Source organism: Xiphophorus maculatus, chromosome 11 (assembly GCF_002775205.1).
Source record: "Xiphophorus maculatus strain JP 163 A chromosome 11, X_maculatus-5.0-male, whole genome shotgun sequence".
Classification (NCBI taxonomy): domain Eukaryota; kingdom Metazoa; phylum Chordata; class Actinopteri; order Cyprinodontiformes; family Poeciliidae; genus Xiphophorus; species Xiphophorus maculatus.
Window position 1 is genome coordinate 31,548,208 of NC_036453.1, and position 111,635 is coordinate 31,659,842.

The 111,635-nt window shown below is 38.2% G+C and overlaps 3 protein-coding genes across 6 annotated transcripts; all 3 read right to left on the reverse strand.

The window, feature by feature from the left end:
* Positions 1–296: 296 nt before the first annotated feature.
* slc37a2 (solute carrier family 37 member 2) lies at positions 297–36,968 on the reverse strand. 2 transcript variants are annotated; one of them, XM_023342152.1, is made up of 18 exons: positions 36,432–36,968; positions 30,745–30,826; positions 30,039–30,129; positions 27,752–27,830; positions 27,533–27,668; positions 25,235–25,311; positions 21,749–21,915; positions 21,613–21,650; positions 20,808–20,948; positions 19,526–19,616; positions 14,219–14,281; positions 14,002–14,087; positions 10,171–10,219; positions 9,484–9,557; positions 9,300–9,378; positions 4,619–4,716; positions 1,017–1,081; positions 297–585 (listed from the first exon to the last, which is right to left on the reverse strand). In XM_023342152.1, exons 1-17 carry the CDS (start codon positions 36,488–36,490, stop codon positions 1,025–1,027), a joined length of 1,467 nt encoding a protein of 488 aa, XP_023197920.1. In that variant the 5' UTR covers positions 36,491–36,968; the 3' UTR covers positions 297–585; positions 1,017–1,024. The 2 variants fall into 2 exon arrangements, with proteins under 2 accessions (XP_023197920.1, XP_023197921.1); XM_023342153.1 differs by having other exon boundaries at positions 297–664.
* Positions 36,969–37,295: 327 nt separating this feature from the next.
* On the reverse strand, positions 37,296–64,529 carry ccdc15 (coiled-coil domain containing 15). 3 transcript variants are annotated; one of them, XM_023342260.1, is made up of 10 exons: positions 63,581–64,529; positions 62,166–62,315; positions 59,562–59,672; positions 58,837–58,953; positions 58,613–58,714; positions 47,394–47,513; positions 47,211–47,314; positions 44,039–44,260; positions 40,907–41,055; positions 37,296–39,300 (listed from the first exon to the last, which is right to left on the reverse strand). In XM_023342260.1, the coding sequence occupies exons 1-10, from the start codon at positions 63,752–63,754 to the stop codon at positions 39,287–39,289; spliced, it is 1,263 nt and encodes a 420-aa protein (XP_023198028.1). In that variant the 5' UTR covers positions 63,755–64,529; the 3' UTR covers positions 37,296–39,286. The 3 variants fall into 3 exon arrangements, with proteins under 3 accessions (XP_023198028.1, XP_023198027.1, XP_023198026.1); XM_023342259.1 differs by lacking the exon at positions 37,296–39,300 and adding an exon at positions 40,081–40,829 and having other exon boundaries at positions 58,613–58,711; XM_023342258.1 differs by lacking the exon at positions 37,296–39,300 and adding an exon at positions 40,081–40,829.
* A 3,799-nt stretch (positions 64,530–68,328) lies between these two features.
* Positions 68,329–84,717, reverse strand: psmg1 (proteasome assembly chaperone 1). Its single transcript, XM_005811746.3, has 7 exons — positions 84,499–84,717; positions 81,359–81,462; positions 79,204–79,349; positions 78,341–78,403; positions 77,500–77,698; positions 71,065–71,195; positions 68,329–68,485 (listed from the first exon to the last, which is right to left on the reverse strand). Exons 1-7 carry the CDS (start codon positions 84,615–84,617, stop codon positions 68,408–68,410), a joined length of 840 nt encoding a protein of 279 aa, XP_005811803.1. The 5' UTR covers positions 84,618–84,717; the 3' UTR covers positions 68,329–68,407.
* Positions 84,718–111,635: the final 26,918 nt, after the last annotated feature.

Below are 111,635 nucleotides of genomic sequence, written 5' to 3' on the forward strand. Positions count from 1 at the left end.
AAATTTACATTTTTTGAACTCAAGACACAAAAAAATTAAGTGCTAAAAGAGTGAATTTTACATAAAATGTAAATTTTACATGCTTTAATGGAAGCATGCCAGTTTCATAAAAACTCATGCTTTTTGATAAAGGTTTTGAGCTCAGATGAGGGCTTTTTTCAGTCGTATGAAAATTTGTGTATTTCACAAAACTGTACATTTGTAATTGAAATGCATCTATGTACATGAGATACATATTTCAGCTATGGCTACATGTGAGCTGCAATGCCTTACAAAAACAGGGACAGAATCTTGCATGATTTCTTAACATTATTTATTTGACGGTTTTATACACTGAGCATAAACAGCATTTTACAGCACATCTGATTAATCTCTGAGTTTATCAAATTTCCCAAGGAATTACTTGTGAGGAGACAGCAAATCAAAAACAAGATTAAGACAAACAATAAAAGAACATTAAGACAACTTAGAATACCGGTAATCAAAATTTGTCTCTGCAAAGTGACATTTCCTTTGTTGTTTTACAAAAAGAAAGCTTCAATCATCAGCTTAGTAACTTGAATCTTCTGGCTTTTCTTTCTTTGGCTATACAGTGAGAAGAGATCTGATTTAGTTATAGTGCTGTGACAGTTTGTTTTGATTGTGAGATTACATTTCTCTAAACCTAAAAAACAAGAAATAAAAGAAATTACAGTTATGTTAAGAGAATGACTATTTTATTACTTTTGTTTACTTTTATTTGGATTTCAGTTGGAAAGGTCTGACTAATGACCAATTGAAATGACATATTTTCTAAATTATCATGAATGCACTGTAATTGTGCAACCATTTACAGTGCAACTCAAAGTCAGGTAATTTTATTTGAAATATATTTATGCTTAAAGATTGATAAAGTGTAAGAGATGGGTGGAATGAGTGGAAAAATATTATAGATACAAGAAAAAAACTGTCTTCTAATAATTCTGATTTTTTTTTTGGTGGCTCTATGTTTAAAACTAGTCACGTTAGTGACTCACCCTGTGGCTCAGGGAATCTGTCCACACCAGCCTTTGATTTCCTTAAAGACAAGTCGGGTCAAAAACTGGGGAAAAAAAACAACAAAAGATTAGCCACTATTCAGTTTGTGTGCAGTAAACAATTACAGGTAGTCATCATAACAACTCCTCCATGGGCTGCCACCTTATCGTGGTGGAGGGGTTTGAGTGTCCCAATGATCCTAGGAGCTATGCTGTCTGGGGCTTCATGCCCCTGGTAGGGTCACCCAAGGCAGACAGGTCCTAGGTGAGGGACCAGACAAAGAGCAGCCCGAAGACCCCTTATGATGGACAAGAACTTTGGACTTGGTGTTCCCTCGCCCGGACGCGGGTCACCGGGGCCCCACTCTGGAGCCAGGCCTGGAGGGGGGGCACGATGGCGAGCGTCTGGTGGCCGGGCTTTTACCCATGGAGCCCGGCCGGGCTCAGCCCGAAGAGGAAACATGGGCCCCCCCTCCCATGGGCCCACCACCCGTGGGAGGGGCCAAAGGGGTCGGGTGCAGTGTGGGATGGGTGGCAGCAGAGGGAGGGGACCCTGGCGGTCCGATCCTCGGTTGCAGAAACTGGCTCTTGGGACGTGGAATGTCACCTCTCTGGTGGGGAAGGAGCCGGAGCTAGTGCGTGGGGTCGAGAGGTTCCGGCTAGAAATAGTCGGTCTCACCTCGACGCACGGCTCTGGTTCTGGAACCAGTCTCCTTGAGAGGGGCTGGACATACTTCCACTCTGGAGTTGCCCAAGGTGAGAGGCGTCGGGCAGGAGTGGGCATACTTGTTGCTCCCCATCTCGGCGCCTGTACGTTGGGGTTTACCCCGGTGAACGAGAGGGTAGCATCCCTCCGCCTACGGGTGGGGGGACGGGTTCTGACTGTCGTTTGTGCTTACGGGCCGAACGACAGTTCAGATTACCCACCCTTTTTGGAGTCCTTAGAGGGGGTACTGGAGAGTGCTCCTCCTGGGGACTCCCTTGTTCTGCTGGGGGACTTCAACGCTCACCTGGGCAATGACAGTGAGACCTGGAGGGGCGTGGTTGGGAGGAACGGCCCGCCCGACCTGAACTCGAGCGGTGTTCTGTTGCTGGACTTCTGTGCTCGCCATGGATTGTCCATAACGAACACCATGTTCAAGCATAAGGGTGTCCATATGTGCACTTGGCACCAGGACACCCTAGGCCGCAGTTCGATGATCGACTTTGTCATCGTTTCATCGGATCTGCGGCCGTATGTCTTGGACACTCGGGTGAAGAGAGGTGCGGAGCTGTCCACTGACCACTACCTGGTGGTGAGTTGGCTCCGGTGGTGGGGGCGAAAGCCGGTCAGACCTGGCAGGCCCAAACGTGTTGTGAGGGTCTGCTGGGAACGTCTGGCGGAATCCCCTGTGAGACGGAGCTTTAACTCCCATCTCCGGCAAAACTTCGAACACGTCCCGGGGGAGGTGGGGGACATGGAGTCCGAGTGGACCGTGTTCCGTGCCTCCATCGTCGAGGCGGCCGATCGGAGCTGTGGCCGCAAGGTTGTCGGTGCCTGTCGCGGCGGCAACCCTCGAACCCGCTGGTGGACACCTTCGGTGAGGGATGCCGTCAGGCTGAAGAAGGAGTCCTATCGGGCCTTTTTGGCCTGTGGGACTCCGGAAGCAGCTGATGGGTACCGGCGGGCGAAGCGGCATGCGGCTCGGGCGGTTGCTGAGGCAAAAACTCGGGCGTGGGAGGAGTTTGGAGAGGCCATGGAGAAAGACTTCCATACGGCTTCGAGGCGATTCTGGTCCACCATCCGGCGTCTCAGGGGGGGAAGCGGTGCAGCACCAACACTGTTTATAGTGGGGATGGTGTGCTGCTGACCTCTACTCGGGACGTTGTGGGCCGGTGGGCGGAGTACTTCGAAGACCTCCTCAATCCCACCAACATGCCTTCCACTGAGGAAGCGGAGCCTGGGGACTCTGGGTTGGGCTCTCCAATCTCTGGGGACGAGGTCACCGAGGTGGTTAAAAAGCTCCTCGGTGGCAGGGCCCCGGGGGTGGATGAGATCCGCCCGGAGTTCCTTAAGGCTCTGGATGTTGTGGGGTTGTGTTGGTTGACGCGACTCTGCAATGTCGCATGGACATCGGGGGCAGTTCCCCTGGATTGGCAGACTGGGGTGGTGGTCCCCCTGTTCAAAAAGGGGGACCGGAGGGTGTGCTCCAATTATAGAGGGGTCACACTCTTAAGCCTCCCTGGCAAGGTCTATTCAGGGGTCCTGGAGAGGAGGGTCCGTCGGATAGTCGAACCTCGGATCCAGGAAGAGCAGTGTGGTTTTCGTCCTGGTCGTGGAACACTGGACCAGCTCTACACCCTCGGCAGGGTCCTGGAGGGTGCATGGGAGTTCGCCCAACCAGTCTACATGTGTTTTGTGGACTTGGAGAAGGCGTTCGACCGTGTCCCTCGGGGAGCCCTGTGGGGGGTTCTCCGGGAGTATGGGGTACCGGGCCCTTTGATACGGGCTGTCAGGTCCCTGTATGACCGGTGTCAGAGTCTGGTCCGCATTGCCGGCAGTAAGTCGGGCTCGTTTCCGGTGAGAGTTGGACTCCGCCAGGGCTGCCCTTTGTCACCGATTCTGTTCATCACTTTCATGGACAGAATTTCTAGGCGCAGCCAAGGTGTTGAGGGGGTCCGATTTGGTGGCCTTAGGATCTCATCTCTGCTTTTCGCAGACGATGTGGTCCTTTTGGCTTCATCAGATCGTGATCTGCAGCTCTCGCTGGAGCGGTTCGCAGCCGAGTGTGAAGCGGCCGGGATGGGGATCAGTGCCTCCAAATCCGAGGCCATGGTCTTGAGCCGGAAAAGGGTAGTGTGCCTCCTCCGGGTCAGGGGGGGTGTCCTGCCCCAAGTGGAGGAGTTTAAGTATCTCGGGATCTTGTTCACGAATGGGGGAAGAAGGGAGCGGGAGATCGACAGGCGGATTGGCGCAGCGTCTGCTGTCAAGCGGGCGCTGTACCGGTCCGTCGTGGTGAAGAGAGAGCTGAGCCAAAAAGCGAAGCTCTCGATTTACCGGTCGATCTACGTTCCCACCCTCATCTATGGTCATGAGCTTTGGGTCATGACCGAAAGAACGAGATCGCGGATACAAGCGGCCGAAATGGGTTTTCTCCGTAGGGTGGCTGGGCTCTCCCTTAGAGATAGGGTGAGAAGCTCAGTCATCCGGGAGGGACTCAGAGTAGAGCCGCTGCTCCTTCACATCGAGAGGAGCCAGTTGAGGTGGCTCGGGCATCTGGTCAGGATGCCTCCTGGACGCCTCCCTGGTGAGGTGTTCCGGGCACGTCCCACCGGGAGGAGGCCCCGGGGAAGACCCAGGACACGCTGGAGGGACTATGTCTCTCGGCTGGCCTGGGAACGCCTCGGGATTCCCCCGGAGGAGCTAGAAGAAGTGGCTGGGGAGAGGGAAGTCTGGGCCTCCCTTCTGAAGCTGCTACCCCCGCGACCCGACCTCGGATAAGCGGAAGAAGATGGATGGATGGATGGATCATAACAACAGACAGAAGCCAAAACACAGAATTTAAACCACTGCTATTAAGAGATTTTTTATAAATTAGTGCTATTGTAGTGTTATTTCTGACCAGGCAGGCTAAGATGTCAGCAGAGATGAGCATGTAGAAAACATTGTTCCAGCCGGTGGGTGAGATCAAACCAGCCAACAAAGGACCCAACGCTGCACCTGCAAAAATCACATAAAAACATGTTTGCTGTTGTCTTCACTGAGCCGAAACGGTAACACTCTATTTGACGGGGTGTACATAAGACTGACATGACACTGTCATAAACATAAATAAGTCTTCATTAATATTTATGACTGTTGTCATAAAGTGTCATTCAGTAAATCATGACACTTTTAATGCAAAGTTGACGTTATTCAAAATGTCTTTGTTATGACAACTTGACATTAACCAAGAATCATCATCGGTCATAAATATGTCATAATAATTAATTGTCAAAATTGAAAATATTATGAATCTTTGTTTATTATTACATTATCATTTGTTGATAGTCTTAACTGTGACAGTTATAAAGTCATTATAATTGCGTGATTAATATATTCCCTTAAACATTGGACTAGTTACAGATGTCATTAAGTGTTATTACACTGTCAAAAGCTTTAACAACACAGTCATTAATATTTACCTCACCTGAAATAAAGTGGAACAAGTAGGATCAATAAGAAAGATGTCATTAAGTTTTATTACACTGTCAAATGACTTAATAACAAAGTCATTAATAATTCCTCTTTCCTCAAGTAACGTGAAACAAGTAGCAAGACTTATGAAGATGTCATAACACTTAATGGGGTAACATAAGTGTTACTACACCAATGTAGTATAGTAATTAATACTACATTAAGTGTTCCTACACTTAATGTAATAACATTAAGTGTTACTACAGTGTCAAATGCTATACTAACAGAGTTTTATCACAAGTAAAGTGGAATACAGTGGACTATTTATAACTACCATCATAGCTATAGAATAAACCCTTTGTACATTGGAATAAAACAAAGGATTACTTGCACTTCTTGTGCAGAAGGGTTCAACTTCTGGTCAGCATATTGTAACTCTGAAATACTGATTAAAAAACTAAAACAGAATTACTTATTCTTTAACTTATGAAAAAGGGTTCTTTCAACAGTCCTAACATCTCTTTTTTTGCTTTGATTGCATCAGCCATCTCCTTTGTTATAGCCTTCCTGTAATGCTCTGAAAACAGGGAGATCTTCTTTCCTGGAAACAGTTCTTTGAAAGTGTCCGGAAATGCTCAGAAATTATAGCTGTTCTTGCAATGGTTGTGGTCAATGTTAATCATGGTGAAAGCCTCTTCATGAATTCAAACTTGGTCAATCTCTTCTGGACATTCTCATAGTGGGTGATGACTCAATCCACTGTGGTCACTTAAAAAAAGAAACAAAAACAAATAAAAAACAATGTTATCTTAATTCAGCATTTATTTAAGTACCATTCCAAGAATCTCCCTTGCTGCACACTGTAAGAATAGTAGACTGGCAGACAAATGTCAAGTTGACATGACTGGTTGTTATAAAGTGTAATATAATGATTTTTTTAATACAAGAAGCATAATGACTAGAGCTGAACAAAATGATTCTGTTCAAGTTTGGCAGACGTTCATACAGACTGCCACTGTTGTTCAAAATGCATCATTTAATGTATAGTTTTAGGCACATGAGTGTATCTTTTCACTTAATGAGCATTCAAAATTATTTCCAACCAGATACTCTGGCTTGTCGATGTTTTCAAGAGGTTTATTAATAAATAATTAGATTAGACACCAGTTTTACATTTGACAACAATAGTTGTCTAAACGTAACTTAATAACTCAGCTGGTGAATGTGTCATGTTCTGTGTTTTCTGTGTGTTAATTTCGAGTTTTCTGTGTTCTCTGAGTCTCCGTGTTGTCCTGTTCGCCCTTTGATTACTCCCAGGTGTTTCTTATTCCCTGATTACCCCCAGTGTATTTAATGCCACCTGTGTGTCTGCGTCTTTGTCGGGTCCTCGTCGCTTGTGTGATTTCTGTCTGCCTGTTCATTTGCCACGCCTTCATTCTGTTGCTACCGGTGTGAGCCATGGTTTCCGCTCAGCCGTGCCGCCAGAATCCTTGTGGACTGTTTTTGAACGTTATTCAGTATTAAAATTACCATCTTTACCTCATCCTGGGTCTGCTGCGTCTGCCTCACCACATCCACCGCACCGATTCTTGACAGAATGTTGATTACCGTACTGCTCCTTATTCCCCACTTACCTTTCATCCTCCTTCACCTGGAGAAAATGGTAACACAAAAATGACTTAAATAATTTTATTGGGGAATATTTCATCTGCTTCTTTCTCTTTGGTCAAACAGAGACTTCTTCCTCTGGTGCCTGGTCCTCATTATCACCCTCCACAGCGTAGCATGTCTTCATTAGCCACATTTGTCCCCCCATCATGTGTCCTTAGGATAAAATTGGTCTTCATGTGGATAAAGTCGACAAAGCCACGAACACAAGCACTATGTCACATCAGCCAAGTTTCTAAATAAGGATAAATTTCACTAACATAGCAGCTCTTAATTTGCTCGATTAAAATTGGAGAGAAAAATCAATTTGCCTGCCTTTAAAATACGTTTAAAATTAAAGGTTAACCTTACAGTTATGGAGTGTAATACCTTTACCTTACATTAACTTACAGCAATGTAGCATTAGCACGAATTGCTCATAGCTAACATTACAAAGAAAGAGAAACATAGACAATGTTTTTTTCTAAAAAAAATAAAAATAAAAAATTAAAGTTAAGACACCTACCTCATATGTATTAGGTGACACATTTCGGCTTCTTTTTAAACAGCAGGTCTGGCCATTATAACTTTGTCATGTTCCGTGTTTTTCTGTGTATTTATTTATTGTTTTCTGTGTCCTTGAGTCTCTTCGTTGTCCTGTCCTCCCCTTGATTGTTCCCAGGTGTGTCTCGTTTCTGTGATTACCCTCCCGTGTATTTAATGCCACCTGTGTGTCTGCGTCACTGTCGGGTCCTTGTCATTTGTTCGCGTCATACTGTCTAGCTGTCGTCTCATTGTGGCGTCTAGTCCCTTCGTGTAACCGGTTGCTACCGGCGTCGAGCCCTGGCTTCCGCTCGGCCGTGCTGCCCGGTGTTTGTGGACTGTTTGGATTTTATGTTCATTAAATTATCATCATTCATCTATCTGGTTCCATCTGCGTCTGCCTCACCACCAACACCGCACCAATTCATGACAAACTTGATTTAGGGAAGCCAACAAGATGAAGATTTTTTCTTCACACACTGAACGCCTGTTCGTGCACTGCTGCCTCTCACTGGTGGAGATGGTGTACTGCACTACTTCAAACAGCCTTAAATAATGTTTTAAATGCGAAGTTCGTAAGTGCTTTGTAGACATCTTGCTGTAAAAATTTTGGTTAAATTACATAAATAAATGTATAACAAGTGACATAGTAATGTAATAATACACAAAGATACATAACATTTAAAATTTTGATAACTATTATGATATATTTATGACAGGTGATGGTTCTTGGTTAATGTCAGGTTGTCATAACAAAGACATTTTGAATAACGTCAACTTTGTATTAAAAGTTTCATTATTTACCAAATGACACTTTATGACATCAGTCATAAACATTCATGAAGACTTATTCATGTTCATGACAGGTGTTTTGTCATGTTTATGACAGTGTCATGTCAGTCTTATGCACACCCCGTCAAATAAAGTATTACCGCAGAAACCACAAGGGCTGGGCGGTATGGCTTAAAAATAAAACATTCCGATTTCTTCATACTAATTCCGATTTTAATTGATTTTTTTGTCGCTATCTTTTCTAAAAAAGAAATAAATATTTTCAAAAAGTGACTTTTATTTCAAACTTATCTGTGACTTTACGTTGGAATATTATTGCCAACGTGCAATAATTTTTGTTTAATTACATAATTAATAGCAGAAAAAAAACGTCTTAAAATTACAAGAAAAAAAACTGTTGAGTTACATTAAGATTTGACATAACCGCTCAGTTCAAGAGTTACTTCAAAATACACATTTGTTTGCACAATCGTTTTAAAGTCCTGCTACTGATAATAATTAATATGTATGTATTAAAAAATGAAGCATTTCCATTAGGCATGAAGAATTATCTGTAAAACTAATACCAACTTTATAACTTCATAAAATACTCAGCATACCTCATTTTATTTTTATATTATTATTATTATTAATGTTCAATCTCTCATAAAAAAACAACTTTATTCTGGGAAGATTATTAATTTAATCTTGAAGAGTTGATAAAAATTCAAAATCCAAATAAATAGAAGGTCAAACAAGATGTGGGGCACCACTCTTAAATATGGAAACCCAAGTTGTTTTAGTGTCCGACCCTAGATTTCACCAAAAGCATTTATACCTTTTGGAATTTACATGCGAACATGGCCACCCTCTAGCTCTGCCTCTGTTTACATTTACACCCAGCCATGAGAAAATAATTTAACTTGAGATTAAAGGGAAATATTTACTGCATTGTCAGTATAGGAGAAAGAGAAGTAACCATTTGTGGTTTGCAGTCGGAAAACAACAAATGGTTATGTTCATTTTATATAAACATAAGGTCTTATGTTTATATAAAATGACTTTGTTATTCCATTAACTTACCAAAAATGTATTAAAATTTCACTTACGTTAGAAAAATCAAAGTTTCAACAGATGAGGGGATGTATGGCTTTTACAATGCATACCTATTGATCCAGTGCCATCAATGATTGCAGTAACAGTTGATAAAGCTCTGGAGTTTCCTCTCAGACTCTCATGTGTTCCCTGCAATAAAACAGAAATATTATGTCTATCAGGCTTAAAAGTCTAATGCACAGAAATGAGATGAGGAAGCACAGGATCTAATGTTACGATGTTCAGAGATCTTACCAGGTCAGCAGATACAGCTGTGGTGATCAAGGCGTATGGTCCGTTCACTAGGCCTCCACACAGCAGCAGCATACCTATATGTGAAAATGTTAATCTAAATTCTTTCATGCATTAAACTCAAAATATTTAAAAATCTAGCAGCTTCAAGTGTTAAATGTTCCATTAATCAACCTCTTTTCAGTTCAAATAAAGCTTATCTGTCTAACTCTTTATATCTGAAAATCATGTTTGGATGCTTTCATCTCTTTTAAAAGAACACAAAGTTTTTTTTTTCATTTTGAGGAGTCAGAACTATTGACTAAAATAACACCATGAAGAAAGCACACGCTCCATCAATAAACAAAATTACAGAGAACCATCCTATCCAACGATCAATTTATAGACGTGTGACATTGCATAATATGCAGCTTCTCTCAGCTGCTGCTTCCTGAAGAAATTTCATTTCAAGCCATGTTTTGCTGCATTGGCCATAAAAGTGTTTATTTTGAAAGCTTTATGTTTATTTAGCCTTAAAAACTAATCAGAGTTGAGATAAAGTTTTAGAATTACCTTTCACAGGTCAGGGGAAAGTTGTTTTCACATCAAAAGTTTAAAGTCTATGCATGTATTATTTAGGTAAAGCAGATAAAACATCCGCCTGAAAATTTTGTCGAAATAATATAAAAACCAGAATTAAATGCCTCTTACCGATTGTGATCCCTAGGCTCTTTTGTCCGATGTAATTATAGACGAAGAGCTGGAAGCAAAACGAACAGAAGGTGTAAATAAAATGGAAATGACCACCACCCCACTCCTTCATAAGGTTAACATTACATATGGACTTCTAATATTCTAATACAAAATACTGTCAACAAGTTTCCACTAAGCAAATATGGCTTAGGGTGAATTTGCACTTTTTGGATATCTGGATCTGAATTTTATACCTGCCCTGCGACAGACTGGCGACCTGTCCAGGGTGAACCCCGCCTCTCGCCCGGAACGTTAGCTGGAAATAAGCACCAACACCCCTTCCAACCCTTCTAAGGGACAAGGGTGTACAGAAAATGGATGGATGGATGGATGAATTTTATACCTGTAAACAAACTGATTTCTACCATCAGGTTTCTCTCTATTTCTCCACATCGCTCAGTATTTTTAATAATAGGGGTAAAAATGTCATGATTTGCTGTGAGAGGTGGTCAGGATGACGCTGAAGACCCAGGTTGAAATGAAAGAATGATGTTTTAATGATCAAAAAAACACAATAATCCAGGCAGCACAGATGAGCGGAAGGCTAACGCTCACAACTGGTAGCAACTGGAACAAATGAACCAAACGACAGACTTGATGGCAGACAAGACGTGACAAGACAAGGAACAAGTGACACAGGTCGGATTACACAAACAGGAAGACAATCAGAAGAAACAAGGGTCAGCTGGGGACAATCAATGGGTTCACAGGACAACACAGAGCCTCAATTAACTGAAAATGACACAAAAACCTAAATTAACACAGAGAAAAACCCAAATCCTCACAAAAAATTATAACGTTTTCAAAACACACTCTACAGTCATATTCATTAAATTAGAATACGTATTAAGCTGTGGTTTGTTAATCAGATTAAAAGCACCTTTTGAAAATGATGGCCTTTAACCAATCGATCAACTTTATTTATAACGTTAAGTAGATTTGCTTGCAAGTGAGGTGAGTCAGCTTTCTGGTCAAACAGAAAATTTTTGATTTTGATAATTAACAACTATTATGATATATTTATGACAGGTGATGATTCTTGGTTAATCTCAGGTTGTCATAACAAAGACATTTTGAATAATGTCAACTTTGCATTAAAAGTGTCATTATTTACCAAATGACACTTTATGACAACAGTCATAAATATTCATGAAGACTTATTCATGTTCATGACAGGTGTTATGTCATGTTTATGACAGTGTCATGTCAGTCTTATGCACATGTCAGTCTTATTGTGACATAAATGCACAATAAATATAAATATTACATAATTAAAAGTGATCAATACTAGGGATGCTCCAATCAGGTTTTGTGCTGCCTATCCCGATTCCGATAACCCATGAGGGCCGATCACTGCCGATCACCTGGATTAGTTGGTAATTTTGTCGCGTTAGGTATAAATGCTACAATGTGATCTGGCAAAATGGAAAAATGATCTGGCAATAAATTCAACTAATTTAGACATAAAACATCCAAAATACTTGCAGCTACAATACAGCAGTTATTCTGTCAAAAGGACAACTGAAAAACCAGCAATCAGTAAAATAATGTTTAACAGTAAGGTTCTCATTACTCTAAATTATACACGAGTCAACTAAATCTCACAACACTGCCTTTATCAAATACTGTAAAGAAAAAGTGGAAACATTCATTCAAAGTCAAATGCAGGTTGCATCAGAATAAACAATCCTGAATTCAAAACGTCCTGACAGCATGGCTAGCTGTTCTGTACTGGTTCTGATTGGCTGTTTCTGACCGAGGTGAATAATTCTGCAGAACACAGGGAGGAGACAGAGGAGATCGATTTTTTTTCAGAGATTATCTGTCTTATGTTAGGAGATAGCGAAAGTTTTAATACATGTGTAAAATCTTCTTGTTTGTTTGTTTCATTTACATGCTGCAGCTTCAAGCAGCTGTTTGGTATGAGAGTTCAGTCTGGTGGATGTTGAGTGGCGCTTGGTCTGTAAAATATTACTACCAGTAGCTCATAGCGGCGGTCCAACAGCAAGAGCAGAACCAGTGTCTTACACCGCTAGCTCGTTGGCTTAAATAATTTTTTGGGTTATTTGCTTAGCTTTCTGAAAGCTAAACAAATATAAATAACCAAGCAAATTATAAATAACCCAAGCTCATCCGGGTGAGTGTTGGTAGCTGTGCGCGGCTTTACTAGGTGCCTGGGCGCTCCAGATATCTTTTTTTCCTGCATTGAGCCTCGATGTAGCCAAACTCTGTCAAGTGCTTGCTTTATAAATGTGATGTTGGAGTTTATTCATTTTTGTCTCTGTCCTCCACCAGGTCTGTTAACCAGTTTCAATACCTGATCAGAACCCCTCAGTGTAAATTAGCTTAAGAAATAATGAGATTTGGCTATATATAAAAACAGGCTTTAATGCCGAAAAATGATCAAATGTTACAAGCCATACATGTCATACAAATGGAACAGCCTTACCTGTGGCACAAAACGTTTCTGAGATGTGTGGCACCTGTTAGTTTGCAACCTGTGCCTTGTTTATTGTAGCCACACATAACATTAACGAGGGGCAGGCATTTGTCGTATTGTTTGATGAAAGCAAGTTTGCTCATGATGAAAAACTTTTCATCATGAGAAGAAATTTGATACATTTCAGTTAATGATGTCAAATAAAAACAAAACTGGCTGTATTATTGGAATAGTTGTTTTTACCATTTTCTCTATTGTTTACGCATAAAGATCAGTAAATTTGAAAATATGATTGGATGCAGTTACTGTGTGCAGTCTAGTATTATAAATCATACTTCTTTAAGTAAGTAGCGTTCTGAAAAAGGGTACGTCACATGGCATGGGAATGATTTTCAAGAGCAGTATTTGTGTTTGTGGCACTATAAATGCTGTATTATGCATATATAGCATGGTACAGCATGCTATAAATTAGGAAGACAAACAAATGCCTAAAAAAAGAAGCAATAAGGCTGTAAGTATTTTGTTCACATAATTGTTAGCGTTATTACAATAACAATAATGTACACAGAAATTGCAATAAAATTCTAAGTCCATATTGTCCACCCCTAGCTAGGGGTTGGACCAATCCCTTTTCTTTTACTTCTGATTCAATGTCTGAGGTTTAGTATTATCCAATCTGATACAGAAAAGCAGTGAATAATTGACTTAAAATGTTTCTTTTTCTAAATATAGGAATAAAAGTACAATAAGACAAATTTATTTTATAATTCTGCACCAGTAGAGCACACCTAAAAACACCAAAACTTCACTAGCTTGGTCAAACATGTAAAAACTGCAGAGCTGTTTTGTTCAGTATAACAGTCAATGTAAAATAAATAAGAAAACTGAAACTGACAACAACAACAAAAAAAAACAATAGGTAGACTGGCTTGGTCAAACATCTAAAAAATAAACTGCAGCAAATCTTCTTTCAAATAATTTAGAAAGTGCAATTAGGAATTCTGAATATAATGTCAAACAAATAATAATGGATGCCGCTTAGAGCAAAAATCATAGAATTAGATTGAATAGGCCTGCCCATATGGATGGGCATATTGTCACTGATTCCTGGTCTAGATTTTTTTTCAATATCAGAACCGATACAGGAAAGAATGGATCGGTGCATCAACATCTGATTGCCTGGTTGATTCGCTCCAAACCAGAAGATGGAAACACGGCTAACTTGCATTTTCTTTTTGCAAAGTTTTATAAGTTTGTTTTTAAATTTCCTTTACAATTTGATGGAAACAAAATCAATTCAATAAAGTGTGTTTCTATATCATAAAGTTGCTAAATGAGAGATTTCTCACCATAGGTGCAGCAGCAATCAGCATGACACAGCAGGTTGACGCTCTTCCCCCAGTGAAGTCAGACACCAGGCCGGCCATGATGCCTCCTGTGGACACAAAGGAGGCATCAGAACTGATACAAAAGATTAATTTGACTGTCTTTGCGTCTTAGACGACAAAAAAGTATAAGTTTAAACAGGTAAGTTTAGGTGTTTTTAACTGCCCAATCAAAACCTACCAAGGATCCCTCCTACATCAAATAACGTTGACATGTCTCCCGCTTGTTTTGCTTCAAAATGTGCTGAGAAAAAACAAAGAATTCACACATTAAACATAGAGTTACATACTGTATAAAAAGACAAGATTTTGCACTGCATGAAAATTGCGCATAATTTTCTTCCTTTCTTCTACCAGACTATTTTAATATATAATATTTGGTTTGGTTTGACTTTATTTAATGTAGAGTAATGAAAGAGTACACAAAGTTATATACAAACAAATTTAACACAAATGCAAACAAAAGAAGAACAGTAGTAAAGTATATTTACACATTCAAAAGAGTGGGTATGAATTTATTTAGGCAAGTATAAGCTTTGGCTTCAGCCTATTCCTTTTTTGGTAAACCCAAATTATGGGTTTGTTTATTATTATTGTTTTTGTTTCCTGTGTTTAATGTTGATAATTTACCAAAATACAGTGAACTGAAACTGAAAACATTTATAGCAATATAAACCAGGTTTAAACATACATTAAATAACAACAACAAAAAAAAATAACCCAGAGTTTCCCCTAGAAAACTTGCTAGGCCTTGTGGTCAGGGCGCCGAGGTGGTCTACCAGCAGTCCACCATGTTTTTGAATTAAAAGATGTTAAGTTGACAGGAAATGTAAAAATATTACTAGGTAATTTTGTTACTGAAATACATTAACAAAATTATTTTGTTAGATTTTAATATTCATGTTTGTTGCCCGGACAAACAGATGGTAAAAGATTTTTTAAATTTGATTGATTCTTTTAATTTCACTCAGTGGGTATTTGAGCCCACACATGAAGGTGGTCATGTATTAGACCTTGTTCTATCTTTTGGGTTGTCAATTTCCCACTTGATGGTTGGTGATGCTGTGTTCTCAGATCATAAACCGGTGTTGTTCAATATTGATATGCCTAGTAACTTTGTAAAACCCTGTGTTTCTACACGGTGCCATCGCGTAATAAGCCAGCAAACGGCTATTCGTTTTTCGGAGTTATTTGAATCAAAAATTCCTATGCCATCATTTAATGATACGGAGACCCTTACCGCTTGGCTCTATTCTACATGTCAATCGGCTCTAGATGAAGTGGCTCCAATGAAACCCAGGAAATGGAGGACTAAAATGGAACCATGGCTCAATGATAGAACTCGTGCTGCTCGACGTGAATGCAGAAAATTTGAACGAAAGTGGAAAAAAGACAATTTACAGGTGTCGTTCCAGGTGTTGAAGGATTCCTGGCATCGACATCAGCTAATAGTGAAAGACACCAAACGGGAGCACTTGTCAAATATAATTTTACTTAATCGTCACAAGCCTCGCTTATTATTTCATATTGTTGATAGTGTTTTGAATGTTCCGCATTATACGGGCTTTGAGCCATCTCTGGAGGTATGTGAGAAATTTCGCGTTTTTTTCGAGGACAAAGTGGCTGGTGTTAGGGCCAATATTATGTGTTCAGCCTCTGACCCTTCAGTTGCTGTCAAATGCTCCACTGCTTTGTCTCAGTTTGAACCTGTTACTTTGTCTTTAATACATGAGACTGTAGGTCATCTTAAGGCCTCAGGTTCTGCAGCTGACATTTTACCCCCACGACTTTTTAAAGAGGTTCTTCCTGTTTTAGGGATTTCTATTACGGCTATTATAAATAGTAGCCTGATCACTGGTGTGGTTCCAAAACCTTTTAAACAGGCATCACTTCAACCGCTGATCAAAAAACCTGGCTTAGACCCTTTTCTGTTATCTAATTTTAGGCCTATTTCAAAGCTTCCATTTATGTCTAAAATTTTAGAGAAAGTTGTTTATAATCAATTAAAGGCCTATCTCGATGTACATAATATTCTTGAGGATTTTCAGTCTGGTTTTAAAACTTTACACAGCACCGAATCTGCATTGTTGAGGGTGTTTAATGATATCCTTTTGGCTACTGATGCTGGAGATCCAGTGATTTTAGTTCTTTTAGATTTGACTGCAGCCTTTGACACGGTGGACCATGATGTTTTACTTTCCCGTTTAGAGCATTATGTAGGTCTCAAAGGCACAGTCTTAGTGTGGCTTAGGTCGTATTTGACGGATAGGTCTTTCTGTGTTGACATAGATGATTTTAGATCATCGTCTGCTCCTTTATTGTGTGGAGTACCGCAGGGCTCGATACTTGGACCTCTTTTGTTTTCTTTATATTTGCTTCCCCTTGGGTCAATATTTAGGAAACATAATATTGCTTTTCATTGCTATGCGGATGATACACAAATTTATGTGCCTCTCAATCGTAAGGGAGTCAATACAGTACCAATTTTATTGGAGTGCCTTGATGACATAAAAACTTGGATGGCTCTGAATTTTTTGAATTTTAATGAAAGAAAGACGGAAGTTATTATTTTTGACCCTGGTACTACCTGCAAGTCCACTCCTGTGGATTTGGGTCCGCTATCACATTACGTAAAGCCATTTGTTACAAATTTGGGCTTTGTAATGGACTCGAATTTTAAGTTGGATAAACAAATCAGTGCCGTTGTGAAAACGAGCTTTTTCCATTTGAGGCGGCTTGCTAAGATTAGGAATATTGTACCAGTGGATCATTTTGAAATATTAATCCATGCTTTTATCACAACACGACTGGATTACTGTAACTCCTTATATGTGGGTGTCAGCCAGTCTTCTTTGTCCCGTCTTCAGCTGGTCCAGAATGCGGCTGCTCGGCTCTTAACTGGATCGCGGAAGAGAGAACATGTTACCCCGATTTTATATTCTCTGCACTGGCTGCCGGTACATTTCAGAGTGCATTTTAAGATTCTTTTATTTGTATTTAAATCTTTAAATGGCCTTGCTCCCTCCTATCTCTCTGAGCTGCTACATATACACTGTCCTCCTTGAGCTCTTAGATCAGCGAGCCAAATGAACCTGGAGGTGCCGAGGACTTCCAGGAGGCAGAGAGGAGACAGGGCGTTTGCTGTTGCAGCTCCCAAACTTTGGAATTCTTTACCTACGTTGGTAAAACAGGCCCCCTCTTTAGCAATTTTTAAATCTGCTCTTAAGACTTACCTTTTTCGGTTGGCCTTTGATTCAGTCTGAGATGCTGCTTTTCTGTATTTATCTGGGTATGTTTATGTATTATATAGAGTGTTTTACGTCACTGCATTGTTGGTTTTTATGTGTTTTAATTTTGATTTTTATTTGTTTAATCTTGTGATTGTACAGCACTTTGGTCAGTGGTACTGTTTTAAAGTGCTATATAAATAAACTTGCCTTGCCTTGCCTTGCCTTGCCTTGCCATTACCGACAATACTTAAACCCACAACTATAGAATCTTAAAGACAACAAACAATATAAAAACAAAAAAATATATACCAATTATTTCCATGTTTTGTTAAACCTTTGAGTTTGAGCTCTGTTTGTTCACAAATACATCTCAGTAAATTACAAGAGGGGTCTCTAAATCAAATTCTGCTCAAGGCCTCATAAAACCTTGGACCAGCCCTGCATGATGAGCCACTGCACTGCACATCTCTCTGCAGTCCCTCTCTGTATAGAGAGGGACAAATGGGGGAGATTAAATTTATGTGGGGAGAATTAAATTTGTGGGGAGATTAAATTTATGTGGCTCTAATAGCTCTTCCATTTTGTGTCTTTTGAGTTTTTAATAAGAGATGGGATGAGTTTTTTTTTATCTTCACGCATGCAGCAACTCTGCCTGTGGTAAGTAGACAAAGCATTTTATATAGCGCATTTTGAAGAATCGTGCAGCCAATACTGACATCCTGATAAGGTAAGCATGAAAGCTCCTCCACGGACTGAGCCACCGGCTGACTAACACACCGTCTAACAAAGAACACATATAAACTCTATCAGTGCAGACGCAGAGTCATGGGCTGGGCAGCGTGTTGAGATGTAGACGCACACGCCGCACATAATTCTTTGTTCAAAAAGACACATCGTTCTTGCTGCACACTTAAAGCTCACCTACATTTGTGGTTCACATTCATATGCGGGAGCAGAGCAAACACAGTGGGTTTTAAACTTAACTTGACTCATACCTCGATGAAAAATTATCCAAAGAAACATGAGTTCTCATATAAATGTTCATACAGGTGAAAGCAGGTGAGCTATCCGCACCGAGGTAAACTTGAGAGATGCAACCACGAGGCAGCCAGCAGTGTGATTGGCTTCGTGCCTGTATAAACCAACTGATCTTTCAGGAACGATTCTGCTCTGCCAGTGAAATGCTCAACACAGCAAAGATGCTTGCAGTCACTTGTTTATGTAAAAAAAAAAAAAAGAAAGAAAGGGAAAAAAACGGTTTTTAATAAAAACTGGCGGGGGGCAAGTAAAGCCACCGCGGTCCACCAGGCTAATAACACACTGGAGGAAACTCTGCAACCTCTCTGTTGGACATTCAGGCTCAACTTTTCCTGCTTCAGGTCAGTTAGGATTCCTAAAATAAATGCCAAATGTTTATCAGTTAATCTCTTTACTTTCCTCAAAATTTGGAAAAAATGCCTTTTGATTTGTATTTGTGTCAAACAGTTTGGGTTTCCTTCCACAAGCTTCTCACCACAGTTTGCTGGGGTAGAGTTCCATTAATCTTGACAGAACTGTTGTAACTGAGTCAGATTTGCAGATCATATTACTCACAAAAACCTTTTTAATTCTACACAGATTTGTGATGGCAACTTCTAAATGTCTACTTTGTTGTAATTGAGACAGTTTCTAACTGATTTTGTGCTATGCTTAGAAGTCCTTATCCATTTGAAAGACCTATTTGAACAAAGCTTTAACTTCCTGCATGATGTCTTGAGATGTCCCTTCACTATTTTCACATGATGTTTTTTATCATCTTACTTCTCCTTTAAATGTAACTATTTTTATATTAGCAAAACTTAAATTTTAGTTTAAGCAAAACACAGGAAAAGACTGAAAAAATTAAGGTCTTTGTCCCTGAATGCATTTGCAAACTGTAATCTGGCTTTGTTGTTTGTTGCTTCCAGAGAAATGGCTTTTTCCTCGCTGAGCAGCTTTTCTGCCTGTGTCCATAAAGGCCTTGTTTCACCGTCATCGTTTGGGCTTTCTAAATAAGTAGCATCTTAGATCAAGTAGCCTTCTTAATTTGAAAACAGTGCATATAAATGCTAAAATAAATTCCCTCTCTCCTTACTCTTGTTATTTACCAAAAATAATTTCAGAACTCCTAAAGGTCTTAAAACAGGAACGTCTGAATTAATTTCGATATTGGTAGGAATAAAGATTTCTAATGTAAGCAAAGTTTAGGTCAAAATGTAAAATGTGTGAATAATACTGACCAACATTAGAGATGTAGAGAGGAAGCCAGTAGAGGAAGGTGTAGCTGACCAGTTTTGCAAACATGAGGCAGAGAGAAAACTCCACCACTCCCTGTGGGACACATAAAAGATCAGATTAGGCATTTTAATGACCCTTCTCTCACTGTGCTGCAATAAAAACATGCCATGGATTGATAGTACAGTTGCTGGTTTCAACAGCAATAACAAACAGGATAAAAACCCAACTGAGCAACTTGTAAAAAAAGGAAAATCTCAAGCTGAGGACAAGGTGAAGAAGTTCTAATGACTGTCATTGTATCAAAAACATAACAGAACAGATTTAATAATCAGTCTCCAGTTTTTTGCAATTCTGTGATTGTGGAAAGTCATGCAAAATCAATAGATCCCCGCTTTCAAAAATATTGGGTTTAAGTGAGTGACAGCTCCCACCTACAAGTGACACTATTTCTTATTCCTTCTATGCTGCTGCCTCAGACTTACATGATGTTGAATTACAATCTGAATTTCCATTACAAATGAGCACAAAACTGTCAATATTCTGGTAATGTCAAAAAATGACATTTGTGGTATTTTCATTAAATATGAAACAATTAAAATCACACATGAATATGTTTGTACACACGATAAATTCTCAAGTTTCAGATTGTTCCTGTGTTGTTTTCATTTAATATTCTCCTCAAGGTCTTGCAGATGTTATTGAAGTCACATTATTTTAAACAAAACATTTCCACAGGAGAAAAAGTATTTTTTTTAAATTAAACACACTGAGTCAATGCATTTTATTACTTATCATTGTACTGCTTTCCTGGTTATTGTTGAGTGTCTTTTTATCCAATTTATAGGTCATCAATCTGGATTGAGTAGAGTGAAAAGCTGATAGAAGCTTCACAGATATAATTAGGCCTAAAATCATTCATACCCTTACAGTTGACCCAGCCTTAAAGTAATCTTTTAATTTCAGCAACAGTTTTTTTCTGACAGGAAGTAACAATGTTCACAACTTGAATTTTATGGAGAATCCATGGAAGAAACTAAAGATTTGGGTGATGGCAGGGAGGTCCACCAACCTCAAAGCCATTGGTAAAATAAACATAATCATGTCAAATGGCAATGGACCTTCTACTATAATTTTAAATATGCAATTTGTCTTTCAGACCACTACATGGAGCCAAAGACTATGGCTGGAACATGTGAGCAGCACAATAATATCATATCTGGAGCAAAATCAGACAAATCTTTTTTCTTTTTTTTAGATCAGTTAAATTCAACTATTTATGCTTACAGGTATACAGAGAGCCCCATAGAAGCTTATGGCCTCAGAGTGTTCCTGTATGATCTTCGGACTCTCCGTGGAGACGGCACCATTGATGCTTCTGTTCCCGTTTTGCAGTAGAGGCTCGGTCTCAACGTCCTCCTGAATGATCTGACATACAAACACACAGCTGTGAGCTCAAAGATGAATGGTTCAGGAAAAAAGGAGAAAGTAGCAATGCAAGTTATTGATTAATGAATTAATCTAAAGTTGATTGATCTTATCGATCGATTGTAGATTAATTGGTGGGCATTTTCTTAAAAGCTCGACTGTCTTTCCATAACATACAAGACTACATTTCTCATAATAAGCCGAATTGAAAAAATATATGAAATGTTGATGGTATTTTGTGTCAGATTAATTAGATACCAACTGAATTAACAGAAAACTACAGTTTTCTCACATTATTAAACTTAAACATACACATAAAGTGAATTTTCCATCCCACACCAGACTGTCTGGATCGTAGTTTCCTATGGTAGTTTCTCTTCTCTGCTCAGGTATGGCAGACATCTTTAATTCTATATCAGTGGCTCCGCTTAAGTATAACCACCGGCACTCTCTGCTGTATGGGGGCCAAACTACAACACTAAAAGAAAATCTGATGCACGTTAATACATTGTAACTAATTTTAATCATTTTAACCTTTAATCAGCAATTAATCATAAATTGATAATTGTTTTTGCATCCCTAGTAGAAGTGCTTAATTCAATTTCAATTCAAAAACACTTTATTGATCCCAAAGGGAAATTAAATGGCTTAGGTTAAAACGCACATGATGCTGAGGAGAAGAGCAGTTCACATCTTCAGGTTCTGAAGTGAATAGAGAGTGAGATGAGGGTGTCACACTTATAAACAGAAACAAAACAAATTGATCCAACACAACAAAACGACTCTTTGCAGAAACTGACTTTCAACCAGGAAAAAGAAGCAGAGGATCCCAGTGGCAGCGATGATGAGTCCTGGGACAATGAAGGACATCCCCCACTCTGAGGAGACAAAAACTCCAGCGATGAGGGAACCTAGAATGTTTCCCACCGAGGTATGGGAGTTCCAGATGCCCATGATGAATCCACGCCTGACCATTAGAAAGATGAAAACAAGAAACACTGAACAGTTAGCTGCACAATCCTGCTTCTGGTGTATATTGTACATAATAAACCAGGGTTGTTCAAAGTGTGAAACAAGGCCACTTGCAACCCTTTGAACAAGTTTGTGTTTCTTCTGACAGAAATAGAAGAATGGTTTAATTGTGTCCCTCCAGCATATGGAGCCAATAAACATTTTTGCAATTGTTTTAGGATGATATTTCAAAGGTATTTTATATTGTACATTTTAAGTACAACACAAAGAATTACTTTTTTGTCTGCTTTTATTTTTATTTTATCCGAAATCCTGTCAAAAACATTTAGTGAGTTTTTTTTACACACTTAGGCATCCATTATACTTGAATGAACTCCGCTGAGATTGTAGAAAGGAAATTCAAATTTTTATTACTGGAAATAAACTATAAACATTTTCCAGAAAAACAAGATAAAAAATAATTTACCCCAAAAATTAAATAACTGTAAACATCAAGGTAAATGTCATAATAAAAAAAATTTACTTGTTTTATTGTTGTGCATTAAAAGGAGAAAGAATTCACAATAATATTGTTTTTGTGTTTTTGATTGAAGAGAAAAAGCAAATTTTGATTCCTGGGGACTTTCAACTTTTATTTTAGGACTAATTAATGTTGGGTATTAAAATATTGCAGAAATGTAAATAATAATCTTTTATCATTCCAAAATTGTGTAATTTTGATCCACTCTTCTTTTCAGAATTGTTTTAATTTACACACACTGAAGGGCTTTCAAGCATGAGCAACCAATTTAAGGCCATGCCATATTATCTACATAAATCCTAAGCACATATTTTGTCTATGTTCCTGTTAAACCTTTCTTTTTCTTTTAAACCACTTCCTGATGGTGCTTCGATTCAATGTCCTGCTGCATAACAAAAACTGTTCTTGAACAAAAGAATTAAAAGTTATTCAAAAGGCTGGAATTGGTTTCATGTTATATTTCAGTATAGATATTCCTGCTGCAGTTTATTTTTGCTCTGTGTTGTATGGTTTCTGTAAAAAAAAAAAATTATGATTATTATGAAAATGCTGTTTATAACAAACATAATTTAAAATAAATTTGACTTCAAAATCTTAATGCCTTGAAACTGAGGCTGTGTCTCTTATTATTTCCAACACTCTGCCTTCAGGCAGTCACCACAGCAGTGCTTCTCATGTCTTTTACAACAGTTCTTGAGAGTGTTAGACTGAGAAGTACTGTAGTTCCTATGATAAGCTTAGCAGATGCATAATTCCACCAGGTGTCTGCTAATTGCTGCTGCTGCTAGTCTAGAGGAACTGTATGTAAATTCAAATCTCATCAAAACATACACTCCACGTACGTTTTGATGAGGGAATAACATTATGACATGATGTTAAGCTCAAGTTAATTTTACAGAGAGCTGAACAAAAGTCAATAACAAGATATATCGCAAAAGACACCTGATCAATATCAATAGATTATTATCTGGTAGAATTTTTCATAATTTCACTAAAGTCCGATCCAGAACCGTACAGCATTCTAAAGGAAAGGCTTTAGCCACTCAGCCTCTCACGATCAGCTAAGCTAGGTTGGTGAACTCAACTAAATCACTCCCTCTTTTGTTACCTAGCAACAGCAGTTGAGTAACATGTGCAACAGCACCAGCCTGGTGCCATCTACTGACTCAGCAGAACTGAAAATCTCAAAATCGGCTTTAAAAAAACTCAACTAAGCGTTCTTTATATGTTTAGATTTGTTCTCCACTCCCCCTCTGTTCAATAATTTTGAATTAATCTTGAAGCAGAAAACCAACACTGACACCAGGTATTGTCCATGTAGGCCTGTCACGATAAACGATAAATCGATTAATCATACGATAAATTAAAACTATCGACGTCATTTCAATTATCGGCATTATCATCTCTTCCGGCCTTTTTCTCTTTCTGTTGATGACACCGAATGAAAAAAAGCTCAACTCCGGTGCTCTCCACTGACTCCTCCCTTCCTCATTTCCTTAGTGTAAAGCCCAGCGCACACTACACGATCTTAGGCCGATTGTCGGCCCATTTTCAAAACCTGAGACCACACATTACCCTACAGAAATCCTAGGTATAACGGTTCGATTGGGTTCCTGCCGTGTGGTGTCCAACAATGGGCACAAAATAATGGCTGCAAGTCCAGTGAACTAATTTTAAAACCAGGCATTAATTAATGCTTTACTACAATCTACCTGCAATGCATGTGGCTAGTATCAGCGTAAAGTCCTGACTGAATGAATGAAAATCATTAGAACCTATTTACGTCACGTTAACGAAGAACAGCTGAAAAGTTACTTTCCTGTAGCTGAAAAGCTACCGCAGTAAACTGCGGTAGCAATTTCGCTCCAACTCCTCCTCTTGTCATTTCTATATTCTTTGCATGTTGAATAAACATTAATGTTGTTTCCACATATCATCTCCAATGTCCGCTGGACTTCGGGTTGCGCCGTGTCAGCTGTTTGGGATTCCCCTCTGTAATTTCCCCTCAGAAAACGCGGAGGAGAATCCGCGCTTTCTGATTGGCTACCTGTCACATTCAACAGGCTGCGTTAAGCTCCCAGTGGGGAAAACCACTGATTTAGATCGGAGCGGCAACGACCATCTACCCACCACACAATCTTAGAAAGACCAACGTTTTAAGATTGTTGTAAGGGGAAAAATAGGAGCAAAAAATCATGTAGTGTGAACTATTGCATCAGGTAGTCGATGTGCCCATCTTCTCTATTTAGATCTAATTATCACTGAAGGGCAACATAATATACAGACTTCATAATCTGCACTCTTTTGGTTGAATGCAGTATTTATTTCCACTTTGGCTTTATGTTGTTTAGTTTTTATCAAGTACATTTTTTGTTAATGGAGACTGAGAATCCATTTTGTTTTTGGTTGTTTTGTTTATTTTGTTTATCAGCTCCAGTGTTAAATATTCTTTTGAAAATAAAGTGTATCTATCTTTGGCAGGAAATCACATGCATTATTACGTCATTTCCATTAAATCAGTGTAAAAAGGTCTTCAGACAATATTATCGTTTATCGCAATAATTTTTTGAGACAATTAATCGTTCAGCAAAATTTGCTATCGTGACAGGCCTATGTCCATGTGAAGCTGTCATAATTTCATGGGTCAGTTGATTTCAAATTTGTGTCAGTATGAACCATTTAAATGTCGCCTCTGTTGGTGCTTTGTTGCAGTGCTGTTAAAACGTGACCAAGTGTGTGATTTAGTCGATTCCAAAACTCTGTAGAGTCAGCAGAACTGCCTCCCTGTACTCACTTCCCTTTTCCGAACCAGTTGCCAACACAGGCCACCACAGCGGGCCAACCAGTGGTCTGCATGAGCCCGTTCATCACCTGCAGTGTCAAACACAACAGAAGCCCGTTTTCATTAGCTTACAGCAGGAAACTGAACATGAAAAGGTGAATGAGTGGAGAGGGAGAAGGACTGTTATTGTCTCCAAAGCTGCAGAACATGAGCCCAGACATGCATGAGCAGTCATGTGGCTCCCCGTGAGTCATGTGAGTGAAGACTCACATCTTTGCATTTTATTTAGGGAAGAGAAAAACTAACCAACAGCTACAACACCTACAATGACATAAACACCTTATTAATAAGTACATTTATTCTTAATGTTGACAACGTCATTAAATTTAGTACTTTTTAACATGTTTTTGAACAGAGGTTTGGCTTCTTACTCCACTTTCCCATCTGGGAAGTCATGTGTGGGAATGAAGCACAAATGACTCCTCAAAGCTACACTTCAAATACAAACTAAAAACAAAGGTTTTTTTTTTTTTCTCCAGTTCAGCAGACTGGATTTTAACGCTTCAAACACACTTTTGAACAAAATCTAACTCAAAAGAATAAATAAAGAAAAGAAAGCACTTGTCTATTTATGGTTCTCTTCTGCTTTTCTGTCACAATTTAATGTGTCAGATGACATTTCAACAAATAACTCAATAACAATAATCACCTTGTTGAGCCATGTTTTAATCAGGATTAAACACATAATTGGAAAGTTAAGTTAAAATTTCCATTTGAAAATTTAGCTAAAATTTTAACTTTAAATTAGATTATTTACATTAATCAACAATAATTTAAACAGCAAATTTATAACAATACAAAATCACAAATCATGCCAAGATCTGAAGAAATGTACCAAAGGTTGAACAATCACCTTTTAGGTTAAACCTATGTGTGATAGGTTGATTTCTCTATATGTGAGAGCAACCTATCTCTCATATAGATAGGTTGATTTGGATACTTTTTTGCAGTGAAAAATATAATCAAATGAAAAGGGCATTTTTTTTTATAGTCAGGCTTTCTTTTACAATAAGGAACTGAATTAAGTCAACTGTAACAAACAATGTTACTGTAAGAAAAGACAACTAACAAAAAAAAGAGGGTATAGGAACCCAGCAAAACTGATAAATTAAACAAGTGTTTCTTGTTTAATTGACTTCCCAAAAATTAGTTTGGGAAGTCACACTAATTTTCAGGTTTTTAATCACATTTATAAAAGTACTTTTTGGTTTTAAGCAAAGCTAAGAAGACATTTTTTTGAAGACTTTAGTTTCTGTCTGACCTTTTTCTTACATAAATGTAAGGAAAAAAACATTCAAAATGAAAACTAGCCTGTGTCTGAATGTTTCCGACACGTTTCTGAGTTGAACAACAGTGACGTAAGCTGGATTTGGTTACTAATGGTCGAACGCAGTTTAAATAGCGAAGTGAAACAAAACTCTCCTGACGATGCCTTTTGTTTTCAGCGGTGCTCGGAGTGTGCGTCCACAAAACAAAGTTTCTTCCAAGCTGAGTGATAAATGAAACCTGGCTGTTGTGCTCTGGCCTGACTTTGGTCAGCAAAAAATGGCTCGTCTGATCCATGTGCTTCCGCTTTCCACTTAGTTTTTGATACACAGTATGAGACAGAATTTGTCATGATCTGTGTTTTTCTGTGTATTTATTTCGAGTTTCTGTGTCCTTGAGTCTCTTTGTTGTCCTGTCCTCCCCTTGATTGTTCCCTGGTGTGTCTCGTTTCTGTGATTACTCCCTGTGTATTTAACCCCACCTGTGTTCCTTGTTCCTCGTCGGGTCCTTGTCAATTCTGCGTTGTTGTCGCACCAGTCTATCTTTATTGTCCCTCGTTTATCCTGTCGCTACCGACGTTGAGCCCAGGCTTCCGCTCAGTCGTGCTGCCAGGTTTTGTGGACTGTGTAATTCTGGATATTCTTTATTAAAACCATCTTACTCGTTTCATCCTGGGTCTGTTGCGTTTCCCTCACCATCTACACCGCACTTCATGACAGAATTCTTTGTAGTTAGATTTAATAATTTAGAATATTAAAAGTCTCGGTTTCCAAATGCAGACCAAAGGTTTGCCAAACTGCAGAATAATTAAATCATGTTACCTAGGTAACTCAAACTAAGAAAAGTGTGATATGTCATTATTTTTCCAAACAGATCTTATACCATCTATCAGTCTGAGGTGTGTGTGTGTGTGTGTGTGTGTGTGTGTGTGTGTGTGTGTGTGTGTGTGTGTGTGTGTGTGTGTGTGTGTGTGTGTGTGCATACCTGGACGAAGGCGTAGTACCCTAAAGAGTGGATGTTCCAGTAGTAGCCGAGGCCAAACAGACATGTAAACAATCCGCTCATCACCATCCCGAAGCTCAGGTAGTACCTCAGAGGAAGGCGCTCTCCAAAGATCCCACTGGGGAGAGAGAAAAGACCCGAGTGAGTCAGTGGAGAAACCCAGACCTTTATCCTGGAGAGCTAAAGGCTGCAGCTACCAACCTGAAGAACATGCCAATGGCATAGGCGACGAGGAAGGAGTTATCCAGGACACCAAAGAGGGTCTGATAGTTGCCCTGATCTGCAGGAAAGCCACAGGTAAACTGTTTTAATCTAGTGACATTAAATAGCATAAGTATGTAGTCAAAACGATAAAATATCTGAACACTGTAAGTTTAATTAGTGGAATAGGTCCCCCTAACACCTTTTTATGAACCAAAACAGAACAAAGAATTTCCACAACATTTATTAATATTTAAAAGGAAGCTTGTCAATTCATCTTGAATAAATAAAGGTTTATGTGGTAAATGTTTGACTTAGTCAGATGATTTAGTCATCATAAGATGGTTCCGTCAGTTAGAAAGTCATAACTGGATATAAGCGTCACTTGTCACCTGGGTCCAACTTTATTAACAACTCAAAGGGGTGAATATTTTGACTCAAGTATTTAAAAATTATAACGTTATAGTACATATTTAGGAGAATATTACTAAGCTAATGGCCAGAGGACGAATTAAACTTATTATGAATGAATTTATACCCACTGATCTATAGTACCACCTACTCTTGTATTGTGATTTACATTTGTACACCTTTTTTTCAGTAGTGAATAGGCCACCAAACTAGCTCCAGCACAGGGACCCACATCCTTATAAACCTATATGTACCTATATTTACTATATGGAGAAATTTTACTGCCATAACTCAAGAGCACACATTTTCAGTTTGAAAGCAGAATTTCATTTCTTTGTTCTACAAACTTGTAATACTTGGATTTCAACCGGTTTTTCATCTCTTATAAAAAAAAAAAAACTTGTAATGCTTGCACTCAAAACTTCTGCTCTCTTTCAAATAAGATCTGTGCTCTCTCAAATCTTTGTGCGAACGCTCAAATTTTCTCCTCTTGCACAAAACCTCTGCACGGATTAACTCTCTACTTGCAAACCTCTGCTCGCTTGCAAATTCTTTTCTGCTGGGTGTAACTGTGTGGCTATGTATCTGTCTAAATAGGTAGATAGACAATAGATAGCCATCTATATCGATCTAAAGATAGGAGCAATGTATCTAGATAGATATTAATATTAAACTGATAAAAAAAAATCAACAGCCATGATTCTTCTGAAAGCATGCTGTAACTCTTTCAAGTGTAACTAACTTCTGAAAGCTAAACCCCGCCCATGGCAAATTTGGAAAAATTCCAGCAAATGTGGCAGAGCTAAGAGACAAAGCCAAGCAGAGGGGATGGGTGGGTATGGGGGGAATTTTCTGCCATAATTCGTTTGCTTACATTTTCATTTTGAAAACAGGACTTCCTGTCTGTATTCTCAAAACTTGTAACCTTCGTACTGAAATCTTTCTCCTCGCGGTCTTGCAGAGCTCTCTGCTCGCTTAGGAAACATTGTCTGCTTGCTTTAGGAATCGCCTTTAGCTCACAGTTGCCTGGCAACCTCTCAGTCATTATTAGAATGAAAGTGTTGTACTGGATGCATTTGTTTCCTTTTAGCGGGTGTGCCTGTGTGGCAACTATCGATTGTAGCAACCTGCGCCACCAACTGGATGTAGGGAGTTGGTTGGATGAACAAACTCCTGCCTAAGATCAATAAGCTGTTAGCACACTGCTGGCGGATGTTTAGTGTAACACAGAGCAGAAAGCTGAGGCTGTTGTTTCTCCCTACATCCAGTGAGTGGCGCAGGTTGCTACAATCGATAGTAGCCACACAGGCACACGTGCTAGAAGGAAACAAACGCACCCAGTACAACACTTTCATTCTATTGGCTCTGTCCTGAGCGAGCTGCCAGAGCGGCTATTAGCCGCTATTAGCTTCTCCTGCGTACTCGGGACCGCAGCCAGTCTGACACAGTCATCAGTTCAACACCATACCTTCACCAAATAGTCAGAGAAGAGCAAGCCCATTTCACTCTGTGTCCACATTGCAATTAAATCACGTATTTGTAAAGCTGAGTAAAGATATCAATCAATACTCGCCATGACAACCCTTGCTACTTCAAATTCTGAACAGGCAGACAGGAGAATAAAGGTGGTGGGGGAGAGAGAGCGCTGTGCTTTTACATCAAAACCAGGGCTGTGATGAAGTTGTACCAAACTGTACCAGTGAAAATGAAAGTAAACAGGCTTTGCCAAAATATATTACCTACAAGTAATGCATTTTAAATAAAGAACAGCACTGAATAATACTCACGTGGAACTGTTTTAAATTATGATTTTGCAGATCTTTCAGCATATTTTAAAATGAAAAACTGCATGAATATAATTTGGTGAAGCACTTACCAAAAGGCGCCCAGTCACACCAGGTATCATTATCAGTTATGTTGAGGTATGCTGGTCGAATGACTAATGAACAGTTTCTATGCAGTTCACTCTGAATTTCAAACAAAAAAAAAAAAAAAACAGAACTAGATGAAACAACTCACATACACAGGAACAGATAAGTCAGATAAAAACCACACAGAATGATGTAGCCACCTCTGTACTTCACAGGTGTGAGGGTGATTTAAGGCAAAGTAACCCTTCATTTAACTCAAATGTTGCGAATTTAGAAAATCAGAAGCTTACAAAATTATGATGTCATCATTTTGGCCTAACTGTTTATTAAATTCTTAGCTAGGGTATAGAGATTTGGTTAATTTGGTCCTTGTACAGCAGAAAATGGCCTCAAAAGCTACTGGTTCTATTTTTATTCAATAATTCTTTTCTCATCCATTGCCACAATAGCAGAATAACATAAGCAATCATTCATAAATATACATTTATTTCCCCAAAAACCTTTAAGACGTTGTATTTAAAGCTTCACAGTCCTGAGCCTAACTTTGGAAACCATTATATTCATCTTAAACTGACATGTTGCTTAGATTAAAAATATTTTTTCTGCAGCTGAGCATTGTCTATGCTGACAATCAGACGAGGTCTGATTTAAGCTAATCAGAGCAATACAAACACAATTTGCTTCACGATTAACAAACGTTTCCTCAGTCACCTTAACAATGCTGATTGGCTTCCTTGAGAGGTGGTAGGCTGTGTAGAAGAGGAATGTGAGGAAGAGAATAAAACCACGATACCTGCAACAGAATAAATAAAACACAAGGTCATGTAAGTACTGATTATTTAAACACAGTCCGTCTTTATAAGTCTAATAAGTCGTAAAATAAGGTAAGATAATTATTATTATATTATTATGATAATTTTCCATTATTGCATTAATGTTTGAATAACATAAATGACATTTAGAGGAAATAACACAGACCAGTCTGCTGTGGGTGATTTTTTTTCCATATCTGGTCTCCTATGTTATTAAACAACAACATGAATTCACTGAAGTCACGCAATAACAACATACACCATGATACAAGGTTCATAAATGAACTGGTACATCTGAAGGATAAGCTTAAATTCTTATAAATAAAGTGTTCATGTTTTGTTTAGTGTTTTTTGGAACGAAAAACACTTTCGGAAAGAATAATGTAAAATTCTACAGCCTACTACTTTCTAAGGAGTAAGTAGGTTACTATCTTGATCATATCACAGGCTCTTTTTTCTGCTTCCACTCTTAAAGATTGCTTGACCATCTTGGGCTGAATGTTTAATTCTCTATAAGGTGTTCATATGTGGTTAATTAACTTTTAGTGGAAGTTCTCTGAAAATAAAACTTGATTCCTTACAATGTCAGGAATCAGTTAGCAAATCTTCATCTGCACAGACAAAGCATATGTGGCATAGATTACAACATGTTATTATTGGGTCATTCCTGACAATATTTGAGTAGCACTTAGTCAATTTTGCTTTTACCACTAATTTTTCAAAGCCAAATATTCCTGAGCAATCATCATTGCACTATATAGATCTTGCAGTAAAGAAATGAATTGCCATCTTTGTTTTTCTAACAACTGAGAGTGGTTAGTGTGGACAAGCTTTATTAATCCTAAAAAATACTTGGAATATACTGATGGCTAGTCTGACAAAAATATACTTGGATACGTCAAAACTAGGACAAGTGATTAATACTATAAAATATAAAAAATGCACTATATAATTAAAGTGCATTTCCTGTTGTTAACACACAAATACTTTTTTTAAAAATCTTGTTGAGAAGAAACACTGACATGCATAAAACTAAGCAATCTGGTTGTATAGTAAATTATTTTTAATTTGGAAATATTTAATCTTTACTATTTATATGATCAGTGATACTGAAAGCACTACAAGTCAGAAGTGACAAGAGCTGTTGTGTCAATAAAACATGCTACCTGGAAAAATATTTACATTAGCGGGGGATAGTTACATGTTCAGCTCCTAACCCTTAGTTTCTATGAGGACAGCTGATTATGAAATCCTAGAAAAACTAACATTGTTCTAATAAATGTGTGTACTGAGGCAGTACTTTGCAGAACAAAACATTCTCTGCTGGGATATAATTTAACATCACTGTCTCCCAGGATAATTTAGTTGCCTTAGCGTTTATTTCCTCCACATAATTTCTTTCAGGATAATGAGGTTGTTCCTGCTTTATATTTCAAGCAAGGTGCCAAACCTTTTAAACATTAACAACCTGCAAACATGTAAATGTCTACAGCATTATGACAGTACTTGTCAAAGTACAAGTACTTTATGACAAGTTTTAATTTCACTGAGCAACAGTTTTAATTTCACTTTTCAACGCTAGTTTTTTTTTAAATTATTATTATTTTGTCATGCTTTTGGAGGATTGGGTTGTGTAACTGGGCATTGTTGCTGGTGGTATTAAAAGCTTATTTAACAATCCTCCTTCCTCTCATGCAAGGAAGGAGGACTGAGCAACAGAGAGACGAGGACTGAGCAACAACTGGAGCAGAGAAACACCAAGCATCTCGGCAAGCTCTATAGCTAACAAGTTCACCGTCTTCACTGACTCACATAAACCTGATGGACATCCTGATCTTAGCCCACAGTTTGCTATGATGTTGGTCCACTGTTAGCGGCTAAAGTTTTAGTTTGTCTGGAGCGAGTCATCCACGCTGGACTCCTTGTCCATTTCATTCTTCAGGATCATCGGGACTTTCAGGCGGAGGCCGGACAAGGTGGCTCTGGCCCTCTACCCACAGACCACCTGCTTCAACTGAGCCCTGATCCACACGCCGCCGCACAGGCAAAACATCAAGACTAAAAGTGGAATTGTAAGAGAATGGGACCTAAAAAGACTCAAGCATCGGAGGATCTTGATGACATTAATAAATCCTTGGACTGTATTTCTGAGGAAGTGGCAGCTATAAGGCTCCATCAAAAAAAACATTTTGGATCTGGTAAAAGAAGTGAAGTCGTTGAGACTTCTTATTGAGGAAAAGGACAAACGGATCGCTGTATTGGAGAACTGAGTGGCGGATTTGGAGCAATGCAATACTACGAATGATGTGATCCTCACTGGACTTAGAGTCAAGTCCTGTTTGTATGCCAACGCAGTGGCATACAAACAGCATACAGTCCTGCTGGTAACCATCAGTGGAAGTGCTTGACTCCTCAGAGAAACAGGTGGCTTCTTTCCTCCAGACCAAGGGGATAGAGGTGGACTATGACACTGTGGAAGCATGCCACCCACTTCCGAGAAGAGGAAAAGAATATAAACCTGCCATTATCATGAGATTCACAAAGAGGAAATACAAGTTTGCTTTGTTAAAACAAGGCAGATTGTTGAAAGGATCTGACGTATTTATTAATGAGCACTTGACCAAGAAGAATGCTAATATTGCCAGAAAGGCCCGGTTTCTGAGAAAAAAATAAAAAATTCAGTCAACATGGACAACAAATTGTAAGGTCTTTATCAAATTGACTAAACTAGCTTTTACTTTAATATAAATACATAAATCTTTATGTAACATTTCAAATAGGATACCCATGTTTATTAATACAAAATAAACAAGGATATAAACAGTGGCATTTATAAAATGCTGAGTAATTATGCTCAAATTTGTTATTTCATATGTTACAGAAATCTAAGCTTTCCCATCTATGAAGTCTATTTCTTTAAATGCAAAATCAATCTACTCAAGTAAGAGAAGAGATAATATTATTCAAGTAAAAGAAAAAAAGTACCGTGCAGTAAAACTACTATTAGAAGTACCTTTCTTCCCAATAAATTACTCACATAAATGTAACCAGTACTACTGACTTTGGGACATAGATAAACAATACTTGTAGCCTATTTTGTTAACAAGCTTAATGTGATATACTGGCATTAGCTAGTCATAATGTAGCTAATATTACCTGCATCCAACAAAATTAATCAACTCATTCAGTACATTTGGGGGAAAGAACTGTGCAAAGTTCTTTGTCTTTTGCTGGTTTGCTTTTAACACACACCAGTGCAGCTCTGCACGGCAGCAGCAGGTCTCTGTCGCGGCCGCACACTAGCAAGAGCTCATGCTGAGTTTAAAGGAAGCTCGGAAAAACACGTTATGACTGAGCGTAATGAATTAATGGGGCTCACTTTATAAATAATATGTTTACCCAAACTTTAAATTTCGGGTAAAATATCAAGCCTTTTTAAGTAAACAGGTTCAAATTAAAATTCAAGTTCAAGTCTCTTATCATTTTTTTAAGTCAAGTCTAAAGTTTTACTATTAATGACTCGAGTCCAAGTCATGTGACTCGAGTCCCCACCTCTGGGTAAAAGCACCTTCAATGTCATTTCTTTGAACACTAGCTCCCTCGACGGCTGTGTCTTGAGCCCCCTGATGACTCACAACTTTTGTCCCAGGTTTAACACCAGTCACATAATAAAATATGCAGATGATTATAATTGTGGGTCTCATTCAGGATAACAATGAAGTGGATTACAGAAACTAGGTACAACATCTTGTGGACTGATGTAGAATAAACAACCTGCTCCTGAACGTCGACAAGACAAATGAGATCATTGTCGACTTCAGGAGGTCTCGACCCAGCGACACACCACTTCTCATCAACAACAGAGCAGTGGAGATCGTCAGCAGCAACAAGTTCCTGGGGGTTCATATTATAGACAACCTTGGCTGGACACCGCATATCACTTCCCTGGAGAAAAAGGCACAGCAGTGCCTGCACGTTCTGTGACAAATGAGAAAGGCTTTCCTCCCTCTTCCCATCTTCTCCACTTTCTACAGAAAAACCATTCAGAGCCTTCTGACCAATAGTGTCTCCATCTGGTTTGGAAGCTGCAAGGCGTCAGACTGGAAGTCTCTGCAAAGAGTGGTGAAGACAGCGGGCAGGATCTTTGGATCCCCTATCCAGAACATTGCACACAGATGCTGCTTAGCCAGAGCAAACCAGATCCTCTCCAATTCCACTCATCTTCTTCATGGTCTGTTCAACCGGTTGGAGTCTGGCAGAAGAACAACCAGACTCAGAAATAGTTGCTTCCCACTGACCATCAGATTGCTCAACATTATCATCACTTAAGACTGTCTTAGACTGTTTGAAAATACTAAGTTATATATATTTAGCAATATATTCTTATTTGTATATTTGTGTAATTATAATTATAGGCACAATTGTGTTTTTGTGTGTGCTCCAGTGGCCAAGTGAGGACATTTCATTGCCAATCTCACTAATGTGTCTTTGTGCAACAACAATAAAATAAGTCTAAGTGTATAGTTATTATGCTGGACAAAATGTATTTGTAGGCATAACAAACTGTGAAAACCAAGAACATTAATTAATTTCTAGAAAATAGTTTGTTTTTCTGATGGAAACGGCAAACTTGATTTTGAACAATTTTAACAAAAGTTTAACCACTTTCTTTTGTTTTTGTATCTAAATGGTAAGTTTTTTATATAAATAAAAGATTACAAATATGTCAATGTTTTCATAACTTATTCACTTTTGGCAGATGATTGGTGAAAATGTATTTTTACACAATTATAAGAAAACCTGTACATTAGTAGAAATTACCATGGTCATTAATATTACTGTTTTTTAAAATTACAAATAAAAATTCAGATGACTAATTTCTTTTTGTTGATAATTGAAAGAATGTGTTTATTTTTTGTTAATTTATTTTATATTACAAAAGATCTCATCTTAAATTATAACATTTCATGTTTTGTTTGCAAGTGACATAAAATTGGTGCCCTTTTTAATTATGTACAACAAAGTAGAAGAAAATCCAGGTTCAACTGTTGAGTTTTTTAGATAATTTGTAGAAACTTGCCGTTTTCTATAATTCTTAATTTTGTTTGTTACAAAGTTATAAGAGAATCTAGTTTCTAACTGCTGCCAAATATTTTCTTGTCTTTTTTAAAGTAAAATTTGTAGAAAGAAGGCACCGCTATCAGTGGTTTGCTATAATCCCTACCATGCACCAGCTCTGTGATCAGCACCTTGTCTTCATGAAGTCCTTGAATGGTGGACGACAGTATCGACTCGTTAAAGTGCAAATCTGAATCGATAATCAAATGAAGAATTTCGTTTTAAAATGTACTAAATGAAAGAGCTATACTACTAGATTAAAAGCACGTAATTAAATACTTCTAACTCGCAACGCGATCTTAGATAAATATGCAATAAACACTATAGCGTTGAGGTCAACTGATTTACAGAATCAATGTTTATTGATCAGACTGAGTAAATAATCTACAGCAGGGAGATAATGTAGAAGCAGGTAAAGCTGCCCTGAAACCAAGTTGGCTCTACAGGAAATAAAAAAGAAAGACTTACCAGCTGTCCCGAGAAAGGGAGGTGATCAGTCGTATCCCTGGAGCCAGAGGAGACCTCATTGTTGATTAAAAACCGGTTAGACTTCCCACTCAAACTGTTACCACTTGATCCCACACATCATGTTCTCGAAGCAGATATCGGTGAGATGAGGCTGGTTGCAGGTAACAACAGATTTATAACTAAACATCCGAGAGGAAGCTTCCTGATAATTGAGTCATCGATGAGGGGAAAAAAACCGGAAGAATGGTAAATGAAGCTCTAGGATAAAAGCAGACGTTAGCTGCTAGAGAAAACCGGCTGTCGTCCGGCTTCTAGTGCGGAGATGGAGTCCGTAAACATCCAGCAGAGCTCCATAGTATGCTTCCAAGTTTATATACAGCGGTGAGAAGAGTCAGCCTACCTCCCTGAACCTGAGTTAAAACGTTACGGCGTGGAAAAGCGCCGGATAAGAATACAGAATTACTAATAATACTCAAAAGATGCACTTCTGAGTTGTTCGTTCAGAAGATTTTCCAGGAGCCTCCCGACGTCAGAAATAGTCTTACGTATCGCGTCACTGTAAATAGAACGTTGTATGGAAAGCTAATTTTACAAATAATCAAGCCACATTCCTAACAATGTTTTAAACGAGTGATGTACAACATTGTTGCCACACCCATCAGGTTGGTAGTAATCGCAGGGCACAAAAATCATATTTTAATGTAAGTGGGTTTTTTAAAGTGGTAGTTTTTTTTAACCTGCTTACCAATATTAAACATAGTCATCAAAAAGAAATGGATCTATCATTGTAGATCCAAAACATGACAAGGGTTTTGTAAATTTGCTTTATTCAAACAATCATACAGTTGACAAATGGAAAACATTGACAGATTGTTTTTGGGTTTTTTTCCAGCAAGAACAGAATTTGGTCACTCCTTATTGGAATCAATTAGATTTGGGTTCACCCTGGTCTGTTTTAGTAAAAATCACAGAAAATAGTCCCATTTAGTACTAAAAGAAAGAAAGAAGAAAGCATGATTAGTAAAAGATGGATTATATATTGTCTATAACATTTTACATTAAGATTTTGATATAGTACCCACAATTTCCATCAATTAAAAACATAACTGCAAATGTTTTATAATACTTTGAAGGAAAACACCAGTAGTGGATGTGTGTGCAATAGTAAATATATCATTCTTGTGAAAGGAAAAGCTAAAAAAAGGTTAAATGTTCTTAGTAGTAGCAGCTCAAGAGCTGAGGTTTGTTGGTGGTCCACCATTCTGTCTTAGTTCCTCTTGGCACACACTCAAGGTGTCAAACATTTTTAGAGATTTTGGTGGTTATGGATGTGTTAGTAGTAGATTTGCAGATGGCCACAGCTACTAAATTGGAGATTAGACTTGATAAAGAAAGTATCTTGAGATGCTTTGCATGTTGGTGCATTATCCTGCAATCAGAAGATGGGTAAACTGAGCTCAAAAGGAAGTGAAAAAGATCTGCAAAAATATTCTGTAGCTTTCAAGAGATGCTAAAGTAGCACAAAGTGAACTAAAAGGTATTCTCCACACCATTTCACCAAAAGCAGCCTGAATCAGTAATGCAAGAAATGATGGATCTATGAGTTCCAGTTGTTCAAGCCAAATTGCAACTAAATGTTGCAACTGAAATTGATACTGCAATCTGGTATTACCTCAAGGGTAGAGATGGTGTAAATTGCAGCTACAGTTCTTTGGTTCTTAGCTAAAACAAATGCCACCCGGTGTAGTCATCTGATTCAAGGTTCAATGTAGGCTTTCACTAACTTCACTAACTTCACTAACTTTCACTAACCCCCATTCTGTAAAAATGACCCAAACCAGCAGGATGGAGGGTTTAAGTCAGTGACTCGTCACCTTAATGGTCCTCACATTTGGATTACCGTACTGTTATTTAAAACTTGTAAGCATGATCAGAAGTGAATAAGGATTTTGTTAGAGAGATAAGTCTTCAAGAAACAAAAGAAGTTACTCAGGAATCTGTATCAACGTTCCTCACACCTTGGTTGTAAAAAGTGGTCATTCAAGCTGTTACCTTTGCATAATTTCTTTTTAATCTGCCCACTTTCCTTTCACAATTCTTATGCACTTTAATTAATAAATGATTATATGAAACAATTTTACACAATCTATTCATGGTTGCAGCAAAGAAAAATGGTTATATCTCTCCCTTACCATAAACTCATTGCTCTTTTGGTTTGAGCAATACAGAATTGTAATAAATAAAAAAGTTAAATTAGGCTATAGTTACTATTTTGAAAGCAAAATTGTATGAATGAGAAAAGATATGATTGGATAGTAAGAACCATTTCCTGAGAGCAAAATAGTTAGTTTTGACAAGAACTGAACTGAGGAAATGACAGTTTCAATTGGCCATTATGTGGTAAATGACTTGCCGTACTTAGTTGGGAGCAAAGGCAAACATTTTCTGCCAAGTTTCTTCCTCAGTCTGATGCTCAGATCCACAGCATGGTACTTTAATTCTTCTGCAATCCAATTTGGACCATTTATTACAAGAAATAATGAGATTTTAATTGGGATAAATTAAACTACATGTAAACCAGGGCTGCACAGTGGCGCAGTTGGTAGCACTGTTGAATTACAGCAGATTCCAGGGTAATGGTCTTTCTGCATGGAGTTTGCATGTTCTCCCTGTGCGTGGTGGGTTCTCTCCAGGTACTCCGGCTTCCTCCCACAGCCCAAAAGCATGACTATTAGGTTGATGGGTCTCTCTAAGTTCTTCTTAGGTGTGAGTGTGTGCATACATGGCTGTTTGCCGTGTCTGACTCTGTGTTGTCCTGCGATGGACTGGCGACCTGTCCAGGGTGACCCCGCCTCTCACCCGTAGACCCCTGGAGATAGGCATCAGGAATGGACAGATATGTAAAACATTTTGAACTGAACCGCTGTTTGTCCTCAGTAAGATTCTGCCAGATTAATTTGGTGTGTATTGGCACGGTGTAATTACTTTGAGATTGAAGAGGAAAAACATGTTTCATTATATTAATAACACATCACTCTCAAGTTTTCACCTGGATCCTGTCTCGTCCAACCAGTTTTGTTGGAGATTTTTGGAACTAAAACTGTGGATGACATATTTGAAATGATTCAAAACTACATTCAAATTATTAAAATAAAATAGTAAAACACTGAAAAAGCCAGTAGCTTTCATAACCTGGATGGATATTTCTTACTGTTGCATTTGAAGGGCTTTGCTAAAATTGAGTTTTAGTCCAAATTTTTTTATCATCTGCTTATTCAGTGCACAAGTTAATGCATCAAAACTTCAAATTATTGTTGCTGATTAAATCAGAAGCTGTTCATTTATTTCAAAAAGTGCTTCAATTACAATTCATGTTGATGTGAAACAGCAATATTTACCCAAGTACAAATGTTGTTTGTTCTACTAAAATGTTTAAAATTTTTGTGGCAGTGTATTGAGTATTTGTTGGTGCCAAATATGAAATATATTGTCAGTGAAGAAATTAGCCTCTAACGATAATAATAATAATAATAAAAGAAATATGGAGAAATAGACGGTGCTATAAACAGTGAGGTAAAGAAATAAGCATAAAATATCAATTATATTTTTCATTATAACTTTAATAAACACTTATGTTTAGGATCTGAAAAAAGCCATTTGTAAGGCACTATATAAAGCCTTAAAAAAACACTATAACTGACTATATCTATATAATCTGACTATATCAGGACAATCCTGTCTGGCAGAGTGGTATCGATTCTGAAATCTCATAGAAACTAATAGATAGTGAGGGAAACGTGAGATTTTATTTTTTAATACTTCTTTAAAAAAACAGCAGAGCAGAAAGTCAATTCTTGCAAAATCCACCCGACAACAATGAGTGAAATTCAAGTTAACAGATACTTATTTCCTGATTGGTGACATTGTAAAACTATGTCAATAATTACATGTGCAATGTTCACATATACACAGAATTCATAGTTTGCAATAAATACAGTAAGAAAAAATGTTAACAAAATGCAAACAGAGAAAAATATTTATTATACCTAATCCAGAAAAGTATTGCTTAAATTGTTAGAAAGTTGCGTTTGAGCTGGATTAGAACCTTAACAAAGAGTAATGGGGATAATAATTAATCCAATCAGGGTGCTATTAAAATCACTGGGAATGTTAAACTGGCCAGGTAATTTGGTGACATAAAATACAAGCAGCCAAATTCACCCTAAAGAAAATATGTGTGAAAAGTACTACAGCATGTCTTCTAATGATGCAACCACTTAAAGTCTAAATAAATATCTGACAAAAAATGAGAGCGGGATGCCAGTTCCTTCAGAAAATGCAGTTTCCATTAATGTAAGTCCAAATTCACCAGTGCTAACTGCAGAGCTTTAGCATACGCTGTGGAGGAGAGAAGCATTTCAGACAGCAGTTCACAGGCCATATGTGTGCATAGGTATAAAGGGTGCTGTTAGTACCTCTGGGGTTGTTGTGGAAGATGCAGTTGTTGGCGCAAGTGTCGGGGTGGGAATCCCAAAAAGAGGAGGCACAGCAGCAGAGAGTAGGAAGCTCCAGCTTCATCTGAGACAAACGCTCCTTCATCTGAGCTCTCAGAGCCTCGACAAACCTGCAGAGAGTCACGTACAGGTTATTATTCAGCTCAGAAATGCTTACAGGCTGCTTTCTGTTAACTGCAAGCAGCAATTTGGCTGTTTGCACATTAAAACGGATGAAGATTAAACATTCATGTTGAAGCATCTGAAAAAAAGGATTGTATGGCTGCAACTAACAGTTATTTTAGTTATTAATTAATTGATTGTTCTATCAATTAATCAATTATTTGTATAAAAAAAAGGCAACTTTTTATTATGTATTTTTATACATTAGAAATACATAAAAAGGGGGCGTGCTGTGGTGGCGCAGGGGGTTAGCACGCCCCACGTTTGGAGGCCTTAGTCTTCGACTCCCGGTCCCGACGACCTTTGCCGCATGTCTTCCTGTCTTCTCCTCTCCTCACCCTCCTTCCTGTCTGCCTACTGTCGCAAAAATACAAGCCACTAGCGCCGCAAAAACTCTTCGGAGAAAAAAATGGAGAAAAAAAAAGAAGAAAGAAATACATAAAAAGATGTAAATAAACAAATGATTCAATTCCTTTTATAAATAAGAAAATAGACATTTTATTGCCTAAATGAAATAACAGCATCTTTTTAGTGAACGCTTGATCATTTGTAGCAAAGGACGCATCAACAACCCTTTCTGATTGACTTATCAACATAGTATAGGGCTGATATGTTGATGATTTTTGGATTAACCCAGATTAATTGGATAGAAAAAGGTGCTTAATAGATGATTATTTTTTTCTTACAGAATTTAAATCAGGTGATCCAGGCCTGGGTGTTGCTTGATTTTGTTATTAGAAAAATTAATCATCAAAAAAATAATAATTAAATTTTTTTTTAATTTTATAATTTATTCCAGATTGAAAGCGTCTCTGTTGCTCAGAGAGTTTCACTGGCGGAGCAAATTTATTCCTAAAAGATAAGTTTATAGTTTATGCATTTAAAGCTGGGAGAGTGGACCAATCTCACAGCTGACGCCTCTGCTTGTTGCCTCACTGCTTGATCTCTTAAGTATACCTCAGTGCGGATCACATGCCTTCTTTCACACAAACTGGACACAAGCTGACCTGTATGGATATTTGCATAAACCCCCTGCGTGGAATTATTTTTCTTTGACGAACTCAAAGTAAGAGTTTAAAACCCACCGTGTTAGCTCTGGTTGCGCAACTCTATGTGAACCACAGGAATAACTTGTAGTCGCCCTTTCAGAGTGGTGAGAAGATTTATCTTTGTGAACAAAGAATTATGTGGGGGGTTTACATCTTAACATGCTGCCCAGCGTATGGCTCTGTCTTCCCTGTTAAGTTTATGTATGGTCCCGGTTGGCCGGTGCGTTAGTGGTTAACGAATCACCACTAACCACTCATCATGCAGGAGCAGCCCTGTGAGCAGTTTTCACGCTTTCCTCGTAGTCACGCTTCACGCTGCTTTTATATTATTATTTTATTTTAATATTATTTTTTCAGTTACACGATGCATCAAACCATATCAAATGCTTTGTTCACTTAGTCAGCCAGAGTTAATGCTCGCAGAGATCTGACAAACTCGTCCCACAAACTTGAGCAACCAAGGTAGTTTCTGTGGCCCTTAATAAAAACTCAACAGACACAAAATAGAAGAGCTACTAAAGCCACATTAGCAGCATTGAATTAAATCTCTCGTTTGCTATGCATCGCTGCACAGTGCAATGGATTTAACTCATCATGCAGGGCCGTCCAAGGCAGTATGAGGCCTTGAACAGAATTTGACTTAGGGGTCCCTTTTGCTGCTAAAAACATCAGCACCTCTAACAGTTTCTGTGTTAGATTTAGTGAAATCTGGGACTACTGTAGTTTAATTGGAAAACCTAAAAAGCAATAAATTATAATTGCAGTTTACTAAAATGTATTTGTGAACAAACAGACCTAAAACTCAAAGATTAAATTCATAGCATCAGACTGCAGCTATGGTAACAAAACAATCTAACTATGAATATTGTTCTTTGAACTTTTCCAAAGTAAACTTGCCAGCTTCTTAAAATCTTGCATTTAAATGTTAAACAATTTAAAATATTTTAATTTATGTATTCTGAAACCATTAAATCAAATTTATCAGCATTGATAATCTCAATAAATAAACGTTACATTTATATATCTGTGGTCTGTGTAAAAATATTAGCATTTATGGGGCCCCTGAAACTGACTTAACAAATGTATTATTTATACATTTGTTAAGTCAGAGGCTCCATCAGGCGATGGAGCCTCTGACTTAACAAATGTATAAATAATTGATATTCATTTTAATTATATTTTTTGATTTGTTGTTTTAAGACTAGTTGTGGGTTTAAATAGCATTTCACTGGCGATGTTTTCCCGTAGCATAAAATTACACAGTAATATTTACTATTCCTGTCTACTTAACATCTTTTAATACAAAAACACAGTAGACAGCCTCGGCGCCCTGACCACTGGGCTTAGCAAGTTTTCTGGGGGAAACCATGCATTTAATTACTTTTTCAAATAAAAAAAAATACTTGTATTGCCTAAAATGCAGTGCTAAGGAAATCCTTCAATGAATTTGAACCAAGTAAAGCTAAAACTATGCCACCAGAGGAATTTTGGATAAAACATATTTACAGACAAAGGTGTTTTCATCTTAAATGCTATACACACACACATATATAAATTACTAAATTAAAGATTGTGTTCTTATAAGTACACATTTTTTTGTAAACTTAACTTATTTTATAAGCATTATAGCAAAAGGTTCATATATGAAACATTCCTAATAAAATCAGTCCATAACATCAGGGACCTCCTTTATATTTTAACTAGAACTCAATTTTTCTTGAGATCTTTGCTTGGCTCTGGGAGTTTAAGAGAGTCGAGAATGATAATTGACTAATCTCTGAGTAATTGAGCTACAGTATGCTCACTGCTACACAGATTGACATATTTCTACAACTTCATCAGAGTCAGAATGAGTCAGTAGGTCATACATCAGTTAGATTACCTCGCAGAGTCTTTCCACTTGTCATTGTTCTTCTCCTTCTCCTCCCTTTTCCTCCTCAGCAGCTGCAGAGCTCTCTCCTTCTCTTCCTCCTCCTCCAGTGCTAGCTGCTCCAGAACCTGCCGTTCTCGCTCCTCCAGCCTCTGCCTGGCCTCTACAAGCGTCCGAGCTCTCTCTAATTTCATCTCCTCGTCCTGACGAAGCTTTTCTTTCTCTGCTTTGATCCTTAAATGACAAAATAAAAAATCTGACCAAGAATTCTTTTTCCCTTCTGTGAAGCACTATAAAAAGAAATTTCAGCTGCGAGCAGCCTCGTGCAGCCCTCGCAGCTCAGCGCCGCTCCGGCCTATTGGCCACCGTGGGGGTTCCAGCCACCGCAGAAGCTCTCGCACAGTTTCCAGAGCCGCAGCCTGCTCGCCACTGCAGAAGCTATCGACCATTCACAGTAAAATATGACACTTCCTGTTCTGAGGGGGCGGGGCTTAGATGACATCATAATATGATGATATAGGATGGTCAGGCATCCCACCAGGATCACTCATGCAAAGTTTGGTGCAGAAGCTATCGACCGTTCGGGCTGTACAGTGGCGCAGTTGGTAGCACTGTTGCCTTGCAGCAAGAAGGTCCTGGGTTTGATTCCCGGCCGGGGTCTTTCTGCATGGAGTTTGCATGTTCTCCCTGTGCATGCGTGGGTTCTCTCCGGGTACTCCGGCTTCCTCCCACAGTCCAAAAACATGACTGTTAGGTTAATTGGTCTATCTAAATTCTCCCTAGGGGTGTGTGTGTGTGAATGGTTGTTTGTCCTGCATGTCTTTGTGTTGCCCTGCGACAGACTGGCGACCTGTCCAGGGTGTACCCCGCCTCCCGCCTGGAACGTAGCTGGAGATAGGCACCAGCAACCCTCCCGACCCCATTAGGGACAAAGGGTGAACAGAAAATGGATGGATGGATGGATGGCTATCGACCGTTCACAGTAAAATATGAGACTTCCTGTTGTCAGGGGGCGTGGCCTAACTGATGTCATCATTTGACCATTGGATATTGTAGGACATCCGATGGCGATCAATCACTGAAAGTTTGGTATCTCTGTGTGTTTCTGTGCAGGATATATAACAGTTTCGTGTTTCATGGCGAGTAGGTGAACTTTGACCCCTGGTAATCCCCCATCAGCATGCTCATACACTCACCATTTTGATAACTTTTAATTGGCCATGCCTTGTGATCAGACTGACCAAGTTTGAAGCCGATCAATCGAAATCCCTAGGAGGAGTTCGGTCAAATACGAAGGCAGTCATACAAATGGAACAGATACAGAGTTACATTCACCATCCAGCGCTGGGCCACACTTAGTTCACCTTATGGATGCAACCAAGTGAGGCAAACATTGTAGCGCGAGTTTAGCTTTTATTCTTCTCTGGCAATCTGTACCCACACTAAATGGTAGTTTCAGTCTGTTTATGTATGACTGGCGACAGTCACACATAAACATGGTTATGTAAGCTGCAGCGTGTGTGTGTAAGCAGATAAAATAAATAGAGGAAAATACATAATCCATAACAAGATGAAAGGTTAGTTAGGTACTTAGGATCTTGTAATTTGTTAGCAGAGGAACAGAGTGGGTTTAGACCAGGGTAGCCCAAACATTTTGAGACCAAGATCTTCTTTTTCTCTCATCAGCCAGCTGAGATCTACCTCATGACATGAAGACATAAAAACTGTAAATGAAATTCTATTGAATTATTTTACATGCAAATATACATCAGTTATAGCAGAAATATTAAAGTGATAGAAAACCTAATGCAGTAACTTCCTCATTGAAATTCTGACACTGGGAGGAGGTTACTTGTTTCTCAGAGTAAAAAGCAAACCTGAGGCCAGCAGGTGTCAGTCAGTTATGATAGATCTGAAATTTGATTTGATGACCTCAAATGAGAAATTTTAGACTGATAGGAGGAACCAAAGAGCACAGTTAAGTTAAAAGTACATCTTATGACGTTGCAATATTTTTCCTCCAACAACAGGTTCCAGAGGTGTTACCTTTAGCCAGATGTTGGACAGGATTTTATTTCAATGTCCTTTGTGAATGCTAGCTCCTCATTTTCAACAGTGGAACTGTGCAGGTTGAAAAAGCTTGTCGTTTTGGAGAAAATCTCATCAACATCAATATTTCCATTAAATAAGATATGAAAATAAATAGTATGTTTGATAGAGGAAAAGCCTCTCAGACTCTGTGCTCTAAGCAAGATGCCAAAAACAATTAGAAAATGTATTTAATTTCACATAATTCTTGTGGTAGGAGCCATTTGTTTATTAAATACTTCATGAAACATATTTGTCCTATTTGATGTTTGTTGTGTGTAACGTATACTCACAAAAGAATGAGTTAATTAGTCCAATTTTGTAGTTTATTGAATGTTCAGAAATTACAGCGGCTGTAATGCGCCACAGCAAAGGTAAACAAACATAAAATAACCTGAGTCAAATATTGTTGTGTCCTGGAATATAAGATCTATACTGAGTTGTGTTTCAATTATGACAGTTTATTTCGAAGGCCTGAAACTTCAGAAAATGGAATTTTTTTGTTTAAAGAATATTTATGCCCATCCGCTTGTTTGTTTTTATTGTTTATGTTTTTATTGTGTCTTGTAAGCCCATGTGGGCTGGGCGATTGTAAAAGGGTGTATGACACATATGAAAATAAAGACTATCTAAAAATCTATGAATTATTTATTAGAAAAAAATAAATGATTTGAATAAGAGTGACTTAAATTTGTTGTGTTAAACATACTTATGAATCAAGTTATAAAAACTTACTAAATTGAGTTGGATAAACTTTATGAATGAGTTGGATGATTGTAATATATTGAGTTGGATAAACTTAGTAAATTGAGTTGGTCAGATATAGGATACAAAACTGGCATTGAACTCAATTGTTTCAAGTAAAATCAAAGTAAAATATTCCTTTAAGTTAAAGCTTTGCAACTTTTAAGATAATTGAACACAAAAAAGTAAATTGTCATCACTAAACTAAAGGATTAAGTGAGATTAATGTAAATAAGTCGATAAGATGAACTACAGCCCAAAAACACTTTTTAGAGTGAGATCTATCAACAATATTGTTGGGTGAAAACTGTAGCAGAAAGTGATGCAGGAAGATCAGTGGTAGTCTGGTCACCTTGCAGTCCTCTTCAGGTGTTTCCTGAGCAGTTGGTTCTCCTTCACCTGCTCCCGTTCAGTGTTCATGACCAGGCGGCGGTGCTTCAGGAACTGAGACTGACGCTACAGAGAAAGACAGAGAGTCAGCTGCGAAATTTTAGCCAAACAGGAGAAAAACAAGTAAAATCTGATCTGTATCCACCTGCTTTTTCACTTTTTCTTCATCCGTCATTGGCCAGAGAAACTTTGGGACTTCTAGGCTCGTATTAGAACCGTGATCAAAGAGTGAATTATTCGGATTCAACAGGGTGTGTCCGCTGACCTTAAACATACGAAAGCGTTATTAGGGACACAACAACCTGCAAAAGAATTCACATCCACATTTTGTCATTTTACAACAATCTTGGGTGTACTTTATTAAGATTATTGTGGAACATAAAAATGGCATAAAATGTAAATATTTTATGCAAATCTAAAAAATGGGGCATGAATTTGTATTTTGTAACTTCTACAATAATACAGCACAAACAATAAAAAATACAAATCTGTCTCTAATATAGTTCCTACTAGTTTTCTCTTTTTAAAACTCTTCACTTTTTCAGAATGAAAGTTTCAGATTTCTGTTAAATTTAAACTATTTTTAGTGCAAACATGTACAGTATTGACTTGGGCACTTGTGTGTCCAGAGAGACAACTTGAACAAGAAGGTATGGTCACATTGAATCAAAGAAAGAAAGAGAGGGAGAGTGAGATAGAAAAAGAAAGAAAGATTTTTTTTTATTTTTAACACCACATTTATTTTTCAATAAAAATACATTTTGACAGCATTTAGTTCATTCTTTCATGCAAACATTGAATTGAAAACTAGCTTTCTATCAACCACAGAACATATGACATTATTAAAACACCACAAAGAGAAAAATTCCATTAAGTTATTCATCAATGAAAAGAACATAAATTCTGCTTTTACTCTATGTTTTACCATCAGAATAAACATCCTGTTGACATTTTCCCCCAAAACACCATTTAGTTTATTTCTTCTACTAATATAAATTGAAATTTCGCCTGTCCAATAAGAAAATTTAACAAATTCCACTTACTAGATTCCTTTTTTGTATAACCTGCACTGAATATAAACGCTACTTCAGACCAATAAGACACCACATTTTTTAAAAACATCTTCTAACAAGAAAAACAATGGTGAAAGTCTTTTACACTCAAGAAACATGTGAAAAATAGTTTCTACTTCTTCACAAAAAGGACATAGTTCATTTAAATCTTTTCTAAATTTAACTATAAAACTGTTAACACTTATAGCACCGTGCAAAATCCTCCACTGAAGGTCGCTTACTCTCTTACTCAAAGGGGGCTTATAAAAAACTCTCCATATTGGTTTCTGATTATCCCCGACTTTAAACCTGTCTCTCCAAACAGTATCAGTTTTTCCACTTAATTGTTTCTTATTCAATCCTTGAACAACCAGTTTATACAAACAATTTCCAATCAACATACAAAAAATAAAATCTTTTTGAGCGATCAAGAGATGGCCCGTCAATTCTGAGAAATCAATGTTCAGTCCCATTTCTGGAAACGGATCTGTAGAACCAGAGAGTTCTTCTCCATTAAAAAAGTCCACCAGCATCTGCTTTTCATCCAAAGTCAATTTTCCAAGCCAGAGATCTAAAATAGCCCTCATGACTCGAATCAATTTCAATCCTAGCAAAGAAGCTGTCGCCTCTGTGTTTTGAAGTCCTGGTCCAGCCGTCTCCACAATGTGTCTTAATTTTATAACTTTTTTCTGCAGCAATCTTCTTGACCATCCGACTCTATCTTCTAACGCCAGACGTGCTTCAAATATTAAAGGTTCCTCTAGAAGCCAAAACAAAGATACAGTTGGTTCCAGTCTTTTCCACTCAAAAATCGTCCATGCTCTAAACAAACTTTTATAAAACATTGGCATTTCATACAACAATAACATTTTACAATTTAACAAAAACAAAGAAACATCTAAACCAAGACCTCCTACTCTTTTCAAAATAATACTTATTGGCTTCCACAAAATATCCTCCTCCCTCCCCATGAGATATTTCTGAATAAACTGTAACCTAAACGCAGCAGTTCTGCTCTCTAGATGGACCAATCCTTGTCCACCCTCCTCTTTAGGTAAGAAAAGCACAGCCTGGGAGACCCAATGTTTGTCATCCCAAAAAAACTTAATCATACAAAATTGAATTCTATTTAGTAATCCAACAGGTGGCACCAAACATGCTAACTTGTGCCACAATAAAGAAGCAATTAAATTATTTATAATGAGCACTCTCCCTCTATAAGACATCTGCGGTAGCAACCATCTCCATTTCGCTAACCTTCCCTCCACTTTCTCCATCACTCCCTCCCAGTTCTTTTTTTCTGTGTCCTCATCTCCCAAATATACCCCAAGATATTTCAAACCCCCTCTTTTCCATTTTAAACCTCCTGGAAGTTGAGGAAGCCCACTAAACCGGCTTCCTATAGCCAGAGCCTCACTTTTAGCCCAGTTGACACGAGCAGCTGACAATTTACAAAACAACTCAACAATTCTACCTAAATTATTCACTTCTTGATTTTTAACAATAATAATGACATCATCAGCATACGCTGATAAAGTAAAAGACACATTACAACTTGGAAAAACCAGCCCCTCAATATTTGACCTGATTTTCTTTAGCAGTGGTTCAATAGACAGAGCATATAACATTGCAGACAAAGAACAATCTTGTTGAACACCTCTTGTGACTTTGAAAGGTTTACATAAACAGCCATTAATTTTCAGTACACTCTCAATGTTCTCATATAGAACCATAATCTTGGCAATAAAACTAGAGTCGAGATCAAACCTTTCCAACACCCTCCACAGGTACCGGTGCTCGACTCTGTCAAAAGCCTTTTCCTGGTATAAAGAAACTAAACCAGCGTTGCATCCCAATGATCTGGAGACGTCCAAAATATCTCTAATAAGGGAAATATTATTAAACATCGATCTGCCAGGGACACAGTAAGTTTGCGTTTGATGAACAACCTGCTCCATCACCTTTTTCAGTCTGTTTGCCAGCGCCTTTGACAACAGTTTATAGTCTGTACACAACAGAGAAACAGGTCGCCAGTTCTTAATCTCCAGGAGATCACCTTTCTTTGGTAGCAATGTGAGAACTGCTCTCCTGCAGCTCTGAGGTAGAAATCCTTCAACAAAACTCTTCTCAAAAACCTCCAAGAGGTCAACGCAGAGGTCAGACCAGAACGCTCTGTAAAATTCACTGGGAAGTCCATCGATGCCAGGTGCTTTCCCACCTTCCATAATTTGCAAAGCAGCATGAATCTCCTCCAAAGTTATGGGCTCTCCCAACTCCTTGGCAAAATCAACATAAACTCTTGGAAGATCACTGCAGAAGTTGTTGAAACTGTCTTCATCCTCGCTGTATTCCGAGCTGTATAGATCTGCATAGAAATCCGCTGCTCTCCGCCTGATGTCACTGTCTGCAGTCAAAAGAACATCTGCATTTGATTTCAAACCATGCATAAACTTGCTCTATCCTTGCTTCTTTTCCAAAGAGAAGAAAAACTTTATCGGCGCGTCCATTAAAGCAACTTTCTGAAATCGGCATCGAACCAGCGCTCCCTGTGTTCTTGAGCCCAGCAAATCAGCTAAAGCAGCTTTTTTCGACTTGAGGTTCTCAAAAAGACCTCGATCTCCTGTGGATTGTGCAGAAACCTGTAACTCCACTATTTCAATCTCCAGATCTCTAATAGATTTTGTTAAACTAGATGAAACATTGACAGTGTACTGTTGACAAAGTTCTTTAATTTCAATTTTCCCCCGATCCCACCACTGCCCTAAAGATGCAAAATCCTCTTTTCTAGTTTTGTGCATCCTCCAGAATGAAATAAACGTTTCCCTAAAATTGGTATCCAATAATAAAGCAGTGTTGAAATGCCAATAAGCAGATTTATGTCTGATATTGGCAATAAACGCACTACAAGAAACCAAAGCATGATCTGAAAAACTTACAGGATGGATACTACAGTCTTGAAAAATTCCAAAATTATGTCTAAAACTATATATTCTATCCAACCTAGCTGCAGAAAAAGAATGGTCTGTGTTTCAAGCCCATGTATATTGTATTTTATGAGTGTGCATTTCTCTCCAAATATCAACCAATGAAAATAAATCAATCAAATGTTCTAAGAACGTTGTCAAAGCTGGATGAGGTTCAAAATGATTCCTATCCAATTGATCATTTTCTGTACAGTTAAAATCTCCACCCAAAAAAAGAAAATCATCCGTGTCACACTTACACAAAACATCTTCAAGTTCATGTAACAAACGAATCCTCCCTACTCTTGTATTGGGAGCATAAATATTTACAAACACAATATTAAAACACTCATATTTTGCTTTCACCACCATTAATCTACCCTTGATTACTTCTTCAAACTGATAAGATGGTAGGTAGAAAATTTTTTGAAAACAGAATTGCAACTCCCCCACTGGCCTGGTTTAAATGACTCAAAATAATTTCTCCTCCCCATTCCCTCCTCCAACCTATTTCATTTACACAATCACTGTGTGTTTCCTGTACCATTAGAATAGAATAGAATAGAATAGAACAGAATAGATTTCAACTTTATTGGCATTGCACTGTCGCAAGTACAAGCAACGAGATGTAGTTTGCATCTATCAAGAAGTGCTCTACGAGATATAAATATTTATTTACAGATGTACAAGACTATGTATGTATGGACTGTAAGGGGTTATAGCAAGAGATATACAGTAGATATTGTGTATAAATATAAATATGGGAGCTGTATGCACAGATTATACAGAATGTACAAGAATGTTAGGGAATGGATTATATATGTATACAATATAATACAAGATAAATAATGGCAGATAAAATTTATAGGTTGTACGAGTGTGTGAAGAAAACAGTCCGTGATGTGTGTGTGTGTGAGTCCATGTGTTATTGTTGTATGAGAGGATAGGGGAGTACAGTCCTTAAAGTTTATGTTTTATGTCAGGAGGCGTTCAAAAGCGTGGCAGCTGTGGGAAAGAAGCTCTTCCGGTGCCTGGTGGTTCTGGTCCGTAGGCTTCTGTAACGCCTCCCAGAGGGCAGGAGGGAAAAGAGTGTGTGTGCTGGGTGAGTGAAGTCCTTTGTGAATTTCCTGGCCCTTTTCAAACACCGCTCCCTGCCATCAAGAACATCTACAGGAAGCAGTGCCTCGGCGATATACTGGGCAGTTTTCACCACCCTCTGCAGCGCCTGCCGGTCGGAGACAGAGCAGTTCACGTACCAAGCTGTAATACAGTTGGTGAAGATGCTCTCGATGGTGCAGCGGTAGAAGTTCGTGAGGATCTCTGAGGACAGGTGGTTCTTCCTCAGGGTCCTCATGAAGAAGAGGCGCTGATGCGCCTTCTTAATGAGTTTGGAGCAGCTGGTCGTCCAAGTCAGGTCTTCGGAGATGTGGACTCCCAGGAACTTAAAGGTGTCCACACGCTCCACCACTGTCCCCTTAATGTGGATGGGTGGATGTGGGTCAGTGTTCCTCCTGAAGTCCACGATAAGCTCCTTGGTCTTCTCGGTGTTCAGCTGCAGGTTGTTTTTGTCGCACCACTCAGCCAGACGGTCTACCTCCTCCCTGTAAGCGGCCTCGTCATTATCTCTGATGAGGCCGATCACCGTGGTGTCGTCTACAAACTTGATGATGGCATTAGAGCCATGGACAGGTCTGCAGTCGTAGGTGAAGAGGGAGTAGAGGAAGGGACTCATCTAGGGCTGAAACGATTCATCGAGTAACTCGAGTAACTCGATTACAAAAAATCCTCGAGGAAATTTATCTGCCTCGAAGCTTCGCTAAATTTATTGTATTGTAATAAGCAATGCTGTTAAATACGCAGCACACTGGTCTAGCCGGAGGGTTTTTGTGTTGCACAACGCTACCACTTCCGTTAGCACCTGGAGCACATGTGCTAAGTTTGTAGCTATGGAGGGAACCGGAGAATGCTCAGAAGGAGAACCCCGAAAGCGACAAAAAATGTCAAAAGTTTGGGAACATTTTAGGCTAAACAGAAAGGACAACACAGCGCAATGCATCCACTGCAAAGCAGAATTGGCGTACCACAACAGCACGACATCAATGTTGCAGCATCTGAAGAGAAAACACCCGCTATATGCATCCAACTCGTACACGGTTGCCAACAGGTAACGTTTATGTTCTCTTTGCTAACTACGTTGTGTGATAATCTGCCATGTTATAGATGTAAATTGAGGCACATTATTTTGCTAACGTTACATCTAAACATAGCGGTTACTTAACCGGGTGTAGTGTAAATTGTATGTGAGGGTGGAACTGAGAGAAATTATGCAGGACTTAATGTAAGTTTGTTAATAAAAATACGCAGCAACAGATTACAGGCATAAGCTGAAAAGCATTTATTTATTGGTGTCTTTCCATCCTGAAAAGTTACAGTCTTTTCTTCTCGCTACTGTTATGTATGAATTAGAAATTTTTGATTAATATTTTTTGTAGTAATTCTATATTTGTTTATACCTAAGCAATCAAGAATAAATAATAGCATCGTTTTAATAAAAATAGCAACATTTTTGCATTTTATCATGACTAGTTAAGGCTGCAGAACTCTGTACAAACTCAAACCTTTACATTTTGAGTAAGTTTATTTTTTTCCTAACATATAGATTACATTCTGTTTTCCAATACATAAAAAAACATTTCACTGCATTTAGATTTTTCTGTGATGGTTAAAAATAATGCTTTTAATTAAAGCATCCTCAAAATTGCGTTATTATCAATAAAATGTTAGAGTTAAATGAGTTGTTTACTTAGTTCTTTTACGTGTATGTGTATTACTCACTGAAGATAAATACATAAACTAAAAGCTGGAGTATAGACATTTTTATAAGCATATTTGTGAGCCTGCCACTTTATTATTTGAATATAATTTAATATCTTAGTATAACTTTTCTTCAGGTTAAAGCAAACTACTGTTACAAGTAAACTTTCTAAACTACAAACATTTAACTGTTAGGGATGCTCAAAAAGGAGATATTGGACTGATCTGGACTAACTGGTATTATTGCAGATTTGCCAATAGTTTATTTTATAAATTTTTTTTATCCGATTACTCGATTAATCGTAAGAATAATCGATAGATTACTCGATTACTAAAATATTCGTTTACAACAGCCCTAGACTCATCACACAGCCTTGTGGCACTCCGGTGTTTATGATGATGGTGGATGAGAAGTGGTTGTCCAGCCGGACATGTTGAGGACGACTGGTCAGGAAGTCGAGCAACCAGTTACACATGAGTGGACTGATGCCGAGGTCTGTGATTTTGGTAATGAGTTGTGATGGGATGACAGTGTTGAATGCTGAACTAAAATCTAAGAACAGCAGTCTGGCGTAAGTGTTCTTACTGTCCAGGTGAGAAAGGACAGAGTGCAGCGCTATAGAGACTGCGTCCTCTGTGCTCCTGTTCTGCCTGTATGCAAATTGGTGGGGGTCTAGTGAGGGGGGGAGACAGGATCTGAGGTGTGCTAGGACCAGCCGCTCCAAGCACTTGGTAATGATGGGGGTAAGGGCTACCAGGCAGTAGTCATTGAGTCTAGTTGGGTTGGGATTCTTGGGGATTGGGACAATGGAGGTAGGACTTGAAGCAGGTCGGTACCACAGCGTGGGCCAGGGACAGGTTGAAGATGTCTGTCAGCACTCCTGCCAGCTCCCCAGAGCACGTTCTGAGGACACGTCCAGGTATGCCATCAGGACCCGCAGCCTTGTGGAATTTAATCCTGTTCAGAGCCGCTCCTACGTCAGTGGGGAGGAAAGTCAGTGGCTGTTGGCCTGGGGTGGTAGCTGCTTTGGTTGCAGTTGTGGTATTCCCTCTCTCAAAACGAGCATAGAAGTTGTTAAGTTCGTTGAGGAAGGAGACATCAGTAGAAGCGGGGGTGGTATTGGGGTTCTTGTACAGTAGTCTGTGAGAATCTGAAGGCCTTGCCACATACATCGGGGGATGGAGTTAGATAAATAATCCTCCACCTTCCTTTTGTACGTAGTAATGTTTGGCCTTCTTGATTCCCTTCTTCAGCTCAGCCCTGGCTGCACTGTAAGTCTGTGCATCCCCTGACCTGAAGGTGATGGTGCGGGCCTTCAGCAGGAGACGAACGTCTCGGTTCATCCAGGGTTTCTGGTTGGGGTACATGGTAATGCGTTTGTAGGTGGTGACACGTTCTATGGTGGTGGAAATATGGTTCAGTACAGATGAGGCGTACTGATCCAAGTCTGTATGGTGGAAAATAGTCCAATCTGTATTCCTGAACCGGTCCTGGAGCACAGTGTCTGAGCCCTGTGGCCACACCTTTACTGTCCTCACGGTAGGTTTCACACGTTGGATGAGTGGTAAGTACCGAGGTGTGAGGAACAGGGAGAGCTGGTCTGATTGTCCGATGTTGGGGAGGGGTGTCGCATTGTAAGCTCCAGCCAGATTGGAGTAGACATGGTCCAGGGTCTTGTCTCCTCTGGTGTGGCAGGAGACATGTTGGTGGAATCTGGGAAGAACTGTCTTCAAGTTGGAGTGATTGATTGATTAACACATTTATATGTTTTAAATTCATCAATTCAAACACACTGATTCTCTTCTTCGCATCTCTGGCTCCATTCAGATTTAAAGTAGAAACTCTGAAGTGGCTCATTATCAAAGATGGGAGAAAAAACACTAAAAGAAAAAACAGACATTTAGACTTCAAACTCATCGTTGTTGTTGAATTCTTGCTTAAGCTTTCCGATTTAACCGGTAAACTTCTTTATCATTGTATCCCCCTTTTCTTTTATTGTTCAACTGAGATCTCACATGCATGAAAAAAAATTTCTTGTCAGGAAAAAAATCCTCTACTTTTACATTTTTCATAAATGGCATAATCAAACTCGTCCACTCGCACATTAAGAACTAAGTTAAGTTCTTCATTCTTTTTATTCAGGATCATGAGGACCTGTCTTCTGTGTGAAACAACGTGCTTCAACTGCGGTGATTTACAACCCGACGGCATTTTCCTAATCGCGGAAACAATTTTCCCATGTCGTGACAGCTCTCTCACCAACAATTCATCACTGATAAACGGCGGTATGTACGCAATCGTGACTTTTTTAGCTGGAGTACTCAATGGGGAAACGGACAAAAACACATCGTTCACAACAATGCCTTTTTCAATCACTTTGTTTGCCTTCTCTACGCTGTCAACAAAAATGACCATAGCGCTGTTCATCTGAGCAGCAGATTTAATGCTGCTACAACCTACAACTTCTCCCACCGCCAAACTACATTCCTCCACCGTCATAGTAGGACTATTGGGTATGATCTTCAAACCGGCATTTTGCGCCAAAATGCCGGTATAACACACAGAAATGTAACCAAAAAACACGTAATCTAACTCCATAACCACAATATTTAAAGAACAATATCCAAAAAACCCCAATAAAGATAGGGAAAACAAAGTTAGAAAATTCTCAATCTCTCAGTCCACTCACCACACGCTCCTCTACCAACCCCCAGCATGCAGTGCAAAAGAAAGAAAGAAAGAAAAAAGATGAATGGTTCATGGATAAAAAACAAACAGATGGCTGACTGGACAGATGGCTGGATGTCATCATCTCAAAAAAAAAAGTTAAATCAGATAATTGTGTCTAAAATGACAAACTCCAGGCCTAAAGTGGAAGATGAAAAAGAAAGAACATTTAAAAAATATAATAAAAACATTCATAAAAACCCTAAAAGTCCCTCATGTAGACAACAGTATGAAGAAAAACTCTTTACATATAAATATTTCTCCTTACTGGAAAACACCTGAATAAAATTCCTTTCCAGACCTTTTCCCTGCAGTAGATAAAGCTAATTCAAAACAAAGCACGGGCATGGACTGCCACCTCCTTCTGTTTATCACAGTAGGTTTGAGGAATAGCTGAATTTTAACTTCCTGTGTATTTTTCATGTCCAGATGAACACTTGAGGAAGTGAAACATGAATCTGTTTTGTAAGCTCAGATATAAAAAGAAACTTGCCATAGTTTTACAGTTGTAATTATGCTCTGCTGAGGTTTGGCAGTCAAAATTTGAACTAGGGTAAGCTAAAACTGCAACTCGAGGAGTTCTGGGTAGGATGTGTACAGAAAATGCTAAATGTTTATATTTTTTATACTTGTGGCTTATTTGCTGCTCAAACTGTGTTGTTCTTTCAGCAAATGTTTTTTTCTATCTGTATACTCCAGTTTACAACTAATCACATACTTTTATTTACATATTGTACTTATTGCGCATTATTTTTATACATTATTATAATTATTATACATATTATTTAAATTTTTTACTTTTATTGTATATATTTATATTGATACTTTTATTATTATTTATTTATTGTTATTGGAGCCTTGCAACAAATGTACATTTTTAAATGTACATTTGAATGACAATACAATCTCTCTATGTCTCTGTGTATGTCTAAATTAGTTGATAGTTATTTCAATAATCAGTTCATCACGATTAATCCTTTTAGCCCTACTCTCAACTGTTCTCAGCATCTTGCAAAATTATTCATACCTGCTGTGGTTTTTTCAATGTTGCCACATTAACTTCACAGTTAATATATTAGCATTTTATGTCATAAGGAAGCACCATTGTAGAGTGGAATTAAAAGGATAAATGTTTTTTCTTTTTATTTGGTAATTAAAAAGTGATATATTGTTTGTATTTCACTTGTCTTACTGCAATATTCCTAAATAAAATCCAACCATTTGGAGCCAGCTAACTAGTGGCTAACATGTGAATAGCATGTTAACCGCCTATAAATACAGCAGGTGTGTGGAGGTTTGAATTCTTAAACACACATCATGTTGACAAAGAAATGCAGCAGAGGTTTATAACTGAATTAGGTTATAAAACTATATTCCAAGCTTTGAATATCTACAGAAAGCTCTTCAATCCATCATCTGAGAATCAAAACAGCATAGCACAACTGCTATAAGAAGCTAATTGGAAAAGGTTTCAGTCTCTGTGCCAAGGCTCAACACATCCCACAATTTTTAGATTATTGCTTTTATTTGTAAAACTAGGCACCGATTCCTTCTACTTCACATTACAAATTGCTTTGTGTTGCTCTCTTAACATAAGGTCCAGATATAATACACTGAAGTTGTGGTTATAATGTGAGAAAACAGGAAAAGGTTTGAGATGTAAGAATACTTTTAAAATTTAAGTTCATGTTTATTGTCTAACACTCACAGATATTAGACAAATTAATAAAAGTAAAAGTATAAAATTGAAGTCTGAAAAAATATAACATGTTTGATTTCACTTCTGCATGTTGAGAAATTCAGTTACCTTCTGCTGAACAAGGGGACATTCATGTTGACTACTAAAGAGAGGAACATCTCTTGTTTCTTGTTCCTCCTCTGTTCTCCACACACAAGCATTAGCAGTCTGCTGGGTGGAGAGACAAATGTTTTTAGTTATTCCTTCAACTTCCAGGAAAAAAAACAAGCAAATATGACCATAGGAAGTGTGCTAAAAAAAAGCAGAACAAAGGTTTAGACACAGACACTCACATGTCTGGTTGGAGAGATGCTCCATCTGCCTCCTGGAAGATTTGACAGCACTTCCTCCCCTTGTGTCAGCCGACAGGCAGCCAGTCTGAGTCTGACCTGCCTCAGCGGCTTACTCAACTGGAAAACAGTAGAAATAAATAATATTCCACATGGCCACATTACCTGATAAGTCACACAAAGGGAAATAGTTTGATCCTTCTGGAGGTCAAAAACACAACAAAAATGTTAACAAAGAAAAAAAGTAATTGTAAACTTGATTGAGATTAAAACATTAACTATTTACCAGCTGAAAGAAATGTATTAGTGCTCCCTGGTGGGTAAACTTCAACATTACAGTTTGCACCCATAAATAACTCAATGTTTATACAGAATCCTGCAGCAACTGCTTAATACTAGATTCAGAGCCTTTTGTTTTCAGACCCGAAACCAAACCGGGGAGAAAATAGCTTCATCAGCCCGGGATAAGGCAAAGAATAATTAAATTAACTTATCAATAAACTTTTATTTTAGCTGAATAACAAAAGATTTCATTTAGAAGACATTCTTAAAAAATCATTTAAATGTTTTTTTTTTTAACATTTTACTATGCAACAGTGATTTCAGTGATGTTTTCAGTAGAATTTATAATGTGTGGTGCAATAAATAAAAATAAGGGTGTCTCCAATGTCAGCAAGAAATCCATCAGAGCTTTCTGCTTCTCTTATGCTGAGGAACCTTCACCTCACCTCTGGAGAACTGCTCTGTTGTGTAGCAGGTTCTGAGTGGATATGCTCCTCTTCCTTGCACACCTGCTGGGTCAGGATCTGATGATGTGGAGGTCCTCTGTGAGGTATTACCTAGACAAAGACACACATGTCTACCATGAAAAGATCGGTCAATACAGAAAGCTAAACCACATCATGATCTTTTCAGGAAAATGAATGTCTTGTGTGCCATGGTGCAGCTTGCAAACCACACAGGTGTTTTAAGAAACTGGTATTATTAAGAACATACCAGTGTAAAACATAATGATGAGCTAATTATTAAGCTACATCTTCTAATAAGAAAAATGTCACTGTTTTAGCTGTTGCAAAAACCTAATTTGTTCTCTCTTTTTTTTTTTCCATAGTTTCAGATATGAAAAATGGCTGTGAAAATAACAGCAAGTTGCGGCTAGGTAACGTGCTGGCATTCTGAAACGTTTGTACCTGACAAGAGGAGATGTAAAGAGTGTAGCTGGCCTAAGTGCAATTAAAAGTGATTTTTGTTGTTTGAATATGTCATAAGGGTACCAGTAGGCCTGTCGCGATAAACTGTAAATCAATTAATCGTACGATAAATTAAAACTATCGACGTCATTTTAATTATCGGCTCTTCCGGCCTTTTTCTCTTTCTGTTAATGACACGAATGAAAAAAGGCTCAACTCCAGTGCTCTCCAGTAAAATGAGGACCCCCCCCCCCCCCCTTCCTCATTTTACTTAGTGTAAAGTCCAGCGCACACTATCTTATCCTGCACGATCTTAGAGCTGTCGGCCGATTGTCGGCCCATTTTCAAAACCTGACAGACCACACATTAGCCGACAGAAATCCTAGGTATAACGGTTCGATCGGGTTCGGTCCTGCCGTGTGGTGTCCAACAATGGGCACAAAATAATGGCTACAAGTTCAGTTAACTAAATTTAAAACCAGGCATTAATTAATGCTTTACTACAATCTACCTGCAATGCATGTTGCTAGTGTCAGTGTAAAGTCCTGACTGAATGAAAATCATTATAACCTATTTACGTCACGTTAACAAAGAACAGCTGAAAAGTTACCGGGTTTATCAACTGCGGTAGCAATTTCGCTCCAACTCCTCCTCTTGTCATTTCTATATTCTTTGCATGTTGAATAAACATTAATGTTGTTTCCACATATCATCTCCAATGTCCGCTGGACTTCGGGTTGCGCCGTGTCAGCTGTTTGGGATTCCCCGACGTAATTTCCCCTCAGAAAACACAGAGGAGAATCCGCGCTTTCTGATTGGCTACCTGTCACATTCAACAGGCTGCGTTAAGCTCCCAGTCGGGGAAAAACCCTGATTTGGATCGGAGCAGCAACGACGATCTACCGTAACACACCACACAATCTTAGAAAGACCAACGTTTTAAGATTATTGTAAGGGGAAAAATAGGAGCAAAAAATCATGTAATGTGAAATATTGCATCAGGTGGTCGATGTGCCCATCTTCTCTATTTAAATCTAAGTATTAGTGAAGGGCAACATAATATACAGACTTCATAATCCGCACTGTTGTGGTTGAATGCAGTATTTATTTCCACTTTGGCTTTATGTTGTTTAGTTGTTTTTTTTTCCAAGTGAGGTTTTTGTTAATGGAGACTGAGAATCCATTTTATTTTTGTTTTTGGTTGTTTTGTTTATTTTGTTTATCAGTTCCAGTGTTAAATATTCTTTTGAAAATAAAGTGTATCTATCTTTGGCAGGAAATTGCATGCATTATTACGTCATTTCCATTAAATCAGTGTAAAAAGGTCTTCAAACAATATTATCGTTTATCGCAATAATTTTTGAGACAATTAATCGTCGAGCAAAATTTGCTATCGTGACAGGCCTAGGTACCAGGAAACTTTACCGGGAACCAGAATTATTTTCTGGGGCCCACTTTTTACATGCTTTTGCCAGGGAACGATCAGATTATCTAGGACAAAACCGACCACAGAAAAAGTCCGTGGAGATGGGATAAAATATTTGTTTTTAGCCTGAACCTACAGGGAAGGTGGTAAACCTTTCAGATTGGGTGAATTTTCTGAACCTTGTGTTTCACTTTATACTCTTCTGAAGCGATATTTGGTGTGTAATATAACAGACATTTGTACAAGACAATGTACAAGATTTTGAATAACTTCTGCCTTTAGGTGAGGGTGAAGTCAGAGAGTTCCTCATGTCATAATGTGTGTTAATTGTGTTAAAATGATTTATAGAATTTGAACAATCTGTTCTCATTTATAGAGCACCACATTACACAATGAAAGAATGTAAGACAAAAACATTGAAAAACAAAGACAAAATAAATGAAGACATAAGCTAAACAAGACAAAGCCTGGAAAAGTAAAAAAAACAGAAATATGTAGTTAGCAAACATGATGCTGGCTTGAAGGGCTGACGTAACATTGTTCAATATAAAGTGAATCAGGGCTGCAATGCCAATAATAGGTGCAATGCTTTCTGCTTTCTTCTTGTTCTCCTCTGAGCTTTTTACACTCTGTGACCTTCAACACTTTGAACAAATCAGCCCTTTGCTCTTGTCTGCTTTTTTCCAGGAGTTCACAGTCAAGTGGGAATACTTTACCAGGGGATGCGAGTGAGGTTGCTGTTGTCGCTTGCACACGTGAGCTTGATGTGCGACTCGTCGTCGCACTTCATCTTGAAACCGCTTCAGGTTGTCTTCATCCTCCCTTTTCTTTTGTGCCTGTCGCTCCTCAGTTAGCAAAGCAAGGGTCTAAAACAAAACATAGAGCTCTGAAAACAACAAGACTATCAACCCCTAAAATCTCCATTTACAAAAAATGTAATCAGTACCAACAAAGCTAAAATGTTTTAGAATACGGCTATTAAAAATATCTCAACTTGAATCTCTAAACCAAACTGTTTAGCTTCCATTCATATGTAGTGATTTGTTGAATTAGTACAGTTGAACTATTTTATAGTAGAATCATTGTAGCAAAAAGAACCATAAATAGCCATTTTCGGTGTTCGTCTCACATTATTCTGGAGGAATTTTTAGTAGCTCTTCTTAACTTAAATCACGCTACCAGAGCTGTTATAGAGCAAACTGGCTTCCTCCTGGAAACCACTCCAAACAAGCCTTTCTTTTTCAATTTTTATTTAATACCTTTTGATTGGAGCTCTTGGGTTGTTTTATTGGGATCCCTACTTGTTGGAAGATCGGAGGCTGTCAAATGTTTTCATCTGGTGAATAACATTAAATTCACTAATAATTGTTTGGAAACCATCTTATAACCATTTACAGCTTGATAAATAACACCAATTACTTATATATATATATATATATATATATATATATGAGGCTTTGTCTTTCTGCATTATAAAAATGCTCAACAAAAGTGCTAATGACCAATTAGTCAAATGCCTTTTATGTAGGGCTTACTTGCTTTTTTAACTGCTAAATCCAATCCAGCTATTTTTTTTTCTTTCAAATTGGATTAAACTACACATCAAAAATCTAGCAAATTATAACAAGAATGTTCGATATATCGGCACCAACATATGTATCAGCCGAATTAGTGATTTTTAACACATGGGTCCGATAAATAAAACTGGGGCTTTGTAAACCACCAATATTCATTTTTACAATGGGCCCCTCTGATACTGGTGGGGGTTTTCACCCAAAGGAGTCGTAGAGAAAAATATATATCATTAAAAAATTGTAATGGGACGTCACCATTTTGAAAATTTTTAATATTGGTGCGTCCCTAAATTATACGTAAAACATATCCAGCAAAATTAACCCATAGACAAAAGCCAAACAATAAAACTTATATTTTCAATTTTATAATAATTTATAAAATTGTCAAACTTGACGTTTGGGCTAAATTAACAAAATTCCTAATGGCCTGGATAAAAACTATATTAAAAGTAAGGGCTCTATCAAAACAAACGTGACACTTGGCACTACCGTTCATCGCCTTGGTAACGACTAAATTAAAGCTAACTAGTGGCGGCAGATTTTAAAGCCAAACTTACAGCCGGGTGCTCCAGGAAATCCTGTCCGACTTCCACCCAGGCTCCAACCGCCACCACCGCCTGGTTCCTTTCGGCCAACACTTTACTGGGTCTCGAGTGTCCATGTTGGCTGCTCCTGCTCCCTGAAGATTTAAACCTGCGGTCTGTCGGAACTTTGAAACGGTCAGTACTCATCAGTAACCGAAAACACTGCTGCTTATGTTGACTCCGATTGAATTCAGAAGATTAATTCAACGATAAACTATTTCGGTGGCTAAATTGACACAAAAAATGAATGCCATTAAGCTTTTAAATTAATGAAAACGATAAAAGACCTGATGTGAGGACAAAAGGAAAATATCTCGGCAGAGGTTTGAATTTCGTTTTAGTGCGGAGTTCAGCAAATACCTCACTGCTGCCTCCATGTGGACAGGAGGAGACAGTGAACGTCTACATAGAGAGGATTTCTGAAACAACTCCCTGTAGAAAACTGTAATACAAAGATTTAATCAAATAAATTGTTTTGTAATTTAAATGCTTTTTTAATGAGTGCACTTCTAGAATACTGAAGCATCTTCTGTTCAACTTAATGTGATTAAAGTTAAACTTCCTAATTTTAACAGCAAAATTATTATTGACTCAAATATAGAGTGAGTCTAAGCAATAATTTCAACAATGGCATAAAGACTCTTAGATATTAAGAAGCTTTAAAAATATTACGTATAGATCCAAGTGTGGAGAAGAAGTTAAAATGTGTGGATATGAATTGGCATTTTTAAACTGATGCTACACCCTGCACCATTTTTTGTATTGTGCCTTTCATCTAATGTTTGTTTGATATAAAATTTATCCTAATTTTATTTCAAGTCCAAAGTAAAATGAATATATTTTTAAGTCTGGATGTATTGCCAAGAGGTTGTCATCAGAAGTTCAGATATAAATTTAATACGCATTTATTTTTTATTTTGAATTTTTACTCCACAGGGTTGTTAGGGCAGCAGAGAGAACCATAGGCTGCCCCCTCCCCACTATGGAACAGATTTACACTTCCAGGCTCCACAAGAAAGTTTTGGACATTTTAAATGACTCTTCCAGCTGCTGCCATCAGCCAAGAGATACAGAGCAATAAAAACCAGGACAAATCGCCTAAAAAACTGTTTTTACCCGATGGCAATCATGGCACTAAATTCAAAGGCATAAGAACTTCTGCTCTTGACACCACTTTGTTAAAAATATAAATTCTGTTGCGACACCTCCAGGCGCTGCAACCATCTTCTGATGTCTATTTATTTCTCATTTTGTACTATTTATTTCTTTATCTTTGTATATTATGTATATACACATAACCTGCATCTTAACTCAAGCCGAGCAAATCTCAATCTCGTTGTAATCTGTTGATGACAATGACAATAAATCTTATCTTTTTATTTCTAATCTATATTTGTAGTTAAACAGTGTTATTGTTTACTATTAATTTTATGTGAATTTTTAGCTTTTAATCTGACATGAATTAATAAATTTTACAGTTGTTATTCTTCACCATCTCAAAAAGAAGTCAAAGTAAAGATAACAGAGAAGATCATACCAGAAGAGATTTTCTATTAAATACAAAAATCAAACTCGTCCAGCAGGTGGCGCTACACATTAAGCAAACTGGGTTTTTCTTCACATCCCATTTGAGGAAAAAAAAAATCCAATATCCTAACCTCATTTTGTAAGGAAGAAGAAACATTAAAAGTAAACGTGGGAATTTTTGCAAAGGTACTCACACAATTTTGTTTTAATTAAATGAAACCATTAAAAAACAAACAGCACAAACTGAACCCAACATCTATGGAACTCTGAAGTCCATGTTGAAGAAGTTTGTGAAAGACTCAGGGAAAGACTGGGATCAGTGGTTACCATTTCTGCTTTTTGCTTATAGAGAGGTACCTCAAGCATCTACTGGGATTTCTCCTTTTCAATTCTTGTATGGTCATACTGTCAGAGGTCCACTAGATGTCCTCAAAGAGGCTTGGGAGGGGTCCACACCTGGAAAACAGTGTACATCACTCTCATACGTGTTGAAAATGAGGGACAAGCTTGAACAACTTCAGGAACTGGCTAATAGTCATCTAGTAGAAGCTCAGCAGCGCCAAAAGCTCAACTATAATAAAACGGCTCGTAGAAGGATCTTTAAGGAAGGACAAAAAGTGTCGCTTCTTTTGCCAACTACTGAAAGCAGCCTCTTAGCCAAGTGGCAGGGGCCTTTTATCATAAATAGAAAAGTAGGTCCCGTTACTTATGAGCTCAACATGCCAGATCGCCGTAAAAAACAGCATGTTTTTCATGTTAACATGCTGAAAGAGTGGATTGACCGGCCAGTTCCGTCAATGCAGTTGTGGGTTCGTGCTGTAATCGACGAAGAAGAGCTTCAAAAGCAATTCCTTCCATCTAACTTTGGGGAACAGCTTTTGCCAGATGTAAGCCATCTATCTCCACAGCGGCAAGAGGAAATGCTGGCTATGTTGCCAAGGGAGCTTTTCAGCACAAAACCAGACTACACCCATCTCATTAAGCATGACATACATCTTCGGAGTCCCCACCAACCACCTATGAACTCTGGATTCAACCTCCAGAGTTCCAGCAAAGCTCATGCCTGCACTGAAACAGGAGCTGGAAGAAATGCTGGCTATCGGGATTATAGAGCCTTCCAGAGGTGAGTGGTGCAGTCCTGTGGTCCTTGTTCCCAAGAAAAATGACTCAAGACAGAGATTTTGTGTTGACTTCTCAAAACTTAATGCTGTCTCTGTTTTTGATGCTTATCCAATGCCAAGAGTGGATGAACTTATTGAGCATTTGGGGAATGCTAAGTACCTTACAACACTTGACCTCTGTAAAGGTTATTGGCAAGTTCCATTAACTAAGTCCTCAAGGGATTTAACTACTTTCAGGGTTCCTAGTGGACTTCATCATTTTAGAACTATGCCTTTTGAACTTCATGGAGCTCCTGCTACATTCCAGAGGATGATGGACTTGGTTTTAAAAGGAGCTGATGGCTATGCAGCAGCGTACATTGATGACATTGTGGTGTTCAGTGAGACATGGAAAGACCACGTGAAGCATCTGACAGATGTCCTACAAAGAATCAAAATGGCTGGATTAGTCATCAACCCTGGAAAGTGTCACATTGCAAAGACTGAGGTTGAATACTTGGGTTACGTCATCGGGGGTGGGGTTATCCGCCCTCAGGTGAGTAAGGTTGATAACCTTGGTGGTTGTCTTCCTCCTACAACTAAGAAAAAGTTAAGATCTTTTCTAGGTTTAGCTGGCTGGTACCGTCGGTTCATCCCCAACTTCTCCACCAGATCAGCCATTCTTAGTGACTTAACATGTAAATCTTGCCCCAACAAGATTGATTGGACTCCAGAGTGTGAGGCTGCATTTGCAGATCTGAAAAAATGTTTGTGTAATGAACCTGTGTTGCAGTGTCCAGACTTTTCACACCCATTTACTGTGCAAACTGATGCTTCAGGAGTGGGGCTAGGAGCTGTGTTGCTGCAAGGTGATGGAGGCGACCAAAGACCAGTGCAGTATATAAGTCAAAAGCTCTTCCCCAGAGAAATGAGGTACTCAACAATAGAGAAAGAAGCTTTGGCAATAAAATGGGCTCTTGACACTTTAAAGTATTATCTGCTGGGTGGTGAATTTGTGCTTGAGACGGACCACTGAGCTTTACAGTGGATGAACAGAATGAGAGAGACCAATGCAAGAATCACCAGATGGTACTTATCGTTGCAACTTACCGTTTCAAGATTCAGTATAAAGCTGGAAGGAAGAATGTTGTAGCGGATTTCCTTTCCCGTTCCTATGAAGACTGAGTGACTTAAAGGGGGCGGGAGGAATATGACAAAGTGGTTCAGTTTGTGTTCACCACTTGTCCCTTATTCTTATTTCTGATGCATTTACTATTGGTTGAACTTGTTTATTTTGTTTCAGAGTATATTCATGGTATTTGTGTTTTTCCTTACCATTGTTTGTCCCTTGTAGATCTGCAGCAGGGCAGGAGTATGGGAGGGGCCGGCCCAGTATTTCCTGCTTAAATGGCTAGATCAGGGGCCTCAAACTCCAGTTCTCGAGGGCCGCAGACCTACAGTTTTTAGATGTGCCACAGGTACAAAACACTGGAATGAAATGGCTTAATTACCTCCTCCTTGTGTAGATCAGTTCTTCGAGCCTTGCTAATGACCTAATTATTCTATTCAGGTGTGGTGCAGCAGAAGCAGATCTAAAAGTTGCAGGACTGCGGCCCTTGAGGACTGGAGTTTGAGATCCCTGGTAGATGATGTCACGGATTGTCTTGCTGGGTTCTACCAATTAGAGGGTTTTCTTTGAATACTGATCTGTTTGTTTTTCTTTAAAGTAACTTTTTGAGTTATCTTACAGAGTTTATTTTGCAGACTATTTCATTATGTAGATGAGTTTGTAAATTAGATTAATAATTGTATTTTTGTTTCTGTTTAGACTTTGTTTTTTTTGTTGTTTTTTACCTGTTTAATTGTGGCTTGGTCCACTCATGTGCAGATATGTTGCCAATTGGCTATAAAAAGAGTGTTTTGTGGAAGCTCAGAGGGAAAAGGTGGTTGTCAGAGTGTGAAGAAGCAAATAAAAATTAATCAGAAGACTCTGGAAACTAGTGGCTGGTGCTGTTTGTTTTTGTTCACCTTGTGGCTCCTTGACCACACTATTTTACAGGGTGAATAAATCAATAAAATACAAAAATAGAATAATTCTGTTGAAGGAATAACTTTATTTTAAAAGACAGTATTTCATTACATTTCATTAAACTTAATCCCATAGTTCCTTGTATCAAATATAAAGGTTACTCTGAATTTCAGAGCTTCTGACAAACTTGCAGAGGACATCTGTGCTTTGGGATGAGTACACCTGAGGAGAGAATTTCAGAAAATAATATTTAAAAAAATTACATTTTTTCAAGAATTTCTTCATCCCGGTAAAATGTCTCATTCAGACTACAATCTCCTTTCAACAAACCACTTGAACCAGGATAAAATAAATTCCTCTTGTAATAAGATTTCCCTGAGAATGCCAACTAAATTCTTGGAAATTTAGTAGTATATTCAAATTTAGAGTCTATTAATTTCTCCTGTTCAAATATTTTCAGATAATTTATATATGTCTTACAAGACAAGTACAAAAAATACCTTCAAGGGTTTTATCATCTTGATGTTGAGCAAATCATTAAATAAGTCCATGCTGTCTTCAAAAGATTTTTGACTATTTCATGACTTTTTTGGGCATTTGGACCAACTAAGTCAGCTCCACGTCTAAATCTATTACACTCTGACTTTTAAAATGTGGTCTGGATTACTCTACATTAAATACAGACTGCAACCTGTCAGGTCTTTATTTTATTTGAGATGATGCCCCAATAGTTGGAAGGTTAACAAAGCTTAAAAACCACAGACGGTCATCGATATTTTCTAACTTTGACTCATCATTTTGCTGAGTGAACATATATGTCAACTTTCGACATGAAGAGTGACATAATTTCTGCTAATTAATTACTTTAAAAAATATTTTGTGAAGAATATCAATTTCAATGAAAAATGTTAAAAAACAAAACTGGAAGAATTATCAGAAATTTTTTTTATTTTACTATTTTTGCCACTATTTGTTCCACAAGAGGATGAATAAATATCAGTAAATTTGAAGATATATTTGAATACAGTTACTGTAGGAATGTTTTACAAGAGCAGTATTTGTTTGTGGTGCCATACAGTTACCTACATAAGATGTAATAAATAACTTATCATCAGTTTTATTATCACAATAGCACCACAAAATATCACGATACAATTCTAAGTCCAAGTCGCCCAGCTCTATTGGGAAACATAAAAAATAAAAACTACAAACATGTCAAAAATTAGCCTGTTATGTCATTAGTAGGTAAAAATAAAATAAAATAACTGTTGCCTAAAAGACTGCTTTTTAAAATACAGTTAGATTTATTTTGCAGCACAGTGGTGCAATTGTTAGCACTGTTGCATGCTGTTAGTCAAATTTAATGCTTTGACTTTGCTTTCCCCTTTGAGGGAATTGTAAAACACAATTTCTCATTAAAAAAAAAAGCTGAAAGGATTTCAACTTGGAAAGTGGAGACTTTGCAACTGGTAAGAAAAAGAAAGGAAAATGCTTTTGGCATGAGTTGCTCCTGTAATTATAAAACCTAATCCGATCAGCTGTCAGAAGTTTGCAGCTACAGCCTCAGCTGGAGCGCAGCCAGATCGCTGTTATGCTGGACATGAGGATACATCCACTTTCACTGACCTTTATGGGCTCTTTGCACCTCAGCTTCCGCGTTCGGGGAAAAGCGGCTCGATCATTTCCAATCTATTGAAAATGGCACTTTACACCGGGTATTTGCAGGGCTTGTCCAAGGTAACAATTAATGACATACATCGATCCGAAGCCCCAATAAGTAAGCTGAAGAAAGGTTTTAAGATGTACGCCTCGTTATACGTTCGCAGATACAAAGGTGAGTTTTACTTTCTTTAATTTTGTGGCTAACATTAGCTTTAGCTTATGCTAGTTGGCAATATTCTTGGACATTTTTCTTGTAAAAATTTAGGCATCTAAGCATTTTTCCATCCATTCTAACGGACAATGTTTTTATCTTATTTTCAAGTATATTACGTGCGTTTATTGTTGTTAGTGTCAGAGACCAGGTAATGGGGGATTTTACGGTTCAGGCTTTTTGCCTGAAGCATGAGGAAGCACAACAACCCCATAGCTTAACAGTAGGGCAGCTCTGGTGTCAGTAGGGGCACTCCTACAGTCAAAGGACTAGACTAGACAGACTAGTCTGTCTAGTTCAGTCTGTCTAGACTGACTGTCTAGTTCACGTGACTAGACAGTCAATCTAGTTCAGCTGACTGTTCAGGTTGAAAGTTGTTGCTTTTAGAAAAAGATGGCCGTGTTCCTTAAGGTCTCCGTGTTATTTCGCTTTATTAGTTTTGCATGTTTCTTGTGAAGCAGGACGGTATTTACAGCGGTGTGTACAGGTGGATCAGTTGCTCGGCTGTCTGGCTCTGGTCTGCTCTCTCGTTCCCATACACTCGCTCTTTCAGGCTGACTACAGAAGTGATTCCATGGAAATAACACAGGAGGCTCTTTTACCTTCTTCTTTAGGCTGAAGAAGTATATCTGGAGTGAATTGAAGGCTGTAAACTTTGCTGTGCTTTAACTGGTAGCGACGAATATTTACAAGCCACAGTCTACTTAATTCAGGACTGCTTGGAAATCCATGGAAACTTAAAAGCCCATTATATTAGGAAGACAACAAAGTGCATAGTATTGATTTATTTGCGTCTGAAATAAGACTTTGTCTTTTCTAGGTGTCATGGTAACTCAAATCAGAAAAAAGAGAGCCGCATTTGCGCATGCGGTTATGACGTCAGCGCGGCAGGTGCAAAGAGCCCATTATAAACAGAACAGTGGCTCACCTGTATGGACCTGCCAAGCTTGGTTAGCACTGGCTTGTACTTGTCCATGGTGATGGAGTCAGGACCGGTGACATCACTGTAACACTGGTAGACAGCAGCAGCGATGCTGTGGACCTGGCAGTGGTTCAGGACTGATGAAACACCACAGAAAAGAACAAAACAGGGTTAACTGATGGATAAAAGATGAAACTGATGAAGAAGAAACCCATCAGCGATGAAGACGTGGTTCCTTATGCCAATGAAAGATCTTTTTGTTAGGATTAAATATGTTTAGGTGTACTGGCGACATAATGCCCACATCAGGATGCAGGACTGTGCGTCCTCAGTAAGTGGAGAGAAGCCTAATGGCACCACATTTCATCCACCTGGCAGAATCATTTGTCCAAAGTGACTTTTTCCCTCCACATACACACACCAAGAGCTGTGTGGGGCTTACTGACTTGCTCAAGGATGCCTCAGCAGGCAGGAATGAGAATCAGACCTGTTAAAAGTGTGAAAGTGCAGTCGAAACTGAAGTATTCCAGGTGTTGTGGAATCAGAAACACCTGACATATTGTATTCAGAGACTTTATACTGGTCCAACACAACAAACCACATTAGACTCATATTTACTCATATCTAGGGGAAAAAACAATTAATCGGATTCATTGTAATAAATTGATTAAATAATCATCAACTAATTTAGTAATCAATTAATTGTTAATCGGAATATACACTCACAAAAGGCAATTTCACGAAGCAACACAGAGCAGTAATTAAGTGAATAACTGAATAAAAATATAAACATTTTATTGCACTCTAGGCAAAAATGTTATTTTTTGCCTTTTTTGCCTATTTTCCTTCATGTGGATTCACCCCCATATTTCTGAATCTTTTCTTCCTTTACCATTACACCACATCCCCTACCACTATGTAAGCTTTAGTATCTCAGCCCCTAAAATATCTATACATAAATAATGACTACGAGTGGAGGCACATTTTCTGACTGTGCTATACATGTGGGCATTAATCAATAGTAGTTAGTCCATCCAACTGGCCAAATGGATTATCCATATGCAGAGTGTGCATTCCTGAAAAATATAAAATCCTACAGAGCATCAGAATTATATGAAATTTATCTTCACATTTAATTTAGCCATTATTGGCTTTACAGCAATTAAACCCTTCTTAAAAGAATTACTTTTAAGAAGTAACCCTCGCAAATTACTGACCAGGATTTGCAAGTTTTCCCTGGTATTTTGAGAATTTATATTTGGTGATGAGTTCTAATTCTTTGAGGTTGGAAGGCCTCCCTGTCATCACACTAATCTAGTGTGATAACACTAGATTAGTGGCTTCTTTCCGCACATTCTCAGTTTCAATCAATCCAAACTGTTATTAAAATTTACAAAAAATATTTAATATTTAATTTTGAAACCAAATGATCCAGGTTGGTAGTGTAACTATTTCTTCTAGCAGAAGCTGCACAGGGAAAATTTTTTGTGGTCGTTAGATATATTAAATATGGACAAACCTAATTCTTTCTCGATCTAAGAAAAATGTATTAGATTAATTACAATAAACAATAATAGTTGAAATTTAGACTACCATGTTTAGAAAGGTTTAAATCTATTTTGGCAATAGCATAATACCACAATGAAAAATGTAAAAAAAACAAAATTAAATTTTTATTAATTTGAGAAATTGAGGTAATTGTTTATATTCAATCAAAATTCCTATAAAACAAATTTAATGCAAGTATTTTTTAAGTTATACTTTACTTTTTTTTAAGTTGATCAGACTGCCAAAGAATACTTTGTTACCTTTGACTTTCAGCTTCTTTGGGGCATAAATATCACCAGATATGCAAGTTCATTCTTCTTAACCACTCTACAAAATGGGAAAGACAAGAGAACATACCTTTCAAAGTAAACTAGATCTTGTACTGATCTTCAAAAGAAAAGAAACAGTAACAAGATATTAACTACTTATCTAAGCTTGACCATATTTACAGTCAGCAGTAAAGAAATGTTAAAAACCTCTGGAACTGTGTTCACTGCAGTTAATACTCATGGAGTCAATAAGTCCCCATCGGCTACAGAAAAAGTGTGTGCCAACTCTGTTGCTAGGTGGAGAAATATGATAAAACAATAATGTGAATCAGTTTGTGATCAGAATAACAAATAATACAAACTTTCTGCTAAGCTTTTGTTGCATTCATTTTTATTTTTTTGCAAAAAAAAAAAAAAAAAAAGATTGATTTTTCTTTCTAGGAAATCACTTATATCAAGTATGGCCCAGAATATTAAAGAATATAAAAAAACAGCATTTTTCTCTCCACATAAATCCTAAAAGGAATCAGGACATCATGCACACAAAGCAAGACTTAGTGAAGAGGGCAGAGGGTGACTGAGGCCTAGAGGCTCTCATATCCTAATGTAATGGTTACAGTGGATGTAAGACACATAACCATTTAGATTTCTCAGAAAATCTAGAGAAAAACAACAGATTTACTATCAAATTAAAACTGAGAATTAACTGAATAGATGGACCCAGAGAATGCTAATCCCTGCTTGATGCACAGACAACGTTAAGCAACTCGATTAATGACAAAGACATACTTGTTTTCCATCTCTCCATGTAAGAACTGAATAAGAAACAGCCAGAATAAAGAAACAGAGGAGGAAATACCTGCAGAGATCATAGAGTGAGATCCACTGTGAGCCAATCAATATGATGGAAAGCAATTTAAATACTTATTCTGCCATTTCACTAACAAGTATGTTTTAACTGCAAATATAGATTAAGACGTTAAAATAATGAGCCTACAGTTCTAAGTATTAACTACACTAATTGGACACTGAATGTTGAAACTGTCTCATACACACATTTATTGATAACGGTGATCAATTATGAAATTAATTACTAGGGGTTATAATTACTCATAAAACAAAGCCCTGCATGAGGTTTACTTTGGAATCATTTTAAAGGTTGTTATAATCAATCATATTATAATCAGCCCATGGGCTGCCAATTTATCGTGGTGGTGGGGTTTGAGTGTCCCAGTGATCCTAGGAGCTATGCTGTTAGGAGCTTCATGCCCTTGATAGGGTCACCAAGGGCAGACAGGTTCTAGTTGAGGAACAGACAAAGTACAGCCCAAAGACTATCTATGATGAATACAACCATTGGAAACGGTGTTTCCACGCCCAGATACGGATCACTGGGGCCCCACTCTGGAGCCAGGCCTGGAGGTAAGGCATGTTGGCCAGTGCCTGGTGGCCGGGTTTCAACCCATGGAGCCTGGCTGGGCACAGCCCAAAGATGAGACATAGGTTCCCCTTCCCATGGGCTCACCAACTGCGGGAGGGGCCGAAGGGGTCGGGTGCAGTGTGGGATATATGGTAGCTGAGGGCAGGAACCTTGGCGATCTGATCCTTGGCTACAGAAGCTGGCTCTTAGGACGTAGAATGTTACCTCTCGTGATAGGTTTATGGCTAAAAATAGTCAGTCTCGCCTCAATGCATAGCTCGGGTTCTGGAACCAGTCTCCACGAAAGCGGTTGGATACTCCTCTACTCTGAAGTTGCCCCTGGTGAGAGGTGCCGGGCAGGAGTGGGCATACTTGTTGCCCCCATCTTGGTGCCTGTACATTGGGATTCACCCCGATGAACAAGAGGGTTGCCTCCTTTCGCTTACGAGTGAAGGCACAGGTTCTGACTGTTTGTGCTTACGCACCAAACAACAGTTCAGACTATCCACCCTTTTTGGAGTTCCCCTCGCTATTGTACAAGAAAGTCTTACTCCCTTGTTCTAGTGTTCTAGTGGACCATGTTCCGTGACTTCAATGCTCATGTGGACAATGACAGTGAGACCTGGAGGGGTGTGGTTGGGAGAAATGGATTCCTTTATCTGAACCCGAGTGGTGTTCTGTTGTTGGACTTGTGTGCTCGTCCAACATGGTGTTCGTCCATAACAAACACCATAAGGCATAAGGTGTCCATATGTTTTTTTTTTAATTCTTTTAATTTTTTAATCTGTTTGTCAGAAGGCTTGTATGTGCCCCTTAATAATACTTAGCAAAATTAATGAGTCTGGCTGCCCTCGGTCTAATAATGACTGAGGATTCTGATTTCCTCTGCCTCCATGTTATTCCGACACCGGGTCCATGGTGAGGAGGAGGAGGGGATCTATGCCCTCTAACTATCAAATTATGGGCAAGAAGTTTTTTTCAACATACACTTGTTTGCGAATAAAAACGTAGGTCTGATTTTGAAGTTAGAAAAACTGTTTCTATTTATTTTTCGTAATTATTTTTCGGAAAAACCCTCCTCACTCCTAAACACAGAAATGGTTCAGCTGCAGAGAAAAGTGCTGACTTTAAACTTTATTAGGGTTCCCCAAGGCTAGACTAGATGCCCTGTCCACTACAGGCAGCCTTAGTCGGTCCCTGATGGTCAGAACCAAATATCCTGATATAAAGAAACGGTACAGCAACTGTCACCTCAACGCACCACAAAGCCCTAGTACCGCCTGCTCACTGTTCGCTCTCTGCTTCACCTTAACGTTACTACCAGTCGGGTTAAAGCCACTGCTGACCGGATCTGGGCTGGAGGTGAGCAGATGTGAATAGACGTTACCTCAGAACCTCAACTGTTAAAGGAAGATTTGGTCCATAGCATTTGGAGTTCACAAAATATCACATAAATATCTGTGAAAATATTGTACCAATAATTTGGACCGCAGCATAAAGCCAAACATGCCACAGTTAAATAGATCAAAATGTCCCAAAAGCATCGGCAGACTGGCATATTGGTTACCAGGGGATTCCAGGTAGATTCCAGCAAGCTCGCTCTTCATGCAGGGCCGGCCCAAGGAAAAATGGGGCCTTAAACAGAATCATGATTTAGCCTTCCCAAGCCTCTCCTACTTCAGCATCATTAACAGTGTTTAAATATAGATTTAGTGAAGTCTGTGACAGAAATCCCAGTTTAATTGGCCAAGTTTAAAATCAATCACTGATTATTGGTTATTATTTGCTCTGATGTATTTGTGAACAAACCCAGCTCAAAAACAAAGATTACACCATATTGTAGCCATGGTATCGCAACAATCAAACTATAAGGATGATTCTTTGCACGTTTACAAAGTAAACTTCCAAATTAAATCCTAAATGTACTATTTTTTCCCCCTGCTGAATACATTAAATAAAATTTAATAACATTGTCATTCTCAATAGATGACTGCTACAGTTTTAGATCAATGAAAGGTGATACAATTCAACCATTTCTAGGGGCCCCTGAATGTCTGAAGGGCCCTACCAGCAGCTACTGAGTTTTCTGTGCCTTGACATTTGTCTTACAATTCTAGATCTCAGAAGAGCTAACATCAAAAATTACGTAGAGTTCACCCCTCCGTGCTTTTTTGATCTTTAAAGCAGTCTGCAGCCAAATTGCTATGGACGTTAAACCGAAGTAGTAGAGCTTATTTAGTAAAATAACAGCAAATTTGCTTATTTCATAACTTTATAACCAGCTACCTGCTCTTCTATGTTCTGTTTAACAACAACAGTCTCAGATCAACTCAGTCATCTAGAACTGTCAGTAGAAACAGCAACATTATGCTTATCAGGGAAACAGACCATATTTGCTTTGCATTGTCCCCACATGATGACAATAAAATAATCCGATTAAATATTATCTTCTTGATTAATATGGGTTGTTGCTACGTTGTTGTACTGTGTTTCAAGATCTTGTTCAATGTGTCCCTTTTTAACTTTGAGCCCTTGAACCTCCAAAGGTTCAAGGGCCTGGTTCTCGCGTAGATTTAAGCCCTACCATTCAAGAGTTGAATTGCTCATGAAAGACACATCAATACTCTGAGCAGGATTGACTTGGCTTCCTCCAATCATATAAGTAATCCTGGCATTGTTTTCTTTCCAGTGTTTTTTTCGAGTGACCCGGTTTTTAGCACAATCCTTTGGTAAGCTAACTGTATGCGTTGCACTTTGAGCTCACATCATGACAAATAAACGGTTGTTCACATGCAATACCTGGAGGACCACTAGGGGGCGTCTAAGGACCACCAGTGGTCTGGGGACCACAGTTTGAGAAAGACTGCTACAGACTTAACCTAACCTGTTCAAAGAAGCATAATAGGTCACCTCTAAAGAACAGAAGCACACATTTTTACACATCATTTATCACTGCAAACCTGACACCAAAATGTCTCTTTAAAAGCCCAAAACAACAATGAACCTGGGATAAAGTGAATTCAGGTTAAGTGAGCACCACTTTATGTGCAGAATAAAAGCTATGACTGAGATGGATTGCTCTGCTAAATATGCCCAGCAGTATGACAGGCTTGTTGTGCTGCTCCTGTTCGAGCCTTGTGCAGATTTTCTGTGGGACAAAGCAATGAGTCTGACTCATTTGGATAAGAAAAACTCCAAACATACCTGCAGCTGGCAGTCCTGTAATGATGTTGGGCTGCTCCAGTGACTGGCAGACAGGCTGATCGCTGAATGCACTAGAACAAAGCGACCGTAGGAAGGGGGCAGAGCTGCTGCACAGGTAGTCTGCTGTCTTGTAATCAGCCACAGAGCTGTCAGACAGCACAGTCACAGTGAGACCTCTGGTCTGCAGATAGCCGAACACCTGGGAGAGACAAAGACAAAGCTCCTGATTTTGCAGTAATTTATCTATTATGTGCAAAGAAATAAAAACAGAGGCATGTTTTTTTTAAATGTAAGTTTCTAACCATACACCAGCATCTGGCAGCTAAAGCTGACATTTCTGAGACCAGCCAATGTTTTTCCAATTTGCAACTGTCAGGTTTTGAAAACACAGCACCCATTATAGCCCCATCTTCCTCCGATCTGCTGACAGGAGTGAAATCTGTCATGATTCTCTGCTGCTGCAGCTGCAGGAAGACAGGCTGTGTTTCTGCTTCTAAAACAGCTTACCAATAACCATCCGCTGGGAATCACCGAGTGGATCTCTGCTCTATAGTTTGGTTTAAAAAAACCACATAATAGACCTATAAATCTGACCATCTTTGAATGTCATGAGACTTTTTATCAAAAGGATAAAATGTCTCTGAATCTCAGATTTTCACTTTCAAGCTCCATAATTCTTCCTTAATGACACACTCTAAGGAAAGTGATTCTATTTAAGTCATCATGTTGCCATGTGATTATGGCTTTCTGAAGGAGAGCAAGTAAAACCGTTCCTTTTCATGGGTTACCAGAGGAGAATGTCACAGTCTTGTCAGGGTGATTAAGCTGCAGAAAATTTTACCTTTTCTGTCCACTGGAATAGCTGGTCCTCTGCAATGTGGCATGTTACATGGCATATCAAAGCCTAAATAAGAAACAAAAGCATTTTGTTCATCACTTTCCAATCACACAGAGAGAAGACAAAACAAGGTAAGATGCTATAATTTGGAAGGAGTTATAACAAGGTGGCAGAAACAGGTGGGAGAAAATGACTGCTTTCATAGAGAAAATTGTCTGAAGAACTACATTATCCTGCTGCTAGAGGTTTAAAGGTTGCTTGATTTCAATGAGTCAGATAATCTAAAGGGAAACTGAACTAATTAAATATGTCTAAAGATACTCTTCCTTTCCTGCCAACAGAAGCAGCAGTACAGGTGTGACAAATCTCTGACAGTAATTTCACGTTCTGTCCATCAGTGTCTTTATCTTGGTTAAATTACAGGTTAGTAAATATGGAAGGACAGAATGTAAACACACACACTTCTAGATTTGACTCACTGCTTCCTTCCAACTGTTATTTTATGATAGTTAATGGAACAGACTCTGGATCAACAAATGGAGAGCACCACCGCTTGTGAAAATGATTCTTTCATAATAACGAATGGATGGATAGATTTAAAAATGGATGGATGGACAGATGGATTGAAAGAGCATGGATGGTCACACAGACAAATGTGCTTTTCCAAATCTTTCAATTCCAAATGAGAGATTATTAGAGCAGAAATCTTGAAAGTGTTGAACTTATTGTGAGCTTTAAATAGAAACATTGAAATATGTCATAATGCGTACATAAAGGAGCAGCTTGTCATGGTGATGATGTGTTTCCAGGGGTGTTAATCAACAGCAGATATTCTGGGGGGCTGTTTTTCTCGCTGTGTCACTTACTGCTGGCTCGTCCTTGTGTCTGTAGAAAACACATGCCGACCCTTCGCCACTCGGCCCAGTTCCAGACCGGCTCATCTCGTTCCACGCCACTGCACGCCCGACCACATCCCAGTTTGCAGAGGCAAGAATGTATGCTGACAGGAAGCCTGTAAAGACACATCATCTCAGTATTCAACAACAACTCGCATCAGAGTGCTTCCCAGGCTTGCTTTCAGTCACGTATTCTTAGGCCTGTCACGATAGCCAATTTTGCTGAACGATTAATTGTCTCAAAAATTATCGCGATAAACGATAATATTTTTTGAAGACCTTTTTACACTGAAAATGACGTAATAATGCATGCGATTTCTTGCCAAAGATAGATACACTTTATTTTCAAAAGAACACTAAACACTGGAAATGATAAACAAAATAAACAAAACAACCAAAAACAAAAATAAAATGGATTCTCAGTCTCCATTAACAAAAAATGTACTTGGAAAAAAAACTAAACAACATAAAGCCAAAGTGGAAATAAATACAGCATTTAACCAAAAGATTATGAAGTCTGTATATTATGTTGCCCTTCACTAATACTTACATTTAAATAGAGAAGATGGGCACATCGACTACGTGATGCAATAGTTCACACTACATGATTTTTTGCTCCTATTTTTCCCCTTACAACAATCTTAAAACGTTGGTCTTTCTAAGATTGTGTGGTGTGTTGCGGTAGATCATCGTTGCCGCTCCGATCTAAATCAGAGGATTTCCCCTTCTGGGAGCTTAATGCAGCCTGTTGAATGTGACAGGCAGCCAATCAGAAAGCCCGGATTCTCCTCTATGCTTTCTGAGGGGAAATTACAGAGGGGAATCCCAAACAGCTGACACGGCGCAACCCGAAGTCCAGCGGACATTGGAGATGATATGTGGAAACAACATTAATGTTTATTCAACATGCAAAGAATATAGAAATGACAAGGGGAGGAGTTGGAGCGAAATTGCTACCGCAGTTGATAAACCCGTAACTTTTCAGCTTCCTTAACATGACGTAAATAGGTTATAATGATTTTCATTCAGTCAGGACTTTACTGACACTAGCCACATGCATTGCAGGTAGATTGTACTAAAGCATTGATTAATGCCTGGTTTTAAAATTAGTTCACTGAACTTGCAGCCATTATTTTGTGCCCATTGTTGGACACCACAAGGCAGGACCGAACCCGATCGAACCGTTATACCTAGGATTTCTGTCGACTAATGTGTGGTCTGTCAGGTTTTGAAAATGGGCCGACAATCGGCCAACAGATCATGTCGTGTGCGCTGGGCTTTACAGTAAGGAAATGAGGAAGGGAGGGTCAGTGGAGAGCACCAGAGTTGAGCCTTTTTTTATTCAGTGCCATTAACAAAAAGAGAAAAAAGCTGGAAGAGACGATAATGCCGATAGTTTTAATTTATCGTACGATTAATTGATTTATCGTTTATCGCGACAGGCCTATGTATTCTGCTTTTGACACTTTATTTTTGGTCATTTTTAACCTTTTTTTAAAGAGTTATAGGCTCTGTACAAAGTCAATGCTACTCTACTGAATCATAAAATTTTAAAGTATGCAATGTAAGAAGTATTTCATTAGGTGGATGAAAATAATCAGACGCAGTTATAACTCGTATAGCTTTCTTCAGAAACATGTAGACAAGTTTTGTTTTTATACAAGTTTCCCTAGATCTCTGATGTGTGTACTAAGCGACAGTATAATATCTAGAATGATTTCCTATTTAGAAAATATTTTATTTTATTCAATATTACAAAAGTTTTTGACATTTTAGCTTTTCCATCATCAATATGAACCTTCCAATGCAATTTGTAGTTGAAAATCACATCACCCCCAAAATCTGATTTCAAACACTTGTTCTATTCAACATCACTTATCATAAGTTTGACATCATTTTTTATTTTCTTATTACTAAATATTACAAATTTTGTTTTGCCACTATTTAGTGATAATTTATCACTAAATTTATTTTGATCAGCAACAGACTCCATTACACACACACAATAAGATTGAGGTTCTTAGCTGAAACTAATCATTTACATTTCCAAACACATTTATTGTTATTGTCTGTGCAGTTTGATGGACATGTCTCGGGTGCTTTTCGACAGCTGGATCTCACTTACTGGCAGCATTGTGTCCTACAGCCAGGATGAAGCTGGAACACTGCACCTTGTTCCCGGCTCTCAACAACTCTGAGATTTCAGGATTCCAATGGAGATGAACAGTTCTGAGAAGAAAGACCTCAGATTTATTGCTTACGGGTCAAACATAATGCTAAAACAGCAAGAAAAAGCAAGCAGAACATAACTACATTACAAAGTAAGCGTCATTGTTTAAGAGCTGAAAATGTAATGCCTCATTTTCTGCCTCTGACTAGTCTGTTATTGTTTTGCACAACGCGGCGCTGTTGAATTAATTTGAATTATTCAAAGTGCTTCAGCTCAGCCCCCTCACACAACAGGAAAATGATGGAAAACACAATAGAAACATGTCACTCACTAAAGACACTCCAGCAGTAAAATGGCCCCTTAAATAGCACTGAACAAATACAGTAATACAGGGACTTTTGTGGCAGCCATTTTCATTATCTTTGTTTTTATGACTGACAATTACTGCTGACATCCTGACATCATCTATGACTTTTAATGTGTTTTTGCAGGATACAGTCCTAACAATAATATACATTATGACTACAATTGATGATTTTTTGTAAAATAATTGATTAATCTATAGACTATTGACAACTTATCGGACAAAGAATTTGGCACATTCTACAGATTTTTCATTTTACTAAGCCTTTTTTATAAAAAAAATTGAAATACATCGAAAGATATGCAAATAAATAATTACATTCCTTTTTTAAATAAGAAAAACATTTTGTTGCCAAAATGCAGTAACTAAGCAGAAAAAGGTCATTGCTAATGAAACTGGTTGTTCATGGAATGCTATTTCCAGAGATATTAAAGGAAAGTTAAGTGGAAGGAAAAAACACTGTGGTACAAACAAATGCAAAACACCCACAAAAGTTGTTTCATCAGGTTTGTCTGCTTCCTGATCATCTATTTCTGCCAACATGTGTAACAGACCCAATGCACACACTGTATAATTAATATTCTTAAATTAACTAGTAACAATACCAACATTTTTGTAGTATTCTGCGAAACTGAAAAAGATAAAACACACCTCCCTTGAAAAGAACTTTAACAAGAAGAGACAGAGCAAACTCTTATTCACCTTTATGGCCCCTGAGACTGTGAACCTACTAATAAAATAAACACATCTTCCCTTTTCAAGAATGAAAAAGTATAATTCAACTGAATTTAATTTCATTTATTAACAATTCAGATGTTAAGAATCTTCATAATTTTGAAGGTAAGTTAAGAGCAACAAGCGGTATTGTCAGAATTGTTATTCTTCCAATTTCCTCTGCTGTTTGCTATATGAGGGGATTAATAAATATCAATAAATTATATAACTAATTACAATTACTGTGTGCAGTCGAGTGATTAAAAACGTTGTTTATCTAGCTGGTGTCCTGAAGAAGTGTGCAGTATTTGTGATTATAGGGCTATGATTCTGGTGACATGCAGTCTCAGATACCTAATAAAAATTGAAAGCTTTAACCTGAAAGTGTGGAACAAAGTTGAAGTTGGTTTCTGACTGTAACTTCCAATTTGGGAAATGGCTAAAGGGCGATTCCACAAAATTTTTCACTACCTTCAGTATCTTTAAAATGCTCTAGGTAAAAAAAACTACAACACTTAGAGTCTTCAAACCTAGACTAGATTATTCTGCTCTAATAATGCAATATTTAAAAAAGTTTGTGATTTGTGAAACCTTGATGTATTTTGTGAAACTTCAATATAAAGTAATTCCAGCCAGTTTTTGCATTTGGACCACATGAGAATTGAGATCCAGCTGTCGAAAAGCACCCGAGACATGTCCTTCTCTAAAATTTCCATTATTTTGTTATTATATCCAGTTTTAACTTTTTGTTTTCTCCCATAAATACTGAAGGTAGTGAAAAATTAGCTGAAATTAGCCTTTATTGGAGTTTCAAAATCAAATAAAGGTTTCACAGATCACACACTAGGTTTTACATATTCTGCTAGTAGAGCAGAATAATCTAGCCCAGGTTTGAAGAGTCTAATTGTTGTAGTTTTTTAACCAGAGCTGCCAAAGGCCTTTATAGAAGTTCCACAAATCATATAAAAGTTTCACAAATCACAAACCTGGTTTTATATACTCTGCTACTAGTTGAGAATAATCCACACCAGGTTTTAAAAGTCTATGAGTTGTAGTTTTAGTATTGGAGCAATTCTATTGTGGTCCAGATGCAACAAAAAGGGACTGAAATCACCCTTTATTTAAGTTTCACAAATCATATAAAAGTTTCACAAATCACAAACTTGGTTTTAAATATTCTGCTACTAGTTGACAATAATCTAGTTCAGGTTTGCAGACTCTACTTTTATCTATTTTAACTATAATAGATCAAAGACGCTTAAGGTAGTGAAAAAATTGGTGGAATGTCTTTTAGCCATTTCCGGAAGCTGCAATCAGAAACCAACTTCAGCTTTGTGTGTGGAGGGGGTCTACAGGAAGCAAATCTCTGGAGTTATTTCCACTAGCGTGTAAAAAAGACTGGCAGCTAGGTTTGTTAAATTTTTCTCAGCTAGAAAACTCAATTTTGTTGATATAATCTGTATAATAAGCTAAAAATAGGTTGATTTTTACCTCTAATGAAATCCCATTTTCTTCAGAACAAATATTAGAGGCCTAAATAAATTAAGAAAAAACTTTTAAAAAAATTAAATAAAATACAAAACATATGGCTGGATAGAAAAGACAATTTTTGTAAGTTTGTTTAATGTTATCTACCTTCTAAAACCGGAGTAACCGGAGACCACCCACGGGATTCGGACCTAAGACATTCTTGGTGCAAGGCAACAGTGCTAAAAACTGTAAACCATGTCTAATAAAAGTATTATTATGGATTGATAAAGTATATGGCTTCAGCGATGAGGGGGCGGTAAAGTGAACACCTACTGGAATCTAATGTGTCATGTTAGCTGAAAGATGCTCACCAAGTCACCTACGGCTAAAGTGTCAATATGAAAGGTGCACATGGAGTCCAAGTATATTTTTATCTTTAACTATGATCCATCATTTTTTGTGTACTAAACTAAACTTGATGCCCCAATGTTTTCTGTTGTTTCAATATTTTCTGCCTTTCTCATGCTACACTGTTAGCCATTCTCACCTCTTCTCCTCCAATTCTCTGCGAATTTGTTCGTCTTCTTCGTTTTCTTCAAGCTCCTCGTCGTCCTCCTCCACCGCCCGAGAATACACCGACAAAACCTCTCCGAAAAACGTGGCCATAATCCAAATGTTTCAGTCAGTGCAAAGCGAAAGTTTAGCTAGGACATAAAGAATCGCAAACTTCCTCCGGAAGAAGCCAGGCTCCTTCAAAATAAAAGCCTCAGCTCAACTCATCACTACTACAAAACAAAAGTTCTTTCTTATGTGCTTAAAGTTGATAGCATGAACTCAAATTTAGGGGAAAAAAAGTAAGATTTGACTAAGATTAGCTCATTATTTTTGATGCACTGAAAATGTGTGGAAAAGAACTGATCAAAAATAAACTTAATTTGAAATAGCATGACGCTATAATTTAAATGGGAACCAGGATTGTGCATGGGTTTTAACTTAAGACTTAAAACCCGATATCTCAGGACAATTATTCCCCCGTAAGTACACGAAAGCTTGTGAAAATGTGCGACCCCTAAATCAGACTCATTATGACAAAGTTTGTCATAACTTAAATTTCTTTCAGATGTTGTCATTACACAGGAAAAATTCCAGAGTAAAATTTATTCAATTTGAAAAAAGTTTTTCCTCTAAAAAAGACAACATTTGGTCCTGGTAAAATTTACTCTCATGGAAGAGTTGAAATTACAAATTAAAATCAACTCCATTTAGTGCAAAAATTTTAATCAATGCCAAGAGAATTTACTCCAAGTTTTTTAAAAGAAAAAATACTCTACCGTATTTTAACTGCAAGTGGAATATAATTTACTCTAAAGGGAATTGCATTCTATTCTAAGTAGAGATAAATTTTAGTCTAACTAAAAAGGAATTTTACACAAAATAGAATAACATTTTATTCCATATATGTGCTCTTAATAGTATAAAATTGTACTCCTAATTTAATTTAATTCCATATTGTGCAGTTAAACATTTAATTGAATTCTAAAATGCTACCAAATTTAACTTTATTTCACTCACTAAACAATTGTTTTACAGCTATAATACACAGCTGAGTTTGTAAGAGTAAAATGCATAGACCAGAAATCAGTATTTGAACAGCCATTTTTATTGTTCACAAGAAACAGTATGGGACAATATAAACATTTGCATCTTCATGACTGTATGACACCTGTAAATCAAAAGCTCTGTAACAGTAAAGCTCTTTTACATAAATAACATGAGGTCCATCTCTTGTACACAAAACTTGTAAAGCACTGAAATGCTCATTTAGACACACTGTTTGCAGAGCAAATGTAACAAACTGTAACCTGTCATCTTTCACAACATTGTAGATCTTATGGAAAACTGGCATTTCACAAAAAACTTCTTTACAAAACTAAATCTGCATGATTTAACATTTAATACCTTGGTGTTGATTGGTAACTGAAGAGTCTCTGCTATCTCACAGCCCCAGTCCAGTGCATTTAAAGGCACCATTTTACCTGGTCCAATGGTCAGTCTCTTGGGGTCAAATGCAATGTTCCCTCTAATTTTTCATGTGTCTGGGCATACACACAAGCTCCCTGAGTACACTGAGGACCACTGTGAGCAACATCAGGTGTGCGCACTACGGCCACCTATTACACCTGTTTAAATCTGGGATCATAGAAAGTTACATGGCTTATTAAAGGAATCAGATTACAGTAGCAACTTCCATTAGTTTGCTTTTAATATAAGTGATTTGCCCCACTTAGAATGAAAAAAAACATTGCTGTTCATGAAATGCATAGTATGTTCTATATAAGAGTACTGCTTTGGCCATGGTGAGAAATTAGACAATTTCACCTTTCAGACATAACATTTTGTTCACATTAAAACATTCACATTCTCCACAATGAAATGTGTGCTCTAGCTTGTGATGGTGTATAAATTCTTGTAACTCTTAGTCTGTAAAATATTTAATTACGCAGTTTTTTCACGTCTGTCTTTCTTTCTCACCTCTCCAGTGGTTGTACGCTCGAGGTAGTCCAACTTCCATTCAGTCCACATTTTTCCCTCTGAAAACTCGCTTGCTACGTAGTACGGAGCCCTCTAGGGGACATGGGGATTTTTTTTTCTTTTGCGTTACCTCGCAAAACTTTTGCGTTACCTCGCAATACTTTTGCGTTACCTCGCAAAACGTTTGCGTTCCCTCGCAAAACCTTTTGCGTTACCTCGCAAAACTTTTGCGTTCCCTCGCAAAACCTTTTGCGTTACCTCGCAAAACCTTTTGCGTTCCCTCGCAAAACTTTTGCGTTACCTCGCAATACTGTACTGGTCAGTTATGCAGCATAATTGAATACTGCAAGCCTTTCCTACGGTGGGCGCCGTATTTTATGCTTTAATATAAGGTTATGTGAGGTATTTCCATGAATGTTAGTATCTTTTTGTGAAATATCTGAAGTTTTATATCTTTCTTTAGGATAGAAAGACACCACAAACCTACGATATAAACAGAAACCTACGGAGCCCTCTAGGGGACATGGGGAATTTTTTTTCTTTTGCGTTACCTCGCAAAACTTTTGCGTTACCTCGCAATACTTTTGCGTTACCTCGCAAAACTTTTGCGTTACCTCGCAATACTTTTGCGTTACCTCGCAAAACTTTTGCGTTCCCTCGCAATACTTTTGCGTTACCTCGCAAAACTTTTGCGTTCCCTCGCAAAACCTTTTGCGTTACCTCGCAAAACTTTTGCGTTACCTCGCAAAACTTTTGCGTTACCTCGCAATACTGTACTGGTCAGTTATGCAGCATAATTGAATACTGCAAGCCTTTCCTACGGTGGGCGCCGTACTTTCTGCTTTAATATAAGGTTATGTGAGGTATTTCCATGAATTTTAGTATCTTTTTGTGAAATATCTGAAGTTTTATATCTTTCTTTAGGATAGAAAGGCACCACAAACCTACGATATAAACAGAAACCTTCCGTAAGTAGGAAAGAAATAAAAATACATTATAATTTGGACTATTTCTGAGTAATTATCGCGGGTAATAAATCATCTGACAGTTTTGATTGTGTCTCTGTTGTGTTCTAGTCTGAATGGTTTAAAGAGCTGCTTTCAGTGCCGCTCCATCTTCGCCTTAACAGATATAAACATTCAGTAAAAAATGAATCGATTTTCAATCAGTGTTTTGCACCAAACAGTTAATAATAATAAACACGTTTTCACTGAGGCTCTGTAAGAGCCTTATGAATGAAATAAGTAATTATTGATATGACAGGAGCAGCGGCTTTGACACTTAGGTGTGTCGACGTGGGAGTGACGTCACCAGGTATGAATGGGAAGGATACTGGCTTTGTGTGTATTAGGAAGCGGTGAGTGGGGCGGTCAGTCCTTGCAAAGTTTGGAACCTGATCATCAAAATGGAATAAATCGATAATTGTGACAGAACAAAGAAATGGTTTGGAGCTGATTGATACACGGACAGATGAGATTCCCCGAGTTAACCCAGTGCGGCCCTTTACCATCATTAGTTTGTCGTGTGTTTAATAATAAAAACTTGTTAACAGTAAAAACTGTTTGGTGCAAAACACTGATTGAAAATCGATTTATTTTTTACTGCATGTTTATGTCTGTTAAGGTTAAGATGGAGCGGCACTGAAAGCAGCTCTTTAAACCATTCAGGTTACGAACACAACAGAGACACAATCAAAACTGTCAGATGATTTATTAACCGCGATAATAACTCAGAAATAGTCCAAATTAGGATGTATTTTTATTTCTTTCCTACTTACGGAAGGTTTCTGTTTATATCGTAGGTTTGTGGTGCCTTTCTATCCTAAAGAAAGATATAAAACTTCAGATATTTCACAAAAAGATTCTAACATTCATGGAAATACCTCACATAACCTTATATTAAAGCATAAAGTACGGCGCCCACCGTAAGAAAGGCTTGCAGTATTCAATTATGCTGCATAACTGACCAGTACAGTATTGCGAGGTAACGCAAAAGTTTTGCGAGGGAACGCAAAAGTATTGCGAGGTGACGCAAAAGGTTTTGCGAGGGAACGCAAAAGTTTTGCGAGGGAACGCAAAAGTATTGCGAGGTAACGCAAAAGTTTTGCGAGGTAACGCAAAAGAAAAAAAAATCCCCATGTCCCCTAGAGGGCTCCGTAACTTTGGCTTCGCTGCATGTTTTGCAGAGTAAATTTTACCTTTCTCACTCGAAAAAGAAAAAATGTCACCCAGTTTCACCACTTGTTCTTATTTGCACAAGTTCCGACGGCCATTCCATCTTAAAAGAAGCGCATTTCTTTTTTACTTTGGCTTGATGAGTGGATGTCCCACTGCCCATTGTTCGCTTAGCCATGATAGGGTGGTAACTTTAGCGTCTCCTTCTTCTTCTTCTTCTTTTCTATTATGGCGGATCACAAGCAACTTTAAGGTGCATACCGCCACCTACTGTATATGAGTGTGTAGAAGCATTACTTCACATCTATTAAATTCTATTTTTTAATTTTGTATTCTTAAGATAAATAAACAATGCTTTCCTTAATTTGTGAATATCTGTTATGTCTCCTTCATTTCCTAATATACCTTTAAGATTCCATTCATGCCCTATATTACTAACTATTCTCTTTAATTCTTCCCTTTCGATTTCATATGACTTACAGTTCATCAAGATGTGTTCTACATTTTCTTTCTCTCCACACCTTTCACATTTATCATTATTTTTCCTCCCTATTGTATAAAGCATGTCATTTAAGTAGGTATGACCTACTCTTAATCTACTAACTATTATTTCTTCTCTTCTGTTTCTTTCATTAATGCTTCGAATTCGAACTGGCTTTTGTACTTCATATAATCTTCTTCCTTTCTTATCTTCATTCCACATTTTTTGCCATTTCTCCATTTCTTTACTTTTAATAAGTGATTTCCCTTCCCCTTTCCCAAAAGGAATTGAAATTGTTATTTCCCCCTCTAAAGCCCTTTTAGCTAATTTATCTGCCTTTTCATTGCCTTTTACTCCTTCATGTGCTGGCACCCAACAAAACCAAACATCAATGCCACCCCTATATAATCTAAATAAAATATGATGAATTTCTAATACTAAATCTTTTCTATCGTTTCCTTCTCCCTTAATACTTTCTACTACTGCTTTGGAATCTGTGCACACCACCACCCTGTCTGGTCGGACCTCCTCCACCCATTGCAAGCTTAATATAACTGCCACCATTTCTGCTGTAAAAACCGACAATTGATCTGATATTCTTTTAGAAATAAATGTTTTAAACTCTGATATATATATTCCTATTCCCACATATCCTTTTAGATTCTTAGAACCATCTGTATAAATTTTACTTTAGCGTCTCTTAACTCCGCCGTACTTTTCATACCTAGCAAATCTGCAGGGTGCCACAGCTCAAGGCACGTACACACAATAGCATGCGATGATTGGCTGCGTACCGTAAGTGAACCGTATCGTATCATTGGCTGGACACCTGTGACTCACCGAGTTAGATCGTTATACCTCATTGGTCCATAGTGAAAACTGATGTCTGAGCTCAATGTATAGTTTACGTTGGATTTTATTTTATGCGCTGCGTAGATTTTATTGTGCGCTGAGAATGTGCGAGCAGTGCGCGACTGCGCAAGCGCGCAGCTTAGAGGGAACATTGGTCAAATGTATGCCAACTGAAAGCTGTGTTTGTCAATCACAATGAAGTACTTGTGAATCACGCTCCTCTGAGTCCCTACTGCAAGCAGGTATGGTTGACGGCTTTCTGCGATGCCATCAAGGTGCTCCTGGATGCTGCTTTCTGTCTGTGGCAAAAACGGAATAAAACATGATTAGTGGTATTGGCCTCACTAGATACTCGCACTAGCTATCCAAACAGCTAAACAATCTTGAAAGATGAAGAAAATCCTGACGGCGATGACTGGTTAATAAAGTTTACTTCAGTGATAGTTCAATAATTTTCTTCTCCTTCCTTTTTTGTGAAACTGTAACATACAGAAATGCAATGTATTACAATCTAGGCTTTACAGAGTGATATAAATAAAATAAAGGACCAACATGGCATTGACTTTCAATGAAATGAGGATGTTAGCTAGCGATTAGCAACAAAAAATTAGCATATGAAAACGGACTCATTAGCATAATAATAACGGGCTATAAACATACAACTTTACACAATACCATCATATCATGTAACATTACAGGTGTCTTAATGTTTTTACCAAGTATTACTCACAGACAATGCTTTAACAAACACCAAGAAAGAACTAGGAGGAGTGTGGAGCGGCCTTTTTTTTTTTTTTTTTTTTTTTTTTTTTTGTGTGGAGCGGCCATTTGATTTTGGGCAAAGCACTTCCTGTCCATATTCTTCTTCTACTATTAACTTAAACAATAACTTAAAGTGACCACAAGGTGGCGTATTTCAACTAATAATAACACTAGCAATATTATACACAATAAACATAACAATTAATCTTGGGTTTCAAAGAAGACAGGGTTCTAATAGATAAGGCAAATTACTTTTCAGGACCTCTTAAATGTCACTTGAAATGAGATTTAAGACCAACTTCACAAGAAATACAAATAAATAATTTAATATATATATATATATATATATATATATATATATATATATATATATATATATATATATATATATATAGGGATAGGCTTCCGGTGGCGCCATGTTGTAAAAGACTGGAGAAAAGGCTGCTCTGAGGAACACAACTAAAACTAGCGTTAAAATAAGGTAAAAACAATAGAATTTAAAGAAAACTCGTTCTTAAAGTGATATAGAACACCCATGGAAAATATGGTTAAAAAAAGGAAAGAATACGGAAGAGAAAGGCGCAAAAGAAAAGAGTACTGGAACGGCGAAAGTGCAGAGCCATGAAGCGGAGCAATCGGATCCGCCGAATGAAGACCGTGACTCGGCCATACTTCTTGAGCTAAGAGGGCTGCGAAAAGAACATGCGGAAGCGGTATCAGACAACAAGAGAGCCTCTCCAATGCTCGAGGCGAGCTTTGGAGAGCTCATGGTCAGGACAACGTCCCTGGAGCAGAAGGTGGCTCACATGGAGGAAAGATTGGGAAATAATGAAGACAGCGGCGACACTTCTGCTACGGGAAACGACCAAACTATCAGAAAAATGCAACGACTTGGAGTCGAGGATGAGGCGCAACAACATAAGGATTCATGGCATTCCAGAGGGTGCAGAAAAAAACGACACCATTAGCTTCATAGCACAATTTATTAAATCCCAGATTCAAATCACAGGTGGGATGGACTTGTGTATTGAAAGAGCACACCGCTCACTGGTGAATAAACCAAAGGACAGCGCGGTCCCTCCGAGAGCGATCATAGCACGCTTCTTGGATTATAAGATGAAGGAACAAGTGATAAAACAGGCCTGGAAACAGAAGATTTGCTATGAAGGGCAGACTGTTTATTTCAACCAGGACTACACAACGGAGGTCCAAAAGAAAAGAAAACAGGTGAGGGATGTCATCAAACAATTGAAGGAGAGGAATGTGAAGGCGCAGTCCCCCTATCGGCCCAACTGAAATTGTTTCTGGACACGGGAACAAAGATATTCAGCACAGTGGAGGAAGCGGCGCCTATATGCTGAAGAAGATGGGCATCAAGGTGAAGGAGGACAGACTAGAGAGAATTCACCACGTGATGGCGCAGACGGCAAAGGGGAACAGACACGGGGCAAACAGAGACGGTCCGAAATCACAGAGGCGGATCTGAGGGCACTCCTGGAGTGATGACGTCATCTGCAGGGACATCGTGACAACGGTTAACATAGGTATGTACAGTAGGTATACATGCATGTCTCTATAGAGCTTAATTGTCACGATATGCAAAGAAAAGAAGGGAATAGTCGTTCTATTAAAAGAGAGAAGAAAAAAAACGCTAGTTGTAAAATAACTTACAAGAAAATTGTGTTCATTAGAGAGCAGTAGCTAGGAGTTTTGAGTCTTTAGGGCTTTAGACAACTACTAGGAGGTTGTCAAAGCACACAGTGCTTGTTCAACGGAGAGAAGGCCACAGCTCTCCGATGCTGAGACTCTTGGAAGACTTTTGTTCATGTTTCAATCATTGTTTGGGGGTTCCTGTCCCAATAAATGTGTTTATATTTAGTTTTTGTTTATTCTTTTTAGTTAAGGTTATGTTATGTGTAGCATACTTTTCTTTTCAAAGAGGTGTCAGGTACAGCGCAGCTCCAGAAATGGTAATAATATGAGTGAACTAAATATAATATCCTACAATGTTCATGGTTTGAACCACCCTATTAAACTAAAGAAGATTTTGACAAAACTAAAAAATTTACGATGCTCAATAGCTTTATTACAGGAGACACACCTAACAGAGAATGAACACAATAAGCTGAAAAGGGAGTGGATAAGTCAGGCATTTTATGCCTCATTTGGAAAAAGGAGAGGGGTAGCAATTCTAATCAAGAAAGGGATATTGGGGGCGTGCTGTGGTGGCGCAGGGGGTTAGCATGCCTTAGTCCTCGACGCGGACGTCGCAGGTTCGACTCCCGGTCCCGACGACCTTTACCGCATGTCTTCCTCTCTCTCCTCACCCTCCTTCCTGTCTGCCTACTGTACAAAAAATACAAGCCACTAGTGCCGCAAAAACTCTTCAGAGAAAAAAATGGAAAAAAAAGAAAGGGATATTGATTGTAGGACATAATGATTGTAGGACGAATAGGAGATATGACAATCTCAGTAATAAATGTATATTTCCCAAACGAGGAAAAAGTCACTTTCCTGAACCAAATAGTCAAGATAATAACCAATGATGCAAAAGGAATGATACTGATGGGGGGAGACTTTAATACGGTTAAGAATAATATCCTAGATAGATATCCTTCTGACTATGGACCACTGACGACAAAATCTAGAATGCTAAATAATATTACTAAAGAGCTTGGTCTTATTGATGCTTGGAGAAATATCAACCCCAAGAAAAGAGACTACACATTTTACTCAAATCCACACAAAAGCTACTCTCGAACAGATTACCTATTCATATCTCAGCAACATATACATAAAGTAGTAAAATGTAATATAGAAAACATAACTATAAGTGACTATGCACCTAATGTATTAACTTTAAAGGAACCCTGTTTCAGATACTGGAGAATGAATGTCTCAATCATTTCTAATGAAAATACAGTCAAAGAAATCAAGGAGTCCCTTAAGGAATACTTTGAAATAAATGATAATGGGGAAGTTTCACCAACAATATTATGGGAAGGAGGAAAAGCAGTGATAAGAGGGAAAATAATAGAAATATCATCCACAATGAAAAAGCCAGAATGAAAGAACAAAGGGAGTTGGAAAATAAGATCAAAGAATTGGAAAGGGAACACAAACTTGGGAATAAAAAAATAATGGGTGAGCTTAAAAGGTAAAAGATAAATTAGAGATACTAACTGTCAAAGCAGAAGGTTCTCTCCGCTTTACAAATCAAAGATATTATGAAATGGGCAATAGGGTGAGTCGCCTTTTGGCATTTCAACTTAGGAAAGCCCAAATAAATAGACATGTCCCCAAAATAAAACACCCCTCAACTATGCAGACTAAAACACAACACAAAGAAATAGCTGAAGCATTCGCAGAATACTATAAAAAACTATATGATAATACGGACAAAAACACTCAAGAAGATGTAACATCCTCTTTTTTCAAAAAGATTAATCTCCCAACTTTGTCAGAAGAAGAGTCGCTGGAAATGACCCGACCTATAACTTCACAGGAAATTATGAATGTTATTAAAAACCTCAAAAACAGCAAATCCCAGGGGACAGATGGACTGCCAGGGGAATTCTACAAAACATTTAGGGAAGAACTACCGCCAGTATTATGCAAGGTATTCAACTATGCACTAATGGAGGGGGACCCCCCTAAATCATGGTCTGTAGCCATTATATCGGTAATCTATAAAGAAGGTAAAGACCCAACTATGTGGGAAGGCTATAGACCTGTGAGCTTATTATGCAACGATTTAAAAATACTAACAAGTTTAATGGCAAAAAGAATGTAAAAATATATAGCTAAATTGATTAAACCAGACCAAACGGGATTTATTCCGGGGAGGCAGGGAACAAACAATATCAGAAGAATATTAAATGTAATGTCATATACAAAATTTAAATCATAATCCTCCCTTTTAATTAGTTTAGATGCCCAAAAGGCTTTTGACAGGGTAAAATGGAGTTTTCTATACCAGACATTATTGAGATTTGGATTTTCACAGCAATTTGTTGAATGGGTGAAAGTAATCTATAAAAATCCAAAATCCCAAATTCAAATCAATGGGTACTGTTCAGAATTTATTTTATCTCAAGAGAGGAGTTAGACAGGGGGACTGTCTAAGCCCTCCACTATTCGTGGTTAATATTGAACCGATGGCAGAAGCAATAAGACAGAATAAACAAATCCAGGGAATAAGAGACGAGGGAGGGGTGGAATATAAAATATCACTGTTTGCCGACGATCTATTAGTACTCCTGACAGAACCACTCCGGTCAGTACCAGCTCTACTAGAAAGCCTTAAAGAATATGGGAATATCTCTGGGTATATGAGTAACGAAAGTAAATTAGTAGCAATGATGGTATCAGGGGAATGCCCAACACAGCTAAAAGATAAAGTAAAGTTCAAATGGACCGATAAAGGATTTAGATACTTGGGTATAATTCGAACTTCACAATTATTCAAAGCAAATTATGAGAAACTGAAGAAGGAAATTATAAAAGACCTAGAAAGATGGGAGATCCTACCACTGACCCTCGGGGGGAGGGTAGAAACAGTCAGAATGAATGTATTCATTCATACTTCAGATTCTTGCAACTTAGACATTATCTCCAGAATCATAGTGAATGGCAAAAAATCTCAACAGATATGACCAAGACTGAAGAAATTTTATTATCAATAGCAAAAGGTGAATCAACAAAAGGCCTGATCTCAAAACTATACAAAAGCCTGCAATATGAATCCAGTGTTAATAATAAGGAAATTAAGGAGAAGTGGGAACTGGAGGTTAATATAATAACAACAAATGAAGAGTGGGAAGAAACATTTAGATCTGGACACAAATTAACTAACAGCCCGACATGGAGGGAATTTGACTGGAAGGTTAAGATGCGTTACTTTAACACCCCGGTTATCACATCTAATTATGGTAAAACATCTAGGCTTTGTTGGAGAAATTGTGGAAAGGTTGGGGGATTTTACCCATATATTTTGGGACTGTCCGAAGGTGCTCGAGTTTTGGAAGGAGGTGCAAACGGATATAAAAAATATTTTAGGTATCTATTTGGATTTGGATGCTTCTGTTTATATTTTAGGAATAATTACCTCAGACATGATTGACAAAAACAATAAATACTTGATTAGAGTTTTGCTTATGATTGCGAAGAAATGTATAACATATGCTTGGTTAAGGCCACGGCCTCCCAGTATTACAGAGTGGAGAGATAGAATTAGAAAAGTCTACACTATGGAAAAAAACAACCTCAAAACTACAACTCAAGATGGAGACCTTTGAAACAAAATGGAGACCTATAACTAATTTCGTATTGTAACCTTGACACCTCTATTTGTTTGTTTGTGTACCATTCAAATGTATTTTGTATCTTTGTGTACTTTTATTGCTTTAGTTTGTGTTATCATTATGTCTACTGTTGTCCCTATCACTGTAATTATTGTAATGTATATATCCATGGATGTTGATGACTATAAGTGTCTCTTAACGGGTCTGATGTCTATCAGAAGGAAATGTATCTCGGTTGGACTGTTTCCTCCATCAACATTCCCTGGCAGAGCTGGAATTGTACGACCAGTTTGCTTGGTGTGGGTTAAATGTCTGGAATAATCTGTGTAAATAAGATGTAAATTGTGAGTTGTGACAGGGGTGGACATGTGTATGTGTTGATATAAAACAGTTTTTGAAAATAAAAAGTTCAAAAATATATATATACAGTCATGGCCAAAAGTATTGAGAATGACACAAATATTATATTTTCACATGATCTGCTGCCTTCTGGTTTTCATGTGTGTATGTCAGATGTTGTCATCACATACAGAAATACAATTGCAATCATATTATGAGTAACAAAAGCTTTTAATGACAGTTAGAATGAGTTAATGCAGCAAGTCAATATTTGCAGTGTTGACCCCTCTTCTTCAGGACCTCTGCAATTCTCCCTGGCATGCTCTCAATCAATTTCTGGACCAAATCCTGACTGATAGCAGTCCATTCTTGCACAATCAATGCTTGCATTTTGTCAGAATTCCTAGGTTTTCGTTTGTCCACCCGTCTCTTGATGATTGACCACAAGTTTTCAATGGGATTAAGATCAGGGGAGTTTCCAGGCCATGGACCCAAAATCTCTATGTTTTGTTCCCTGAGCCAGTTAGATATCACCTTTGCTTTATGGCAAGGTGCTCCATCATGCCTGAAAAGGCATTGTTCATCACCAAACTGCTCTTGGACGGTTGGGAGAAGTTGCTCTCGGAGGACATTCTGGTACCATTCTTTATTCATGGCTGTGTTTTTAGGTAAGACTGTGAGAGAGCCGACTCCCTTGGCTGAGAAGCAACCCCACACATGAATGGTTTCAGGATGCTTTACAGTTGGCATGAGACAAGACTGGTGGTAGCGCTCACCTTGTCTTCTCCGAACAAGCTGTTTTCCAGATGTCCCAAACAATCGGAAAGGGGATTCATCAGAGAAAATGACTTTACCCCAGTCCTCAGCAGTCCACTCCCTGTACCTTTTGCAGAATATCAGTCTGTCCCTGATGTTTTTCCTGGAGAGAAGTGGCTTCTTTGCTGCCCTCCTTGAGACCAGGCCTTGCTCCAAGAGTCTCCGCCTCACAGTGTGTGCAGATGCACTCACACCTGCCTGCTGCCATTCCTGAGCAAGCTCTGCACTGCTGGTAGCCCGATCCCGCAGCTGAAACACTTTTAAGAGACGGTCCTGGCGCTTGCTGGTCTTTCTTGGGCGCCCTGGAGCCTTTTTGGCAACAATGGAACCACTCTCCTTGAAGTTCTTGATGATGCGATAGATTGTTGACTGAGGTGCAATCTTTCTAGCTGTGATTTTCTTTCCTGTTAGGCCATTTTTGTGCAGTGCAATGATGATTGCACGTGTTTCTTTCGAGGTAACCATGGTTCACAGAATCGAAACAATGATGCCAAGCACCAGCCTCTATTTAAAGTGTCCAGTGGTGTCATTCTTACTTAATCATGACAGATTGATCTCCAGCCCTGTCCTCATCACCACCCACACCTGTGTTAATGGAGCAATCACTGAAACGATGTTAGCTGGTCCTTTTAAGGCAGGGGGCTGCAATGAAGTTGAAATGTGTTTTGGGGGATAAAGTTCATTTTCTAGGCAAATATTGACTTTGCAATTAATTGTTGTTACGCTGATCACTCTTTATAACATTCTGGAGTATATGCAAATTGCTGTTATAAAAACTGAAGCAGTAGACTTTGTAAATATTAACATTTGAATCATTCTCAAAACATTTGGCCATGACTGTATATATATACAGTATATATACACATACACTGCCTGGTCAAAAAAAAAAGAGGAGTTACTCATTGCATCAGCTGGGGTTAAATAATTTGTTGCCAGCTGAAAGATAATCGCCTATGCAGTACTTATCCAATAGGAGGCTTGTACCTATTTGCTTAGTTAAATCCAGGTGGCGACTTTTTTTTTGGCCAGGCAGTGTGTGTATATATATATATATATATATATATATATATAAAGGGAAGAATAGAGAATTTTGATCAACATAAATGTTCCCTTTACTGTAACCTTACCTTGACAAACTTCACAAGATGTTCACTGGCTTGTCTGGCTGAGAGTTTTCCTGGTCTCTTGCGCCCATGAGGTGACAGTGGTAGGAGGTGCACTAGGATCAAAACGGACAACATGTCACTGTCCCATCCTAGAAGAAAAAGTAAAATAAACATAAGCTACCAAAACTTCTTATTTGCAACTGTGTTAATACTTCCAGAGTAAGCTTATCAAACACTGACAGCAGGAGGAGGTGCACTTATATTGAACCAATTTATATAAAATTCTATTACATTAAACACTTCAATCAGTGTTTTGCACCAAACAGTTTTTATTATTAACAAGTTTTTATTATTAAAAACACAACAAAGTAATGATGGTAAAGGACCGCACTGGGTTAAGTCAGGGAATCTCATCTGTCCGTTTATCAATCAACTCCAAACCTCTTCTTTGTTCTGTCACAATTATCTATTCCATTTTGATGATCATGCTCCAAACTTTGCAAGGACTGATGTTGGATCAGAAAAGGTCTTAATTATATTATAGATGAGAAATAATACTCAGAGACGAGTTCTTCAACTGCAGGCCACGGCGGGTGGAGATTTATTACACTGTTCCACAGATCAATTTACAGTACAAAGTCAATTCTCAAAATTCTCCCCAAAATCTCATTGTATTCTTAGAGTCAGTCTGTTTTATAGAATCTCATTTTCATTGGTGTAAGTTGATAAGTTTCGACCAATAGCATTACTGCACGTGTTTGACGTGTGTCCTTACGTAAGAATTCTATCAGTTTTCAAATGAGTGTGTATTGGAGTTTCTTTGGGAATGTTAGACCTATTGACCTCCAACATCTGCTCCATTTCAAAGGTGCAAAACAAGGCAATTATTATTCTTATCTATCCAAACAGTTTATGTCTCAGACATTCTTTCCGTCTCACTTCTGCTTCGCACACACAAGGAACGCGAGAGCCAGGTCAAATCGACCTTCTTTCGCGCCAGATTTCCTTAGCAAAAACAACCTTATAAGGAATATTTTCGCTCTTACACTGACCGCCCCGCTCACCGCTTCCTCATACACACAAAGCCAGTATCCTTCCCATTCATACCTGGTGACGTCACTCCCTCGTCGACACACCTAAGTGTCAAAGCCGCTGCTCCTGTCATATCAGTAATTACTTATTTCATTCATATGGCTCTTACAGAGCCTCAGTGAAAACTTGTTTATTATTATTAACTGTTTGGTGCAAAACACAGATTGAAAATCGATTTATTTTTTACTGCATGTTTATGTCTGTTAAGGCTAAGATGGAACTGCACTGAAAGCAGCTCTTTAAACCATTCAGACTAGAACACAACAGACACAATCAAAACTGTCAGATGATTTATTACCCGCGATAATAACTCATAAATAGTCCAAATTATAATGTATTTTTATTTCTTTCCTACTTACGGAAGGATTCTGTTTATATCGTAGGTTTGTGGTGCCTTTCTATCCTAAAGAAAGATATAAAACTTCAGATATTTCACAAAAAGATTCTAACATTCATGGAAAAACCTCACATAACCTTATATTAAAGCAGAAAGTACGGCGCCCACCGTAAGAAAGGCTTGCAGTATTCAATTATGCTGCATAACTGACCAGTACAGTATTGCGAGGGAACGCAAAAGTTTTGCGAGGGAACGCAAAAGAAAAAAACCGTATAGTTGTACGTTGCATGGTTTCTTTCTTAGTATTTTAATCCATACTAAATATGTTGAGCAAAAAAAGAAGAAAATGAACAGACTTTGCTCTGAAGATGCACTTGCCAAGGTGAAGCCACACCTCTCTGAACTGGTCTCCCAAAGACAACAGCAGAAGTCTCACTGATTTGCAGGTATGTCATTTGTGCAATACTTTATTCTGGCCCCAAAAAAGTATTTTGTGGATTCAAAACGACAAAAAACAAATTCAATTTAAAATAAAAAAAATTAAGTTATTAAAAAAATTTTAATTCTTTGAAAAAATCCAAATTTATTTTTAATTAGTAAAATAGTAAAAAAATACTTTGGAGGTTGAAATTCTTTTATGGGGCCGAAATATTTTTCGGGGGCCAGAATGAAGTCATACTGTAACTTACTGTGAGTTCATGGTTTTGTTCTTTGAGCAAGGTGACGTTCATGCACGGCTCATTTTGTGCACCAGCAAAAAAACATATACCTATGTCTTGAATTTGGAAAAAACAAATTATTTTATTTATCACTAAAGAAGGGTTCAATGAATGCGCATATGAAACTGATAGGTTCGGTACCTCAAAAAAGGTTAAGAACCACTGATTTAAATGCTATTAATAGCACACGTGGCATCACCTCCATCAATTTACACTGACTTACTTCAGTCAGTAGGATAAACATAGCTAATATCAATGTCAAATTTATTTATATAGCACTTTAAAAACAGGCATAAAACTGCACCAAAGTGCTGTACAAGAATGACAATAACACAAATTAATAAAACAGAGTATTAGAACACTAGTTCAATTAGATGCCAAGGAATAAAAATGAGTTTTAAGAAGCGATTTAAAATGATTCAGGCTATGGGCAGATCTAATAAATGTTAGTTGTTGATTTATGCTTTATAAAACTGCTATAACTTAACCACTATTGCAACAATGTGCACCAAGTGTGCACATTGTTAAGTATTGCACACTTAACCATGTGCCATAGTGCTAAGGTTATAGCAGTTTTATAAAGCATAATTCAACTAACTGCTGTCTAAAGGATGAAGGTTTTTATTTTGTAGAGTATGTGTTTGTCTTATTTTGAAAGTCCAGTGTGGTTGTCAGTTTAGGGGGATCAACAAGTCTCATGAGAGATCATCTACAATCTGAAATTTGAATGGTGTTTCTATTTCCAATGGCAACTGATTAGACTGGATTTTATTTAGTGGTACCAGGGTAAAGGTGGCTGACTGATTGTGAATGAATTTCACGTTACAAATTGTTTTAAGTGAAAAACTGAAAACTATTAATCAGTAGCTGTGTTTCCATTATAAATGTGCACAAAACAAAATTGTGTTTTTAGTTGTCAATGTTCAACTAAAAACAATTTTGCAATTGTGACATTTCCATTAAATAAGAAACAAAATAATAAATCACTAAAAAAAACACTTTTTATTGTCTGCTTCATCTTTGTGGTTAGAGCCAGTGGCAACATCCCATTGTTGATCATGTGACTTGTGTGATACAAAAAGTGTTTCCAAGGCAGTTTTGCAAAATAGACCAACTTAGATACTGCCAAACCAACCAGCTCATCCTAGCAGCAAAACAATTTAGTGAAAAAAGAGTTTTTTTTAGAAACTGGCATGCTTCCATAAAGCACATTTATTTTTGAAATGTTACATTGCACAGATACTGTATATGGTCAATGGAGGCATAGCTATATTATTACTTAACATCCACCATATTATTGGTCTGTCACATCTCAATGAAACATTGAAACAAATTTCAATGAAGCAAATCTCAATGAAACAGAAGTTTTGTGGTTGCATAGGGTTAAAAATGTTGTAGCAAAGCACTGTAGCTTAATGTTTCAGTGCAGCTCCACCACTCCTGATGATCACTGAAACAATCCACTAGAAATATGCCTGAGCTGTTTGTTTAAGCTCACTGAATGATTCAACGCTGTAGCTCTTACATATGTGTCATTAAACAAATCACACTGACCTGAACATAACGAGCAGCTGAAGCAAACTGTCCGATGTGCTATTTTTAGCCCCCTATTTTACCAATCAATGTTAACCTGACAGGCAACATGACTGTGCCTGGTTCTGTGGTGATGTATATTTAACATCAGAAGGAAGAAAAAGAGAAACGCAAAAGGGTGCTGGCAGATCATCTTCAGCACGGCTGGCTGGAAACATCAGCCAAGTCATGCTGTGGTAAATTGGCCTGGAGTTGAGTGCAGAAAATCCATCTCTTCTATTGTGTTGTATAATTCATTTTCCTGTAAGCTGTTCCCTGTGAGATGAGGAGGAAAAAACAGAAATGTGATGATATCAGCACACTCATGAAAATTCTTCATTGTCACCGTAAAATTTCCAACCTTGGTAATATGAATTGCGCTGAGAACAGGGCAAAGCTTGGAGAAGGGTAAGTTAGGCCTATTACCGGACTTGTGCAATAATGCATCAACAGAAGGTTTTCCTGTCACAAAATGGAGCAACATGCTAGCGGAAATCTTGGAGTTGCTATTAATATAATTGATGGTTGGAGAGAGGACGAAAGGGATGTTTTGCAACTTTACAGACACAGATGCCTTAAGGGCTCAAGGCAATAAGGGAGGAATGTCACTTCTTTAATGGCCATTAAAACAGGGAATTGGGGACAATCTGCCAGAGGACAAAAACAGGCCTGTTTGTCCTCATCTTGTCCCAGCAGTAACCAGGGCTAAAAAAACTGATAGTCCCTCGTTCCTATTTCCATCACGATCCATGGTTGAGAATGAGACGGACCCAGACACAAGGAGAGGAAGCAGACAGGTTATAAAATTCAAAATGTTCCTCCACTTGAGGAGTGGCTTGTCTTCATCTGGAATGATGCTCCATCATCATTCCAGATGATGGAGCAGAACTGGTCAAAAAACTACAAAAAGGTCTGGTATTAAAAAAGGCAAACGGTGAGTTTATATTTAGCATTTATTTATTGTGATTTTATGTGGTTAATCTAAAAAAAGTTAGATTAACTTAAAAAATTAAGTGTTTTTTGAAGGATATTATTCAGCAGTGGTGGACATTAACTAACCCTAAACCACTAAACACAAAGATTAGTTCCTGTAACTCTAAAGTAATACCAAAACATCAGCAGAGGATGATGCTAATGCACTAGCAGTTTGTTTCAAACAATATCTGCCCTTGAAAGATTTCAAACTTTGCTCACTAATTTAATTTTAACATAATAATTGACAAGGTCTATAACGCTATAACGATACTGTATTTATGTTTATGTCGTGTTCTCTACTATCCATATTTTATTTTATGCCTGTATGTTTCTTGTTTGAAATTACAGAACATGTCTGATGACACGTGATAAAAAAAAAAAAAAATTAAATCCTGGGGACTACTTATTTACCACGTGGTATGGGCCATGATACTACTTAAAAAATAAAGAGAAACAAATTTCTTCCAAAAAAAATCTTAGAAATTTTGTAGAAAAAAAAACAGAAAATTTTTGTGTTTCAGTTTTAAAATTTTGACTTTTCAAACTCTGAAATTTCCTTGTTTTTTCTAGAAATTTTTTTTGGCTGAAATTAAATTTTTCTTTTTCTTTTTTAGAATGACTACTACGTCATTAAACTATAATGCCTTTAGATATTGTATTTATGTTTATTTCTTGTAATATTTTACCTGAAGAATTCTTAACAGTTGATTACCAAAACCTCAACACATATGTTGAATTTTATTCAACTGAAAGTTAATAAAAAGTAAGTACCAAAGTAAATTAGTGCTTTACTGTCATAAAGTGCTATATAGGATAGGACGCGGTCATTCCCAGGGTTAAATGCAGAAGTGAGTTTAATGATGATCTCAAGTCAACAAAAACCAGAAAGCCCAGGTGAGTGGTGAGGAGTCATGAGAAACAGAGACTCAGGTACTGGGACAAAGATAGGAAAGACAATGACACACGACCACGATCTGGTGGGAAACAAGAGACATGGGTGGGGTTAAATACACAAGGGATAAATCAGGGAAACAAGAGACAGCATTTAGAATTTATCTGGAAAATTAATGTAGGGGAAACTAAGTGTGCTAAATGTTTTCAAAGATAGAAAAAAGTTTGTGCCACTAATTAGCCAAAGTTGCCTATCACTGGAATTTAGTCCCCTCTGATACTTTTACATAAAATCCTGGGAAATTGTTTCTAGAAGTCATCTAATCAGAAAATTGACTGCACCTCAGTGTAATTTAGATTTAGTATAAATCCAGATGTTTTGTCAAGGCCCCAGAGGGTTTGTAGAGAATATTGGTGAACAAACATCATCACCGCCCGGAACAGATAACGGGGCGCGCTCTGTTCCGGGCGGATCGGACTGCAGCTTCGGGTAAGGGCAGAGGCGGAGGTTTGGCATTGTATGTACACAATGCCTGGTGTACAGCCACACACTCTGTCGGCACATTCTGCTCTCCTGACTTGGAATATCTGGCGGTGAAATGCAGACCCTTCAAGTTGGTGAGAGAACTCTCGTCCATTGTGATCGTGGCCGTCTACATACCACCGAGGGCTAATGCTAAGTTAGCATTAGAGGAGCTGTACTGCCTGATCAGCGTGCAGATGAACTCCAACCCGGAGGCGGCCGTGATTGTGGCGGGGGACTTCAATCACGTGGAACTGAAGGCTGTGTTTCCCAAATTCCACAAATCCATAAACTTTCCCACCAGAGACAATAACATTTTGGACCAGGTCTACTGCAATATCCCCGGAGCCTACAAGGCTGTAGCAGCTCCACATCTGGGCATGTCTGACCACATCTCAGTGGAGCTGATTCCTGTCTACAAGCCTCTGGCCTGCAGAACTAAGCCGACCACCAGAATAGTTCAGGTCTGGACTGAAGAGGCCTCCTCTGCACTTCAGGACTGCTTTGAGCATACAGACTGGAGTGTGTTCAGGGACGGCGCAGACTTGGAGGAATACTCATCGTCCGTTCTGTCCTATGTTCAGTTCTGCACCGACGCTGTCCTCCCTGTTAAGACCATAAAAGTGTTTCCAAACCAGAAACCATGGCTGGACAGCACAGTACGGGCCCTGCTGAAAGCCCGGGATGCTGCCTACAGGTCTGGAGACAAGGTTGGCTTATAGCAGGGCCCGGTCGGAACTGAAAAAAGGTATTAAGCAGGCCAAGCTCCAGTACAAACAGCAGATTGAGGAACATTTCATCAACAACAACCCCCGAAGCATGTGGAGAGGCATTAGAACCATGACGGACTACAAACACAGCACTCAGCTGACCAGCCGCGACCCCACCCTGCCTGACACCTTAAACAGTTTCTTTGCCCGCTTTGACACGGCGGGCAGCAGAGAAGCCGCACATCTACCCCAACTGGAAGAGCAGCACCAGCCTCTCGTCCTGCAGAAGCATCAGGTGACGTCCACCCTGAGGAGGATCAACACCCACAAAGCTCCAGGACCGGACAAGGTGTCAGGCCAGACGCTGAAAACCTGTGCCGACCAGCTGGCAGGAGTGTTTCTGGACATTTTCAATCTGTCCCTGCAGCTCGCCATGGTTCCTGAGTGCCTCAAGTCTTCCACCATCATCCCTGTACCGAAGAAGAGGTCCATCACCAGCCTGAACGATTACCGGCCCGTCGCTCTGACCCCGGTGATCATGAAGTGCTTTGAGAGGATTCTTCTGAGGTACATCAGAGACTTCATCCCCGCAAACCTGGACAGCCTTCAGTTCGCCTACAGAGCGAACCGGTCAACAGAGGATGCTGTCTCCATCACTCTGCACACAGCCGTGACCCATCTGCAGCATCCCAACACCTACGTCAGGATGCTATTTGTAGACTTCAGCTCAGCATTTAATACCGTCATCCCAGACAAGCTGGTGCTGAAGCTACTCGAGGTGGGGCTGCCCGCTTCACTGTGCCACTGGATCAGAGACTTCCTCACCAACAGGCCTCAGGTGGTGAGAATAAGTGGCTCAACATCGTCCCCACTGGTCCTCAACACAGGCACGCCGCAGGGCTGTGTGCTCAGCCCAGCTCTCTTCACCCTGTTTACACACGACTGCGTGGCCATCCACCCCACCAACACAGTCGTGAAGTACGCGGACGACACAACAGTAGTGGGTCTCATTTCAGACAACAACGAGACCCACTACAGAGAGGAGATTCTGCAGCTCACTCAGTGGTGTTCAGCCAACAACTTGGTGCTGAACACAGGGAAGACCAAGGAGGTCATTGTGGATTACAGAAGGTCCAGGAGGACGGCTCACACTCCCCTTCTCATAGATGGAGAAGTGGTGGAACGTGTGGACAACATCAAGTTCCTGGGCCTCCACATCACTTCTGACCTCTCCTGGAACACAAACACCTCCCACCTGGTGAAGAAAGCACAACAAAGGCTCTTCTTCCTCAGGAAACTGAGACGGGCTGGACTTTTCTCACGGCTGCTCGTGAACTTTTACAGGGCGATGATCGAGAGCATCCTCTGCCTCAACATGACTGTGTGGTATGGTAGCTGCACAGCACTGGAGAGGAAACAACTGACACGGGTGGTGAGAACAGCACAAGGCATTGTGGGATGCCCCCTCCCAGACCTGGACTCCATTTACACAGACCGGGTCAAGAAGAGAGCTGGATCCATAGCCATGGATTCCAGCCACCCGGGCCACAGACTGTTTGTGCCGCTGCCATCAGGCAAGCGGTACAGGAATATACGGACTACAACAAATAGACTGAGAAACAGTTTCTTCCCCACAGCCGTCAGAGCCATTACTCCCTGCCGTCCCCCTCTCCCACACATATCATAACCTCGCAGTCACACATACATATCCCCCACCCCCACACGGCCATATTGTTCTGCACTTTGCACTGTCACATTATCTGTACTTTGCCATAATTGGACCTGCTGCTACTTCTTTGGTGTGGTTGAGTGCCTTTAGTTAATTTAGTTGTATATATTGTTATTATTATTATTGTGTGTTTGCTTATTTATACTGTATATATTTGACCTTTTGCACGGGAGCTGCAATGGAAATTTCGTTGAATTCTGTTCAATGACAATAAATGCTATCTAATCTAATCTAATCTAATAAAGATTAAGAAACATGACGTTACAAACTTTTAACAAGATATTCTGAAAAAAATCTCACGTTTCTCAAATCAGTCAGCCACCTTCCCGTAGTCAAAAACCAATCGGCTTCAGTGCCTCAGCACTGGATTATTCAATTCTCAACTTCACTTCCACACCACTTTATACAATCTGTTGTACGATTTTGGAATTTGTTACTGAAATTCTTTCCCACCAGAACTCTCCTGTTACAATACAACATATTATCATCTTTCTTTCACTTCATAGTAAATCACTAAGTTTTGTTGGTCTACCTCATAAAATCCTAAGGAAATGCATTGAAAGCTGTGTTTGTATCAAGCCAAAGTCTGAAAAATTTCCATTGGCATGCATGCAAAGAGTGACAGTTGGAAAAAACTGCTATGTGTCTTGGATTTTGTGTTTAGGTTCTTACTTTCTTTTTTTTCATATTCTGTTACTTCTGATATAGAGTTCTTGGTTCTGTTCCTTGGAAATCTGTGCTCCCCACACAATCTAATACTGTTGGTCCAGTTTGTGTTCAGAGCAGCTCAGGGGTCTCATGTATAAAACGTGTGGACGCAAAAAAACGTGAGGCGCCATATTTTACACATAAGTCAGCATGAATAAAAATGAACGTTGGGTGAAAGTCAATGTAAATATACGTAGACTTTTTATCTGCCTTGAAAATGTGCAGCAGCCATGCAATGTTTTTGTGGACAATATCAAACTACAAAAATGCCAAAACTCATCTAAATACACTCAAATCTGACTCCATCCAGTGTTATTTAGACCAAGAAGCATCAAGCCTAATGTTTTTTATGATTTTAATCTTTTATTGTTTAAACATAAACAATCAAACTGGACTGCATTTATCCTCAGACAATAACACACACAAAATAAATAAAATAAGATTTGAAAAACCTCACTCGAATGTAAATAGTAAATTTTCTCAGTTTGTCACATATAGATCTAACGCATCAGCCGAAGCACATGAAATGCATTTTATCTCTGGGGTAATTTCATTCTCACTGAAAAAGAGGGGTTGGATCAGTAGATTAACTCCAAACCGGTGAGGTTTGATTATGTCTAAGGTGATCAAGGTGTGCATACAATCACACATATAAGTAGCTGCACAAAGGTGAGAGTGTTGGTTGATAAAGAGTTAACCAAAAGCATAGAGGCAGAGGCAGCAACTTAATTTGATGATTTAATGAAGGGTGATGAAATCAAACCTACAAAAATCATTGGTAGAAGGATAATTATGATGGCAGAAAATACAAAGACCAAAAAAAAATAAAAATAAATCAAGGAAAGAAATCCAACAAGGAGTAAACACAATGCACCTTCATGGACAGAAAGCATCTCAATTCTGCAAATGTGCAACTTATGATTCCTCTATTTAGAATAAACTTCCATATTCCCCACAAACTGCTAAAGGACTCTCTAAACAATAAAAATAGTAAAATCTTCACAAAAAAAACATCGGGTTTGATGCTTCTTGGTCTAAAAAACACTGAATGTAGTTAGATCTCAGTGTTTTTAGGCGAGTCTTGGCTCTTTGTAGTTTGTTATTATCCACAGAAAAAGTCACACATTTTCACGGCAGGTTAAGAGTTTGCGTACATTTATGTAAACTTTCACGTCACACTCTTTTTTTATTCATGTCGACCTTTGCGTAAAATATGGTGTCACACATTTTTTGTGAGTACGCATGCTTTATACATGATGCCCCTGGTCATTTTTTATTGTGCAGTAACCTTAGTTCTACTAATAAAAGTTCTTTAGGTTGTTGTTTTCTGCTTCTGAGTCCTTCATCTGATTGTTAGCAGAGATGTTTGTCAAAATGTAAATGTTGAATTATTTCATTGCATCTGCCAGTGAGTGTCAAAAGAGGAAGAACAAGTTTCAGGATTTTCTAGAAAAGGGGATCTTTTTCTTTATGCCACACAAAGACATGGCAGGGAAAACCAGGCTATGTGACTATAAATCTTTACAAAGTACCATAATTTCTCATCATAATCAATCATGGAACTGCTATAAATATTGTATTGAAAAGCTGTTGGACAGAAGTAAATAATGGGGAAAGAATCTGTAATGGTGTATCAATGATCGTGAAATGTAGAAATTAATATATGCATGCTATAAATAATGTTTAAACGGTAAAGCTGAACAAGTTTCTTGATCTACTGCCAATATTGATATTGCAATGACAATGTTATACCTGAACTTAAAAAGTTTGTTCACGTGACTAAATCTTGGCTAAGAGAAAAATCAAAGATGTGGTTTAACATTCAGAGTTAGTATTATATTTACAATTTTTAGTATGTTACCTGAATGTGTGAGGAGGGGGAGGTACTGAGGATGTGCAAGGTTATTTATTAATTTGTAGGCACGAATCAATATATATTTTTACTTTATTTTGATTTATAAATTGCATGTACATTAAAGCATAAATGTCCAACCAGAGCATGGAGTTGCAAATTAGCTATTTGTGCAACACATCAATTACAGACTTGTTGTATTCTATGTTTGTGCACATTGTCCCAGTCAAACAAATTTGCAAAATCTACCTAAAACAATGCAATTTAATGTAGTGTGCCTCTACTTTTTAATTATTCTTGATACTTTGTATTTGCATGTTTTTTATTTGTATAAAATTTCAAGACTTCTTTTGTTTGATTATTCAAATTAGCCCTATGGGGGTCTCCCTGCACTCTGTTCCCTTTTAAATATTTTTCTTTGATAGATAAAATAAAATAAATACATCATGTAAGGGTTTTTTTTGTGTTTAAAAGTACTTTATGAAACCAAACGTGTTGAAAGGGCTGAGATGAAAGACATCTGCAAAGAAGTAACTGATCAAGGTCTCAAAGGAGCAATACAGAAATATATCATACTAAAACCTGAAATTATGATTTCTAGGTGTCAGTTGGAGTTAGGGGCAGTTAGGAAGAGAGAGGTGTTTTAACATGTTCTTAGGTACAGTCTATTCTAAGGGGGAAGGAATCAGTGACTGCTTTATACCTTCACCTCCATAAGACTCATATCCAAATAATACACATTTTTAACTTTGTAAACTGTATCAAAAATATGCTATAAAATGCATGGGAAATTAATTTTGTAAGTTCTACTGCAGCCTCTTATGAAAATTTTACTTTCAGCAACAACTCATGGAGACAAATCAGCAGCTTTTACCTGAATTGTAATGATCATAAAATTATAAATTACCTTTCTTGGCTTGAGCATCCTTTCATTTGAGAAACATAAAAATATATTCACTCACTGTAAGAAAAAAAAGAAGCTTTGAATATTCGTGTATCCCCCCAGGGAGGCAGATAATTAGTGCAGTTAGATGTTTTTTTTTTTTGTTTTGTTTTTTTTACAAAGTGGCTTTTTAATTCTGTCATGGAGAATGTCACCCATCAACCAAAGGAATAATGATTCCCACTACACTGTTAGACCTTTTATTGTAATTTTACAGTAACTTACTGGCAACACTGTTGCCAGTAAGTTACTGTAATTACCATTCTACAGTACCTTTACTGTTATGATATTTCACAGTTAATTTTTACTGAGTGTGCTTTACAGTTATAACTGCTTTACTGTAATTGTATTTTATAGGAAAGCTGGTCTACTGTAAACTTGTTTCACAACATAATGTCAGAGTTTTACTGTAAATTAAAGTTTACATTTTTTTAATATAAGAATATTTTACTATAAACCGAAAAATTTCATAAAAGAAATTTTAGTCCAAGTACTGTGAATAACAGGTATTTATTTTCAGCAGATTTGTAAAAATAAAATCCATTTACATATTCGCAATGTCATAAAAAACAATGTCACAATACAATATAATGTGCTATAAAACAACAAAACCATAGAACACATTTCCTACATCAGAAGAACTTTTATTCCATTCGTCAAACAAAATCAGTGGGATCCATCTTGTGGAAGCTGAACTGTAAAGAATAAGACAGACAATGTGGGAGGTCATGAGATGGTCAGGAAGTTATCTACATTTTCAAATCGACAGGAAGTTGACAAATTAAGCTGAAGTGACAATGTTCACATGCATAAAATCTTTGTCATAAAGCAGCATTAAGTTGATAATTTGTTTTAAAAAAAATCAATTGGACTGAAGTGATAATAGAAGCTGCATAAAGAATGAGCAGGACTGGCTTCACTTCAGGTTTTTGGATTGTTTATGGCAAAAGCAGTCAGTCAGTCTTCAGTAATTCAAAAGATTGCGTACTACAAATGTCCCCAAGGGGACGATGAAGTACAACAATCTTTTTAGTCATTTTGTTGGTGCTGACGGATTACTGCAAAGGTGTGCCTAATAAACTGAAAACTGCTTAGTATAAAAATACACCACACTTAAACGACTACACACTTATACATTTCTGTGATTTATTAAGAGATGCAGCGACATCCACTTTTTACCACGGACACAGAAAAGATGCAGGCTACTCTAAAGGGCTATTGTGTAGGAATCACATGCCATTTATAAATAATCATTAAAATCATTTTAA

Coding starts and splice junctions, on each gene's coding strand:
- slc37a2 (XM_023342152.1), bottom strand. CDS start 36,490: ATGAGGTCTCCTCTGGCTCCAGGGATACGACTGATCACCTCCCTTTCT. Junction 21,651..21,748: donor CTTCTTTTTCCTGGTTGAAA/GTCAGTTTCTGC, acceptor TATTCACTTCAG/AACCTGAAGATGTGAACTGC. Junction 1,082..4,618: donor CTGACATCTTAGCCTGCCTG/GTCAGAAATAAC, acceptor TTTTTTCCCCAG/TTTTTGACCCGACTTGTCTT.
- ccdc15 (XM_023342258.1), bottom strand. CDS start 63,754: ATGAGTACTGACCGTTTCAAAGTTCCGACAGACCGCAGGTTTAAATCT. Junction 59,673..62,165: donor AACCTCACTCGCATCCCCTG/GTAAAGTATTCC, acceptor GTCTTTGTCTAG/GTAATACCTCACAGAGGACC. Junction 40,830..40,906: donor CTTCCACAACAACCCCAGAG/GTACTAACAGCA, acceptor TCTCCTCCACAG/CGTATGCTAAAGCTCTGCAG.
- psmg1 (XM_005811746.3), bottom strand. CDS start 84,617: ATGGCCACGTTTTTCGGAGAGGTTTTGTCGGTGTATTCTCGGGCGGTG. Junction 78,404..79,203: donor GACACAAGGACGAGCCAGCA/GTAAGTGACACA, acceptor TTTCTTATTTAG/GCTTTGATATGCCATGTAAC. Junction 68,486..71,064: donor AGCTTGGCAGGTCCATACAG/GTGAGCCACTGT, acceptor TTCTCTCCTCAG/GTGTACTCATCCCAAAGCAC.